At 40.0% G+C, this 106,307-nt stretch overlaps 2 protein-coding genes across 3 annotated transcripts; one reads left to right on the forward strand and one right to left on the reverse strand.

Annotated features, from left to right (window-relative positions):
• Positions 1-2,075: 2,075 nt before the first annotated feature.
• Positions 2,076-12,630, forward strand: LRP2BP (LRP2 binding protein). Of its 2 annotated transcripts, none has more exons than XM_072861921.1 (8): positions 2,076-2,194; positions 2,561-2,673; positions 4,677-4,790; positions 6,325-6,467; positions 6,553-6,658; positions 7,109-7,332; positions 10,325-10,490; positions 12,358-12,630. In XM_072861921.1, the coding sequence occupies exons 1-8, from the start codon at positions 2,131-2,133 to the stop codon at positions 12,421-12,423; spliced, it is 996 nt and encodes a 331-aa protein (XP_072718022.1). In that variant the 5' UTR covers positions 2,076-2,130; the 3' UTR covers positions 12,424-12,630. The 2 variants fall into 2 exon arrangements, with proteins under 2 accessions (XP_072718022.1, XP_072718023.1); XM_072861922.1 differs by having other exon boundaries at positions 2,131-2,194; positions 2,558-2,673.
• Positions 12,631-13,522: 892 nt separating this feature from the next.
• SNX25 (sorting nexin 25) lies at positions 13,523-104,900 on the reverse strand. The gene is made up of 19 exons (XM_072862575.1): positions 104,137-104,900; positions 90,426-90,510; positions 79,373-79,589; positions 67,051-67,223; positions 66,000-66,186; positions 60,015-60,085; positions 49,916-50,106; positions 43,258-43,389; positions 40,262-40,537; positions 36,031-36,186; positions 32,898-33,029; positions 26,875-27,015; positions 26,152-26,265; positions 25,440-25,604; positions 20,450-20,567; positions 19,168-19,234; positions 17,103-17,284; positions 15,430-15,530; positions 13,523-14,566 (listed from the first exon to the last, which is right to left on the reverse strand). Exons 1-19 carry the CDS (start codon positions 104,581-104,583, stop codon positions 14,492-14,494), a joined length of 3,030 nt encoding a protein of 1,009 aa, XP_072718676.1. The 5' UTR covers positions 104,584-104,900; the 3' UTR covers positions 13,523-14,491.
• Positions 104,901-106,307: the final 1,407 nt, after the last annotated feature.

Consider the following 106,307-nt stretch of genomic DNA (forward strand, 5'->3'; position numbering starts at 1 on the left):
ATATACAGTATCATTTTTAAAGGTGCAGAAGTCCAGGAAAATAGGCGGTGTAGCAATTCAGCAGAATTGTTTCAGTAAGTGACAGTTTCACCTCTCCTTTCATATGGAAAGAAATACACCTGTGTAATTACCAAATGCTTTTTTTCCTGAACAGCTAGCCAAGCAAATTAGTTAACAGACAAATAAAATCCCTACACTTCTACCTGTGCATTGTTAGGGATGAAACACCTCTGCACAGATGCCAGAAATCCACAGTCATTGTTTATGCAACTATAAAGCCTCTTCTGAAAACACACATATCCAGAAGTAGCTTAAGACTAAATAGTCTTGGATCGCCCAAGAGGATTTTTTTAAAGACCTTCCCTCCCCTGCGTTACCTCGGCAATTCATAGGTTCAAGCTGCAACCGGAGGAATCCCATCTTTCCAGCCTAACCACCTACACAAACTCTCGCATCCTGCCAGCCACAGCTCTCTCCAAATTCTTGATATGAATTAGTTCTTGAGCGTCGTGGCACGTTGCTCACCTCATTAGTGCCTGCAAAACTCTTCTGCTGCTGAATAGCTGATACTTGCATTGGTTATAAACACAGATGCAACAATTTTGATCTATTTTGTATGGCCCAGCCCAAGTGAGGCTTCCCGGCTACAGCTGTTCTGGAACATAACTCGCTAAAAATTCCTCTGCGGTTCGTATCTCAGACCACATATCTTGCATAGGTATCAAGAAAATGAAATTGGAAAAACTGGTCCTGATAAATGTGTGTAAGCAACCAGATAAACCAAGGCGTGCTGTTGAATCTCACACCCTTCAGCACCAAAAGCAGCCACGCAGCCCAGTGCTAATTGCCTTTGCTGAAGGGTATCATTGCTTTCACAGCCCGTTCTTCGCTCTGCCTGTTAAATCAAGTAATTCATTGATGCTTTCAATAAGTTTATTTTCCTGTAGCCTTCTTAGGCTGTATCATCTACACAAAACGAATCAGGATGAGTTTTAGGAGGTTTTTGGCACTTAAAGTCGGTTGGGACGGTTGGAAAACAGCATGCAGAGCCCACAGGTTTAGCCACACAAATCCGCAAGCGTTTCTCTCCTGTTTTGACTGTTGCCTCTCTCCCTGTTGCTATAGAAACAGATTGCACTGCCGAAAATGGAAGGATGATAATCATCTGGGGAAAAAAAAAGGGGAAAAAAAAGCTGGCAATGCAGCTAAAGATTATTTTAAAAGCACTCTCGCGGCATTTTGGCATTATAACCCTTTTTATAAGAGAGACAGCCAGAAGCTGTCAACAGAAGTGGGAACAATGCCTTACATTTCGGGAGAAATGGGCTTCAAACAGCGTTTTCTCTCAATTATCCTTCAAAGTTTTGTAGTATCTAGATGGGGAAAACACACTACGTTACAACGAACGGTTTCTGATCACTGGAAGTAGCGAAGTCCCATTTGCTAGACTGAAGTTTTGTGGCCTATTGCCCTTTTAGCTGGATTGCGTTCAGAGTTTCTGTTATTTTTTGCCTGTAGTCGCTTTCTGCGGAGCATTTCGGGCTTCTGCGTTTAATTTGCAACAGGACCGGCAGGCAGTGGGAGAGATCCGGTGGTGCCCAAACCGCAGCCTGTCCTGGCTCGTCACGTATTTTCACGTTGTTCGGCACTGGCCAACAGGCAGAAGTGTTATCTGTCTCCACGGACCCTGGCCTACGTGACACCGTCACTCTCCCTTCCTTCGGAAAACGGACCAAACCCCAAAGGGAAAAAATACCGACGTTCCTTTCCCCGTCTTCCGTCTTGCGCCCTGTCGAAGGCCGTGGCACCCCCAGGCCCGGCTACGGAGCCGCGCTCGATGCCGCCGCGGTCCGGGCCGGGCTGCGGGGGGGCTCCGCGACAGCAAGGGGACAACGGCCACCCGCAACCGCCACCCGCCTCGAGGCGCCCGCCGCTTCGCACGGCCCGGCGGCCGCCGTGAGCCCCCGGCGGCTCGGGGAGCCCGAGGCAGCAGGGCCGCTGCGGAGGGCCCGAGTCGCCGCTACCCGGCGGAGCCGGCGGGGCGGGCCCGGGTTCCCGCCGCCCGGCAGGCTCGGCCCTCGCCCCCTCCCGGCTGCGGCCGCCCGGGAGGCCGCTCGCCGCCGGGGCGGGATGAAGCTGCGCGGCGAGCGCCTGCCCCGGGCCTGCGGCGCCCAGCCCGCCCCCGAGGGGCCAGGTACGGAGCCGCCCCCGCCCCTCGGCCGCCCGGCAGGGCCCCGCGGGCCGGGCTGGAGCCGGGCTGCGAGGCTCCCCCAGCCTCGCTGCTTCCCAGCCGCCACGGAAAGGTATTTGGTGATGCGGGGTCCCCTCTTGTGTTCAGGTTCGCTCTCAAGCTCTTCCACGGCGAACTCTTCCACGTTCGCAAGGGCCAGGCTGTCTTCACGGAACTTCTCCTGTTTATAAAGTAGCCCTCTCTTTCATCTTAGTCTTTTAAAAAACGTGATAAAAAGGGGACACCACCAGCTTCAGACCTTTAGTGCACTTATCGCTGCTGCTGCATCTGTTTTGGGAAAAGCACACACGTATGTCTCTTTTTAAGCAGAGAACTGCAGCTGTGCTGCCTTATTTGCAAAAGCAGAGGAGCTGCTGGCGCAGAGAACGGCAGGTGGAGATCCTCTGGCACGTTTCCTGAAAGGACAACTGTACTACGAAGAGGTTGTGGCTTCCTTCTTTTAAGTAAATATTATAAAGCTGACAATTTTCAATACCATTTCAGTGGAGAAAGAGACACCTTAAAAAAAGCTACAAGAGATGCCTACGCCCGTTTTTTCCCATGAAAATCACCAGATGTTCCCCCTAAAGTTTTTCCTACACTTTCCCCAGGCATCTTCCAGTTCCTTCCCAGGTCTCCTACAGACCAGATAAGCAAGCAGCCGGCTATCCCTACCGCTAACTGCTGAGCCGAGTTGGGTTTTTGGCCAGCTGACTGGCCAAACACCACACAGTGTTTCCAGTTACGTGGTACTGGTCCCTGACTCAAGACACAGCTTTAGTTCTTTGTTCCCTACCTAGCCACCAGTTTTGATGAAACACGTTATCTTTGAGATTTCTGTCCCTGCCCACTTTGGCTAAAATTGGTTCACCCAGGTATTTGAAAGTAAATGCTCAGGGAACAGTGGAAGACTGGCTGGCAGGTGAACTTAAACCTCAGTCTCTTGTGAAAATTAGAATAACTCAGTTCAGGAAGATGGAAAAGAATGTAGTACAAGTATTGATTCACATATTTTCAAGTGTGACATGCATGGATTCAGTACTGTTTACAGTGCAGCTAGTGGCACAGTGTAGTTTGCAGCAGGAACAGAATTAACTCGTGCAGGGTTTCTTTCTGCGCCCTGTCCTTAATGTTTTAATTAATGAATTGTCTGATTTTGGCATGATCCAGACTGACCCTGTGGAGCAGACCTGTCTGCTTCTTGATGAGCTGGCTTGGATGTCCATGTTATATATTGCTGTCCATCCCTAAATTTATTATTTGAACAGGTTTTAATTTTCAGATTTTTGGACATATGTCTGTAGTCCCTAAAAATGCATGTTCTCATAGTACTGCAACTTCAGACATTAGAAAAAAATCACTGCCTGATCAGAGCCTGATGACCCCTTCTTACAGCACTAAGTTCTGAGGAAAGGTGAGAGTACAGGTGCCTCCCGTACTTCTTTTTCTGATACTCATGACAGCTGGTTGTAAAAAGGCACTGGTTTTTTTTCAGAGTTCTTTAAAAAAACAAAGCCCACACAGTCATAATGGCTAAGCTCCTGAGAGAATTAGTAGTTCGGACAATTACTAGTTTGGACAGTATTAACAAGGGGCATTTTGTGATTGTGAGGAGGTTTCCCTGACTGTTGAACAATTGCTCAGTCCTAAGCTTTTGCAGTCTGGTACTCTTTTATCAAAACATACAGAAAATTTGAAGGAAAAGTATAGAGAAGAACATTTTAATTTCAATATTGTTTTTACTTAGTATGCTGATATGCATGCATAAAAATATTTCAGTAAGGACACCAGGCTCAGTTAACTGTTACATTACTAAATATAGTTTCTTCTTTGACCTAATGCAGAAGCAAATGCTCTCTAAGATTCTTTGTTAGAAGTATCTCTGCTGTTGCAGGTGATGCCTTCCTAAGTAAACGTGGGGCAGACAGGTGGGTCTATAAAGTCTTCAGACATCTGAGTTTAGTCTTTGTGAAACCAAACCTTAGTTGAGATGTAAAAGCAGACTCTTAAGCCCTCAAGGTATAAGAATAGCTCACCTAAGCTAAGGAATGTCAGATAGATAGGACAGGGCATCTGAATTAGACTCTTATCTCCTTAAATTAAAAAGATGGCATTTTGAGGAAGGGAAAGAAAGGTTGACAGAACATCTTTTGGTTTCAGAGATGATGTTTGTATACCACTACTTATATATTTTTTTTTTAAATATATATAAAAACCATGAAAACTTGTTAGAAAGTCCTAAGTACTTCCACCCTGTCCAACTTTCTTGTGGTTGTTGACTTACTGTTTCTGTTTTCTGTCACTTCTATGGTTGCAATTTTTTGTCCTTTGTTCATGAGGGAAATGCTCCAGGTTGAAAAACTGTAAGAGAGTATATACTGGAGAGTTAAGCTGCCGTACGTACTTTTTGTTCTGTGTATTTCATTGTTTATTCTGTCTTTCCCAGGGGCTGTATGAAGAAGCATTAATGCAGTTTGAAAAAATCAAGGATACGGATTTTCAAGCAATGTATCAGCTTGGTGTAATGCATTATGATGGACTAGGCACTAAAGAAGACCCTGTGAGTAATCTAGCTATACACTTTTTACTTTTCTTTTAATATTAACTGATAATAACTATGAGCTTCTTTGTAAGCTTGAGTATTTAGTTTAAAATAAACAGGTCTGATTTAGAATTAGTTTCATAAAGTACAGATGTTTACAAAGCACCATTAAAGAGGGAGGCTTCTCAAAAACAGAATAATAAAATAGGTTTATCTGAGAAATATGATAATTTGTATTTTAAAATATAACTTCGAAGGGTTTGTTTGTGTGGAAGCTATGTTTAAAAATTGCTGTTAATTTGTTACTTTTAAATAAGCAGTGTATATAAATGAAAATGTGTAAAAATGGAAATCAAACAACTATATATCAAAGTGTAAAATGTGTTGCACAAAGATGTTTTTTAAGGTACTTCCTATTCTCTTAACACGGATGCTAAAGAAGATTGTGCTTCTGCCAGTGGTTGGCAGTAATATTTTTAAATTAGACAAATTAAGAATTACATTTGCAAGAATTTGAGGAATTCAAATTTAAGAATTATATCACAGAAAAGGAAGACAAAGGAATGAATTGCTACAATATGAAGAAAAGAGTTCATTTATTGGAGAACATGATCTTAAAGAGTAGTATGAGGAAAGAATACAAAGAGGATGAAAGAAAGGGTAGATAACAAGACAATGAACCAAAGGGCAAGAAAATGAACCAAACAGTGTATTAACAAATCGGATTCTTGTCTGGTGCTTAGAGGAGTGTCAGCAGAGCAGAAAATATTCTGCAGGTTTTTAGAGGTGGCTCGTTTGTGCTGTATGCCTGTATAATTACTGCATTGGTTTACTTGCAAATAAACATTTTAGTAAAGTTTCTTTGTTTTTTGTGTATTACAATATGAGAGGTGAATAAAAGAGGAACCTTTTATAAAGGACTATTTCTAGTGTATTTAAACAGGGTGTCCATGCTAAATCTTAACAGTGTAAATCTTGTTTCCAAAATACTCACGAGGTTCTCGGATGATACATTATACAGCCACTCATATGTAATGTTCTCTGTTTTCTTATTCAACATTCTCATTTTTTGTCCATTATGAATCTAAGGTATTTTTAATGGAGGAAATTCAGAGTGTGCTATTGTATCGCTTTGCCTTCTGTTAAGTTTGTTTTATGATTTCTGATACATCGTGCAATATGAAAAAGATTACAGAAGTCTAAAATTGAAAATGTAGCAAGTTTAGGATGTGACGTTCATTTATGTAAGCATGAGAATATTTTTGAGAAAATTTTTATCAATGAAGAAGAGTAATATAATCTCAGATGAACATTTATAAGGAAATGTTTCACATTAAAAACATGCTGGAGTAAAAAATCTAGGGGCTGTCTAGTAACCAAAGATCAGTTCTGCTTTGGTATGACACTGTTCTCCAGACAGTCCTACCAGTATGCCTCAGCCTTTCTTCAAAGCAGAAACATTACCAGCCTTGCAGAAGTTAGTGGATTCTCAGGTTCTTTGTTTCATCCTCTTCCCAGTCTGAATGTAATAATTAAAATATCTAAATTTTAGGAAAAGGGAGTGGAATACATGAAGAAAATACTTGACTCTGATTCCCCAAAAGCAAGACACCTGAAGTTTGCAGCTGCGTACAACCTTGGCAGAGCGTATTATGAAGGATGTGGTGTTAAACAGTCAACTAAAGAGGCTGAAAGGTAATGGCAGTCAGTAATTTTCCTGATGAGTATAAGATGCTAGGATGCTGTGTTACTTAAACTTTCTTTGTCCCCATTTTCTTAGGTTGTGGCTTATTGCTGCAGACCATGGGAACCCAAAAGCCAGCATGAAGGCCCAGAGTACTTTAGGAATGCTTTACTCTGTGTCAGTTCTAAAAGATCTGAAGAAGGTAAAGCCCACTTGTACCTTTTGAGTTTCATGAGTCCCAATTAATTTTTAATTTCACAGAAAGAGTACAGTAATATATTTGACTCTGAAAACTGTATTTTAAGTACTGCTAGGCATTATCATCTGTTTAAGCCCGTATGAACAGATGGCCAGAATCCCTCATTTTGACTCACTTGATGCTGCTAACCAAGATTATTTTTTTTTTTAATTGGGAGTTATCAGGGAGAAGGATATAATGGATTAAAGTTTTAACCCTTCAGAAATGAAGCAGGTGTCACTGATTGACAGCTCTGACAGTAAATGAAGCAGGTTTAAAAGCCTTACAAGGATTCTGCTTTCTTTTACATAAAAGCACTTCCTACAGGCTGGTTTGTGAAAGCTTTTATGGAAAGAGTATGCAAAAAAAGTGGCTAAAGTGAATATATACTCCAACTTTGTGCCTCTTGTTTAGGCCTTTTTCTGGCATTCAGAAGCATGTGGCAATGGAAACCTGGAATCACAGGGTGCACTTGGTGTTATGTATCTCTATGGACATGGTATATGTAAAAACACTAAGGCTGCTTTGGAGTGTTTGAGAGAAGCAGCAGAACGTGGAAACATCTATGCTCAAGGCCATCTTGTGGAATATTATTACAACAGAAAATTTTACTCAACAGCTGCTGCAGTTGCCAAAAGGTGAAGTTAATTTCACTTTATTTTTTATTATAGTTCTTCATGTAAAACCATGGAACTCAGATTAAAATTATGAAGTTCATGCTCCTGTCTCTCAACCTCAAGAGACACTTGAGATAATGAATTGCAAGACCTCATCTTTAAAGAGCAAACCACAGACAAAATTAATACCATAACATTCTCAATTATTCAGTACAGTTGAACTTTTCTTTCTGATCGTGTGAAGCAAAACAGCCTTGAACTAGAACCCCAAATAGAAGCCCATGCTCAACCCTGCCTTCCTGTCTCCTCAGTCCACAATCTGCTCTAGGCTCCTACCTTCACCGTTCCCTTTTAAACCCCTACAAGTACTCTTCTGCTCTCCACGTCCCCCATCTTAATGTCATTCCTACCCACTGTCTTCCACCCCATCATTTCCTTGCTCTGTGGCTCAGCGTGCTGTGGCTCTGTGTCCTTCACAGGAAATGCAAGCATTGATACTGGGTAGGATCCTGCAGTAAGCACTGCGAGCAGCCTGGGACCTAGAAGTAGCTGCTGCACACAGTGCCAAGTTATCGCCCTTTACCATTTAATCAGTTGCTGCTTACAGGGAAGCATGCCGCGCACGCATTTTTAAGCCTGGACCACAAAATCAGCATCTGCTTGCATAGAGGTACTGGTCTGAGCCACAGCTAGGCAGCAGCACTGACTGGCCTTTTCACAGGCAGTCACTGTGGGATGCGCTCCTCTACCTACACACTCCGGCATGGTTTGTGTATTGCAGAAATAGCGACTTCTGTTATAGGCTGCAATATTTAAAATAGCCAGTCTGTATCAAGTTCCTGTACCCTGAACTAGTCATGGAAAAGAAAGCAATGTTGGTGCCAGTTCTATAGCTGATAAACAGCACGCTTCCGTGAGAAACCGCCAGAGCTGGCCAATATATGTTAAAAGTTCACTCTGTCAATCAGATTATTAATTTCTTGGAAATAAGATGCAGATAGACTAACTGACTACTTATACAAGCTGCACACAACAGCATTTGTGCTTTTTGTGGTATGTTTATGAAGCTGCTGCTGCCCGGCAATAAACATGTCACAACTTACCCTCTTACAGAAGCTGCACCCTGTATATGCCACGGCACAGCAGCAGCTCTGGTAATTCAGTAGTTCAGCAATGAATGCTGTTTGCTACACTCATTGCTGAAAAGGATTGTTTTATCTCTGAGCTGCTGCTTTTCTCTCTCTTGCATTGTAAGTAGACTGATAGCTATGCAGTCTAGTCTAGCTCTTCTCGCTTGGAATGCGTCCCCTCCAGTCAATGCTGCACGGTAGATTACTCAGACAAGTAAACAGTGCACTCCATCAGCTGCAATTATGATTGCAGAAAATAGCAATGAAATCCCATACTACGGCCAGAAATGACAATTTCTGAACCAAAAGATACTGCAACCATGCTTGAAACTGTTCCACTTAATTGGGATTGCAGTTGGCCTTGAGGCAAAAATCTCATAGCAGTTCAACCAGTTGTATCAAGCATCAATACCTTTCCTACTAAAATTTGTTTGTCCTTCATACCATGTTCATACCAACTACACAGTTTGTTACATTATGTGCAAACATACAAACATTATGTGATTATGTACAATATAACCTCACCTAATACTTGGAGTCTAGATTAGCTACTGATACTTCAAATAACAATTCTGTTATCCCATACAGTTCTACTTACTCATTGCTATGGTATGTTCTTTAAGTCAGCTGTGCTGAACTAGAATTTTTGCCTGACTTGACTGGGTATTGTTATTTGCATCAGCATCCTGTTGTGTATCTTTTGGAAAGGAAGGCAAAAATGCTGTATCAGGAAAGATAAAAGAGGTGATAGGTTACTGTTATTATATTTGAATGTTCTTGTTAATAAGTCTTTAGTGTTTTTTTCTGTTGTGTTACTGTATTTGTTAATGGGACCAAGTTAGGTGGGAGACCATTGCTCTCAACACATTCAAGTCACTTAGCAGGCACTGACTTGCAGAGGGTTACTTCAGAACAATCTTTCATAAACATCAATTTACAGGGAGTAGCTATAAACTGAAATGACTTGCACTTTTTTTTTTTCTGTCAAGTCTGTGACTATTTGACACAACAAAGAACTAAAATGATATGAAAAGAAGCATATGATTACCGTTTGGTATCTAGAAAGGCTATGGGGCTTGGGGGTTTCTGTTTTAAGAAAACAGAAAAAAAAAATCAATTCCAACTTAGAAAGTGTTGTATGTAATATTATAGTAACAATACTAGGTAATTATAGCCTTATAGTTAAAAAAATATTCACTTTGTCCCTCTGATTCTTAAAACGGTTCTTAGTAAAAACAAAACGCTGAAAATAAGGTGACAGCAAGCAAACAGATGCATGCAGAAGAAAGAAAATAATTGAGCTGAAACAGTCGTTAAGTGGTCGTCATAAATGGGTCTTACAACCTGAGGCTCTCAAGTATGTCCAAGACCTTCAGATTACTATGATTTGCCAATATCCTAGTAAGAACTTGGAATTTTAGAATCACAGAATCATGGAATAGTTTGGGTTGGCCCTTTGAAGATCATCTAGTTCCAACCCCCCTGCTATGGGCAGGGACATCTTCCACTAGATGAGGTTGCTCAATTATATGAAATAAAAGCTTTGCCTTTCTTCCACATATATATTAATTTCAATGAAATATTTTAATAGGAAAAATTAGCATAAAATATGCTGCCTTTTATAACCAGTATAAGTAGAGTGAAAGTGACTGCCAAAGTTATATATTTGTTTGCTATTTAGTATCACAACATTCAAATAAGACTAACTTCAAATCAAACACTGAACAGAAGAATCCTCATCAGGCTGCTGAATACATGTCAATTTCAGCTTCCTTTGGATAATGATGTAAATGGAAAGGAGGCATTGTCAAGTCATATATGGTCGACTTAAATTATTGCTTGAAATAGCATTATCTAACCTAATGCTGTAAATTCCACAACAGGATTACAGAAAACGACGACATCGATATGCTAGCAAAGATAACTGATTGTCTTCCTACATATGTAGCCAAGGGGGTCGCTACGGCTGCTTTCTACTTGGCTAGATGCCTCCAGCTTGGCCTAGGTGTACAGCAAGATCAAGCTGCTGCTAAAACATACTATTCTAAGGTAAGTTGGGAAAGTCTGACAGACTAATTTATCTCTCATGAAATTGAGTGATACGTTGGATTTGAGTCTTTAAACTTGCTGTGTGGTTAAAGACTCCAACGTTATTTCTGTTAAAAAAAAAAAAATCTGTGCAAGAAAATGAAGAGTGATAAAAGTATACTGAAAACTACTAAAAAAAGTCTTGAAAAGATACTATCTGCCCACTTGCTTAAGCAAACACATTCTGCCAAACAAACAAACAAAAAATTAAAAAAAAAAAAATCTGTGATAATCACCACAGCAAAGAGCTTGGTAACTTGCAAGGTAAATTAGCTAAATGATTTGAATAATTTTATCCCCAACTGATTTGCTGTCTGCCATTCTCTCAAACTGAAAAATCATAACTTTTCCTCTACTTTAGATTCTCTAACAATTACAACCTTCATTAACGATACATTCATCAGTCATAACTGGTTGTCATGCTTATTTTTATGTTTACATTTTTAGCGATAGCTGAGGATCTGCTGCTACTGATACGCAGGGCAAAAAATAGGTCACATTTTTTGAAAGTTCTAAAGTTGAAGTGAGATTTATTGCTTGAGGAAAAAGATCAATAATGAATTCTAGAAGATGAACCTGTTAAATAGTATCAGTGATGCCTAAAGGTACAGTCAAGGCAAGATGATTACGCCAACTGAAGGGACTGTAGCAAGACTGGATCTGTGCTTCAGAGAGACTCCGATTTCTGTGCATTGAGAGATGTTTCTGCAAGTAGAATACTTTGATGTCCAGTTTGGTGCAATCCAAATAAATGGAGAGTTATGTAAATGATAAATTATCAAATAACTTTTGTGGCTCCTTACTCAGGGAAGCCACCGATACAAGAGGCCTAGCAGAGCAGGTGATCCTCTGAATACATACATTTTAAATATTTTGTTCTCCTGCTGTGAAAAGCTTTATAGAGGATAGGATGAGGAGATCAGGAAAGGAATGTAAGCTGGGGTGTTATGAACACTGTAGACAGTAGTCCTAGGTAAGTCTTAAGGCATGGAAGAGGCCCATCAGGATTAAACTGCTGCATGGCTTTGCATGAGTACGGCCCTTCCCCTGTCTTCCATCAGGTCTAGCGTAACCACCACAACTGAAGAAAGTTACAGCTTTCACTCATCATTCACTAGCTGTACATCTGAGACTGATCTACAAATGTCACGAGTTTCTTAGTATAAAAAGAGATGATTTCTATTGACTGGTGCCATGCATCTCTACATCAACAACAAAAGAGGAGGAACAGAAAATAAACAAGGAAGGTACCTGAAGCAGTAACTTTAGAACAAGTAAAAGACAAGAGCTGTGGGTGTGTTCAGTTTCTTTTGTACCTGGAAAATAATTTTCGTGTTAACTGTACAATTACACCCACTTAAAATTAAAATCATGTTTGCTTTTTTAATTAACTGCTCAGCTGCATTTTTGGCCTACCATTCTTAGACCCAGTCAGCTTTGAGAGAGGTGAGAAAGAGAGGATGGGCATCCCAGAGGGTACTGAAACAGATGATGAAATTGATGAAACTGATTAATGAAACTGACCCAGTCTGTAAGCAGCTTTATGTTTCGGAGGGTGGTGCCAGCACATGCCATACCAACAAACAATAAAAAAATAAAACCAAGCCTAACACTATAGTCAAGTATGCTCCTTTTAAATACTGAATTTTTCTTATGTGGCATCAGAAACAGGGATTTAAAGCTTAATAAATCAACTTGTTAAAATATTAAAGAGTTAATAATCTCAGGTAATGCCAACAAAACTTAAAAGACCTTATTAGTGTTATATTGATAACATACAATTTTGTTTTAGCTATAAACTAGAACTCTCTATTCTTTGTTTTCAAAGGCATGCCTTCTGGATCCTGCTGTTGCTTCTGACCTTGAACTGGCAGCTAATCTTGGGAGAATCTAGTGTTTCCTTTAACTGTGACTGGTATATAAATGTATTTCCTACAACAAACCATCTTTTATCTCCAGCAATTATAGACTGTTCATCACTTAACTGCTTGCTTTTGAACTTTCTATAAATTATTACTTAAAGCAATTTACTGATTCTTTTTTATCTAAAAAAGGAGAAAGCAAAAAGCTCACACTCTTCCTTTAACTGAGATGAGGCAAAGGCAGACTTTAAAATGGTATTGAAGATGTAAGGTTTATTAAGGACATTTTACTGGGACAGATGTCCTGTGTTTTCTTCACGTCATACCACTATAATAAACTGAAACAAAATAAAAATGGTTGCTTCTTTTTCTGCATTTTTAGTATTTAAACATTAAATTTCAATATTCTGAAAAGGTTGAACCCAAAGTTGTCTAGTTTTCACATGCAACCCATTCACAGGTCATGACTATTTTTAAATCTTACCTTTGTTAGTGGTGTGTATACTTTCTTTCACATGCTTTTCTAATGCATGTAGATCTACTTACGTGTCTTAACACATTTTACACTTAGACTGCAGAGATTCAAAGTTGGAAATTGGCCTGTATGACACTAAGCTTTACAGTTCAAACTATGTCAACTTCTCAAACTAGAAAATACAACTTACAGAACTATGGAAAAAAAAAAATTAGCACGGAAACATTCAATATACATGTCCTCTGCATGAGGCCTGTTCTCCTCAATCCTTCTTCATATTGCATTTACACTACCTCTGTTTGTATTGGAAATAGTTGAAAACCTTTTGGCTAGGAGCGTGTATGCCTGATCAATGTTATGCTGAATCTTTTATCAAAAGATACTTTGATTAACCACTAGTAAATTTTACTGGTTGCTATCATAAGCTTGCACATTTCTAAATATCTGTTTACTTGTAAAACTTTGTATGTGCAGAATTTGGCTTGCTTCTTAGGACTGTGCCATGACTTGAAAGCTTTTTTGAAACTGCTGGAACAGAAGGTTAGATGTTACTAAAAACATTGATTTAAATATAGCATAAGGATTTTATGTACCTTATAATATAACCAGTCTTAACTGCAAGCAGTTTTTCTAAGAGCACAACTGTAGTGAATTTAAAAGAAAGTAATGAGTGTCACCTAGGGATTTTTGATGATGTTTAATTATTTAGATATGCATTAAGACCATATTTACATATTTTTACATAAATTAAAAAAAACCAAACAAACCACTGAAGACCTCGTTTTCTTTCCTTGTATAAAATAAGGGAAAGATTTGAAGGTTGTTTGAAATTGGGGTATTTGAATAAAACAGCCCTGAGTAATATCAGGGAAGTTATTAGAATGGTTTAATTAAATGTCTACTTAATCATTCATCGAAGCAATTAATAAGCACTAATCTCTGAACTAACATTTAAAACAGGCATTCTGTTAGGACATACCAGTTTACAATACATATTTTCGACACAGACTTCAAAGTAACGTAAATATTCCTTACGAAACTAGTGCTGTCAAACTCATTCATTCGTTGTCAGTACAGCCTCATTATCAAGTACTGCAATCCAGTTGTGTTATTTATTGCTTACAAATGCTTCAAACTACAGGAAATCTTTGGTAAAAACAAAATTGATAAAATTTTCACAATAGCTTTACATTTAGTATTGCACGACAAGGCTTTTTCAATACACAAGAAAAAAGGAATGCTCAAATCCTCAGTGAGGAAATTAGAACTGTACAACATTCATTAGTTTACCACTATAAGCAAAATTTCTTTTCATAAATGTTTAAAATATTTTCTGGTTTCTTTCAGCTTATATGAACATTTATTTTTCAATCTATATTTGAAACAGAAGAGTAGTCAAATAGAACAATTTAAATAAAAATCGGCAACTATACAGCATTGTTTTGTCTACCCTACTACAGCATCAGATCTTTTCAAGTCTGTTTACTTCACAAAAAACTCAAGAGGAAAGAAAAACGCTAAAAATAATCATAGTCCTCAACCCTCTATGGAAAAGAGGAAATAATTTTCATGTCTATTATTGGACATAGACATTTCTCTAGTGGTCCAATTGTGCAGATTCAAACCTAAGTGGCATTAAGCTGCTCTAAATGAGCTCTTAGCTCAGGACACAGTTCAGTTAGCAGCAGTTCCAGCAAAACCTGAAAAACAGAAAAGAGTTAAGATGAGCGCAGGTGCCAGATGAGAATTTCTTCTTCCTTTCTGACATGTTCAGAGCATCACAGATAACAGAAGCATCTAGGGTCATTCTACTCATCATTCATGCAACTACTTTTCTTTCATCCTAAAGTTGGCATGCACCCTACAGACAATATGGGAAATGTCTTAAGGCTGAAAAAGGGCAAGTGCCATGGGCAGCTGCTTTCAGATGGGGATTTCCCACCCTGTATAAACTGGTGCTGTTCTGTTGAAGCCATGGTAGCTACATAAGCAAGCACCAGGGCATGCACCTCCTGAGCAGGCTGCGTCCACTCCTGTGCTGAGGCTGTGTTATGTGACTGACTCCTGAAGGAAATGAGCCAGAAGAGACTAACTGAGAGGGAAGGTATTATACTTGGATCCAGCTGCATACTCTGACCAGTCCCAACCAACAGCAGAGGAGCGGGACTTCTAGAGGGCTGTCACATCCTAACTGTGAGCCACTCCTGGAGCTCTCCTTCCCTAGAATTCTCCAAGGTATGTTTATTTTTTTCAGCTATACGAAGAAATTAGTTTGCACCTTATGAAGACAGGAAAGTTGGATGTGGTAGAGGATCTCTTTTAGACAAAAGCAATACTGTTTTTAAACTTAAACAGCTTTTTGTTATTCAAAATTAGTCAAATGATGGAACCAAGTACATTTTTTCTGACTTACTTCAATAACAAAAAAAGTTACTTGTACACGGAACAATAGTCCCACAGAAATCTCTGCAAAACCACACCCCCCAGGCTTTAATACTGAGTGAGCAGAGTTCAGTAATTAACAGGATTATAAAGTTAAAAGGCTACTTTTCTGGTTACTCACATAGAGTAGATGCTTGTTAGCCTTTCTTTCTTGCAATGCATTGAACACTTTCACTACACCGTGACGGGCGTTTTGTTGTCCAACAAGACTCTGCAGAGTATCTGTAACAAATGTTACTTCAGCTTATATTGTTTCACTCACGCTAGGCAAAACCTCCAGCTGACACTACTACCCATAAAGGAGAGGAAACAAAACCACTGCGCTTCATGGCCCTTGGTTACAAGACACATAGTCCCCATTCACCAACCTTTTAAAAACACACTGAGGTCACAGGTTTAAAAGATACCCTTATTCTCAAGTTACCCAAGTTATATAATAGTGTATGCATCTCAATGACAACATTTTAAGTGTTTTAACATGATACATAGTATGCCTTTTAGGTAGTTCACCTTGCAGAGTCAAGTCTAATCTCATACATTATTAAACCATTCACTTAAATACACCTTCAGCCACAAAGACAGAATTCCTACAACAGTTGAAACAGATTTAGCACTTTAATTGCCTCTCAATCTTCACAGAAAAGACTTCCCACAAGGAAGCAGATAAGAGAATTCTAACTCAATGATTTACATTTTGGATTAAATTAGAGAATAAATAGTGATCCAAGGCTTCATCATTAATTTAAGGTGTATTCAGCTATGTCCTGATATATCTCTCCAAACTCAGAAACAAACAAACAAAACCACAAACCAACTATGGAAGGCTATTCTAGGTAAGTAGGTGAGTATAACATAGAGAGTAAATGGAGAGTTGTTTACACATCAAATGATGAATATTTTGCATGCATACCTGCTGCTGTTTTTGCAGTAAAAGTTGATTAAACAACCTAATGCAAGGGGGTATATGAGATATCTCAGTGAAGCCATAAAATAGCTCATTAAAGTACATTCTATTCAGATAGAGGGGAGATAAAAAGCATCCAAGCTATGTTTAAGTGCATTTCCAAGGACTAAAGGAAATGAATTTTGGTTCTTCCCAGTTAGGTGCCTTTGGGTTTACATGATCTCTGAAGAGTCAGAATTATGTAACTGGACTCCCTGTCCTATGAATGGGGAGGGATGGAGCATCTCAGAATGGTGCCCCAGAAATGTGCACGCTGAAGAGGAAGCTGTCCGGGCGTGGGAGGTAAGGGCAGGCAAAGGAAAGTACTGGGAACCCCACTCAATCCAGGAGGCTTCTGTCCAGGCTGCAGGTCCCTCTAACATTCAGTGTCCTGAAACCTCTTTTCAGAAATAGACAGCAACACACAACACTGACAGCATGGATAGACCTCCCTCTTCCATTTTAAAATATAAGAGGGAAAAGTAATTGGGGTGGTGCCACTCTCCCTATTTGTCAAGTAGTTCCGGGTAGCAGAACCACCTGGTATTTGCTCACAGAGAACCAGCAGAGAGTGTCTTGACTTCACTTAGGTTCCTTGATGAATATTACATACAGACAGAGGTACAGCGATACTGGATTTTGCATCCACCAATAATACCCAAATCCATGCCCTTTACCAGACAGACAGGAGTTATGGCAAAGAGTAAGGCCAAAATTATCCTTATTTATGCAAATAACCATAATTTACAAGTCTACAGGAAAAATTTAAAATGCAGCAGAACAGTATTTGATTAATCAGTTTCCTTACTAGTTCTTAAATCCATGATTAAGCAGAATGAAAGTGATCTCACCTGGAATGTTTTCAAGTAGTTTTTGCTGTGCTCTCTGTTTTGTCTCTTGCTTTTGTTCATCGCTCTTGGCTCTTGGTGGTGGTGCTAACTTCCCATTTGGCCAAAAAGCATCTCGAAACACACCAATGTAGTAAACAAGCATTGGTTCACTGAACATCCAGTGTACAGTGTCACGGATTTGCCTGTAAAGAAGTGTAGAAGGGAGCACATCAGAGCTGGTCTTTCACATTTTATGCAGATTTATTCTTTTCACCTCTGAAAGTAGTGGAAGCGATGCTTGTTTTCATGTAATTATCCCAATTTATCTGAGATGATTTCACCAGCATCACAGCAAGCCGTATTCAGCTCTGGGTGCTCTAGTATCTAGGTCACTCCAGATACCCGACTGAGATGTGGAGAAGGCTACATTTCAATGTAATCCACAAACATATATTAGAAATTACAAGTACTACACTGAAATGTGTATATATTTCAAGGACGGGCAGTACAAAAGCTCCACTGGGTAAAGACATAAAAATCACCTAACTAATTGTAGCAAACTCCAAACTAGTTGCATGCACAGATGTGCCTGGTCAGATAAAAACAGATGAAGTTTTGATAAAAGCACAGTAAGTTTCCTCACAGATACCAACAGCACATTAGTGAAGAGATTACAAATGGAGATAGCGGCCTCCTCCTGTGGCTGCAGGCACTCACTGTAGCCTTCAGCACAAAGAGTCTGAGGTAGACAGCAGGCTCCAGGCAGTACTGCCTAACTGTGCCACAGTACAGTCGAAACCCTTACAATCAATAAATGTAAAAATTCAACCAACATGTAAAAAGCTATATAGCAACTCTGCATGCATGCTGTGGTCACACACACACTCTCCCTTTGTCCTCTCTCAGGTGTCTTTCATGCTAGTTATCAGCAGTGTGCAAACAAATGAACCGATTTAAAATTTAAAACTCAGTGAATGGATACTGTCAGAGACCATCAGTTCACCAGGAGTCAACTGCGTGACTTTCCATCACTTTTTGTCCAATTTACCACTACATAACACACGAGAGGTTTTAAAAGCCATGCCGGCACGTGCAAATTTAGACACTGACCGGACAAAGGAACAGCCTGTTCTGCTGGTAGATTTCTGGGCTGCAAAACTTACCCGAGTAATAGTCCCACTGCTACACCAAAACAAAATAATGCATTTCATCAGATTCTCAGTGGCCCTTTGCCTATGTGAACATGCTACAGAAATCACAGATTCACAGACTTTCATAAGAAAAACATCATCATGCTTAAGAGCGCCAGTACTGATCAAAGAGTCAAGGGAAATGTGTTTGTATCAATCATCTGCTCTACTGAATCAAGTTTTACTGTAGACCTTTGTTTCTGACAAGAAAAGGAACACTCTTCCAAAATTTTTCTGACCAATGATATAGCTTTCCACATGAAAGGTGCATAGAGACACGCACGCTTACTTCATAGCTTCAGTCCAGGCCTCACTTGACAGACAGGTCTTCAAATGATACCGAAAAATACCTTTATGAAAACACATCACTGTTACATGTCTACAGGTTTCATGTTACAAATTAATGGTTCTCATCAGGTATAAACATTATTTCAGTCACTTTAGAGAAATATGTATTTGATTTGAAAGAATTACTTAAAAGGGAAACCTAGTTTCAGATCTGGCAAAAATATTCATGGGACTGACTGTAAGATAAAGCACAAACTAAAAAAAAGCCATTCAGAGCCAGGCCATTCAGAAGAACAGGACAGCAAGTAATTATTTTTTTTTCGGTTATACATATGTGTGTGTGTGTGTATAAATAAAAATAATGAAATCCCATGAAATACTGTGTTCTTCCAAAAGCAAAGCCCTGTGTAGGGGAAAAAAATAAGGAAAAAGATAATTCATATATCTGTGTCTTCTCTAATCAACATATTTGTGAACTGAGCTGTGGAAAACAAATGCAGATTATCATATACAACAGAATGTTCAGGTTATTTTTTTTAACAATTCTGCTCTCAGCCTTTTTTTAATAGAACAACAATGCAAGTTCAGTTAAAGTAACAGCTACTTACTTGTTGATAGTTCTTCCAAAAGTGACTTGTACTAGTGCAATTAATGTTTTTCTGACCCACTTGAACACTAGAATAATGAAAAATGACAGAAAATAAAGATCAGGAGGTTAGTAACATCAGGGAACCCATGATCATCAGAACTTTCCCCTCCACCCCCCCTGCAAAAAAACCCACCCCACCCCTACAGTAAACATGTGTGTTATAATCCTTTATAAGATTTCACTAATTGTACATAGGTATCATTTTTCTTGACTGCTTTCCCTGTACTGTTTGCTCTATGGTTTTTAAGTCCTGCAGATTACATAAACATATCTGTAATATGCATTTGTAGTTTATACTGTAAACTTTTATGTTTAAGAATTTTTAAAGTTTATTGAGCCACACAACTACCCAAACCCTTTTTTCTACTAGAAAAAAAGAAAACCCCTCAAATTTCACACCTTTTTCATACCTACTTGTATAATGTTGTACACACAGCAGCATCATTAACATTCTGAAAATATTTTCACTCAAATAAACCAAGCAGTTAGCTTTTCATTATGAATAAAGGAAACAAATGTGAGTGATTCCTAGTAATTACTGGTTGATCTTTCTTTCATGCTGTTCACTATCAGCACAAGAAAGTCTATATTTGGAAGACACATCTGCCATTTTTGGAAGGTGCTGCATTTTGTAAGACTTACCCTGTAAATAATTTTATAGGGCATCAAGTGTGGCTGCACATTCAAATAGAAACAAAAGTATTTTTCTTTATTACCATCATTCAGTTACGTAAAGGAGGAAAAAAAATCTGGTACTGAAAGATAGCCATTCTAACATCTTTTCCACTATACAAATTGTAGAACTAAAATGCATACATAACATACTTAAAATTGACATTAAAATTATGTGGCTTTGTCAGTGACATGTTCTGTAATAAAGCCATCTTTCCTTCCTCATAATTCATACATTCTAACATGCAGCCTATTTACAGAAAACATACTTTTGTACTTCTTTATTTTTTCCAGATTTTTTTTTTAAATCGAAAACTTAAGAATATTGAATACAAATGCTCTCCTCTACCAGTTACATTTTTACTGCTATGTTATATTGGAATTTCACTTTTGAATGAAAGTACCAAAGTGATGAACTACTGAAGAACAGCTCTGTTCCAAACAAACTGGCTATATAGATTGCAAGAACATTTCCACTTATTGAAACAGCAGAAAAATCCGAATTACAAGGTGCCCCAGATTTCTTGGCCAACAGATTCCACTAGCAAATAAGCAGGTTTACAGCTTACTTCCTCGCAGCTCAAAAATCTCTCCAATCAGCATGAAACATGGTTCAGCAAGAGAGTCCCTTTTCCCATCCACCTCCTCTCCGTAGTCTGACAGGTCACTATCCTCTTCTGTTTCTTCCTAGGAAGACAGACACAACATGGGTATGCACCGCAGTTCCCCCTCCTTCTTCCAGAATGGATTTAGTTACTGCCATGCTCTGGGGAAGGAGCACAGCCAGTCTGCTCAATAAGGGCATTAGAGTCACCAACTCTGCTGCTGGCAGGATCTGGCCAACAGAAACCTCACCAGGGATTTTGAAAAGGGATTGCACTTCCCACCAGACAAGAGCGATGAGGACACTCTGCACTGCTGGAGTCATCACCACTGCTACATCTTCTGCCTGCAGCCTTGCCCCAGTAAGCACGTCAGCATTGGGTGGATCTGCCCAGATTTGTAGGGTCCACTGCCTATATTGCCCTGCCAACACTAGCTGGATAAGGGAAAGCAGGTGATGTGGGAGCCATGTACTGCTAGGAAGCAGGTGAGAACTGTAAGAAGGAGATGGCACTCAGAGGTGTTTGTGATTGCAAAGCCTCCTCTGACACAACACCCATGAAGGACAACCAGGATGGGGAGCTAGCCAGCTGGAGCTGTTTGCAACACAAGCAGCTAGGAAGAAAGGGGGAGAATCTGGTTATGGCACAGGGAGAAGGCAAGTAGTTGGCTCCCCTGAAGAGCAGACAGTGCCTTGCACAGCTGAAGCCACTCAGTGGGATCAGGCACCAGCAAGTTGTCCTTGCAGTAAGCCAGGAACCAAACCCCACAGTGGAAGACGAACTGGCCACTGCAAAGACAAGCACCATGAACGAGTACAAGTCCCAGGCAGAAACATAATATGGTGATACTTAGTGACCTGAGCCTGAGGATACCCAAGTTCAGGGTATCGAAGGGAGTAGTTATTCAGAATAGACTCACAGGAGAAGACTGGATTGAACCACCTCAGTTTTGGCGGTATCGTTTATTCAAGAACGAAGAGCAGACAGCAGGTTGTTTCTCAGTGTCATGAAGATCTGCTTCAGCATCAGGACTACACCACCTACCATTACTCATGGCAGCCAGCACATCCCTTTGCCTTCCTGGATCCTCCCCTGCCCGCCTATGCTTGGAGCATAGCTGCAGTGAGGTAGACCTGACCCCTGCTGAGGCAGGTGCAATGCCCCAGTCTCTGGCTCAGGAATGGTCAGAATGGTGTGCAGACAGGTTTTCTTTCTTCAGCCCTGCTTTTCAAAGAAATCCATCATCTCTTAACTTTATGAAGTGTTAATGGATAGAAAATGGATTGTGGTGTAAGATAAGGAATGATAAATTCCTTATCATTCCATCATCTAATACTGCTTCCTCCCCCACCCCCCCCAGTCTGGAAAACCTGCTTCATGGCTCTACTTCTCTTGCATTATTTTGGTGTCTTTCTTGGCGTTATGGTCACAATCTTTCAGTCATTCCTTGCCTGTCATTTGAACCCTGCTACACAGAGTATCCTACAGTGTCCAAGCTGTACATTAGTTTGTCTTACTCCTTCTTCACACCCTCCAAGTCCCATCTAAAGCCCATCATTGACTTTGGGTATATTTCCAGTCCCTGAGTCTTCTCCAGGCATGGCACTAAATTCTAAATGTCCACATAGACTTCCCTGTTTACCAACTTCCACAGCTTGATGAGTCCCCAGCTTTTAAAGCCTTCTGCTAATGATAGGCTAAGCTGTGACCCAGGGCAGGGAACAAAAAGCCACACCATACTGACAAGAAATGCCACACAAGGAAACCACAAATTATTACCCATCTTACCACACAAGCACACAAATTCACTGACAATGAACAGAGTTTTCTCCAGGGACACAGTCTAGAGCAAACTCCAGTCCTGCTCACTATCTTCCTCTGGTCAACAGGCTTCTCGGCCCTTTGTTATTCTAATTATTCAAGAAATTAAGTTTTATTTAATTTTTCATAGTAGACATCATTCCGTATTTTCATTAAGCACTTGGGCAACAGAACTGAAAATAAGCTTACTGAATTTGCAGGTGAGCTTACTGAATTTGTAGTTGAGCCCACAGGGTGCAGTTTGATAAAGACAGATGCAAAGCAGCAATAAGTCACTGTGTAAATGCAGGAAACGAAACAATTGGTATTGATAAGACTACAGAAAAAGATCCAGCGCCATACTGCTGTGGAAAAGGCAAGTGTAATACCATGATGTTTAAGCACAAACATTGTTTTTATGACATACATACACATATAGATATAAAAATTATTTTCATATATGGGAATAGGAAAACCTAGTGGGACCATCGTGTTTCAAATTTTAGTCACCATGTTTTCAAGAAAAATATGGATAATCGGATAAATCCAGAGCAAAACCATAAGAATTAAATAAAACATAACCTAACAAAAACTAGGAGAAATTGGGGCTGCTCAGTCTAAGAAATAAAAGAATAAAAGACAAAAGGAAAGCGGTAACTCCTGATAACTGAGATGATCCTAACCCAAACTGTTCTGTGTTTGCTGCAGACAGGACAAGAGCTAGCTGGCTAAAGAAGGGAGATCTAGGTTAGACAGTAAGAAAAGGTTTCTAACCATGAAGACAGCTGAGAACTGGGATATGCTGCCTTGCTTGTCCAGAGAACATCAGTTATCAGTGGTTTAAAAACTCATTAGACAAACATGTGCCAAGAATTTTGACAGTACAGTTCAGTCTTCTCGGAGCAGGAGGGTAAACCTGATGATCTCTCTGAGGTCCTTGTTCTATTTTTCCACTGTTCAGTGAATCCCCTATCATTTAGAAAAATGCAATGAGAAGTGCAAATTCTTACACCACAGTCCATTTTCTATCCATTAACACTTCATAAACATAAAAGCCCTTCCTCTAGATGATATCACTGTGTTTTTTCCTCTGATTTGGTTTTGGTCTTGAGAGCTAAGAAATATGTTCTAAAGCTAGCCCTGTCCAAGGAGCTGTATATACAAGAGATCTGAAATTGCTGCAATATCTAATCCTGAAAACAGCACTCAAGAGGTAATATTGTTGCTCTAACACATATTTGAAAAATGCAAGATGAGACATAAAAGGTAAGGAGAGCTGTACAAAAGCATTCTCTTCTACAAAGTCCAAAATATGAACTAAACCAGGAATTCTTAGTTACAAAGAGAACACAACTGTAACATCTTTGTAAAGTGTGGTTTAACACAACTAACTTCATTAATGACCTTGTACCAAATGATTTAATCCTAGTTTAACTGCTTTGGTAAGTTATCCAAAATGCTGTCACTGGACAAGATTGAGCTGATCGAAAGGTCACACCGAAAGACAAGGGTGTCCAAGAAAAGTTAGAGCTGATCCCAGACCACCTCACAATTCCCCTCCCTCCACTTAATCATTATTTTTAAACTAGGACAAATGTTTGCCATCCTGATTCAGAGGGTCTAACAGTTTTCTATACTCCTTCCATCTGTATTCTGTTGTCTCATCTTATGTTTAAGCTTAGGGAAGGAGGGAAGGAGGGGAGGGGAGAGGGAAGGTGGATGTGAAGCGGGATGGTCTTTGTCTGCATTTGCACAGTGCCTGGCATAATACAGTCTAGCCAAAATTAAGTTCCTAGTCCCACAAGAAAGAAATAGTATTAAATTTAAATGGAGTAAGAAGATATGTTCCGACTCCTCTGTTGCCACATTCTCTGGGCATTTTTTGCTCTACTTCCTTCAGCTTTTCAGTACCAGTTGCTTCATTTCTGCTTAATTTCTTTTGTTCTCTCTCCTCTCTCATCCACTCTCATTACAAACTCCCTTTCCTTCTCCCATATTTCCTATCTCCTCCTACACACTCACGTAATACAATATACATGCAGTCTGGCTTTTTTCTTGAGGATGTTTTTCAATTAAATAGCAAAATACAAATAGCTTCATGCTTCTATGCTTTTATGCTACTTCTACCTAACAGTCATTTTAGTGAACGCACTTTTGTTTTTAGAACCGCAGTACTTCTATCGAAGTGTAAAATTAGTTTCTCAAACTTTCTTTATATTTATTACTCTGAAATGAGACATATGCATTCAGCATTTAGGTGCAAATACAGTGCAATTTTGAAAAATGAAAATATATAGGATTTTCTTATTCCTGAGAGATGCAAGACCACCTTTTTGCCTATTAACAGCCTAGAACTGTACAAGTTCCCCAAACTCCATTTATCCTGCAGAAGGCCCATCCACTGCAGACAACTACAGCATGTAAGAACAGCATTATTTCATATACGTATAATTAAAAAGGGTAATAGAAATAGCTCCTTGGAGGCTGCATATCTGCAACATGAACCACATAGAATAGAGCGCCATGGAATTATGATCAATTTTAGTCACTGAGCTATTTTAGTCACTAATCTATTCTTCACTGCATTTTGAAAGACAATATTTTTTTTTATGGCATAGTATCAAATTCTCCAACTGGTTTGCCCACATGAGCTCCCGCCTGTATTTGCAAAATCCTTCAGTGAGCTTGTACCATTTGCCAAAATTCTTTGTCCAAACTAGCTTTGCTTCAGAAGTTGTCCAGAAATTATTAAGGACACACAGCTGTTCCCTGCCAAGAGAAGCTTCCAGAGAGAGAATTATTTTTACCTGTCAAAAACCCTCTGAAATACGCATGTTGAGCACAAAAAGTGGGAAATTTTGCTATAAAAAAATAAACAATCCCACATGGACTGCAATTCGTTTATTTGTGATAGGTTACACATTTGCCTATATGTATTTATCAAAGGGCAGGAAACTTATTGTATTAATAAACACCTTTTAAATTCATAGACAGCTCTTATTTCTGACTCTTTGTTCACTCACAGTAAATTAAAAATGACCTTTGGAAATGCCTTCCAATATTACCTGCCATTCAAATGCATTATATTAATGGCTCTCCCTGCTTACTTTGGATAAGTAATTAAATTTGGGAAGATTACTTTTCTACCACTTACCTCCTGATGAGAAAACAAATCGCCAGGAAGTCGCTCTAGAAATGAGGAGAGTGAAAAAGACGACTTCTTTCCTTGCACATCAATAACTTTGAGGTGCTCTGGGGAAGGGCTCAAGAAGGCATAAAGTGCTTCACTCTGGCAGAGTCTTTCATCAGAGAGCAGTTTCTATGAAAGAAAAATAATGACAGAAACAACACATCAATTAAGTGTTTCTTGTTAAGGAACAAAATGTGTCAGGCCATCCAATAAAACTGATTAAGACATGGCTCAGAGGTAGAGTGAGAAAAAAAATTCCATGTCTCACAAAGATACTTCACAGATATTTTAGGAAGCTAGTTCTAAAGTATTAGAACTAGTAAGATTAAAGTTTTTAATCTTACAACTTTCTTTTTAAACAAAAAAAAGTTCTAATTTGTAAGAAATTTGTTGTGAAGTGTTGTAGTTAGAAGTGGCAATTATAGGATTCATTATTTCCTATTTCTTGATGAATCAAAGTTTAAATTAACTTACTACTAGAGGAATGGTTACTATCAGCCAAACACATCTCAACTTCAGGCATTTTTAGATAACTGACATTTATAGTGTCAAACCTTACATCTGACCTATTTCTTCTAGGCTCTCTCTTTAGCCAATAGAGAGACAACATCCACTCCAGAGGTATGATTCAATTCTCCTGTTTAGACATCTGTTCTTTTTGTCTTTGTTTTCTTACCTGCAGAAAGTTATTAAGCTGGTTCTTGGATTTCTCCATGAATTTCTGGTCTATGGATTTGAAGGGCAGCTTGCTGAGGGAAGGCAACTGAACTTTCTTTAATGATGGAAAACACTGTGTAGGAGAAAGGAGAGCTCACTTAAAATACATGTGCAGAAAAACACAGGTCGTTCGGAAGAGAAATTAAAGACTCCTTTATACTCTCATGTCCCTTCCACACCCCTTTCAGCACCTTGAAAAACACCTTCCCTTACCCACTATGGGCTGACACATCTAAACCCTTTCCCTTCACACCACCATCATTATCTATCCCTTATCAGACAGAAAGGCTAAAGCACTGTAAAAGGAAACCTTCTCTGTCTCTGAAAGCTGTCTTTTCTAATACCTCCCTGGAAGCCAGATACAAAAATCTAGTTTTTTATCTGTTTTTTAAAGCAGGCTCTTGCATGACAATGCAGAGCATATACCATTTTGACATTGGGTTAGTCCAGTAAAACATTCATTATTAAGGAAAAAAAAATATTGTTTATAATCAAGTTTTATAAGCACCTAGCAGAGGCCAGAAACATGCAGATAGAAAACTATCTCTAAAAGGCTAAAAGCCAAAAGGCTGGCATAAAAACTGGCAATATTAAATTTTTATCTGGTTTTCCCCTCTCCAAGCATCATTCTGGCAAATTTCAGCAATTTGCACCTTCTCCCTCCCCTAACCGAGATTCGTACCTCACTGAGTTTCCGGTGTAGGTTCTGAAACTCACTGAGCTTCCTGGGAACAGTCCAGTTCTTAGTTTCAGCCCCACCAACTTCTTGTAAACTCACCATGACAGAGTAACAGGGCACTTGTTCTCCATTCTCTTCTAAAACCTTGTGGGGAAGAAACCAACAGGTAAGGTATACTACTTTAAAAGCAAACAGTGGAACATTTGGGCTGCCAGCTGACTGGCTTGCAAATTCAGTTGTCATCACTGTCCCATGCCTCTCTCGGAATTTGAAGGCTACACATGGAGCAATACCCTTAGTAGACTAAACTTTACCCAAAATGCTATGTCAGTCCTGAATCACTCCTCCAGCTAGCCACTATTACACTTTACATACAGCTTTGCAATGCTGTCCATCAGCACTCAAATCTCCCTGACTTGTCGTCTTCAAACAGCTGCATGTATTATTTCAGTTTTTAAGGTACCTACCCACATAGCTTTCTGATTGCTTACCAATACTCCATCTCTCCCGTCTGCATTTTCCTGACTGTTCTCCCATTATTCCCACCCTTCTTTCCCAGTGCTTGTGCTGAGGCTCACCCACACACCAGGCACAGCAGCTCTGCAGCTGGGCCCTGCGGCAGCTGGTGCTGTCTTAGAGCAGTTTCTCCATTCACTTGAGCTATTCTGCATGAACAGAACATGTGCTATCCATGAGGTGTTTATTTCTGAGGGGTTCACAACTTTACAAAAATACTAATGAATCAAGCTGTACAACAGCCAGAGGAAGGAGTGATTAACTACATTGTGCAAATGGGAAAACTACAGCAAAGTTGTTAAATGATTTTTCTTGAGACAATGGCAGCAGTGTGACCATATTATTTCTTAATTTGATGAGCCACCCAGAATTTCACCCTTATGTCCTAATGGTAACAGATTTTTGTTTACTTATTATAAGGGGACAGCTAAATAGATTATGAAAGGCAAATAAGGGAAATGCATAAAATACATAGCTCTTTTTGGCCAATCCAAACTCTCAAATGCTTGTTTTAATATACATGCAAATAATAGAAAGGTAATTATAAAATACCACTCTCACACAATCTTTTTAAGGAAAGTAGTAATTTTTAAGCTTTTTGAGCTTTTTTTTTTAAAAAGAATATTTAACTAATCCAATTAGGGTAAGAATAAGCTTCAAAATTCATATAATATGACACATTTTCTGAGAAGCCTGTAAAGGTCTGACAATACTTAAAGCTAGTGACAGATAATTTGATGAGTGGCTACATCACCATTGTAAAAGACACACAGCTAAAATGTATTTTCATATTTTACAGCTGTTCAGAGCTGTACATGGAGAATATTCCCTGCGACGCACTCCTCCTAAAGCTGCACACAGACCACTGGGAAGCCCGATCTGAGGCCTAGGTTTCACATCTCTCTGTGAAAAAAAAAAGCTGCAGCAGCACCCAGACAGAATACAAAGTACCAGCTTGAACATCCGAAAATGTGCCTGGTTCCCAGCACAGCTACTTGGGGAACTGCCCTTCTCCTGCTAGACTACTGCAGAAAGAGACGCTTGAAGAGCCTCCAAAATGTAGGTTAGAGGGACCTGGCACAGAGGGACTGGGATCTCCTGGGACAGTCTCTGCCCTGTCTACCCCTGAGCTAGATTGGATTTATGTTTGTAGGTGACTCACAAACACCTCTTGGCAGCCGCTTTTAAAAACTGGGAGATCAGTGCTGAAAATGCTGACCCGAGTCATGCGTATCATTCTCCATTACACATTTGTCCCCGGGGCAGGGATTTGCATGTGCGTAGGGTCATCTGAACTGTAACTGTCAGGAGAGAGTCATCCCTCTGGAAGCACATTCTCAAAATGGGAGGACGTGGTACTCCTGCTTTCAAGTTAGGATCCACGTGCAAGATCGTTTAAATTCTAATTACTAGGTGGAGACACATTACAACTTCCTTCAAATACCCTCATATAAATATCCAAAAGTCTTCAAGATCTTCTGAAGAAAGCAAAATTTTTGATCAACTTAAGTACCTGTGCATTTGCTTTTTCCAAATTAATGAGTCAACTGGAAAATGCACAGAAAAATGGGATGTTAGGGGGTCTTCTAAACTAGATCTAGTCCTTTGCTGCAGGCACCATCTCATACAACTGGTATCATGAATGAATTCAAACTTGTGAAACAAGGTTTTTTTCCATCCCTGTTACACTAAAGGTCTGCTCTAGACCCTCACCCTGGTCATTGGAAGTTTCCTTTCAATTTCCAAACTAATTTCCCATTTGTTCCAACAATTCTTCACCTCTCCCTTATGTTTAGCATTATTGATGTGTTTTTATAGACAGCCTTACTCTTCTGAGTCTCCCTTTTGCTAAGCTAAGCAAATGAAAATGCTTTCACAATCACTTCTCAAGGGAGAAGTTCCTCATTCAATTCCACCCTTCTCAAACGCAACGGCCCAGCACCTGCAGAGCGACTGTAACACTTCCTCATCTCGAATGGAAACTCCTCTCCCGATATATCCAAGGGCCACATTTGCGTTTTTCACACCTGCAGCCCACTCAAGACAAACTGCACATCTGACAAGCCACCAGCGTACCTACTGCTTCCAGCCAAAAAGCGCTCCAACAGGTTGGAGCCAAAGCCCAGAGTTCCTGCTGAACGCCAAACCTCGTATGCCATCCTGTGAGATTTCACCACACTTCTATTACTCCCATCCTAAAAATCATCCAGTTCTTTCTGAGAACCATCCTAACCTTCTTCCAGCTCTGATTCTTCATAAGCATAAACTTAACATTTGTGCTCTGGTTTGGTTTTCCAAATCCAAAGGTCCTGTGATAGTCTCGGTCCTGATGGTTTCACAGCACTGGCAAGGGCTCTCAGAATTAGCCCCTAGGATGGCATTTCCACAAGTCTCCTCCTCAGCCCTTTCTCAGCTTACACATGAGTCTTTCAGGTTATTCACTGCTACTTACCTGGCAAGGACAGAATCAGCCCTCAAGTACCCAAAGCGGCTTCAGGCTATTGGGTTTTTTTTGCATTGGCAGCAGCTCCATAGCCTCAAGACAATGTAAAGATCAATTATTCCGGAATTTACTGTCTACTAGCATGCCATAGATACCTAGTCCACAAAGAGTAAAGACTTCTACCTTCTCCCTATGAGGCACAAAGTCCCAAAGTGGACAGAGAGAGATACGAATGAGGATGCTGACATACCTACACTGATTAATAAAAACTACAAGGCGCACACCAGAGGTGAGCACCTCTTACTGGGGTGTGTAGTGTGGTAACAGTAAGAAACATTCAATGAAATATTGCAAAAACAAATGAGGAACAAACATTATTAAATACTTTCCAGGAGAAACTATAGCTATTAGCTGCAGTAGGTAAAATGTAAACTTAACATTAGCAAAAACTGTAATAATAGTTCAGTAAAGTAACAAGCTGCCAACGAAAGTGGTTGAACCACCTGTTAGAAGCACTAAGGGATGGTCCAGACATCCGTCAGGAATAATTAAACATTAACAAAAATTAGCCCAGTCATTAAGCCAGTGAAGAACTGTATGACTCACGAGAAACTTCCTTCAGTCAGAGCAGCTCTCTGAAACAGCCCACCCAAGCTGTGCAGCAGTGAAATAGGGGCTAACCAGACTGCTGTTAAAAAAAAAAGTCCCTTAAAAGTCCCTTTTAAACATAGAAAGACCATGCAGAAGGCGTATCGGGCACACTGTTGTTTTCCTCAATTCACAGGAAGCTAATTTTCTTAACTTCCACTGAGCATAAACACCCTAAATTCCAAGATACTTAAATTAGTAAGACAAGCTATTTTTTCACCTTATTCGAATCTACAAACTCCATTCCTTATCAAAGTAATAGATCTTTAAAAAGATGTTATGCTCTGAAACAGTCTTCTTTCTTTGGACAGAGGAGGCAGAACGTCTGCTACAATACGAAATGATACAAGGCCAAAACCATTAAAGCAAGCAGAGCATGTTAGGTTACGTAGCTGTAAGTTTTATACCTGCTCGTATGGGGGGAATATACCTGTCACGGGGAAGTGACTCACAGAATTAGATGAGTTGTTATCATGGGTCCCCTCATTCTGCATGTTCCCACTGTCTTTTTTCAACCTCTACTGACCAGCCAAAACACTTGAGTCTCCAAAGACCGTTTTATCAGAAATATTAGTTACCAAAAGACACCTGTAGGTTATACCATTTACATTGATTTTGGTTTTTTAAATATATATTTCACACATACACAACTAGTGCATTTCTATGACTCAAAACTATAAAGACTGAAAGATTCAAGCTAAGAGAGTACAAACAACAGTTTGGACACATAGTTTTTTCCCAACTCTTAAGTAATTCTAGTTTTATATGTATTATCTATTAACTGGTTTAGTAAATCAATTTAAAAGGTCGATGACAGGCTATTGCACTTTCAGCTCAAATTCTATAGCAAAATTTATTTTTACTAAGCTTTTCTGCAAAAAACATAGGGCCACCAAGTTTTTCTCTCTCTAAAATCACAGAGCTACATGCTAGGATTAGTAACAGCATATTCTGCAGATAGGAAGACAATGTCACCTACTCACACCCCCTGAAATCATCAACTGCAGCCAGAACATTCCCGAGCAATTAATTAACATGGATAACTACAACATTAATGTTTTCTCCAGCCTACCCTTTGAAACACAGAGCTGCAAACAGCCCAATTAACGCAAGCCTACATTTAATTATGTAATCCAGTACTATTTATAAGTTATAGTTAAGGCAGCAAGTAATTAGAAACGTCTCCCAACCTCCCTCTTATTTAGCCGAACCACCTTCTCATCTGGTAATAAGGGAGACGCTGGACAGTTCTGTATGGTGCCCCTTACCAGAAAGATGCTGTTCTGCAGTTTTGCTGCACACAGTATTGCTGTTTTTTAAAACCAGACTTCAAAAGCTACAGAGAACACTTAAAGACAACTTAAGAGCTTCACCGTTCTCAACTGTGTCACCTGCAAACAGCATTAAAACAAAAACAAACCCAGACGTTGAGACATTGAGAATGTGGTTTTTAAAATGGCACTTTAAGTTTTTAACCTGTTGGATTTATTTCTTCTTTTACTGACAATGAGTTTAACTGTTCACAGGCCTATCAATAGTTTGGAAGAGCTCAAGACACAACCAAATAAACTCAACAGCACATAATTTTTTCTTCCAAGAAAATTTAGCCCAAGGAAACTACTTATTTAATGAACATTTTCTTAATGGCACAGGAGGCAAGCCAGTAGAGATCCAATTAATCTTTAATCCTCTGAAGTCCTACTGTCAAGAAGATTGTTTATGTACAGTGTGAGCCTACAGTCACTACATAACAAGCATTTATTGGGTTCCTTTCATGGCAAATGTTAACAGAAAGCCATGAGATGGTAATACTTTTTGTTTCCATTACAATTTTTTTTTTTTTTTTACATTCATTCTACAATTGTCTGCCTACTCCCAAATGGAAGAGCAGAACAAGACAAAAAAAAAAAAGAAGAGAAAACTTAACTTTTCCTTCAACTTACTCACAGATTTAAGGCACTTTCTTTCTGGGTATTCTAGTCCCTTGAAACTGAACTGCCATTAAATATAATACAGACCACAAAAAGTCTAAGTACTGCATCTTTGAGACATAGCAGACACACAACTGCACCCAAGTGTGATAGCATGGTAATATAACAAGAGACAGTTCTCGTGAAAAACAATGCCCAAGACGCAAATTACTTCACCCAATGCCAAAACCAGTTCACATATATGCAGGTATTTTTATAACTCCGTTACAACAGCATCTGAGGACTAGAAATTTTGTATATGCATGGTAGTAGTCACTGGGGAAACAGAGGAGTTCAGAAGAGGTTAAGATTTCCTGCCCTCCAAGTAAATATGAAGTATACACAGTGTACACAAAGGTATAAGGAAAGTATAAACATGTTTTTATTCTTCTCTTCATGCAAGTTTGAACTGACCCAGAAGATAAAAAGCCATAAAAAACAAACCATACCTCGCCTGAGACAATGAAGGCTTTCCACATACCAAGATTCTCACACCACCAGTCCGTTCTTGCAATGTGTAGCTGAAGGTCATTGTGCTCTCTCTCCATCAGAGTAATTTCATCCTTCAGCTTAGAAACAATCTGCAGAGGAAAGTTTGATTACAATTGGTAAGAAAAAGCTATGCAACACACATAGTTGTGTCTTTAGGGACACTATTCAGAAAGGAGAAAAGGTACAAAAGCATGGAGAGAAAGAACAATTCACATGGGAAAAAAAATTGTGAGAGAATCTATGATGCCTCTTATAAATTTGTAGAATACACAGTAATCTTAAAGGTCAACCCTGATACTAAAATAAAAAACGAGTTAGAAGGACATGCTACTATCACACTATCAGCATAAAAGACATTTTAGATAGGATTGTATATTACACGCATATATTACACGTCTTATACAAACTTGAAATTGCAGTTAGTGAAATATGCATTACTGAAGACATCCTCCTTACCATTTTCAGATATACATGATGCGACTGAAGAACCTGGGAATAGATTTCATTTCTAGGAACTTAGCTATGTTAACAATCACTTAGGAAGTTACCACTTAATTCATTTTAGTTTTGGAAAGGGAAGGATTTATTATTGTGGAAAGCACACATTTAAAAAGATGTTCTCATCAACACATAGCTCACTGCCATAATCTCATAAAGGAGAAATAGTGTATCTCATCACATCAGCAAAAAAATAAGTAACCATACATACTACCAGGAGACAGTATGACAAGAAAAGGTGGAAGTATACATAAGATGTGACATTAGAAAACACAACAAAAGCTGCTGACACTTTTTTTTAAATATGATATTTCACAGTCAATTTTATGAGTCTTAGTTGTACAACTTGCACCACAAGCTCGTTATAAGAGCACCTCTTAAAATTTCTCAAAGTGAGTTTCATGTTCACTCCTGGTACAGTTCCACTGGAAATATGAAAGATCTGAACAAGTTAACATAAAATCCCTCCAACTTCCACATAATTCCTGATAGAGATGGAGGCACTTTTCCGTTCAGTAAAGTCCCATTTAATTTCAATAATTGTGTCACACAGTTTTGTTTGAAGATAAGACTTAGCAAACACTAGAAAGTGCTCTGGGTGGGGAATGTTAAGGTTTTGCTTTGCTACCGAGGACGACAAGATTGAACTCTAGAAAGAATGTGGTCCCTGCACATTTACTGTGGTTGCACAGCATGGCATGAGACTGCACTCACAGACCCAAGGGAGACAGTCACTGAGCTTTGGGCATGAGACATGCACCAAAGGTGGCACCACAGACCTCCAAAGATCAAGCTATCTTCTATGGCAGTGGGCCTTGTACGTCAGGGACATTGCCTGAGACTGCTTGTCATCTTTTCATGTCATCCTTGCTACTCTTTATATTCCACAGAAAGAATTGAAATTAGACTTCTCCCTACAGAGCATTTTATTTTAGAATTAGCAGCATTCCACGTGCAACTCAAATGAGCAGTTTTCTTCCTTGACTGACTGGCATCCGAGTTGCACGGTGCTAGAAGCCACCTAAAGATGTTCATACATGTTTTGTATGGGTCTCACAGCCAAGGCATTTCAAAAAGAGAAAACAAACAACCCAGGAACAGCTTGACATTAAAAAATTTAATACAAAATGTGTGTGACATTCCCCTTTGTATGGCACAAAACTGTGGAATTTTTAGAAACATTTATTACTTCATATGACCAAGAACCAAATTTTTACCTGCCACATCCAGAGGAGAAAAATTAAAGTCCCTGTGACAAGGTGCTCTCACACTGTCAACCCTAACTGTCCACTTAAAAACTCCACAGGTTTTAAAACTCCACAAAAAAAAAAAAAAAAAAGACACACACATCTGTGCTCTTATCACTCCAAACAGTAGTGGTTGGATGACAAATAAGAGGTATCCTCTGCCAGCTGAGGCCACACACAAAGCAGAGCAGCTGTGAGCAGGACACCCCAGAACAGCTGTGGACACATTTCCAGTTGTCTGCAGTAACCTCTGGCAGAAGGGGGATATGGAAGAGACAGAGGGAATGAAGCTAGCCAGGGTGGCCTCAAACACTACTGTCCACATCTTTCTCTTAGAAGTAGCTATCCTCAGAGCTGGGTGTCAACTTCTATTCAGACCAGCATCTCAGCACTCACCCTGAGTGAAGGAACAAATGTACGAAGAACCCAGGTCCTGAGCAACGACTAATGCTCAGGTACATTTTTGCCATCCCTAGCAGGAGGCCATTTTAGGGAGATGCCTTGGCTACTTGTTCATCTCACCCACCATCTACCATTTGCAACCCATCTCATTATACCTGAAAAGCTTGGCCCAGCTGCATCTGAACAACTCCTGAAATATCGTCCTCGATAGCAATGCAAATGAGTTGGCCTAAGACAAATGCAAATCACTTGCTTCTGCCTGAGTATGTTCTAGATTGCTTAACTATTGCACTTTGCAAAGAGAGATTTTTTTTTTTTTAATCCAAGCCCATAAAACCCAAGTTTCATATCCCTCAGAATTTTTAGTCTGATGAAAATGTGCCCTGCAGATTTCTCCTAGCTCCTTATAAAGGAAATCAGTCACTTTTATAGATTTGGGGGTTTTTTTCCCCCTTTTATTTGAGCAAGCCAGTCACAACTGTAGAGATTATGAAATTGTGCTGTGCTATTTCAAAGCCAGCAGAGGGAGCAGAAGTTAACTAGCACATACTTCCACTGCAGTGCTGCAAGATGCGGCAGGGACACGAAACCAGATGCCATAAAGAATTATACAGATATAGGTGGGTAGAGATGTAAGGAAGAAATACTATTTGCCACCAACAAAGCAGCAAGACAACTGGGAGAGAGGTTGTTATTCTATGACAAACAAAGCAATATAAATCATATTTACAATTTTAGCTACAATAGCTTTTAAAAAAAAAAAAGGGGGGCAAAAAAATAAACAATTAAAACTAAGCTCTGATTTCACTTTCTAGAACAGGTTGATTGAAATAGCAATCTGACCTGTCCAAAAAAAGCCTGAAACAACTGGATATTACAAACACATACATAAAATATTTAAAAAAAAAAAAAAAAAAAGACTGAAGACACTAAAGGTACTTACCTTTTTGTCGGGTTTTGGTGAATTACATATGGAATTTAGAGCTTGTTTCTTATACTCAAGCTTGTCATTTAGCTGGCGAAGTTTATTTACAGCATAACTGGCCTGTTCATTAATTCTTGTGCTGCATTCTTCAGTAGCTTCTTCACAACCTTGGCTCTAGGAATAGAGGATGGGAGTAATTGCATCATTAATATGGAAAAGGAGAGAGTTATTGTTTGCTCCATGAGCATTTTATGTAGAAGAACACTTATTCTTGATGTTGACAAAAATGTAGGTATAAGAGATTGTAACAGATATTCCAGCCATCACTTCCAACATGAAACATAAGTCTGTTAAAAAAACCAAAACAACTGACAAAGCCTCATCACCATTTACACCACAGCTCTTTGGCAACTCTTGCCAACTGTGTAAAATTACCTTCAAGCTAAGGCTTTAGTGTAAATGAGAGGAAGAGTCAAAGTTTGTTTTAAAAGCAACAACAGCTTAGTAGTCATGATCAATATTCCGAGCCAGATAGAAAAGCAAATACTTAGCTCTGAGCTGAAAGATAATGGGGGGAAGGGGCAGGGGGGCAACCAAAACAAAAAAACCCACAGTTCCAACAAAGTCCTGCCTCCCACAAACCTTCACAAAACAGATTTATCAGCCTGCAGAACAATCTAAACCAAATCCTTTCTCTTCATAAACAGATTTTACTGCTGGTTTTAGAAGTGTTAATAAAATTGTGTTAAAAGCACATACACATTATGTTAAACTTTTAAATCGTTTGCTTATATTCCTTCAGACAAACCAATAGCTTTTTCCATCTTATGTACTACAGGCATGCAAAAAAATTAGAAAACTTCACACCTTTCAGTGACATTCTCTTTAACATCTTTTGGCATTTGCCTCAGCCTCCCCTTTCCTACTGTACTTTCCCAAATAGGCATGAAGACCTTGACATCCAGCAAACACAGCACTGTGATGTTACCATTGCCATGTTCAAAGATCTTTGAGGTGTGCTTGTGACTGACTATATCTTAATTTATCTGTGGGAAGCTATGAATCTAATCTCATGAATGAGAGTTCTGTGTTATTTAATGATATTCCCACTAAGTAAGCTGTATCTTTATATCATTAACAAAAAGCTAACAGAAGGAAGTCTCACACTCTACTAAATTCTATGAGTTTTAGAGGAGAAAATCCTACGGTAAATTCTCCAGTATTTTACATCTTAGTAAAAAAAAAAAAAGTCTGAGAAGAGATACAGTAGCAACAATAATGAATCTTCTTAGTGTGATCCTCATAAGGGAGGGTAACATAATGCAGAAGTCAGGATTTCTAGGCTAAGAAATCCATGTCCTTTTCTAGCTCTGCATTTGCCTGCTATGTGGTTGAGTAAATAACATTAGCTCTATGCCCCGTCCTTTCTTCTGTCTACTCTGCATGGACTAAACTCCTCAGGTCAGAGACTGCCTCCAAGCATGTATACAGAGCTCAGCTCGTGAAAGCTTGTTGTCATCTCCTGGTACTACAATAATACAAATAATAACAATTAACAACACTGGGTGTTATTCAAAACTGTATTGAACAGAACCATAAAATAAAAACTTATACTTGTCGGAAAGCACAGAGGTAAAAAAGAATCAAAAATGCTATTTTCAACACTGAAAAATTAAAAGACTTTTCATATGAAGTTTGGTTCCAGTAATCAAAGGATTGCAATTAACTACAAATCAGTAAGGCTCTGCTCCCAGAGGTACACTACATGATTTCTCTGTCATTAACATTTCAGACACTTACAGCAAAAAACACTGCTGAATCACTAGGTTTATCACAAAAATGCTAGAATTACAAGATAACAAGTTACCTGTACTAAAATTACCAAATTTATCAAATAAGCAACCAACAGACTCAAAGATGAGATCATAAAGGATCATGCTATTTTCCTCTGATTGCTAAACTGACAATGACTTCCATTGCTGTGAGTGCTGTAGAACGCAGACTTTGGGTTTATTTTAGTGATCTAACGCACGCAGCACCGATGCAACCACCAGACCCTCTTTCTTCAAAGTGCTGAATGCAGGCACTGCTTCCTTCTGTATTTTTACGTCTACTCATGACCTTTTACAGGAGGTTTGTCCAAGGAGTGAAAAGGGATGACAGATTGGAAGGAAGAAGAAAGAGCTTGTTCCATGTGCAGCAGAACCAGCAGAGTCTGGCCTCGCCCTGATTCCTATCTTCTGATTTGATTTTCTCATGTTTAATCAGGTCTCACCCTTTTGTTCGCCCCTCCAGGGGGACACTAGGTGGCTTTTTACCTATCCAGCTATAACAGTGAAATGTATAGAAAATTAACACAGGCAACTCCCACAGCACCTCCGGAAGTGAGGATGTAGAATTCCAAAACCCAAACTAAACAAAACCAATTAGTATTTGCTAACAATATGGATCCCTCCAGAAACATCACATTTCTCAGCTGTGGTTTCCTATACATGGGGAGGAAAAAAACCCAAACCTATGAGCCAGTAGTGCATTTTCACCAACATTTGAAAGCCCACTGGAAGCTTCAGAAAGAAGAATTTCTTATAATTTATTTTCACCTCAAAAGACCCTGAAGCATGGCACAGAGCCATTAGGACTGCTCTATTCGAGAGATGCTCTAACCGTCTATGCAACTTCATACTTAATTTGTTGTTAAAAATGCAAAAAAACCCTTTAACCATAGGCAAACTTGGCAATATATTAGTCTTCAAGGTTTCACAGCAGACACAGCCTTCAAATCTGGCACATATCTATCCAAGGACTCACAGGAAGGACAGATGATGCTGATGTCAAAAATCTAATTTTTCGGCAGCTATAGTAAATGTTATCTGACAGAGGACAGCTAGCGCTAAAGTGTTGTGTCAGTTTTCTTAGAGAAACGGTTATCTCTGTTAGACTCTGCATGAAATATATAAAGAGATTAAAAAGCACGAAGTTTAATACTTAGAAAGTTCTGGACAAAACCAGTAACAGTTTTTTCCTCAAAGTCCCAATGATTGCAAACACAAGGACAGAAGGTCTTTGAAGTACCTACCACCCTCAACACATAGCTGAGTTAGCAGTGAGGAAAGTAGAAAACGCGTCTTGAATCTTTTATCAAGGAAAAGAATATAGGGAGAAAAACAATGAAAAATTCAGCAAGCTCTAAAAAGTTTGTATTGGAAGTAATTTACTTATAACAGCTCATCTCCGCAGATTTGCTGATATGCGGACTATGGAGACTGTAATAGCTCACCTACAGAAATGAAAGTCATATTTAAGCAGTAAATACAAAAGCCTTAGGTTCTGGAAAAATTATTTCTAAATGGCAGAATGCAGATCAGCACCTCTGGATTCTGCTGCTTCTTTGTCCATTTAGATCCAGTTTTAGATAAACTATTACACTTCATTGTGTTCTGAGCAAGTTCACATGTAAAATGAAGATATTCATGTTGATCTGAAGTGGCAGCCTAACTGAAAGATGCTCACTAGTCTGAGAGATGCTCACTACTCTGAGAGATGCTCACGTCAAAATGTTCTTAGATAAACGTAACACAAAGTTCCCCCAACATGATCCATTTAGAGAACCCACTGAAAAAACCTGCCCCAAGAGAGCTGCCATTGGGTTATTGCTTACGACATTTTGAATGCTGTTTTAGTATTTCCAGTTCTAGTGCTATTTTAATCAGTTTTATCTTCCAACATAGCCTATTAATTTATTGAATAAATTAATTAAAAAAGCACTAAGATTATATTTTTCATTACTTCTTCTCCTCTTTTGTGCAACTTTTAAAACCTATCTAGTGCCTAGGAAATGCACAGGAAACAGGGACAGACAACATCTAGACAGAAACCTACTGATGTTTCAGTGAGATTTTCTTCACTGAAAAGCAGAGCAGCTGAGCTTGTATGAGGTATGTTTTGCATTCTCTGATACTAAGGAGCATAACGAAAGATACAGAATACGAAAGGCTTGGAAAGCCGAAATACCTACTTTAATTTGAAGTTTAAGTAGCCAGTCATTTTGTACCAGTTTGTTTCAAAGAGCTTGTAAATATAGCAGGTTTACCTGATGAAACTACAAGAGTGATGATATTTATAAATACATCAGGAAAAAAAAGAAAAGTAATCCAAAGCTCAAGGACAGAAGATGCTACTATATGCTTTAGTCAGGATCATCTTCAGATCACCTTAAATAACAGTGAAATAAATTGTCCATGTGACTCACCACTTCATCTTTGTCCTCAGAAGTTGGCTGAGCAGAACTTCTTTCTTCTTCCTTCTTGACTGATCTCTCATATAAATCACTGACAATGAATGAGGGGTAGTATCTGTCCTTTAGTGTTTCGTAAACATCTGCCTGAATTCTGTAGAATACTTCAATGCCTTTATTTCCCACAAGACTTTGCTGTATTTCTTTATAAATTGATTTTTCCACAGGTATTTCTCTGCTTTCCACAAAAAAATTCTGATAAATTTCACTCACCAGTTGAGGTATTTCAGCCTAGGAAGCAAGGAGGGAGAGGAAGGGAGAAGAGAATAATAAAAAATGTTAAAAATATCAGGATGACTCAGGATCCAGGTGCATAATTTGAAGGATGATCAAGCCAATTTCACGCCCAGATGTATGAGAACACATCTGTGCATCTTTTACTGAGATCAAGCACTCTGCCTGTGCACCTATGCTAAGCAGTCATTTTCACAAGATAAATAGCAATATTTGTTAAGTGAAGAAACAGCTGTGCTCTAAAATTACCATAGCTTCTCACATCCACTGCTTTTAAAAGTATGCTCCAAAAGCTGGTATTAAAAGGAAAAAAAAAAAGTGCTCGAGCAACATTGTGGTCACCATTTTAAGTTCAGATTGTGGAGTTCAGCTGTATCAGCTCTCCTGTCTTCTGCTGGATAGAATCAACTCACTTTATACTTGACTATAATTAATTTTTGAGGGGGAAAAGAAAGAAAAAGAAAAAAGAAAATAAAAAAGCACACCTGAAGAGACATTTACCAATACACAAGGCCCAGTATTTCCACTGAGCACAGAGCAGTGCACAGGATTGAATGAGGAAGTAAAGCAGCACAGCCCATGATCATCTCTCTAAACTGACACAAATTAAAGAGGTTTTACCCATTCACTTAGTATGGCACAATGTACTTTACCTGCTTTATGTGACAGTATCACAGCCACATGGCTGCACGATGCCACTTTTTTGTATTCAAAGCTGCCCCTGTAGTGGCAGACAACCCTTATGTTCTGTGGTGCAACAGGAGCACAGTATGTTAGAATCACTTAAAAAAAAAAAAAAAAGGAAGTCTTGAATAAAGGCACTATACATATTGCTTTGAAAGCAAGGAGACAAATTACAGCTGAAAGGTCATAAAATTATTTATGGCACCTTTTCCAATCATGAGCAGTCTACAAACCAAAATTGATTTATACAACTCTCTTCACGGTGCCTGACAAACCATTTTTATGAACACTTTCTAGCCTGAGTTGGTTGTTAGCCATTTCTTCAGATCGTATTAATGGCTCACTACTCACGGTCCACAATTTGCCACTTTGGTTACAGGATGTTATTTGTGTTTTCCAATGGACTAGAATCTTTCTACATAGGAGAGTAATAAAATTACAGTGAATAAAAAGTTAACTGATACTTAATAATGAAATTTGTATTTCATGCTAGTGTGAATCCTGGAACTTTAGAACAGTTTCCCCCAAAAATCCACCCCACTGCTCACAAACAGCAAATTCGTCCTCTACATTCTTGCTCTGCACCATTGCTCCATGATACTTCTTGCAACTTTAAGTCGTACTTCCTATCCCTGTTTCAGGGTTCTCATTCCTACTTCATTTTAGCACAAATTACAATATAGCATTTTTTCTTCCCTCTAGCAGTAGCATGGCATTCCTGGAGAAACTTAGATGCTTATACAGCAACAGAACAGGGAGAGAAAAGGGTCTTTTACAGAAAAATCTCTCTTTCAAAAGGATTTTTAAAATACATATACACAAATTTTCACAGGGTTGGATTGAATGGACTACCTGTAATTGGCAAGATGAGAAGTTTATGTACAGACTATCAAACTGTAATGTACTTTTAAATTTCAAATGAGCTGATACAACTAAAGCCATATTACTGCAAGTTTTTTCTCTGGTGCAGGGGGAAATAATTCTACTACTTTTGCACATCAAGTATCCTTTTTACAGGTCATGTTGCTACACAAAACAACAGTAAACCATCATCACAACAGTCCACAATTTTTAATTGCCATATTTTGAGATTCAACAAGGCCAAGTGCCAGGTCCTGCGCTTTGGTCACAACAACCCCAAGCAACGCTACAGCCTTGGGGAAGAGTGGCTGGAAAGCTGCCCAGCAGAAAAGGACCTGGGGGTGTGGGTTGACAGCCAGCTGAATATGACCCAGCAGTCTGCCCAGGTGGCCAAGAAGGCCAGTAGCACCCTGGCTTCTATCAAAAATAGTGTGGCCAGCAGGACTAGGGAGGTCATCATCCTCTGTACTTGGCACCGGTGAGGCCGCACTTCGAATACTGCGTTCAGTTTTGGGCCCCTCACTACAAGAAAGACATTGAGGTGCTGGAGTGTGTCCAGAGAAGGGCAACGAAGCTGGTGAAGGGTCTAGAGCACAAGTCTTATGAGGAGCGGCTGAGGAAATCGGGGTTGTTTAGCCTGGAGAAAAGGAGGCTCAGGGGAGACCTTCTCACTCTCTACAACTACCTGAGAGGAGGTTGTAGCAAGGTGGGTGTCGGTGTCTTCTCCAAAGTAACAAGTGATAGGACAAGAGGAAATGGCCTCAAGTTGCACCAGGGGAGGTTTAGATTGGATATTAGGAAAAATTTCTTCACCGAAAGGGTTGTCAAGCATTGGAACAGGCTGCCTAGGGAAGCAGCAGAGTCACCATCCCTGGAGGTGTTTGACAGACATGTAGATGTGGCACTTAGGGACATGGTTTAGTGGTGGACTTGACAGTGCTAGGCTAACGGTTGGACTTGATGATCTTAAAGGTCTTTTCCAACCTAAATGATTCTATGATTATTCCCAAACATCGATATGAAAAAGTTAAAAAAATTAAATTGCTTAGCACCCACCCTATGCTATCGCTATTTTAAAAACATAAATACAAAGACATTTCCTAATATCAAGATCAGAACAAGCAGAGATTCCAGTTAATGTACAAGCCTCGTGGACTTGCAATTTCTTCCACCTTGTTAGCGTTCTTCAGATACTCCACAGACTCCCAAAGACCGATCAAAGCCATCTTGTCCATCCTTTCCATGTAGATTCGGAAGTGCTCTCGGTATGAAGGGTTGGCCAAAATTTCTTCGAACTGAAGAATCTGAAGAAAGGAAAACTAAGAATAAAACCTGGGAAAATACCTAACTCTAGCTTCTCTCCATCCCTTATGGGGAAAATCTTTTCACTTGATGTGCCCCCAGAGCACCATGCATCCCACAAACATGTGAACTACATTCAATGGCACAGACCTTCTACAGCAATAGTTTAGCTTCATTTAAAAAAAAATTTTTAAAAATAAAAAATATGAGTTGTAAGTATTTAGAAGATAAATGCATCTATGCTCCTACCAGACAGAAAATGTCCACGTTTTCTGTCCAGGAGGTAAGACTACATTTCAAAGGACTAAGATGGCATTTCAAGTCATTCATTAAACGCTATTTCCAAAAATTTAACTTCCAATGTTCCTGCAAGGCAGAGGAGCCAAGCTGAAAGCTAACTGATCTATTCTGTGCTTGATTCAAACAGAGAGTAACACCAGCAGTTTCCATGCCACAGGCCACAGAGCTTTGAGATGTACCTTAATTATTCCCAGGGACACAGAAAAGATGGAGTGTAGTTCTTTACCCAGGCAGCTAGGGATTTGGTGGCCAGTTCCCATTAACTGAGTGTTATTGAAAAGCATCTATCAGAAATGCAGCCAGGGAAGAGTATGGGCTGTGATATAATGCTCAGGACTCTTCCCGAGATGAGAGAAGAGGGTGTACGTCAAGCAGAAAAGGAAATAAAACAGAGACTTCCCACACCCAAGCAGATGCTGCAGCCATTAAGCTGTTAGATTAAAAAACCATTATTGCTTCCTCATCCTCTACTATTTCTGTGAATCCAGACCTTTTCTTTGAGACAAACACAGACACCAACCAACCCACACCTTTTTCTTTGAAAAGACAAGCAGGTCCTTAAGCACTGGGGCTAATGAATCTTAGCTTCCTATGACTTTGCATTTTATAGCAAAGATAATTTGGTACAGAGCAGAGCAAGACATGAATTCCAACCGAGATTGAGGCATTAATAATTTCTCTAATGTGGGTTTTCTGATACCTAATAATAATACAATTCAGGTCATGTATCAGCATCTGTCTCTCTGGGAAGGCCACATATTTTCCTAAACCTAGTACCTATGAGACTCTACCACCAAGTCACATTTAGGAAAAACAGTTTGCTGGACTCAAGATGTATGGGAGGAAACTATGTACACATGCATGTACACAATTACTAGCACAAGTCACTTCCTTAATGAACTAAGCTAAAGAAGGTACTTTAAAAACTGTATCCACCTATGTTTTGTCTGAAACAGCTCCCCAGATTTTGGGCAGTGTTTAAGTAAATTGTGTTTGTTGCAGCTGAAATGCTTATTTTCATCTTCAAAGTTCCTCAGTGACAGTCATGTGACATTCCTCTCTTTATCCTTTACCATACCTATATCGTCTGGGCATGGCTTGCTCTTAGCTTAAGAGCTCATCAGGCATATGAACATAAACTTCTGCCTTTCAGAGCTCACTCTATAATCTTCATTGAGCAGCAGAGAGAGCCTTGCTGAAGCTAGGCTTATTACAGAAATGGTGATCAGACTGTCAAAGAGAAGAACACAGAGATGACAATTCAAAGGCCAGTCTGTGCTTTAGCCTTATTGCTGTGCAACATCATACTTTCTATTCAATCATTTTTATCAAGGACAATGATTTAAAATACAGCAGAAGAGGGTCAACCAGACTCTTGAACAGAGATCTTCACCATCTCCGGGACTGTCAGCTCCGTAAATGACAGCAGAGGTAATAAATCACTCACAATGCGGAGCATGTGCTGTCACTTCTTGAGCGAGAGGTCACCTTGGTCTCTACGCCTCTATTATCCAAGGTATCCCCACCCAGGCTGCCAGCAAGGAGGGTAATTAACAAATATCCCCTCTCAAAAGTAACTGTGGGTAAGTGCTGCTGCAGGGAGCAAGGCAAGTGCAACCATCCCTCTCGCCTAACAAAGGACCCACTGCACAGGTGCCCCATGGTAACTGAAGTGGTGGTGTTGCCTAATAAAGCTGTTACACAAACCTCCCAATAGTTACCTTGCAAACTGAAATACTTTTAACAAACTAATGGACAGAAAAGCATATTTAAACTTCTCTTGCAGAAATGAGACCTCACAAACTTTTTTTAGGTTTTTGTTTGTTTGTTTAAGGCTTGACTATCCTGGAATTACTAAATGTGTTAAAAACACTGTACTATAAACATTATTAAGATTTCATTGACAACAATGATGGACAAAAGAGGTTTTTAGGTTTGAGGTGGTAAGGTATCACAAAATGCATACAATCCAGGAAGTATTCTCTGGAAGATCCTTCCTTCTCTGATTTAAAGAATGAGATTCTGCAGTAATTTGTAATCCTCAGCAAAAGATAATTTTATGACTCAGTATCACCACGGATTAGAGTACAAAGCTCTAAGCTATGTTGGCACATACACACGCATTAGGGCATGTGTACACCCTCAAATCTAATAACCAGTTAGCAGATATAATCTTAGAATGATCAGCCTCAACAGCAACCCTTCAAGTCCTTTTAACTCGAGAGCAGCTTCCGGGTTTGGAAAAAACAGCAGCTTTACTGCTGCCACATCCATTCCCTATTCCAACAGGAAAGTAACTAATATACCACAGCTGGTCACAGGCTCTGCCAAATACTAGGAAAGGATTAGATTTTTTTTTTTCCCCTCCCCAAGCAGGGTGCTTTAACCAGCATCCCTAGCATATGCACACAGCATAGCCTTGTTTCAGGCCCTACAAAGCAGAGACCTGGTCTTGGCAAGTTCCTAAAGATAAGTTCCTCTCCAGAGAGAGGCTGCGACCAAGACAGCTACTTAATTTGGAAGGGCCTGTATAGGCACCAGACACGGCATAGGTGCACTGCACTATATTTCTTTGCAACACACCAGGTTCCCATTTGCTACAACCACATTGGCCTATAATGAATAACCACAATATAGCTAGCAACGGCACTGCAGATCATGGGTGAGGTGAACAGAATTTGGGTCAGTAGTGGAGGTTTTCTGCTGGGATGATGGCACACAGTCAGACTGCAGGACTTCTGTTTTCATTTGTATTTTTTTTTTCTTTTTTGTAGAAGACAGGAATAAAAGGAATGTAAAAAATAACACTGCAAAAATATGTATCTCTTTCAATCTGCACATTAAAAGCCATGAACTAATGCTTTGTCTGTACACTGACTAAAATTAAAGCACATATTCTTATTATTTTTTAAAAAGAGGCGAGTCATCAGAAGGATATCTTTGTCATATACAGCAGTAGCTGAACCAAATGCAATGATTAGTCACCTATCAGAAAGTATATACTACATAAGGTACCTGGCTGTTTTACGGCACATACACTAATGGAAAAATCTCTGCCTTGAGACTCACATGTTCATGAACATACTTCTGTTGTAAGACACCCCATCTTCAGGAAACAGGGACACAACAATTGAAGCTCACTTTCTTTATATTCCCAAATTCTGTACCATGAGGTATCCTGACATAACATGATCTCACAAGGTGAAGCTCGGAAATCACAGTGAAAATCTGATCAGTCACCAGTTAAATCAGCATCTATCCACAGATGTGGTGGAAGCAAGGTCTTCTGCAGGAGTTTCAACTTAGTCCTCATGAGTAGGATTATGAACACAAACTGCCTGTGCCTCAAGATATACTCAGGTGGTTTCCTTGCTACTTCGCAGCAAGTCAAGGACCAGATCCCCAGAGGTCCTCCTATAACACCCGTGGTTCACAAAACAGCTCCACTAAGGAGATGCTGTGACTCCACACATCAAATCTCACAGACGTGGTGATGTGGCTGTTGTGCTGAACACAACAGATCAAACAAATGGTTTGCTGAATAAACACAGACAACAAGAACTCAATTAATTACTGCAGTACAGTGCAGGTACAGTTTCTAAGAAAAAGGACTAAAACCTGCATTGACCATAAGTAGATTAGAAGAGATGCTTTACATATTACACTAATTCAAACTGCATTTTCTCTGAAAGCAAATCTCACACCCAGGGCAGAGTATAAATCAGTATCAGAGCTAATGACAGAATTCAGATTCAGAGAGTAGCTGGGGTTTGTTTGTTTGCTTATAAACATTTGATTATAATTCACACATTCAGGATTTCCCTAGAGAACTCAGATTCAGGATAATGAGGTGAGTGAAACATGTTCAAAGTGTATACAGTCCCGTGACTTGTATGTATTTATCAAACACAAAACTGACACTTTTATAATCAGCTTCTGCTGCGAAAGGAGGAAAAAAAAAACAAAACCAAACCTATTTCAAAGCACATAATTTTTGTTTCTTAAATCTGTAAGAGGACAACATCGACAGCTCCAAATAATCCATCTCCACATTTAAACCCATAATCAGAACATGCATTAAAGACTTCTACCAGCAATGCCATTACTCCCCTACTACTGTAGGGAAAGAGAAAGCTTTCTGTAGGATGCAGAAGTGAAACCAAAATACAAGTTTAGGTCAGTAGTCAATTTGTTCTTTGTTCAACTAGTACCAAAAATTCCCCAATGTTAATAATGTATTCAAGCTTCTGTACTACACTTACAGAAAATAATAATTCAAAACACCATTGCTGACCTATTTCATGCAAGTTGAAGAAAGGAAGGCAAACTTCCAGTTCCTTCTACACAAGCTAGTCATTCTGCAGGTTAAGTGCTAGCTTAACAGAAAAGCTGGCACAGCCAGACTCTAAAGAGAAGTCTAGGGCCACCAGCAGCAACATACCAACATCCCAAACAACGCCCTTCCCTTTTGCTTAGAAAAAGGCCTGAGTGTTCAGTCAATACTGACCACATAGGAGGGGCTGGCATCCAAAATAGCACTGACTGCCTTGAAATAAGAACCCAGACCGCAGCTACAACAGTGCAGGAAGAGGATGGGAAGAAGCAACAGTGAAGACAGTCCCCTTCCTCAACCAAGCCCTGGGCATTTTTCTGTGCTCAGAAGGGAACAGCATGGCCTCTGTCTCTCATCCAGCCTCCCTCCGCCTCCTTCCTGGCAATAGAGAGTTGGGGACAACAGAAGAGAGAAGAAGTTTTCCTATTTTCTATGCTGACGTGGGTGTGGAGGGGGCTTCTTCAAAGAAACACATTGAAAGCTTAGAAGCGGAGCAGCCCAGGATCCCGTTGTTTCCACCATCACTACAACAAATGCCTGTGCAAGGAGCCTTTATTCCTATTAATAGTACCATTAACTCAATATGGAGCTGTTCATGGGTATATTTGCAAGATATAACCCTGCGTCAGCAGCTCCCACAAAAAAAAAAAAAAAAAAAAAAATCCATTGGGTCATAAAACATGCAACATTAACAACAGGAATTCCTTTGATTTTAATTACAATAATATTCTATTTTATCATATTTCTGACCAATCCTGCCCCTACAGTGCAGCTTCATTACTTGATCCCGTTCCTAAACAATCTTATGTCACCACGTATCTATCCTGGAAAGTCTGTAACACCTCAGCAGGCACCAAAAGTGGCATCAGTGGCTCATGCGGTGCTGCCACATGCTTCTCTCTTTCCTTTTCTCCTTGGCACCTCTCGCCACACCCAACTTCAGGAAACAGATCAGGACTGCCTTGGCACAATGTATGACACACCATCTGAAATCATGCTTTAAGGACGAGTGGGGGCTAGGGAATTGCTCTCTTTCAGACCTTACTCAAGAAAGACAAAAAACAAATAGTAGGAACTATTTCTCCATCATGCAACTTTTTCTTACGTGCCACTGAGCTACAATTATTATAAGGACATAATGAAAATTAAAGATCCCTGCATGAAGAGATAACTTCTCTTCTACCTACATGAAAAAGAAAAAATCTTCTTTCCAATTTGAATACATCAATTACTGGGCTTTGCCCAAAGGGGACAGAGTAGATTACACAAGGAAGTCACTAAACTTATTAAAGTTTAGCAAGAATAAGTAGCCATTATTTTATTTTTGTAGATGCTGGCTAATACAATGGTAGTTTTTCAATTCCAGACTACAGTGATGTTGAAAACCAGCATTCAGTCAACAGCTTTACCAGAGTTTTTCTGCAATGACTGCCCTTAATTTTGTCAATTGCCTTCCACAAGTAAGTGTTTGCTTTTGAATAACTCAGTATTTGCAAAACCCACACGCATTTCCTACAGTAAATATAACAAGAGCCAAAGAAACACTGCACATGTGCTGGCAATCTTTTATTTGAAAGCAAGTTGCTACCTTCAGAAAGGCCGCTACCATGTCCTTATTAACTCCCTACACACAGTACGTCTGAAAAATCACACATGCTTACGTGCCACTCGATCCTTTATGAAGTTTCACATTCAGCAATATTTCAGGCTGAGCAATCAGTACGCCTTTTCGGGTACTTCAGTTATCTTTTCCCAAGATAAACAAACAATGCAGCAATTAATTTATACTTGACTCCTGGGGGAAAGGAGTGATTAATGACAGTGAGGCTAATACGATCCAGTGCCAACACATTTAGAACGACCTTCAGACAATGTATGTGCTATTCGATTTATACCTTCTGACTCTGAGGGCCATCGCCTTCATCAGAAACGCCATCTTCCTGCTGATCGTAAGCAGGCCCTCCCAGGAGCCTTATTCTCTTCTCACATTGCTTCTTTGCCACTGTTAGCTGATTAATATACCTCTTCACATTGCGAGCCCTCAGTAGGTCAGCTTTCATTGCCGCAGTTTCTTTTCCTTTTGAATCTAAGAATAAAGCAAACCAGAGACAGTCTTTTATGACATGAAAACATCACCACACCATTGTCTCTCACCCGCCTGATCAAAGTATTTGTCATTCAGGAATCAGCTATGCACATGAGCACAGATCCTGGAAATCTTGTATTTGAAACAGAATGACAATTTGGAAACATTCTCCAATGATACCTCAAGGGTTCATACAGAACAGTTCAGAAAAAAATCCTTATTCAAATGTCCGGTGAAATCTGACCCCTCCAGCTCTTTCCCATAGCTTGTTGCAAGACACAGGCCCAAGACTTGTACTGCAGGATGTACATTTATCGGATGGCATTAGGAAGTTACCTACAGCCATGGCGTACAATAACACAGGGAGCTGATGGCTTATGTACCTTATTGAACATAACATTGACTGCCTAGAGCCATGAGGTACTGGACTCAATCCCCTCCAGCCCAACATTATACATTCCCATGCATGTCATTTGCAAATACAAATTTATTGAGCCTGATGTGAACAGCACATCATACAGTATCTCCTCCAGACAACAACACTGACCAAAGCTCACTCAAAATGGTCAGCTAAGGAAAAAAAAAAATAATAATCTTACAATGCCATGTCAAGACTGCACAGTACTGTTAAATAGTGAAGTAACATGAAGATGACAGTCAGTTGAGTAAGACTTGGTAATAAAAGGTGTAATGTTTGTGTATTTTACATTCCAGCCTCTTCAGCTAATTACCAGGGCCTAAAAAAAGAAGCAGCAGACAAAGCAGATGAAAAAAACCCTATTGCGTTGAAATCATTCCCGTTTTATATCTGCAGGATGCAACTGATTCACATTTATACACTGGTTTTACTTTCCTCTTGTTCAATAATAATACTCCACTGTTGCAGGCTGCAGCTAGAGCTCAGTAGCAAAGTACCTGGCTTGTACTTGGCTCTAGATTAAGTGATTGCTCAAGGATAAATAATAGAGATCTATTCTACTATGTTTTCAAAATATCAAATGCTAGTAAAATGAGGTAGATGAAAACAGTGTTCCATTTTCAAAACAGTTGCTGGAAAGAAAAAAACAGCTAGGTTTGTGAATGCATACACAGAAAAAGGAAATCTCTTAGGAATGATTTAGAATAGGTATTTTAAACACTTTTCTAATACATTAAGGTACTTCTCCTTTTAGGACTGTTTTCATCCTTTTATTTCCCCCTCAAAGCCACATGTAACTACTGCATGTGATCATAAGTTTTGTCACTTGTATACTGAAGGACAACTCAAGGTATATGGAGCTCCCTGAATTTCTACACGTAATACAAGTACAGATATTCTCCCAATATCTTTTCCCGTATTTTTAATCTCACTTTATTCACTGCATGTATTTATGTATGTTGGTAGGGAACCTTCCTGATTCAAAGACTGTTAGTGTTTTAATGGATCAGTATCATTTGCATCTAAGCTGCCATATAATAGTGAACTACAGAGATGATACTCGCTGAAGCAAATGATAAAATGAGTTTACCATGAAAAAAAAATAAGCCATCTGTTTTCCTGGCATGTTATCTCCACAGGGAAGTCAACAGAGCATTTAATTTAGTGTTTCAGTTCTCTGACCAGAGGTACCAGTATTAATGAGAGAAAAAGAAAGAAGAACAGCAAAAGGCAGGAAAAGACCTTAAGGACAAAATAGCTCTCCCTTTCAATTTAAAACATTTACAGCTAATACAAATACATGGACAGTAGTTTAAAGTGAAGATTAAAACCCAACATTTCCCCTCCTGCACTTGACTCTAAGATAATTTTTAAAAGTTCTCAATTCTCTCAATAGTTTAAATACTTTGGGCTCAAAACGCATACCTGAAAACCCACACTTTGAAAGCCCATGACCAGTGCTACGCAATGATCATTCAGCCTTCTTAAAACAAAAGTACCCTTAGTGAAAACAAGGCATTCTTGGAGGGTTTTCAAAGTAAGCGTTTCTACTTTACCTGAAGTCTTATCATCCTGTAACTTCAGCAGGCCTCCAGGAGAGGCTAATGAGCCCTACATCCCACCTGCTTCCACTGATTAATTACTTTTTTAGCAAAGATCCTTCAAAAACATTTGCCTCACTCAGTTCTCCATATCCATAAGGAGCCACTCCACATAAGAAACATTTGAAGCAGAGTGATGAAGATCACGCTGCCAGCCTGTTCCTGCTCCATGGATAAACAGGACTAGTCACCATGAAAACCTGGAAGCGATGTCCCTTTACAAATAAACAAGAGGCTGATGAAGAGCAGCCCAGCATGGAGTGTGGCTAACACTGCAGTGCAGGAGAGACAGCATGGAAGCAGAGACAAACACTGAACATGACCTCCCTCTTTCAAAGTATGAAAGATAAGTTAGGAGAAATTAGGAGGAGCATTTTCATGTCAACTGGGGAAAGGTACGCATATCATTGGTTTTTCCTCTTACCCTAACCTCCTTTTGGGATTTTTGAGAATTCTCAGATTTTCAGACCTAAACTGCTGTGTTTTTCTCATATTAAGCTCTATCAAAAAGATATTTTAAGCTATAAAGAGAACTTATCTTTTTAATCTATTCTTGCCTGATCCCACCACCACCAAAGTACTGAGACATAATTCGTAGCCTTTCTTGCCATTTCTGAGTATCAGCAAAGAAGATGTTCACTATGTTCAGGTATCACTGCATAAACCAAATAAAACCAGAAAGTTACAAAAGAAAAGGCTTGCATTTACCCACACACCACCCTTCAGCAAGCTCCAATAAATGGAAAAGGAATAGATACATGCTACTAAGACACTGTTTCATCACTATGCAAGGGAAGAAAACGCATCCTTTGGATTTTTTTTTTTTTTTTACAAGTAAGAGCTTTACAGTTTTGTTTGTTTGTTTGTTTGTTTTAAATTATTATTAAAAAGACACGAACAAAATCACTCCTTATCAGCAAGACAAGAAAGATGCTTCTTTGGCACTTCCTCCCCCTGTGAGTTGCATGCATGTTTACCAGCAACTGCTGAGCAGGGCCTCCACCCCCAAAGGAGCAAAGGGTCTTCCAGTAACTTCCTCCAAAATAATTCTCCTTACCAGGGGAAATTTTGGCAAGACATGCACTGCCATGGAGGAACTTCAAAGCTCCAGAGGGGTCTGTGCACCCCTCCCAAGGGCATCCAAATGCAATTAGTACCAAAAGCAGAACTTCAAACTCTGCCTATCGAGCCACAGCTGTGGATAGTTCAATTTGAACAATATTAAAATGCAAATGGTCCAAATGAGCTCAAACTTACCAAGCAATCAAATCTAAGCTATCTGTGCAAATCTTTTTAACTCCATGCATTTTCGCACATCTGCAGTGATTTCTGACAAAGCTTCCACATTTTCTTCTGAATCACTCATAACTACCTTGATTTGGACTAGGCCAGGAGCAGATCCTAGAACCCACAAAAAACATTTCTGAGAATGGATTCCTCAGACCTGATTTTCTTTCCTCTTCTTTTTTTGGTAGTTTTGCTACTTGGTCAGGTTTATATGCAATATATACATTAAACTGCAGTACATATTCACACCATCCGTTTTTCAGTCAGAATGCTGGGCCTTGCAAACAATAGTCATGTCAACAAATGCCACACAAACTTTATTACCATAAACCACAGCAAAGGATACAACAAAAATAATGTAAATTAAGACATATGTAAAGCCTGCTTAAAGTGCAAACTAAATTGCATTGTGGCACTTCATGAACTGTCCCCTCTCTTGACAGCAGCAGCATAAAACAGATTTCTCATTTTAACTGCAAAGTTATATATGGCAAAAACATGATTAAAACTGAAAGTACAAGTTCTCGTTCCTTTACAGCTTCAAGAACTACAGACACTTGACACCTGGCAGCACATACAACAGCACTGACTCATCTGACTAGTCTCTGGAGGAGCTACACACATGCACAACATCATAGGCATTTCTGCAAGACTTTTTGCGAGAGCAGAGTTAAGCACATTCAGTGCCTACTTAATGCTGTGCTGAAGTATTTAAGTAGCAAACACCAATTTAACATTTTCATAAACAGTAACCATAATCTTCTATATATAATTTACCAATCATTACAGACCTTTGTGAACTCTCAGAAACTTTGAATTACACGTTTTCAAAGCCTATGTAGGCCTGGAAAAGTATTTGTTCACTTCTGCAAGAGCAGGCCAGACTGAGAAGAACAGTACACATGGTTCTTGTACTGCCCATGGTACAAGCAAAGGGAAAACGATCTCTAACGTGGTCAGACAAGAGAATGAGTTAAAAAAGTGCTAAATCCCAAACACTTCAGCCAACAGATCTGGGGGAAGGGGCTTAAAGGGAGATCATATAAAATTTAGGCACTGATCATTAGCAATACGTAGTGCAACACAGCCTCCCACGTCACAGCCACAGCTGAGCAAAACGAAAACCAAAGTGGCAGTAAGGTAAATTTGAGCATGGGAGTAAGTACGTATTATACAATAAAATAACATCCACCACATATGGCCTCTGTGTGTAGGTCCCTGTGTTCCCTTTGGTCACTTCTATCTGACCAGTCAGCCTCTCCCCTCCCTCTTTCACTGATGGGCATCTCTCCAAACCAACTGTGGACAAGATGCATTACCATCACCAGCACACACAAAGGATCTCAGGAGGAGAAAGAACTTCCTCTATAACATTGATTTGAAAATCACAAATCAAAACAAACAAGTCTAGCACGATCAGAGTCACTGTAACCTTCACCTTCATCCACAAGGATTCCCTCCACACTTACTGCTTGGATATGACGTGCTAGCACAATGTTAGCTCTTTAAGCCTTGCCAAAAAGCTATATAAAAATAATTGCATATGCGTGTTTATCCCTGTGCTGAGGATGGGAGAGGATAATATAATTTTGTCATAATTAAGTTAGATGGCATCTGTAATGCACTGGAATGCAGAAGTATCCATTTACTTCACTCCAAATTATCATGTTGACAAAACCCACACATCAAAACCCACACACTCAAGTTAGCTTGGAGTCCCAGTTTCTAAAAGAAAAGTCCCTTTTTACAGCCGAACATTCAAGCCTTTCGGAACCACAGTACTCAAGAAGCCTGCCCACAGACAGTTCTGTTTCTGTACCAGTTGTCAGCTCCACTTACAAAAGCAAATATCTAGATGCACAGTGGGAATGCTCAGCAGGAGCAATCTTCTACTGCAACACAGCAGATTTCTCCATACAGAAATGGCTGCTTATTCAATCTGTCTCGCAATCCCTGCTTGAAAAGGAGTAGTCTTCTCAACAGGGATGCCCTGGGGTCGATTACAACATGGTGTCTGAAAAAACGGTCCCATCCTGTCATCCAAGGGTGGTTTCTGGTCGTGCTGTGAAGTCACGTATACAGTGGAGGGCACAGAAAATTAGAAGGCAAATCAAACAAATTTTGGAGGTGGGGTGGGGAATATGTTGAGAGATTTACTCTGTTTTGCCCCAAGACAAGGTACTGCCTTCATGGTTTTTTGTTTTAAACAGCAGCTAGTAAAAAGGGATCCTTGCTAAAATTCTTGTAGGATCTTGTAATATATCAGTAAGAGAAGAAACAAAAATGTGTCTGTTAAAATTATAACTAGTGTATTTAAACAGCTTCTTATTCACATTACAGCAAATATCAAATTATTATAGCCACTTACTTTTGTTGCTATTTCATGATTGTTTTTTGAAGCTTTTTCTTTAGAAAAATTAGGATCTACTCTTGCTTCTAGAAACTTGGGTCCTCTCTCACTCATGCTACAATGCCTGATCTGCATATTTGTCCTCTTACACCCTGCGTTACTAGATCAAAATGCAGTAAACATTTTCAGATAACCATTTCTAGTCCTTCAAAATCTTTAACACACAGATTTTGTAAAAAACCCTAATACACCTACAAGTTAGTTCAAATTTGGTTCAGTACTTCCAAGGAATCCTTATCAAAAGGCAAGATGAGGAGAGAGTTTTACAGTTAAAGATGCAGAAAGATGTGATTCTTCCAACCAGAGCACATGTGATTGTAGAGAAGAGCAAGGTCTGAAAATATCCACAGGAAGAAAAACCAAAGATGAGTTAAAAAAACCAACCAAACAAAACCACCCAACAAACAACAAACCAAAAAACAACCAAACACACACCAAAACCAAGCCTCCTCCTATAGGCACTGCTGGAGTGACCCGGACCATTTTGGAAGAGGATACAGAGGAGGACACAGTTTGGAGAAGTAATGCAGATACAAGTACACATCAGATTCAGCGGTTTTGCGCAAGTGTAAATGAGGGAAGTAGCGTAGTGTCAGCATGCAAGATAACAGCTTTTATTTACGGTGGCCTGCACCACTCCAAAAATAAACCATCCACACCTCTGAAAACACTAACGCTACGTTAGGTTTCTTATTCAGCTTTAGCAATGACCAAAAGCAATTCTCCTGGCCACAGGAGTTACATCATCCACCCACAACAGCCATCATACTGTGAACCTCTCATTATTTTGTGTCTCAACCTTTTAGGACATTTGACTCTTTCAGGGAGTCAAATGCAAAACTTACTGCTTAACATGAATCAGATGCTTTTGTACGTTTTCTTTTGCTCTCCTACGCTCACATGCCAGAAGATTCAAGTGATAGAAATCTGAAAAGAAAAAAGACCCTATAACATGCAATTTTTTTTTACTACAGAGGGTTTAATACAATGATGTTTAGAAGTACGTTAAAATACTTTCTGCTTTTATTAGAGGGCCCTAACAGCTAAATGTTTTGCCAATAGGTGGCACCAATACTAGTTAAATCAAGTTAAAGAATCCTGTCCTTGCTGAGGGACAACCTTTCCTCTCCAACGCCCCTGGGCACCAACATTAAATGCATACTTCCGTATCACCAGGAAAAATAGTAAAAGAAGTCAGACAACTGTAGCTTATATGAGAAGTCATTAGTCTGAAGCCTGGTCCTTAGGCTATTCATCCTTTAATAATAAACACCTAATCTTTTTAGAAACTAAATATTTTTGGTCAGTTTTAGAGACTTAATTATGTCTCCTCAACCAATAGCAAAGGTACACAACCCTGCTCAGGCATATTTATTGCTAGTCACATCCTTGCACAACACTTACTTTGCTTAGATAGTAGCTAAGCACTCACTGCTGCACAGTATTGGCCACTCCTGCTGCACTAAGTGCTCCTCACATTTGTTGCTGTACCTTTTTCTATTGAAAACACTGCCCTCAGGAAGCTCCCTCAGGAAGCTTCAAAATGATGGAGGCTGAGACTATATCCATGTACATATTATTCTACACTTGCTCTAGTCTTACGGTCTGAGAGCGGATATCAAGCTTGACAGATTGCTAGCCAGCCGAACCTCAGCTGCTCTAGGTGAACACTCAGGCACTAAAGCAGCAGTTACATTTTCAGGACCCAACTTTGCCATAGGAAAAATGAAATAGCTACCAGTAAGACTATCTCTCGCCAGGCTGGAATCAAAGCTAAGAGATGCCCATGACACAAAAGGCAAGAGCTCATTTACTAGCAGAAAAGGAGAGACTGTCATATACATCAAACACCCATGCTCACACATATTATTACAGGTATGCAGCAGGTATTGAGGGAACAGATTAAAAACAGAAAGATAGAATGAGATTGCACAAACACAATTCCATTTTGCATAAAGCTTACATTTAGTTATTCACCATGAAATCCAGCTGTTGCAGGGGTAGCAGTATGCTATGGCATCCAGAAAGGGAAACATCAAAAGGTGACATAAGTAATGTGGTGGTCTGTTCTACAAGAGTTCAACAAATCTTTGTATCAGCAGTGAGCTGTGCTGGATTTTTGTTGGCTTTGTTTTGTTTTAAGGAAGATAGCACAGCTTTTTCCCTTAAACTTTTCTTCCTAAAATTCAGGAACACGTTAAATTCATTACCACATTAGGAAAAATGTCTCTACCCACTTCAGGAAAAATCAGACACAAAAAAGCCTTCAGAACTAGATTTTAACCCTCTACAGTTTTGACAGCCCTCTTAAAGTTTACTGTAAATAGACTGAGTCTGAAAATTGTTGGTAGATGAAAACCTTCGCGGAATAACTCAAAACAGATTAGAAATCTGCCTTAAATTTGTGTGACCTATAGTAAGATTGTATCGTATGCTTCTGTTGGACATACTGTTCCACATACATCAGGCAAAAAATGTCACCTTTTTCTTCAGGTACAATGTGAGTAACCATTGGCTATTTAATAAATAAAAGGTTTAGCCACAATAACCCCACTGGTTAATATTGCCAGCAGTGGTAATCAACTCTTAAATGACATACAACGTTGCCATAGGAATAGACTAATAATAAAAGTCACTACCTTAACACAAAACTTAAGTGCACCAGCTAGTGGAATTTCTGTTGGATTTTTTTTTTAATACAGGTAAAAGTCAAGAGCCCATAAAAATGCAGAACCAGCTTCACCACAGAATAAGTGGAACCAGATCTACTTTGACAGAATGAATAGCAATAATCTTTTTATATCTAATCTGCAGTACCAGGCACTTGTAGCTTCAGAAACACTCTTCTGTTTGGGGTTTAGAACAGTGGAGAGTTAACTAGATAAACTCAAGTGAGACAGTAATTAATTGTAGGAACCTAAACTGTATAAAAATATTCCCCAAATCAATTATTGTCACAACAAAGACGAATAGCAGCACAAATGGAGATACAGGCAGAGCAAGATTGATTTTTTGTAATGTACTTGGAGTTAACTTCCCTGTTCTCATTTTATTACTTTATGACACAGACTTTCCATTAACTTTCATCTGAGGAAATATTACTAACTCTTTCTGTAATGTACACTTGAGCAAAACCAATGCCTACTTTTCCTTTTGCCTTGGTTTGACACAAGCCATTTATCCTATAGGAATGTACATCTAGCTCTACTTTAGAATGTAAACAAAAGGCTTATCAGCATTGACAACATTATACTTTCAGAGACTTGAGCATGGACCCCAAACTCTTCAGATTGACCAAAGATTCCCCCCCCCACCTCTCATGGTGTGTTTATTTTCTGCTTCTGCATTTTTCATTACACTTGAATCACTTTTAAAAGCTTTCCTTTGTGATACAAGGAGCTAGAAAAGGACTTTTTTTTTTTTTTTAACCTGACAGATGGAGATTACATGAGAACCTAAAAGCAAGATCTTTTATATTTGTTCATTTACAAACAAATTAATTTATATTGTCCATTACTTTTTATTATGCTTTGCTATACCTTAAGTATATCTGTCCAAGCAAAAATTTGGTCTGTAATTTTGCCATCAGTATAATCTCCTGAAGATATACCACAGTTTTGGTACATTTTGAGAACCATAAAAAGCAGCATATATAATAAATGTAAATACAAATGTAAGATGCACGTGCATTTTTAAAGGCAGACATTGCCAAAACACTGCAGAAGGATTTAAGAGCACTCTGCATTGCAACACCAAAACATAATGAAGAGTCAAAATAAAGTCTGACTGACAATTACACTGTATCATTCCCTCTTCTGTGTTTTGAAAGGAGAACAGAGTGAGACTTTGAAGAATGGCTTGTATGAAAAAGAAAGAGGAAGCAAGATTCTCAGCATACGAATTTATAATGCCAAAAATCCTAGTTGCAGCAAGTTCTGAAAATAAATGCATCATAGATATGACCTTTCTCATGATCCATCAGCTTAGATGAAGATGAGGTGGGGGGGGAAATCACACCATGGGAGCTTCTGGAAGAATCAAACAAATGAAACACAACTGAAATACTAAAACCATAGCATTCCTAAAACCTGTCTAAAAATCCCACACACGCTGATTGCATATGTATGTTGAGAGTTCAAACAGCTTTGCAAAATGAAAACAACAGATGTGACTTAACAAAATGGAATCTTACCTTTCTGCCTCTTCACTTGGGGAATATTGCTGATTGTGGTTGCCTGAACTATTTCCACTACAATCTGATACCTAGTTTTAAAAACAGTAGGGGATAAGGGTGAAGAGGGAGAAGAGAAGAAAAAAAACATGGTATTAAATTTTTTACAATCTGTTCTTCATACAGCACACTTAAGATATTCATAAAAAAGCAAAACACTTCCACCTTCTCCTCACCTGGAAACAGAATCATTTCTCAGTGTATCTGCAACCTAAGGAGCAGTGTGCATATGGAGTAGAGCAGGAAAAAAAAAAGTTTATCTTGAAATAAAAGGAAAATATCCAACTAACAATTATACTGCCCCCTTCTCTCAACTGCTGGCACTGCACAGCCAGTTAATAACATTCAGTGAACACAATATAAAGTCATGCTCTTAACATTAAAAGTAAATATAAGTTATCTGTAGGAAGCTAGGATGGAAGTTTAGTTCAAAAGCAAAGAGTTGCCTGCAAGTTTCTTTTAGCTAATGCACTCAATACATATATGGAGCATATATAACTTAGGAGAAGAAAAAAAAAAGTATTACACTAAAGTAAGTAAAACACTCCGGGAATAAAACCTGTTCGTCACCTAAAACTATACTACACATAATGGAAGACAGCTAATGCAGTTAGTAAACTGAATTTTAAGTAAAACCAATTTTGTAATTAACATATGCAGTCAGCAAAGAAAATGACTGCTAGTTAAATCTTCCATAAATGTCAAAGTTCTGGTCACAACAAACTCTCAAACTCCGCCCAGTGCATTTACTTTGGCAGCTATTCATATTGGTAATAAAGCAAGTATTCTAGTGAGTTTAACTCGTTCATGTAGGAGTTCCCTAACCTCATCCAGCAAGTTAACTCCTAGATGAAGGCTGAAGCCTCCTGGAAAGTCTGCTATTTCCATGACTACTTATTCTCTGTTTAAGAAAGAGTCTATGATCCTTAAAATATATTCCCCTTCTTCCATGTATACTTCTTTCATGAATACTATTCAGTTTCCCCCATTCCTCTTGCCTCCTATAAATCTTCTAGGATTTTGATTGTCTCTGCTTCTTTGTATAGACATACAGTTTTACACCTACAGCATAAGCTCACTTACAACCACACTTCCAGGGTTTATTTATTTTTTTTTCCCCGCAGTAATCTTTATTCTACTCAGCTCCTTCAATTACCAAGTTGAAACCTGAGAATCTGTTTGCAAAGCTTTAATTTTTCTAACCCTATTTCCTTCTGCCATTACTGTATCTTGGTTGTTTCCATCCACCACCACAGCTCTTGCCCAGTCCTTCAGAGGAAGGACAGTGCCGTAAGTGAGGGTGGCATCTCAGTGCATAGAAGTCCCACAGTTAATTCCCTGCTCAGACACAGGGAATTAAACGATTCTGGGTAGCTCACTTAGACTATTGGTGCCTTGGTTACGGCATCTGTAAACGGGTTATAAACAACACTCATTCACTTCACTCAGGTGTGTTGTAAGGTAACTGTGAACATTATTAATTTATCAAATAAGGTACGGACAATCAAGCAAATACTGGACATGGAAGGTAGTTTCCACTTTTACTTTGCAATTTTTTTCCTTCCAAGTTTACTCCCATTTGTTCACATTCATGGTTTTACATGTTTTCATTATTAATACTGTAATACAGCATCCCTTTTTTTCTGTTCCTCATTATATCACCTTAAGTAAGGGAGATGCTCCAAGTTACATCCTCAAAGATACTACTTAGTCTGTTCCTCCTAAGCACTGGGCTCTGGCTGTAACTACTCCATGAGAGTTCTGTAGATCACCGCACCACAGAAACACCACCCTGGCTACACTGCCAGACCATGATCCTTTCTCCCTGAAAGTCTGTTCCAAATATTCTAGCTGCTACATATTCTGTGGTGCTGGTGAGTAAACATCTAGGGAAGTTTTAAAAGTGATGTATTAATTTTATTTTCAATAAGTGAATTGTACTTGATAAACTGAACCAATCATGGGCTCACATCCACATTACTTCTACCTTCCCACTCTTATCTCTTCCCTATTCTTTGTTATATCCATCCCTTTCCCTCATTTCTCAAGTAAATAATGACACAAAGCCAGCAATAACAGCCTTTCTTACCATGAATTGTGTAGTGCCCTTTTGCTGCTATACTAATAAATAACAGAGTAAATATAATGCTGATCTTGAAAGAAGAATGAAAACTATCCACCAGTTTATTTCCTTATCACTATTTTTTTAACTCATCATGTCTTTTATCTCTAGTCTTCTTCTGACAGAGCAAGCACATTTATTTTATGTCGGATGTGGGAAGAATTAATCTTTTCTTCCTTATTTGTAGCAGACTTCCAATTTATCCACGCTGACTTAAATCTGAGGGGAAATGAAGGTGAAATTTAACTGTGTAACTTTTTCTTCTTGAAAGAAATAGGGACAACACATTTTGTGGAAACTTGATAAAACAGGAATAAACTCTGCCTCCCTTCATGGCAAGCAACAATGAAGGTACACATTGTAAAGAGTGACTCTGAAGGATGTTAGTAGATAACCATACAATGGTCCCTTCTCTGGAAGCTTTGTTGGTTTGGGGTTTTTTTTCCCCAAAAAAACAAATCCAAATTTTCAGAAAGCAAGGGGGGGGGGGGGGGGGGAGACGGAGACAGAGGCAAAATAGCTCCTCGGAAATCAGCAAATTACTTTTTATGAAAACAAACATCAGCTCCCCAAATGTCCATTATAAAAATGAAAGGGATGTTTCCACAATGCAATAGAGAGAAGTTCTGCCAAGAGATAAAGTGACCAAATGTTAGAGGTCCACTACAGATATTAATGAATCGTGAATTCAAAAGTATCTCCAAAATTAATAACCAGTTCCTCCATCATTTAAATAAGTTTTTAAAATAAAAGCCATAAAAGCAATGCAAAAAATCAATCCAATATTTCTTCTTAAGGTAACACTTCTAAACAAGGAGAGAAAAAAGACGTAGAAAATCCTAGTACCATTACTAGCCTTTCAGGGAGAGCTATTTGCAAGGCAGAGCTGGTACACTTGCTCACAAGGAGATCCAACACACATAGCCTCCCACTCTTTTCTGATTTCCTGGCCAAGAGCAACAACACCCTTCACCCACAAGTGATCCAGCTGGGGATTTTTCCCTACTTACCCCATAACAAATAGTTGGTTGTAATCACAAGAAAGCCTAGCAAAACTCTTTTAATGAAATCAGCCTGGAAGGATGCCTTATGGGACTTCCCTCCTGTAATGTTATGTGCATACATCAGGGAGCACCTACGAGTCTGAGTGTTCTTGACTATGGTCAGTCAAGACTCAGGAATTGTTTATCAGTGCCTTATGGCCTCTTTCATTGAGCAAGGTATTTTATGTCTATTTTAGTAAATTGATAGTAATTAATCTGCAAAGATAAAGCGTAGCAGGGATGTTTCAAAAAAAAAAAACGAGTTACCCCAGCAACTGTAGTGCCTTGGGATAAATTTCCCTCAAAGCTAAGCCTACACAGAAAATTGTTACTACTTATATCTGTTCTTTACCAAGATGTTACGTGGCAACATTAGGAGTAACAGGAGGAGGCTTCCAGTTCATGAATGCCATGCACTGGCTTAGAACAGGCACCAAAAAATTATTTCCAAATAAAACCAAGAAAAGGAATTTTTGATAAACAGAATATTATTACCCAGAATAGCATCTAACTGGGAAACCTGTTCAAGCACAACATGCCAATAATTTGTTTGTTGTAGGAAGAGAACTGGAAGCATTCTCCCCGCTCCCATCACTCCCAACAGACTCCAACCATGTTTCTCAGTGATAACTGCACAACTGCTTATTTGTTTCTTCCTCTTTAATTCCTTCTTTACAAATTTTTCCTGTGGTTCACTGTTGTGAATTACAACCCGAAATAGCATTTAGTTTGTTCATCTAAAATATCACCCCTTTTTTTTTTATCCTATACATCCTATAGGGACCACCGTTTGGTTTCCTTGACATAAATCTGTAAACTTTCACTGGTACATAACTTTGAGATGACTACAGGTTGGCCCATCTCTCTCTAGGTGCTCCCATAGTGCTGGAGACCAAACAGAACAGGAATCCCTCCTCCTACAGGGGAATGCTCTTTCACCACCTTCCCAGAGACTGGCTCTATACAAACAGAGGAAGGAAGAACACTGCCTCCAAAATCAAATACTATTTCTCTTCAAAAAGAAGATATATTTTCTCAGACATTTTCCATTCAAATACTGATCATCTCAGATTGATCAACATTACGTAGGGTGTAGAGGAACACATTCCAAGATGATGGTAGTTGGACTCCATGGGCTAGAAAGGAAAAACCTAAGTGCAGCCAAAACCACATTATTTCATAAAACAAATTTGCTATCTGATATTAAAGGACACAACTTAAAGTGACCTATCAGCTAAAAAGAGAGCACATTAATGCTCAATGTGCCTGAACAATAACAACAAAAGAGTTGGGTTTCTTTTGAAACAAGCAGATCCGTTAGTGTGATTATGCTAATAAATATGATGTCAATTAGGTTTTAGATAGAGTCTAATAGAGACTAATTTCTGCTCTCAGGAAAGGCACATGGGCCCAGAGTAAAGAGCAAATTTTACTGCAGATGAATAAGTAGCCAAGCAACAAAATCATTTCACCATCACCTAAATGCATTTTCCTATCTCAGAAATGCAAGCAGTTTCAGAATCAAAGAGAAGAACAAAAGAAAGTAAGAAGCTATTTATGTAGCCCACATACTCCATCTCAGTAAACCATCACTTGGCCTGATCAAGCCAAGTCTAATAGAAGGTCTGGGTCACAACAGATGACACAGTGCACCAAATGGGATTGATGTGCTGGTGTCTTTCAGACGTTGTTGCAGCCATTCAGGAAGAGAGAAAGTTGACCTGCAGCAGCAATTGAAGGGAGTCAGGGAAGAGGAACAAATACCAGTTCTGGTTGGTGGTAAACAGATTAGGACAAACACTCTGGAAATGGCTTCAGTAGTCCTCCAAAGCTTTGGTGTGCTCAACAAAACTAACTCAAGGACATCTAGGGAGATCCTACAACAGTAGTATCTCTGCTCCCTGCTTCCCAGTCACTTGTTCCTTATCCTTTCTCTTACATCAGAAATCAGAAGAGAAACAGCTCAGCTATAAAGATAAGGCAAACATAAACAACTTGTGCTTGGGCAAGCAGGCTTGAGATGCAAGTGGTATGTTATGATGAAAGATGGAAGGAAAAAGAGGTGAGATTTGGGGGGGGGGGGGGTGCGGGGGGGTGGAATTAGAATGAAAGTGAGCAGGTGCTATTTGCATTAGAAAACAGGAACATCAAACAAATTCATGATATGTAGGAGCTCAGTGTTTTCTTTTGATCTTTAAAGAATTCTTGAGAGTTCACTGACATGTTTAAGAAGAATGCAATTGGGAAACACCTCCCTGCAACAGTCCAGGAAAACCTCTGATCCGGTGGTAAAATGTGCTAGAACTCAAACCCCTCTTTCCATGTCACAGAATCACAGCAAGCTGCTCTGAACACCCAGTGTCCATAGGGTCACTACAGTTCACAGTCCTCAGATGACCATGGCCAGCCACACTTCATAAAGATAATGAGGAGATAACCACACACTAGTGGAAATGCAACATATTATTTCATCTAATTCCACAGAGGCAAGATGTAAGGATGGGTCCGGTATGCCTTTCAACAATACAGTCATCTTCAGTATACTACTAAGCAGAACTTTTTTTTAACATTTTCTGCCGCCGAACTAAAAAGCTGACTATATCAGAGATTTAACAAATATTGTGGCTTATCATCCTTACTGTCTCTACTTCACCAAAAGAAAACAAAATCTAAAATTGAATTTAAAAAGAAAAATCACTATTCATTCAAATCTCAGTAATGGGCTGGCTGGCAAAAGAAGCATGTTTACTTTTGAATGAGCTACAGTGAAACATTAAATACCTCAGTTGTTTCAGGAACTCAACATCGGAACTGCTGTTAATGAGCTTGATGAACTCCTCATAAGAAGGAGCATATGTGTAGTCTTTCTTCTGATGCTCATTCATCTGTTCTCTGTACTCCAGCTGGCTGAGTAGCATTCGGTTAATATAATCTGGATCACTCAACAGTTCCACCACTGGTTTCAGTACTGGAGAGGAAAAATATTTTAAAACAAAATCCTTATGCTGAAGAATATCTGCTGTCCTTCAAAAGTAAATTGCAGATAAAAGGCAAAAATAAATATGCAAGTTGATAAAAATCCAAATTCAGTCTTCTGGACTACATAGTATGTTTGAGATTGGATGTACCTTCTTGATGAAACTTTTGTTTAGTCTATTACACAAATTGATGTACATTGACAAAGCTGAGCTCTATTTGGAAAATTCCAAATGTTTTTGTTCTTTCTGCTGTGTGCCTTGAAGACTATGACGTTACAGCCACTATAATCAAAAATTAAAAGTAAACTGAATCGCATAACGTACTTGAGACTTCATAATTTCTGAATTTGACTTCAGTGACATAAAAAATGACTAGTGTGTTTATAATCAGATTAAAGTGTAGCTGATAAAAAGCAAAACAGAAAACCCTCAATTAAAAAAACTACACTGGGTAAATCGAAGTCTAAAAAAATTAATTAAATCTGGTATCATGATTCAGTTATAATCACATCCTTAAGTCTATGGATTCTACGTATCTGAATAAAAGGCCAGAATTATTCATATAATCACTAAAAATAATGCCATGGAAGACTGCAAAAGTGATCCTCTATGAAAAAATAGAATGGAATGGACAAATTGTGTTTTATCCTGAAAGGTGCTAAACAGCCCTGTATCAAGTCAGGAGAATCAAGTAAGTATATGCTTGATTTTGAGAATATAAAGTGTCTTACTGGTTATCACAGAAATTAAATTTCAGAATTTAAAAGCAGAGCATCAAGACATACATAATTAAGTCTGTAATTACTAATATTGTACAGGTGCAAATGGTTAATCATCTCTGATCTTTGATCTACCTTTTGTTGCAAGTATTTCTGCAAGGACTATGCGCAAGCTGACAGACTGGACATCCTTTGATGGTAGGAGACAATACACCAGAATTTGAGAACATTTTTGCAGGAATCTTACTTCTTCATCAGAGCTCCTCAAGCATGGGTGCAGCAAAAAAGGTCTTGGTGGATCTTCCTGCCTGGGGGGGGGAGGTGCGGGGAGAAAGGAAAAAAGAGAGAGAACTTACATAGCATTGGTATCATGATTAGTCACTAATTGATAAAATATCCAAAATCCATTATTCGGTAAGTAACTTCAGTAGAGAAACACTTTAAACCATGGATATTTCTCAAACCCTGCTAATTTTTCTTAATGATGTTAAGATAAATTTCCAAATTCCCTTGTCCTGTCAATGTTTTCACCTGCCAAAATAGAAATACAGTATTTTAAAACTGCATCAAATAGAGAGAGCCCAGCAAGTGGGAGGAAAACAGTTTCTCTGAATAAAAACACAACTGTTTCATCATTAACTTACAGTGAAATCTTGTACAGTTTTTCAGAACAATCGACAAGACAAACTCAAGAAGCAAATACATTCTCATAGAGCAAACTAATTATAGATCTGAACCTTCAAGCAGAGGATTTCGGATCATATCTAGTTTGAGAAACAGGTCTACTTGATAGATACTGTAGTTACTGTCTTCCCTTTGTTATTGGCAAATAAATCTCCTAGTAAATAACTGGCCTGTTTGACCTGACTTCTCCTAGAACAGCAGTTTTCGACTTGCCACCTGCAGGCTACATCAAATTGGTCTCTGCAAGATACCTACATAGTAACAGACTTGGCATTATCAGCTACCTACACTGTAAGTGAAAAACCAATTTAGAAAAAGATTTTAAAAACCCACCCACAGATTTAAAAAGAGGGTGGAATCGTGATGGCAAACAGAGAAAGGTGAATTGACTCCCAAAGCACAAAGAAACTTGGCCAGACAAGTCCCCTTAGTAGTTCGGCAAGTGAGAACTGACCATATTGTTACTACTATCAGTGGGTATATAAAGCATGAAACTGTAGGGGCTCAGCGTGTGTGTGCAGCATGCTCACCCCAGAGGGAGTGAGAGGCCCTGGACTTTAGGCTCTGCTCAGTCTAATAGGTCTGAACCTGCATCTTCCAAGTCCCATCCAAGTCACCTCTCAGGCAGATCACAGATTTGGTGAGTCACCTCTTGGCCAAATCAAGTAACAACACTTGCTTGGATCTGAGCATCTCAGGCATGCAGAGATCACAGAACCATTCAGAGAAGAGACAAGAGAACCTGCCCCAAGCCAAGTCCACTGATCAGCAGGCTGAAGCTGGAATATGCTCATGTTATATACTAATAAATCACCACAGATAAAAAAATTAACTAGGGAACAAAGTCACAGTTTTCTTCCATCATCCTAAATGCTTCAGAGTCAGGGTCCATCTTGCCTGCCTTTGGTGGAGTCAGATCCTTGCTTTTGGCTAATTCTGGTTCAGCTTCAAGAAGGAACAGGAGAATACTCTCAGACAGAATCACGCTCGGCCTGCTGGGGAAGGCATTCACTATCATCCATTCCCTAACTGTAAGGGTTATGCAAGCTGGATACTAATAGATGGAGGAAATCCAAAATTTCTTGCTGGTTTCACTTTGCACTTGGTGAAAGAATTAGGTTCCTAACTTAAAGAAAGTATATCAGGCCTGGAGTTAGGTCAGGTATAGTGTGCTATACTATACAGTGACATATTATACTAATATACTCCTTTTCTTGCCACCGAACAGGCAAACAGGTCCTCTCTGCTCCTGGCAATCATGGTAGGTGCATTTTGGGAAGATGGCAAGACAGGGTCTCTCAGAGCTAACAGTGAAGGTGCTAACAGTGAAGGTGCTAACAGTGAAGGTGCTAACAGTGAAGGTGCTAACAGTGGGTGGGCACTGTGCATCACTGAACGTGCACAGCAACGTGCTGCTGGATGAGCAAGCCCATGATAGCACAGTCTGTGTTGTTTGCAGGCTCCCCAAAGAGCTCTTCTGATCACAGCTCTGAAAGAAACAGGGAGCAAACCTCCCCTGCCTTGATTTTGTGTCCATTACTGACCAGTTTATCTCCTCACAGGTGTCAATGGTTTTCTGTACTTCTCAGAATATGTTTGACTGTATGTGCCAAGGGAACTCCTTAGTGCAGGTCACAGCAGCACCTTTTCTTTATACAAAAATGGTTGTAGAAGCCAAGACAAGGTGCCCTAGCAGTTCTTTCATGGCCATGTGCCTGATGTGCTCCAATCACAGATTTGCAGTTTAACAGCAAGGTGACCATGCCAGTGGTTACAGCAAGACAGACACAGTGTCACCTGAGAGGCACCACAGTAGTTTCCAAAGGCAGCCAGGATTGGTCTTCAGAAGGCTCAGATCTGTCACGTCTCATACCAGTGCTTCCTCCCACCGTCTATAATATCTGCTTCCTTCCCAGAGCTGGAGGCTGCTGTCCTGGTTAGAGTCAACTGACTGTTACTCACAGAGCTGCTCCAAGCCCATTGCCTCTGTACATGAAAAAGTGACCAAGAACTGTACACAGTCAAACCAGAAGTTTTCAGTTAGACACTGCTATATGGTCACTAGTGACAGGCAGCATTGTGTAACAACTGATTTTTGCTAGTCAGTCCACGAGGTAGCATATATGTTGGAATAGTAACAATACTCTAATAATAGCTCTAATTCTATTCTAATAATACAAGTCATTTGTCTCAAGGTGACCAAAATTAGTTTTTTAATTAATTTTCAAAACAACAGGAATGTTAAGATGACGTTTGGTTTCGATTCCACTGAAGCCTCTTATTCAATCCCAAATCAAATGTTTTGTTTTCAAATGTGGATCATGGAGGGGGTTTCAATTGTTACAAGTAAGACAAATTTCAAAACAAGTCCCTTGGAACAGCTTGGGTGTAAATACTCTGTTCTTCTGAGGAGCAGTGGTTTATGAAGACGATGCCTAGTCTTCATTATCAACCAGCGCAGGTGGTGCAGCTGACTGAACTCAGAAAGCTGTTTATCTTGTTCTGGTAGGATCTTTTCTCTCTGGCAACTGAATACCTACCTATTTTCTTCAGTGCATTTCCATTCCTCTTGCATACTCCAGACATATCCTACAGCTTTGTCTACACTGCATCAACCCTTCCCCATCACATGCTCTCCCTAAAGGCATTCATTATTTATCCAAAACCAGACACATCCCAGGCAGACTACTGGCAGACAGCAAGCCTGCGTCGTTTATGTACAGCCACCTCTTACTGGGGAAGTAAAGTCTTCCTTTTCTGGACAGGTTGGTCCACCCAAAGTCAGCCACTTAGAAACACAGCCAGAAGCATAAACAAAATGCTGACAAACAGGGTGACTTACACCTATGAGTTGGCTAGCAGCAAACTGACCTCTCCTAACAACTGATTCCTGTCTATCAATAGCAATGACACAGAGTTAGAACTAAAAGCAAGTGGTGATTGCTTTTTTGCTCATGAACACACAAACCCCATCCTTTTTGGACACTCTTACCTTATTTGTGGGACATCCTGCATAGTGATTAGATTAAGCTATACGTTCATAACACATGCAAAGCACGAAACAGAGCCATAATGCACATAAAATTCCATTAAATGGAGATTAGTCTTCTTTGTCTTCAATATCTCTCTACAAGTCTCCTGAGGAATGTCAGTCTGTTTGGGACTGCAAACACCCTGGAGCATTAACTGCACCTATACTATCACTCATGCAAGAGAAGTCCTTTCTCATAATCTTTGTTTCCCTATTGTATAAATTTATTCCCAGTCAACAGCCAATACATACAGCTTGGCTGAGTTGGACCTATGCCAGGACTTTTGTGATACACGGTCAAAAGAACACAAACAGAAAATGGAACAAAATAAACAAGTAGAAAGGCAAATATTTGATTCTTACCCTTCTAATTTGCCTAATGTGTTCCTGCCTACAGGAATGCAAGGGGGGAGCAGAGTTGCATACTCTCCAGTTGACAGGCCATTTAAGAAGAGTTTCAATTTTTTCTGGAGTTACCTCCATTACCCAAGACGACACGATTCTCTAGAAAAGAGGTTCTTTCAACTGTTCTCCTAGCTAAACTGTACCTAAAATGTGATCTAAACAGCAAAAGGTAAGGCACAGAACCCCACCAGATTATGAAAAGAATAGAGAAACACAGTCTTCAGGAAATTCAACTCTAAACAAGCCTTCCATATCAGTGCCAAACAGTTGTGTCAGCAAATCCTGCAGTTTTCATCGCTGTTTGGGCAAAAGAAATAAAGGGGAGACTGAAAGCAGGAGAGGAAGCTTGGGGGGAGACTTAACAGCTACAAAATACATCAATATGCCAGTGGTAAAACAGACAAGACAAGACATCCAGGCTTATGTCCTCCTTTGCATTCATACATGAAGCGTTATACTCCTATTTGCCTCAATATAAGCGCTGATCAGCTTGCAGGGAAAATATACTGTGTGTCAATGAAAGGTCTGCCCATAAAACAGCATCTCTTGTAACTCAGGCTTCCCCTTCACTGATACCCATAAAAAAAAGGAGCAGTGAGCAACCACAGAAGTATTAACACCACTGCTCAGCTACCGAACCATGTCTGTTTACTATCCTGGAGCAGGAGCTAAGATGTCCTGATCAGGCATATTCTTAAGGCTTGATATAAAACCTACATCTTCGACTCTGTGGGAATGTGATCAAGAGTAAAGAAAGGCGCTGTTCGTTTTGCAGAGACCAACAGGAAAAGCATAAATTTAACTGCAATCCACATGCATGTACACAAAGCAGACTGCTGCTACATCTCTCCAGTGTCAATAAAGATATTAAGCACTATTAAATAACCCAAATAGTAACATAGGCATTATTTATCTTCCTAAACAATTTTGAACATGTGTTATTAGGACTGCGTGGTTGGATTTTCCCAACAAAAGGTCACTTAGTAATCACAGAAAACTCTTCACTAGAACTGCGTGCAGATATTTTTAGAGAGCGCTTTGAAAGCCCAGCCAATTATCCATAAATTCTGAGCACAACTGTGTGCAGTGAACTAATATAAACGTGGCACTCTAGCAAACAGTTCCAAAACAGGCATAATACAAGCTTTGTAAACCAGGCTCATTTCATCTGCTTTAGGCAATAGAAAAATAATGGCAAGTGGCAACTTAATTCATTTGTGTCTTCTTGAACAATTAAGACTGAAGTAATAGTGACATATATTGGTGTATCAAGATGCAGGTGACTTCAGTGATTTAAAACAGTAGACAGAACTCATGCTTTACACAGCATGCTTACCGGTCATATCCCTCTTCACTCCCCTGTAAGCTACAAAGCCAGCCTTAACCTTGAGTAAGTTTCTTTTCCGTAACTTTCATTTTATGAAACCTTTAAGCCTGCTCTGAATTTTTAACACTATCCAATGCTATTTCATAGCATCAGAAAGCAAAGGGGTTTCCTTCAGCTGGCCCCCAAACCAGTGGAAGATCCGAAAGTGGTCTGTGAATATAGATCTATAGGTAGGGCCTGCCAAAGTGAATTCCTTGGTACTGTGTCTGTTCCAAGCAGTACTTTTCTTTGGGACCAAACTGATACCTACTGTAACTATCCCCTGCTCTGAGATTGCTTCGTGCAATTACTGAACACGTATCCTGCTGAACATCATCAATACTAAGACTTTATCCCTTACTGCTGCAAAGCTGCGAGTTCATCTAGCACTTTATAAAGGAAAGCAGAATAGCAGATTCACTTTGGTATTCCTGAAGACAAGCAGTTATAACATTACCAATGTTATAGAAATATCATTATTTCCTTCCCATGCTATAAATAAGGAACTCTGAGCCAGTATCAACACCTCTTTAACAATTCTTCATTTCTCAGGAATGCAGGACCCATGGCAGTTCTGCAATACTGGACTATCATCTATGACTGGGCTTCCAGGTTTCCCACTACAGGGACCTCATGGAAATATCTCTTTTTATCTAAGACCTACTCTAGATACCCACAGTTTTAATTAGGACCATCTGGTAACTCCCTGTATTGTAAAGACTAATTACAGTCAGGAGTACTAAAAGACTCTTGGTACTTGTGGTTGGGTATATGCTCCTGACACGAAGCACCGTCTTTATTTTTATATAGTCTCAACCCTCACGACGGCACGGAAGAGCTTAAAAATGAATCCTAAAAGGGGTAAAAGAAAAAAAAATAAAAGCCACCCCCAAAGTTATAATCTACAATGCCCATGCAACTTGGGACTTTGCAGGTTTGGGGTTGGCAGTACCACTGGTTCAAGGGCAAGAAACCCCAAAATAAGTACACTGATTAGGACATGCATGACCAGGAACTTAATGATGACAAACAAGATAAATCTGTCTGCTTGGAAAATAGGAACAAAGAAAAAAAACACCAAAGAGTCTGTAAAAACATTAACAACTCTACAGGAAATTATGTAAGAGCCCTTTCTCTTTAAATAAATAAATAAATCAGAAAATGTTCCCTTCAGCCTTGCTATTTCTTTAATTAGTCTTTGAAGAGAGAGTCTTGCAGAGTTACATTTAAGTCTCAATCAGTGCAATTGTGAGCTGAAGTGCACATGCAACTCACTGTAAATGACTTTCATCAGTACATTCAACACTCACCACGTACTTTCACTAAACGGATTCTGAGAACTACCAGAACCACATGCAGCCTGCATCTCTTCACCTGTATTGCCCTCAGATCTCTAAGCTTCTTGACACTGCAGTAGAATTAAAACTGCATGATCTACTTGAACTTTCTATGAAATAAAAAACCCCCAAATTTAGACCTTTCCAAGCCAGCATCATAAACACACCTGAAAAAAAAGTACCTACTAAAAAACAAAACAAAACAAAAACCCTCTGAAAACAAACCACACCAAACCCAAAAAGCACAATAAAAAAAGACAAAGTCAACACCGAAATTTCCACAGCTGCCATTTTTATCAAGTACATCAGCAAGTTTTATAAATCACTTTACCTAATATTTACTGTGAAGATAACCGTATCATTTATACATGTCACAGTTACCTCCTTCAGGAAAAAAGATTTGACGTGTCGTGTTGATAACAGACCCAAAGAACGTATGAATGGCTCACAAGCTGTGGTATGATCATATCAGCACCAGGAGGTGCTAATGCTTATTGTGGTGTCTAGGTCATACTCAGTTATTAACGGGAAACCCGTAACTTCCCACACTGAAGCTTGAAGGCAATGTCGAGCTTTAGACCTGGTGCTACCTATGGGTTAACTTTAATAACGTGCTCAGACCTCGGCTTTTTGTTACTATTTTGTCCTCAGCACTTCCATACAGCTGCTCCCATTGCAATGAACCTCTACAATTTCATGCTAATCCTCTTGCTATTCCTTTCCAGAGGCTGAGTGTGATAAGCAGTTCTTGGTATTCCTGGTTTTAGGGTGGCAAATGGAATTATAAAAGAAAAACAAGAACTGTGGGAGATGTTTAGTAGCTATCCTGACAACTTGGATGCATCTACAGGATTAACCAAGTTGACAATCTCAAGTGCTTAAATTCCCTTTGCATCAACCTGCTCTTCATCAGTTTGTGGTGGCAGCACCTTTTATTTTTACTACCTTATCACACTACATATTGTAAACACAAAAAATACAACAGTGATATATCCTATACATACAAAGGTATTCACATGGGCCAATAAAATAAAGAACCGAGTTGTCTTCTCTGCTTACCCTGTCAGTAATACATAGAAAACAAAAGGAATATTATCAAAATATGTACAATACAAACTTAAATCCCCAAACTGCCTGTCATACTGATCACTCAAACTGCAATTTCCCCACAGCACTTCCCCCCCTCACACTTTCCAAGAGCTTTGAGCCCTTCTATATGGGTTCTGAATCAGCACTGGGAGTAGCCTGCAGCCTCCAAGCATCCATTTTGCTAAGTCATGACTTAGGCTGCAAATATGGGCATGCACACACACGAACACTTCTGAGCATCCCATCAGATGTCATGTAGCAGTCATCTTGCCAGAAGTAGCCTGCAACACCACATATCCATATTTGCAGAAACCAATTTTTCCTCTACCTTTGGGAGCAAGGTCCCCCAGCTGTAGGTTAAAGACAAAGAGAACACTCCCAACCAAAAGATGGAGGGGGGGGGGGGGGAGGGAATCAATGTCACTGACCTCTTCTCACTGAGATTTGTTCAAAAAGCACTGCTTCTCAGGAGGTTCCAGAAGAGGCAAGGATTAACTATCTTCAAGTCCCATTTGCCTACTTTTTTCATGACTTAAATCTCATTTTGCCTACCTGCAGTTTACAGACCACTAGCACAGGGTGTCATTCATCAAATGTTAATAGTTCTGTAGTAGTATCTAATGTGGTTATTCTTAGCCCACAATAAGTGTAAGGGAACTTCCTTTCATGTGGACAGCTTCACAGAAAGACGCTTGCTATTTGTTTTCACTTTGCTAAGATCTTCCAATACCGACTGTGCATTTCATCCAGAGGAATAGCTACCTCTTCCGTTCAACAAACGTATCATCTTACCAGAGTAAGACTACATTCCCAGGATCAGGTAATTCTAACCCCTGGAAAGTATACTGCCACCACAGACAACACTGCACCCACATACCAACATGAACATTTCCAGCATTATACACCAGCTCATGGTCCACCCTTGATCACATAAAATGGCACTGCCAGTATTCAGCTTGCTTATATTCTGCTTAAAGTAGCCAAGGAAAGACACTTGAACAAGATATAAAGGAATGAAGGGATAAAAGCTGCTATAACAAGAATGGCCAAATACTACCCTCTCTACCCTGCAGGAAGCACTTGGCTAATCCTGTTATAAATGCGCTCCTGATTCTGTACAACACAGGGGAAAAGACCAGTGGCTTCTACCAATAAATTCAAGGCTGATTTTTCTTCCATATCTCAAACTCATGAACTAGCTAACACTGGACACAGGGAAGTACCATATTCCATTTCTACACTAAGCTAATGCTAGGAACGAAATGGTTTCCTATCCAAAATACTCTGAATTGCCACAAATTTTGTAACTGAAAAGTGACGGGATCCTTTGGAGCCCTAACCGGACCTCAAGGTACCCCTGCCAGTGACACAGGTAAGATGAAAAAGTTGGGACTTGTCTTGCCTACAGCTTGCATGGCTCTGTGTCACCCCAGACGGTTCTGCCCATGGCTAAAGGAGTGTCTCTGCCTTTATTTCACTCTGTAGAAGTGTCTGGCAGGTGCAGGAAAGGCAGTCACCATTAAAGAAAGCCAGGGGATAGAATGAAAGAAAGAAGAAACAGACCTAATGCTGCCAGGCTTCTCCCTCCCAATTCCCTGCCTCCCACTGGGCAGCATGGAAGCGGCCTCCCCTCTTCTCATGCTCACCCTCATTCAGGGAAGCATTTTTGCTCATCTGTTGGCCTCTGTTGGCCATTTACCTTGAGCTATTTATTACTAAGTAGAGCCTCACAATGACTAAGATAAGCCAGGGGGAAAGCAGGAGCAAAGGGAAGGACTGTAGCACCCTTCCTCATTCTGAAAGGTCACAGCCTATTTTCATCCCCTCGGACATCCTGATCTATCAGATATGACAGGTCAAAGTCCGTCAGTGAAAGAAGAAAAGTAAATGGATTTCTGTGGCTGACGTGCACCCAGTGACAAAACACATGAACTTCACACTGAAGAAACAGTGGCCCTCCTGGGCACAGACGGTCTCTTTCCGTTACTTTAGTGGATTTATCTGTTGTCATATAGGAAAACTGAGACAAAGTGGCTTAGGTGGCACCCCTCCAGAGATAGTACAAGAGGTATTTAAAACTTTGTAAGCCACCAGATAACAGACGAAATGCCCTTTGCTGTCACACTGCAGTATAAACTCAGTAGTGGAAACAAGATACAGTGCTCCAACAGGCATCACAACAGCAAAGATACCTTGCTCTCACTACAGTCTCTGTTCCACTATATTTATCATCCAAAACTAACTGGATTCATTATTAGAGACACAGAGGGAAACATGTGAATGCCAATTTAAATTTACTACCATCTTTAAAATGCTGACAGAAAGCAAAGGTAGATCAAGAAGATCTGTGTTCCCTACCTTAGAAAGACGAATTTTCTGTACTGTGACAATATAGAAATGAATTGAAGGCTTTCCAATAAACTCTTATCTTCCCAGTTAGAAGTGACACACTTTATAATTCTCAGTCTATAGCTTAAAATGTCAGCAGGTTCTAGCACAGTAAACTCCATAGCAGTAGGCAATTTAGTAAAAAACTCAAATTATTCTTAAAACCACAAATTCCATTTAAAAAAACAGTATCAGAGTCTTCAGCTATGCTTCCATATTTATTACGTGCATACTCAGATCACCCAACAGTACAAATTCAATCTGTAGTGTATGAGCACAATGCCACATTTCTGCTGACTTTGCCATACATACATACATATTATTTAAGCCCTCTCTCCATCTGCCAAGAAAACGTGAGCCCTGTGCAATTTCCATAAAGCTTCCTAGGATTTTTGAGCAAGTCTGGATGAGCAGCATGAGGATATACTAGTGCTTCACATTTTGCATCATGCAGCATCATGCCACTGATCAGCTGTTAGGCACTCTAAAACCAGACCTTCCTCCTTGTGAATTCACAGTCTTGCAGCATGTGAAAAAACAGTTAATGGGTCCAATTTCAACCTATACAAAACCTGCAGTTACAGCTATAGCGTTTGTTGCATTTTTTTTAACCTGCTATCACATTAATTCTTGATAGGATTTTTTTCATTACCATGTTAACGCAACCTCCCTTATCCAGCATTGACTAAGGTGCATTTACCATTCCAAAGTGAAAAAGTTAATTGGAAAATACCCAAGAGAATTTATTTTAGCTCTACATAGTGGAAATAACAATCCAACAAAGACCTAGAGGAAGTGGTCATAATTCTCAACAGATAAGGAATCTCATCAAGAATCAGCATTAATAATAATTCTGCAATTGCAGATTCTATGTCCCCAGCTTCAAACAGGAAAACATTTACACTTAAAAAAAAAAATACCACCCCCATCCTTTAACTGTTCAAATCAAACTCTTCCTAATTCCCAAAAGCAAGCGCTTTACTGCAAAAAAGGGCAAGTACAAGCATAATGCTTAAGAATTGGGGAGCACACTTAGGAGCTTTACCTGACCAAGAGATTTCTACCACATTCCAGAGCTGAAAGAAGGTAATATCTGGAATACAATGCAAGATTTACTGCAATGTGCATACACCTTAATTTCTTCTTTTCTTGAATGTAACCACCCTTTAGTTTCTTTTTGTCTTTATTTCCTACACATTAGCTTACATAAAGCTGGCATCTATCACAAATACATTAACCCTATCTTCTGCACCAGAACAGAAAGAAGTGTGAATGGGAACACACAGACTGGTCACTGACAGAAAACAGTTGATCTTTTTCCTCTGAAGCGTTGTTAAAAATGTATGGATCTAACTGTAGGCAAAACAACTTCATAGTATAAAATGTATAGACTAAATCTGAATGACCAAAGCGTATTTCAATTAGGATAACTGAAATGCAGGTAAGTGCAGATATAAGCCCAAATTCCATGCACAATTACACAAACTGTGCACTCAGATGTGGGAACTGCATAGGCTAAGAGCTCCCATTTGCAATTACAATTTGGGTGCAACTCTAGCATTTAGTGGACAGCTGACCTTTTTAAGTAGACAAAGAGAGCCTTGCCAAAAAGAAAATTCGTGGAATTAGCAAGATAACCTAAATAGAGAAAGAAAATCCAGCCAACAATTTTTCCAGCAGAAAAATCTTGTTACCGCAGGACAGGCCACTTACAGAAACCACGAGGCTTTGCCTCCCAGGACTAGAAGAAATGGGAAACTGAATGGAATTAATTCTGGTGCTATTTTGGGAAAGGGACAAATAACTATCTTCTTGTCTGTTGACTGCTCTGACAGCGCCTCTCCTTTCCCTTGCAGGTTCACACTACTTGCAGGAACTGCTCACACAGCCCACCTCCTAGTGTGAGCAAAGGACCCAAAGATGAAACTGAAACAGCAGTCAATCCGAACTCTGAGAAAAGGAAGACAAGGGCTTTCTTCCACAGGTCTTATGGATGCCCTGAAGCCTGCTTGATCTCTAAAACCGGTAATAAGCCTGAACTGTTTTCTTTATCAGTTGCCTACAAAAGCATTACACTCTTCATTGCTTTGATATAGCACATCTGAAAGCAAAGAGAGAAGCAGAAAATTCCAATGAAATGCAGAGTTTTGTTTTTACCTGGCATTGGCTCCTTTAAGGTCACAGAAGTGCGAGAGTACAGCTTTCACTACATCATTGCAGACAACTTTAACTACATCAATGTGACTCAGCCTCTGTCGCAGCTGCTTGGCAATCTCCCAGAAGTCTTCAGATAGCAGCTGGTACAGCTGCCCTTCATCTCTGCTGAGTTGCCCATACCAGGATAGGATGTAATCTCTATAGCTGTAGTCAAACACTGAAAGGAGAAACAAAACAATAAATAGCAAAAACTGCAAAGGGGGAAGGCACACCAAGATAGGAAAAACATAATCCTCCACCCTTCTCCTCAAGTCGGGTAATAGGTTTCATACCTTCTTCTTTGGGTTTTAAATTCTTGCCAAAGCGTCCTGGGATAGTTAATTTTCTTCCCAGTAGCTGGTATAGTGCTGTGTTTTGGATTTAGTATGAGAATAGTGTTGATAGCAATAATTGAAACATCAGTGTGTTAAGTAGTGCTTACACTGGTCAAGGACTTTTCAGCTTCCCATGCTCTGCCAGGTGCACAAGAAGCTGGGAGGGGGCACAGCCAGGACAGCTGACCCAAACTGGCCAAAGGGATAGTCCATACCGTATGACGTCATGCTCAGTATAGAAACTGGGGGGAGTTGGCCAGGGGGTAGTGATTGCTGCTTGCAGACTGGCTGGGTGTTGGTTGGCAGGCGGTGAGCAGCTGTATCACTTGTTTTTTGTTGTTGCTGTTTTTTTTTTCCTTTGTTTTGTTCCTCTCTCTCATTTTCCTTTTCGTTACAATTTATTATTATTGTATTTTTCTTTTTTTTTCCCAATTATTAAACTGTTCTTATCTCAACCCACGAGTTTTCTTAATTTTGCTCTTCTGATTCTCTCCCCCATCCCATGGGGGAGGGAGGGTGAGCGAGCAGCTGTGTGGTGCTTAGTTTCTGACTGAAGCTAAACCACGACACAAAGAAAGTAAGGTTAGCAAAGTTACAGAAATCTGCACCTAACAGGTTACTGGAGGTCACTTTGCAAAGCAAAGCCTGTAAGTGGATTTGCTCAGACAGGTTACTAGCCACACACAAAACTTCAAACTAATACCTGTCTCTCAATAGTGGATTTGGTTATATGAACTATCATATAATCTGACGGTGTCTAGGCTGTTGCAGACTGAAACCAGCCTTCTTTATATAGGAATTCAACAGTCCCCACTCCAAAGTCACAGTTAAAAGGAGAGGGGGTAAGATTTTGGGATTTCAAAAGACATATACAATACTGAACAACACTGCAGAAAGTAAATTATAGGATCGGAAGAACTAGAGATAAGAGAGAACAAGTAGATTAGCAAGACAGCATGAATGACAAGTATTCCAAACTACATCTAGAAGCAATAACCAAGATTACTGTAATTGCAAGTCCCATGGCAACACCATCTTCTACCATTCTGACCTTTCTTTTCAACAACATTTGTGTGCCACCAGTTTTACTGGTGTTTCACTATAGCAGATGTCCCTGGAGGTCTAGGAGGGAGCAGGAGGTGTTCAGGGAGCACGCATGAGCCATGTTTAACAGTTAAAAAAGAGATGGGGAAAAAACGGGGGTGGAAGAAGGAGTCAGTTCACATCTACCAGAGGGATAACTGAACAAGAAGGGGGAAAATAAGTCATGTGCCTGATAACCTGAGCAGCTTCTTTACCAGACATCCTGATTTCAGACTTTTTATATAAAAAGTATGTGTCATTTGTCAGTGTAAGCCTGTGGTGCAAAGTAATCATGTGACTCCACTATTTCTTACTTTCCACGTTGATGGAAGTTGTTTGTTTGGCAGCTTAGTAAAATATAAAAAGCTCCCTGGCACTGTGACAGTGAACAATAACATAGTAATAGCAGAACAAGTTACGTTGAATACTTTTGCCTGCCTGAAATACTAGCAGACCTCATCCTACATCACCTTGTTAAAAACATTTCAAAAGAAAAGGCTAAAATTGATAAAGTTTCTAGTCAAATGCTTCATAAATCAACTTCCTCAGGTTTATAAAGAAAGAAACTGAGTCACTTCACTGAGTATGCTGAAATATAAAGTTAAAAGCCTTTTACTAAGTCATTTCAAGGCTTTTAAATTAATTAGTCAGAAAAACATTTCAATCAGTCAATCCATAAATAAATAGAAGTTTTGAGTCTTTTCTCTGATCCAGGAGAGAAAAAAAAATATGCAGACCCATACTGCAGGATGGGAACTTCCAACGTTGAAATACATCCAATTTCATTACTTTTCTAAAACAGAAGAAATCATATTACATTGAAAACTGCCACTCACAAATACTACAAAGTGATAATAACAGCTATAAAAGGTAGTGGTCTTCTGATAAGCAAGCTGAAGAATAATCCCTTGATACGCTGAAGAGCAATTGGGAACAGCATTTTAAAAACTGAAGTTTATTACTTATGTCAAGTCTTCCATGACAACAGACATTTTAAGCATCTATGTTTCCACAGCTGTCCTCATGTCCTCTGCAACCACCTTTTTTGTATAGCTTGGTTACTCTCTTCTGTTGCAATACCTGCAATGCTGTGGAAAGCCAATCACAGCATGGATTCTTCCTTTCCATGTGCTCTGTAAGAGACCCGAATTTCTCAAGCGCATTCAAAACACACTGTACTGTAGTATTTGTTATCATCATAACTGGCAGATGACAACTTACTTCTTCCAATTTTCTTAGACACCCTCTCTACCCTAAAATGAACGCAAGGGTACAAAGTACCATATTTCTTCAGCACCTTTTGCCTAAGAAGCCAAGTCATGGTATAGAGTGGTGGCTCCTACAGATATCCATTGGACAGAACTCTACAAAACAAGAGCACAAGAGTTAAACTTGTATCTCTATCCTTTAGACTATATTATCTTTCAAAACACATATCTATTCCCACTAATCTTTAATGTATAACTGTATTTTTAGGCAACTCTTCTCCAAAATGAGCTTAGTTCCTCGTTCACTCCTTAATCGCCATCATATCCAATGTTAAGTATCTCTGCTCTGGTAAAGCACAACATTCAAACATATAACAATGCTTATTAGTAAATTATGACAGCACAACTCTTGCAACTTTACTATGCTCCCAGTTGAAATACTTGAAGCAAGATCTATTACAGTGGGAAGACTCCTGCTCAGACATAGCAAGGTGATGGTACAGTTCTTCATCTAGGTGTATCAACATTAAAGAACCATGAAATCTAGTGGTAATATCAAACTAAAGACAGAAGATCACCAATCATCACCAAAAATTAAGCCACGCGAGTATCAAATACTTCACTTGTGTTTCTCTCTGCCAGTTACACACTTTCAACACCTTAAATTGACTACCCCACTTTAAAACGTATTTTCCTGCACCTACCTTTCATAACTCTCTTCCTTTACTTCCTTTCTATAGTTTCCCTGTCACCTCTGAGCCCCGTTGCCCTTCTGCATCACAACAGTTTAACCGTGCTGTTCTCTAAAATTCGGGGTACTTTAGAGCCCAGAATGTATGCCCAAATGAGTAATGAGACACCTTTTAGGACCTGTTTAAAAAAAAAAAAAATTAAAAAGGACACCAGACACAGACACTAACAGCAGTCTGTGCTGGGGTAAGACACTGCCTCATCCGTATGCGTCATCCTGACCATGATGCGCTGTTGCTGCTTTGGTTTCATGCCTATTGATGCAGCTGGTGCCTCTTTCAGCACGCTAAAGAAATACAGAAAACAAATGTATGAATTTTATAGAGCACAGCTTGCTTCCTTCAGAGAAGAAATCCGCTCATGCATCTACTCGTTATTTTTATACTGCACGTTTTCTAAAACATTGAAAACAACTGGTCAGAAGACAAGGAAGGAATAAAAAGAAGAGCAGAACACACTTTCAGGACAATACCTTACTACCACTAACTCAGCCACTACAAACATGAAACAAATTTCTTCTGATCGAATCAGATACAGTAAGAGCAATGAGGCTGGTGCAAAACTGTAGAAACAGCTACTGGGTTTTCTAAATTAGTTCAGAAGATCCAAGTCCCCAGCTGCTATAATCTGATTGAAAGTCATTCCCACGTGAACATGAAGTTGAGCCTCTTCAATTAGTCTTTTCAAAGACTGTAAACTAAAAGAGTGTTGGGAGCAGAGAGCCAGAAGCTTCTGTGGAGGTTAGTGAGGACACCCCTCTAGACCCTTCCTTCATTCCTAACCCCACATAGGTCTACATTAACTGCTATCCCTTCTTCTTCCACATTCATTCATTCATTCAGAGGTTCAGTAGCACCAGAAGAGCCAGTGGGTCAGACTGGCTTCAAATGTGCAATTTGCAGAGCTTCACATTAGACAGTTTTTACGCTGCTAAGATTCATTACCCAACTTTATGAAAAACAACATAGAAATCTGAATAACAAGGACTAAATGCCTACCCATTTTCTCAAAGCACCATTAAAAAACAGACCTGAAATATTCTCCCCATGCAAATGCATACACAGACTTCCAAGTTTCAAACAGGAAGTAAATATCCTTTCCCGAAAGCACTGGAGAGAGAGTCCAGAACCATTACATTTAAGTTACGGTCAAATCCAAAACTCTCCTGTGATCATATGAACAACAGAAGAGAAGGTATAGTTACAACTCTGACTTGAGTTTTTCTACAACAGCAAGCATCACAATCTGTAAAACAGAAATGCAACATTAATATGAATTGTGCTAAGATCCTCCATCAGGAAACTTCCAAATAACCAAGAAGCGTTATTATAATGTTGTGCTACACAACACTAGATTTAACATGCATGATATGGTTATCATAAGCTATACTTGAACAAAAATACTTTCAATAAATATTTAATGAAAAAGATGACAGACTATACCACCATTAAGTACCTGGCAAAGAACTGTTCTATAGAGGTAAATGTTAAATGCTTAGTTATTTGTTACAGCTACTACTTTTTCCCCCCTGCCAAAAGCCAATCCGGGGGGGGGGGGAGGAGGGGGAGAAGCAGCCTTATCTTTGTCCTCAAAAATCAAATTAAAATATTAAAGACCCTATATTTAACTCCATAAAAATTGCTAATAAATAATCTGAATATGCAACTCTATCATTTCCAAGACATGAATTTTTAAATTGAAAGAGATAAAGCCCATTATTCACTTACTGTATTTTAGAGTTTATTATGCTTTAGCTATACAATACAAATTAAGATGATGAGGGTTTATATTTAACATTATCTATCTTTATTGAAGTTTCTCATTCCCACTAAATCTTTATTTGGAACATGGTGTTAAAGGCTGGCAAAATGCTGTGTAAATGCCTAGACTTCAGTGACTGGGAACCTGCCCCAGTCACTAGCAATAGTGATTTATAGACTGCAGTTCTCTTGTTAAAGTTCATGCTTGGAATACAGTAGCATTTCTTGGTTTCCTTGCATTTTACAACATTATTCAAACTTCATGAAACTGACATGTTTCTTTAATAGACTAGATGTTATCGTTGTGCATAGATGGATAGCCCCTGTGTGAAATGGATCATACCCTGACAGTCTCCCATTCCACACTGTTTGGTTTATTTTTATTAACATTTTCTTGACATTTGCTTCTTTAATAATTATTATGAATGTGCAGAAAAAACATAGAAATTTCCAAATAGATAAACAATAGAGAAAAAAAATGTGTTAAAAATCTAGGAAATGCATTCAAAAAATAATTCAGACAAATTTCTGTTCAAACAGTTTTTCCCATGTACCCTTTGCCAAGGGTTCTTAGCTCCAAGTGTTTGAATCCCAGTAGCAGAGAGAACATGAATTCAAATTAAGTCTTGCTCATATTTTGGACCCAAACAACTCATTTTTTGAGAACTGTGGGGAAAAAAAAAATACAGCTTTTCAAATAAGAGTGGCAGAAGCTACTGCAAATTTTTTTTCTAAACGTCAATGTGTGGATCTTAAGCTGGGAAATGAGATAGATTGGGAAAAAACTCCTTCTGTAAAGGGAAGTCCTGCCTTACACCCCTAATAGAGTTCTTCTAAGGGGTCAAGAAGAACACAGACAGGCAAGATCTGATCCACAGGTACAATCTAATTAAATTCCCAAAATATTTCCAACAAGGTCACCTCAACACAGGGCTGAAGAAAGATAAGCACTATGAAAGAAGAGATGGCTCTCTGGCATGAAGTATTTTAAGAGCTAAGAAACGTAGGATATGAATAAACAGTCAATTTTCACAGCAGAAGGATTTCACCAGTGGAGTTCTACTGGGATTAGTGCTACGGCCTGTGCTGTTTTACTTACTCATAAATGATCCAGTAAAGCAGGTAAGTAATATGAAGACCAATTTTCCTGGCACTACTAAAGCAGTAGAGACAAAGACTGACTGTGAAGAATAACAAAAAGACCACAGGATATGGGGTAATAAAAAAGGAAGATGAAATTCAGTTCCAGGGAGACCGGCTACACACACGGTGGATAAATCTACTGACAGCTACAGCCCTCAGCCCAAACAGTACGCTGAGCAACAGCAGCACGCATCTGACTGAGCACAGTCTCTCTTAAGAGATATGTTCCTAAACTACTGTCATGGTTTAGCCCTAGCTGGGAACTAAGCACCACGCAGCCGCTTGCTCACTCCCCCCCGGTGGGATGGGGGAGAGAATCGGAAGAGCAAAAGTAAGAACTCGAGGGTTGAGTTAAAGACAGTTTAATACGGAAAGCAAAAGCTGCGCACGCAAGCGAAGCAAAGCAAGGAATTAATTCACTCCTTCCCATGGGCAGGCAGGTGTTCAGCCATCTCCAGGAAAGCAGGGCTCCATCACCCATAACGGTTAGTTGGGAAGACAAACACCATCACTCCGAATGTCCCCCCCTTCCTTCTTCTTCCCCAGCTTTATATACTGAGCATGGCGTCATGTGGTATGGAATAGCCCTTTGGTCAGTTTGGATCAACTATCCTGGCTGTGCCCCCTCCCAGCTTCTTCTGCACCTGGCAGAGCACAGGAAGCTGAAAAGTCCTTGAGTAGTGCAGCAACAACTAAAACATCTCTGTATTATCAACACTGTTTTCAGCACAAATCCAAAACATAGCCCCACACCAGCCACTATAAAGAAAATTAACTCTATCTCAGCTGAAACCAGGACAACTACCATATGATATGGGCTGAAAACATGAAGTTACCAGATAAGCAACGGGAAGCATTAAAAGGTTAAAAGTATTTGTAAAAGTGGATCATATTTTCTTTGCATAATATAAATGAAGGGCAAACAATAATCAAATCAATCTATCAAGAAAAAGCATGAAAAATACTGAAAAAAACATATTTCAGTGTTAGTCACTCAAGTACTACTGGCCGAAAAAGGTACTTGGGGGTTTATAACTAAAAGGCCTTCTCTTTCTGCCATATTCAACAAGGAAGATCTTTTTATAACGTTACACTTGTTCTGATTTTGAGCACTTAGATTTCATAAAACACACCACACAGTCGCAGAGCTAATTCACAGCTTTCCCTCACCTTGTATCTACAGCTTGTGCAAGTATGCTATAATTAAGAATAAAGCAGCACTCTGAAGCACCATCCTTTTATACCTCTCTGTTGCCAATGGGAATAGGAAAGAAGTTTAGAACTGAGCTGTAAACCAACGTAAACAGAAGTTCCTTCTTGGTGGCGCTTAGTGACCAATATTGTAGAAAGACAATTCCCAACAACTCTGTTACACTGCCTTTGGCAAGACGAGAACCTATCCAAGACACAGGCAACTATTATCAGCCAAAGATCATCACAGGAATACTATTTAAGCACCATAATGTTTTCAAGTTTACTGAAATAAGACTGATGGTTGAAATGGAAACATGCATGACTCCTTCAATTAAAACTAAGGATGATCACTGATATCTAGCCTTCCAACTACATTAACAGGCTATGATGAGAACATCAGGAAAAATGCAGTAAAGCACGTGACAGCTTGTCAAGCGAGACACAGCACAGAACCTCAGGGAACGGTGCAGTAATGGAGAGCCACTCTAAACCCAGAGGGAAAAGTCCACACAGACTGGCTGTATCACCAGCAAAAGCATGGCATGACTGAGTAACAGTCAACAGGCAATTCTTGAGGGGTGCAAGATAGTTAGCAACTAACAGTAAACCCTAGGCAAACTTAATCACACAAATTATGAAAAACAGATGAAGCTAGAATTAACCAAAGGGCTGTCTCTTCATAACCAGCAATAGCATTTCTGAAATTAGGTGATGCCAGCTCCTCCAAAAATGTTATCCTTGCATCTCTAAGGTAACGTAAAGAGAAGTAAAATCTGATTAAAAAAACACTGCAAAACCCCATTGACTGTGATAATCTGACAACACCTACTCAAAACCTCAAGTGGCAGTAGGAGTCTGAACTGGTCCCCAAGATTAAAATCTCAGGAGAACTGAAAGCCTCCTAACTAAATGAATGAGATTTTTTAAAGCATTTTGTTGAACAGCGTGTTAGATCTAAACAGCAAGAAGTTGGCAAAAATTCCCGGGATTTACAAATACTTTAATCCTCATCAGTGTAAGATTGATTAGCATTAGAGTATGGCACTAATGAAACAGAAATACAGACAGTATTTTTTATATCATTAGTAATAAAGTTTTATTTAACCATGAACTTGTAAGAAAGCTTTCATAGTATCAAGACAACTACAAATTTCAGAACTGTCACAGGGCAAGGTATGTGTCCTGCCTATTTTCAGACAGACCGATCATTTTACTCTAATAAAAAAGTAAAATGTTTCTTTTTGGGATTCATTCAGTATCTCCAACTTAAGTTGACTTGAACACCTTCCAAAACCAAAATGCCTGCTTAAGTCTACATGTGGTAGAGTGAAAAGTACAGTCTCATCCTTGTCAAACTGCATAACAGAGAAGAAGTTGGCTTCATTAGTCACTTAGGCCTGGAAGAAATACAACCAAATCTGACAAGTTTGCTTTCCAAACTTCAGAGTGAGAATGGAGCGTAAAAGCTACTCTGAAAAGAAACAGCAGAAAGGCAACTAAGCTACCACAACAGAAGGTCTTCAACTCTGAAAAATGAATCAATATCGTTAACTTGCTTTCAGCCTTACTGAGTAAGGATGGACTCATGCATCCAACTGAATGCTATCTGCAGGATAAATACCTTAGGTGAAGGCAGCTCCCATATTTTTTACAGACACGAGTTACTCCTATGCGCAAGTAACAGGATGGAAGCGTAACACAACTGTCTTTCCCCCAGTATTCCACAATACCTGTTGTCTGTCTCCAGATAACCCCACTATCTCTGACTCTGTGCTGATTATGTCAAGGCTTAATTTCAAACTCCAATGTAGGTTATCCAAAATGTAAAGTACACATGTGAGAATACAGCAAATAACTTGTTAGCGCTTGTTTCATACATGTAATGTTTAGACTCCACTATCCTTTTCATGTCATCAGGAATCCTGTAATCTGAAACATTCCAGATGAAAATGGTACCTAAAACCAAATTATGGTATGTTACAATAGTTCACCTTCACAGAAACATGCTATAGTAGATAAAGTGCTCTAATTTTACATTTTAGCTACATATCCTGCTAACAGCTATTCATAAAAATAACTTTAAAGATATTACGCATCCCAATAAGTTTCCATAACACAACCAACCTGTTTAAAGCAATGCTAATTTTAAAATACTCTCCAGATGTGAAAAAAGATAAGGAAATAAAACAGTGCTGCAAAGAAATCTTAAAGAAAATACATTCAAAATTAGATAAAATATTTACAAAAGACTGAAATAGCATCATATTTTATAAATATATTTTAAAAGCTACAGTACACAACTCTTCATATGTTTTCTTCTTTTAATATGCAAGCCAGGTTTTTTTCCCCCAAAATCGTCTTTAAGTTCCAACCTAGCATAAACTTTTAAGTAACAAATCAAAAAATTTTTGCTTCAAACTCTGATACTATCCCAAGTTCCACAATATTTTTTATTACTAGGAGTCAGTTGAAAAAATGTGTCCAGAAGTAGTAGTTATTCTTTAAAGAATTGTAAACAAGGTATTTTAAATCCATATTATCATAGTTCACATTTTACAATCTAAAGCCCAGTGACTGTACTGGTGACCCACAGATTTCATAGACTGTGTCAGCCAGAAATACTAATGTTGATTTTAGATTTAGTTGTCACAGCAAGAATTGCACTAAATGGGAAGACTGTTTGCAAGAGCCTACAGGATTTATCAGTTCAGGAAACCCAATGTTGTGGTTTAACCCGGCAGGCAGCTAAACACCACGCAGCTGTTTGCTCACTCCCCTGCAGTGGGATGGGGAGAGAATCGGGAGGGGAAGTAAAATTCATAGGTTGAGATAAAGACAGTTTAATAGGACAGAAAAGGAAGGGAAAATAATAATAATAATAGAACATACAAAACAAGTGATGCACAATGCAATTGCTCACCACCCATCGACCAATGCCCAGCCAGTCCCCAAGCAGCCACCCCTCGGCCAAATCCCTCCAGTTTCTATACTGAGCATGACATCATATGGTATGGAATAGCCCTTTGGCCAGCTTGGGTCACCTGTCCTGGCTGTGCCCCCTCCCAGCTTCTCGCTGGCAGGTCATTGGAAGCCAAAAAGTCCTTGAGTTAGTGTAAGCATTATTTAGCAACAACTAAAACATCAGTGTGTTATCACATTATTCTCATGCTAAATCCAAAACACAGCACTATACCAGCTACTAGGAAGAAAGTTAACTCTATCCCAGCTGAAACCAGGACACCCAATCAAGAATCTTTGAAGTGTTACCTTTTTGTTTCGTGCACAAGTATTAAGGACTCTATTTTAATATATGTAAAAAACAGCCACTAAAATTACAAGATACTGGTTAAATTGCAAAACCAACACCACATTACTTAACTACAATGGATCTCTTGGGAAGACCAAGACCTTGCACTTTTATTTTGTATCACAGAATAAACCAGGGTTATACTCTAAAATCCTGGAATATTGTACAGTCATGGTTTGCTAAGGGGACAAGAGATATTCAGTCTAATGTGCCTTTGTCCAAGTTAAGTCTCACCTTCTTTCAGTGCTTTATCCATGTTGTGAGAAATGACCACTCTCCTTGATTGGACTGAATCATGGGAGCTTCCAGACCCATTACTCTGAAATTCAAAGAGAACATTCATCATAGGAGGAAGAAATAAACCAAAAATGACAGAAAAAAAAACCAACCTGGAATTCAAGGTGATAGTACTACATAATTTGTTTTTTATACAAATATTGTCACCCCATATGATTAAAACAGATGAGTGTCAATTGTCTGTGAGGTTATTATACATCGTTCATTAACCACACATTAATACCCACTGTTGCATATGGTACACTGTACAACTTGCCAAATTATCTTAAGGTTTTGTTTTTTGGTAGAAGGGAGCTGTATCCAATTTGCAATTCAATGCATTGAGAACAGGACATGCATTTAATAAAACAACTGGAACTCTTCTATTCAGTATTTTCACAGCTTTTAAGATTTCCAAGAGATAGGTCAATAGCAAATAGAACATCTTTACAGCCTACTGTCAGACGGACTTCATTCAGCCTCATAAACCACTTTTTAAAATAAAAGTGAAGCCCTTGGATCTCCTCCAGTAATTTTGGTTCACATTCTTTTGGGCTTCTTCCTTCAAAGACACTTCTGGCTGCTGCATTTTAACCTGCTGTACTATACAAACATTTGTCTATTTTGGAGTATTAGCCCTTATAATGTCCAAACAGGTGGGCAGACAGAGAAACATTTTTCAGGGTGTAGACAAAAAGCAGTGATTCATGCTGTCCTTATATAGAAAGGAGTGCGATTCAAATCAGAAATAGGAATTGTCCCCACTGCCACTCAGCTTACTTTGCTCCCCTTGATGGGAGCTCAGACTCTTCTCAGTGAGGAGACAGCGCTTCAGAAATGTCCCAATCCCTCCAACATTCACCAAATAGAGAATAAGAAAGCAGTATAACCTTTAACGGGGGTTTAAGTAAAAACATTCTTTAATGCTTTTAAAGGTACTATGCCATTATTTCAGCCAATTTGCAGGCTAATAGTGTATTTTGGTGTAACACATTTTCCTTCTACTGCACATACATGCATGTAGAATCTAGTATAAAGCATGTCTAATGGGACATAGATGGAGTCTAAGCATTACCCCAACAGCAAAAATAAAGCTGTTCAGACTCTCTCACACCTAACACACAGCATTTCTACAGATACTTTCCAGGCCTTGAGTGCCCTCCTTCCACCCACAGATAATTTGTTCCAGCTTCTGGGTGAGTGCAGCAACACTCCCTAGACTTCTTCCAGTCGCTACTCTGAGACCACGGCTGTGGTCTTCCAGCCATTTTCTTCCTCTCTTGACAACGCTATCAATGGCAAGAGCAGCAAGATTTCAGCATGTTTGCCTCCATTTGCAGCACATCTTACTATCAAAACTATAGTTAAGGAGGGGTAAGAACAGAGTATTATCTGATTAGTGAGCCACCACAGATTTTCATGGCCCCCTTTTACCTGACTGCGATGCTAGTAAAAGCTAAGCCATAAACGGCTGAAGAAAGTGTTTCTGCTGTCTGGAAGAACGCCTAACAACAATATTTGTAAGGCTCCAGTACATCACCTCTGACTGCTAATGTTGTCGTGCTTCCTCCACACAAAGCTGTGTTAATGCTAGTCACACAATTACTTCAGGATTTTTCTGCTTTATTTGCAGCAGGAAATCAGATGATTCACAACCACTCCAATTTAAAAAGAGAAGACAGACTCACAGAGACATTAAACATCCCAAATACATCTGGGGAGGGGGAAGGGATTCAGAAAGCCCTATTAAGCAAAATCGCTCAGGTCTTTCTGTGAAGAAAGAGCTCCTAAACACAAGGCCACAATCCTGACTGAAGCTCTGTGCTCAACATACCCCATCCTCCTTAACACTCATGCTAGCTTGGGTATCCTACAAGACTAAGCCTTGTGCTAAACAGTCATCCCTGCATAGAGGTCGGTAACCTCAAGCCCCTAATTTAGGCATCCACAGTTCTCATTTGTACATAGTTTGCAGGAAGTGTTTTTTATGGCCTAAAGCATCAGTAAGCGCTCTCATGAAGCGCTAGACAAATTACTCCTTTCAAAAATAGTTTAAACACAAACTGAGATACAAAAATTATAAATGCTGAACTCTTACTTTTGCCTCCCTACCTGCCTCAGTTTAGGACTTCTTTACAGCAGAGGGAACAAAAAAAAAAAAAAAAAAAAAAAAGGCCTTCAGAGGGGATCCACAGTTGCAAGTAGCTGGCTCCACATCACCACACTACGATCCAATCTACACAATTCCACAAAGCAGGAACTGATCCTTTTATGTTTCAATCTTGAACATTCATGTTAAGAACAAGGCAGACTATCACTGCCTCAGTGAAATGCTGCCTCTTAAATACCAAGATACAAACTCACATTTCAGCTTGCAAGAATATATTTCATTGAGAACGTCCTCTACAGTTGGTACGTTTGACTTCTAAAAGGCACCAGCTTTTCATTTAAAAAAAAAGAGTAACATCAATGTTTAGCATGGAGAAATTCAAGTAAGACAAGTGATCAAAAAGAATTTAAAAGGTAAGAAGTGAATACCACCACTAGCAATGGTGATTTTACTGCTGCACAAATGTAATTAATGAAGGGCAAAGGAAGATGCACGGTATAGTGGATTTTCTGATAAATTTTCCATACTCATACAGGTATTGCATACAACACCATGCACAGTCTGAGAGAGAAGTACAGAGCAAGAAACAAACCTTGTTTAAAAACAAGGTTTCAACTTTGTTTAAAAACAAATTTTAAAGAACAGATGAGAATCTAACATTTGAATAAATAGGAATGTTTAAATGCATTGGAGTGATGTGGGTTGGGTTAGTTCAGGCTTAAGAAAAAACAGTTCATGGGAGACCTTATTGCTGTCTCCAACTACCAAATGAGAGGGTACAGAGAAGAGCGCGCCAGATTCTTCTTGCAGATGCACAGGACAAGAGGCAAGGTTGCAACACAGGAAATCCCATCACTTACAAGGCAAAACTATTTTAACTATGAGGCTGGTCAAATACCAGAACGGGGGTGCTGAGAGGCTGTGGAGTCTCCATCTGTGGAGATATTCAAAACTCAACAGGAGAAAGCCCTGAGCAACCTTACTGGTTCGACCCACCGTGAGCAGGGGGGTGGACTAGATGCCCTCCAGACATTCTTTCCAACCTGAACTGTTCTGTGATTCTTGATGATCCTTCAGAGAACTGTGAATTTAATTTAGTCATTGATAATGTATCAGATCTTAATTTGCCTTCTCTAAAACAGCTGATCAAAGTCTTTTTTCCTTTCAGTCTTAGGAACTTGCATTTAGCAGAATCAAGTCTTAAGTCTTGTTAGCTTTGATTTACTTTTAAAAAATTCTGTTTCTGTGAGAACAATAAGGATGAAAACTAAAAAAAACCACCTCTAAAAAACTAACAGGCACCCCTGAGTTGCCTGACATACAGCAACAAACACCTTGAAACCAACAGTAACAACCCGGTAACACAGGTTTACCAGCACCTGTGATAACAGAAGGATTTCAGAAAATTCACAGTCCAAAATCAGCTCTAACAGCTGAGAGAATGAAAAATCCAGCAGATTTTACTGGAAGATTTTCTTCCCACCCCTGCCTCAAGTCAGATGGAGAACGTATGCAGAGAACAGGTTCAGCTAGAAAGCCTAGACTTGAATGTTTTCACATTTTTCTTCATGTCGCTCACTAAAGGAAACTGGTGCTACATTTCATGAAACAGTTCGCGTAACCCTGACTGAGACAAAGATGTTCATAAATGGATTTAATACAGCCAAAGCTCTAGCTTAGCTGCTCTTTTATACTGATTAAAACCTGGTATGTTCCCCATTAGTCCTGACTTGCACTATATTAGCTCCCAAAAATAGGGCTCCACTCCATTGAGTTTATTGTTGAAGAATGGCAGAAACCAGACTGAAACTTAAATATGGCTTGACAAAATGACTTGAAGGGGTAGGGGTGAGCACATTTGGACAGCACATGCAAAGAATGAGGTTGCTAACAAACAGGGAGGCCTGCTTCCTGGAACAGTTCAAGTTTTTCCCAATTTTGACTTTGTTTACAGGCTGAAAAAAAGGATGTGTGTATTTCCTGGAGACTTCTGAATAATACTCATTGTTTGATACTTTTGAGAATAATTTAAGATGCAGACAACAACAGTCTGAAAGGTCCAGGAAAAAAAACCCCAAGGCTGGCAATGAGCCTGAAATTTTGTCTCAGGTTCAGTCTCCCACAGATGCAAAAATTAAGTTCATGTCATTTATTGGTTTAAACAATTTCAGTAATTTAAAATTAGTTTTGAAGAAAACAAAAAATGTTAATTACTAACGAAATAAGAAGGTGTTGCAACAACTACACTGAATAAAAGCCAAAGCATGGAGAACACAGGAGTACCTTCCGCTATCAAGAAATCCATCCGCAATACTCAGTCATCAAATGTAATTCTTAAAACACAACAGCAGAAGGCCAGGCACCTACTACAGGCACGCCACACACAGACTTACTCTGCCACGGAATTAAAGCCAGAAGCAGAGAAAAATTAACAATTATTTCTACTACATTAACTGAATTACAACAAAACTAGAATGGAGCTCAGGACGGATCCCACAATATAAATGGGTATTGTGCATGAGACGCTCAGTTTAATCACTGATCTAAAAGGCAAAGACTACATCTAATTCAGCATACAAGAACTATCCAGTTACTCAGAGCTACTTGCTCCACCCACTGCTGCCCTATTAATTTTATTTTCTTTGTAAAACATACATTAACATCAGACTGGACTTTGATGATAGAGAGTCACAGCTTCAAATAATACTTCACTGAACTCTCCATAAATTCAGCTTTAACTGATCTGGATAGATGTTTTCTTATAGTAGTAAATATTACTTCAACTTATGATGCAAAAATAAATTTTCTATTCACAAGAGTTAATATTTTTTAATTAATACCTATAGTTCTATTTTAGATTACAAAGCAAGTATATGTGTGTCCCATTAAGCATTAATCTACATATATTAAGGGATACCACAACTACCAATTTAAAAATCAACATATTTAAAGCACGTTAATCCTATTATGTTAAGCATCATTATCTCAGTAATGATTTTATAATATCAGCATATCTTATTTCCACTAACACAGTAGCTTCTGGAACATGTAAATTGTGTTTATTATATGGGGATCTTCCATCTTAAATGTACTGTGTTCAACACTGATAAAATTGTAGCAGTATAAAAACTTTATAATCCAGGCAGAACTTCCTTCACTTGAGATTTCATATAATACTAGACAGATAAGAATATGAAAATGAAGCCTTTATCAGGTAACACTTTCATTCCCATCACTACAGCTAAGAAATAACTGGTAAGTTAGCATTTAAATTTTTGCTCAGCAAGAAATACAGAATTATTCTCTGCTGAGATCTTTAATATCACTATCAAAATAAAGGCTCACATGAATTCTCACGGTACATGCACAGCCCCATTCTACTAAACATCTCCACACTCTCCTCCTCTCTTAAAAAAAGACAAGAACCTATGGCCTATACTTCAAGGCCAAGAGAGCCATGTGCCACAAAAACTGAATTGCTTGGCAAGCCAGAAAAAACCTGCACAGACTCGTGCCTCAGCTGCAGAGTCTCAGCTTGACAATCAGAGAGAAACTCCTGTGTTGTCTACTGCTATACCCTCCCTCCCACATGACTTTTCACTGTACAAAGGTAGGGTGTTCTGCCTTTTTAACAGAGCATCACAAAACATGCAGAATGAATCGTCATCATTGATTTTATTAACGTTAACTTGTTCTCTTTCACTGTGCGTGCTTAATAGGGGAAAAAATGGTACAGAATGACTGGTCATATAAACCTCCCATGGACACAACACAAACTTATGTTTGTGACCCCTATGACTACACAATTATTTTTTTTTAAATCACTTAACAAGGTGGCAGCTTGGGAAAGGATATAGTATTCTACATAACCGCCTCTTGCTTTGGTAAATTTTGCTGCTCTCCTTTGCAGAGCACAAGGAACCAAGACCTGGCAATAAGAAGGAACATGATCAGATTTTATTTTCAGAATGTTTTTGATATGCATGTACAGTATTTTCAATCCCAAAGCGTATCTTGAATGCAAGATGCTTTCACTCTTGACCTTATTACAGAGGTTTTGGTTCCACCTTTAGGACTCCCCTGCCAGAGACTTGGACAGCAAGATCCCAATAAGCCCACCACCCATCTGTCTTACTGACTCAGCGTGGCTCAGTTATCAGGAGAAATGAACTAACTCCCTAGTTATGTTGTCAGTCATAAAATGCTTTTCAAGTGAGATGCAGTCCCTACAAAGGTAAAAGCAGCCTGATTCACAGCAAAGTATGAAATGTCAATCTAACACAATGTTGAGAAAATTAAATGTCAAGCACAATACAATGCAGAGCTGAAGACGACACAGGATACAATGGAAGGAAACAGAAAGGGTTGCATGACAAGACAAGAAATCTCTAAATATACATGATGGATAAAAGGCTGTGTGGAAAACTAAGTCTGCTCACCGCTAAGGAGTTATGGGACAAATAAGTGAGACACAGAGTCTGAAAAATATTTCATTTCCTGAAATTAGTCTCCTGTGAGAATAAAGTTATCACTTCAAAGTTCTACCTGCAGGTAATCAACACATGCAGTCCTAACAAAACTTCAATTCTGAAAAAGCTTATAAATCCCTAAGGATAACAGATATTCCACAGATCCCTAAAAATAAACTGTAGCAGAAATATCCAACCTACAGGCCCCAAAGTGTAACAGGCCCCCACTGAACTGTAACTGAACGTTTGAGATTCATGCAGCACTCTCTTAAAATTTTAAAATATTCCTGAAATTGATAGGCAATGTGATATCTTTTAATGATTTTCATTTCAAGACTTGCCTAGTAGTAAACTCACCTGCATCATCAAAAGCTGATTGTTAACCTGCCTATATAAGAGATAGCACTAAGAACAAAAGTATCAGACTCTCGGTTCTGTTAAAAACAAAACAAACTTAAACATATCCTCTCCTTTCAATCCAGAAACAACTGATAAATTAAAAGAATGGCAGTAGATTAGAATATTTGGTTGCAAGCCCAAGAGAATCTAAAACAAGCACAACAGAAGAGCAGCAAGCAGAGACTGTAATGACTGGCAGAAGTAACAGCAAAAGCCTGCAATATCAGAGCTCTTAATACTCCGTAATGGACCAGAGAATGAGACAGACCAGAGAACATGTTTGGCTTTAGGTTGGTAAAAAACCCATAAATACTTCTGAAGACTTACTAAGGTGTAATGATCAAGACTGAAAGAAGTTAGGAAGTTTCTCCTCCCCCTCACAGCTGCTCCAAACTGCTCATGATGTCAAGATCTGCTTTGCATCATGCTTGAAATTGATGCCCACAGATGGCAAACCTTCCACTTCCTACAGCTGCTGGGGCTCCTGCAAGCTTACCTTTGCAAGCTTCATCTGATGGACAACCAGGTGATCAGGCCCAGTCAGCATGGGTTTAGGAAAGGCAGGTCCTGCTTGACTAACCTGATCTCCTTTTATGACAAGGTGACCCACTTAGTGGATGAGGGAAAGGCTGTGGATGTTGTCTACTTAGACTTTAGTAAAGCCTTTGACACTGTCTCCCACAGCATTCTCCTGGAGAAACTGTCTGCTCACGGCTTGGACGGGCGTACACTTCACTGGGTAAAAAAACTGGCTGGATGGCTGGGCCCAGAGAGTTGTGGTGAATGGAGTAAATGCAGTCGGTGGGCAATTACAAGCAGCGATCCCCAGGGCTCAGTATTGGGGCCAGTTCTGTTTAATATCTTTATCAATGATCTGGACAAGGGAATCAAGTGCATCCTCAGTAAGTCTGCAGATGACACCAAGCTGGGTGGGAGCGTTGATCTGCTTGAGGGTAGGAAGGCTCTACAGAGGGATCTGGACAGGCTGGATCGATGGACTGAGGCCAACGGTATGAGGTTCAACAAGGCTAAGTGTCAGGTCCTGCACTTGGGTCACAACAACCCCATGCAACGCTACAGGCTTGGGGAAGAGTGGCTGGAAAGCTGCCCAGCAGAGAAAGACCTGGGGGTATTGGTTGACAGACAGCTGAAGATGAGCTGGCAGTGTGCCCAGGTGGCCAAGAAGGCCAACAGCATCCTGGCTTGTATCAAAAATAGTGTGGCCAGCAGGACTAGGGAAGTCATCGTCCCCCTGTACTCAGCACTGGTGAGGCTGCACCTCGAATACTGTGTTCAGTTTTGGGCCCCTCACTACAACAAAGACATTGAGGTGCTGGAGCGTGTCCAGAGAAGGGAAATGAAGCTGGTGAAGGGTCTAGAGCACAAGTCTTATGAGGAGCAGCTGAGGGAACTGGGGTTGTTTAGCCTGGAGAAGCAGAGGCTGAGGGGAGACCTTATTGCTCTCTGCAACTACCTGAAAGGAGGTTGTAGAGAGGTGGGGGTCAGTCTCTTCTCCCAAGTAACAAATGATAGGACAAGAGGAAATGGCCTCAAGTTGCACCAGGATAGATATTAGGAAAAATTTCTTCACCGAAAGGGTTGTCCAGCACTGGAACAGGCTGCCCAGGGAAGTGGTGGAGTCACCATCCCTGGAGGTATTTGAAAGATGTGTAGATGTGGTGCTTAGGGACATGGTTTAGTGGTGGACTTGGCAGTGCTAGGTTAATGGTTGGGCTTGGTGACCTTAAAGGTCTTTTCCAACCTAAACGATTCTATGATTTCAACAATTACGTAATCCAATGAGAAAAGATTTACCCATGCTTTCCCATTAATGTCAGATTCACAAAAAGTCCGCGTTCAAGGATGGAACAAGCCTTTAGGAACATAAAACATGGTCACATGTCTCCCTCAGAAAGTAAGAAGAAACTATTTCTGAAAATTGAGAGCTACTAAACAGAAGTGAACAAGAATGACCAAATATGTCAGGAGCCAAGTTTTAAAGAAATACTCAAAATCACTGGTAACTGTTAATCATAGGAAACTACAACCAGGACATTAGAATCAGTGTACCCTTTTCGATGGAAAAAACCAATGTTTATTACCTTTCTGCTAGTGCTGCAAGACAGGGTAGGTAGATAATTCTCTATACAGAGTATCAACCATTTAATCTGAATTTAAAATGCGGGACTTAAAGCTAATAAACTAATCCTTGGTTTTTGCATTATTTAAATGAAGTTGATAACCCAACTCTCTATTATTCAGAGTTTTTGCTTTGAATCAGAGTCAAAACACTATGCTGAAAAGAAAACTCTGTCCTGCCAGTTTTTTTGGCAGAGAAACAACTCACACTGGAAATGTGGGAAAATGTGTTTTCCTTCCCCTTCCCACTAACTTGGTTAACATGGTTCTTCATACGAGTCAAAGCCATCTCCCCTACAACCACACAAGTTAACAGCCATGTAGGGAACAAGCTTGAATTTATAAAGGTGACACATGTTCTAACACGTCTCTTCAAGGGCTATCTTTGGTGTGAGCAACTCCACTGATACTTGAAAAGTGAAAATCCCCTTTCAGACAGACATTTTTATGAAAGTACAACTGGGTCACCATGCCTTTTTGCCATCTTGCATTTTGCTGTCCTCCTCTACCACAAATAATCTTGTCCTAAAACAGCTCCTGAGAAATGCTGAAAAATACCTGACAATAACATAATGTACGATTTCAAGGTGTCGTTCGATTCCCACTATTTCAATATCAATAGAAACCATTTACCAATATTGTTAATTTAAATACTTGGAGGCATTAATAAGTAAAACAATATTATGAGTTGCCTGTACACCTCTCTTCCCTTCTCTTTCCAATGAAAATATAAAAGAACACTGGAAGAAATACAAAGCTTTAAGTGGAAGCCAGAAGACTGCCCAGATACACCTTGTGATCAGAGCTCTCACATACAGGAAGACTATGTTGAAAGCAGACCTCATCGTGGTGATATAAAGTGCACACCTTGCTTTGCAGTTCTCAGCGGATTTCAAATGCTCTTGCTCAGATACCCGACTTTAGCAGAAAGTCTTCACCTTTCAAGTCCCAAAGGGGTTACACAAACAATAGTTAGGACAAAGCACAGCTTCACATTTGGAAAGATGGCTTCTCTAGTAGCAAGTTCAAGCAAAATGAAAAAAGGCATACACCTTGCTCTTCTGAAGTCGGAACCTGCAACACAGCACTTCCTCACCCAAGTTACTCACTTGCATGAACAGGTCCATGAAAATCAACAGCACTAAACTCACATTGTAAGCGCTTACAGAATTGAGAACTTACAAAGAACTCCCTTTTTTCAGCACAGCATAAGGAACTTGATCCAAGTCCCTTTGAAGTTGATCAAGAGTACTCCCACGCACTTTCCAAGAGGTGAGCCTGACTCTCACTAGAGTAAATACTTACTACTGAATACTTAGTGTTTCTTCATTTGTTAACCTCAATGTGAAAATCACTCAAAGAACGAAAAATGAACCTATCTGCCTTGAGTTTGTGTACATCTGACACATGCAGAGCAAGATGCCAGCCATAAGACTTTATCCTAAAAAAAAAAAAGGCAAAATCCCACAAACACTTAAAATTATTAGGCCAACAGAAGGTTCTTCCTTATTCTTGAGGAAAAGACACAACAAGGCTGAAGAAATTATTTGCTTTACAGTCATCCTACTACTGGCTCCCAGAAAAGACAAGACAACAGAATCATATGGCTCTATGAAAAATGGGAGAGTAACAACTCAATGATAATAAAGCACTGTAAATACAGAAGGATGTATAATAAAAAGATTAACCTACAAATTTTTCAAAGAGAAATGTATGTAGGAAACTTTGCAATAAACATTTTAGTTGAATGGCCTACATTTCTATATGCTGGCTATATAGACACTATGATTTTCTTCACCTATTTGTGCTGAAGCACCAATTAGGAAATCTGCTGAACATATACAAAACTGTGTTCAGAAAAAGTATGGCAAGGAGCTTTGCAGCCCTGAAGCCATTTTGTATCAGAAAGAAATCAACAAAACTGTGAATTGAAGGCATGAGAAACCCAAATAAAATGCCTGGAATTACAGCTTCTAAATAGAAAGGGACTTTTTTGACAGTCCCTTTCATACAGCCAGGTTAAATTTTGAGAACAGTGCAAAGAGGGGGGAAAGAAAAATTTTAACTGAATCAGGCAGAGGGTAAAGAAACAATGCCAGAAAAAGGGTTGCAGCAGGTACTGCTGCTTTAGCAGTGACTTTTAAATACCAGATTTCCATTCCCTTCTGAAACAACGAACACATACCATAGAGCTACAATAAATCCAAACACCACATACTAGACCACACAAAGCAAAAACAGGTATGCACTATTTACATATATGAATCCAATGGATGGACACAATAGGAGAACAACTTGAAGAGAAACAGGCAGGAACATACCACAAAAAGAAAGTGCATGTTGTACAGTAACCAAAGTGACTGTATTTGTCTCTGGACAGTTCTCGTTTCACTCCTGTTCAGTGAGCTTATGTGTTATGTTTTTCACAAAGGGGGAGAGAAAGAGAGCAATAAATTTAATTTTTTTCTTAAAGTCTCGGCTTCCCAAATTAAATCGATTTTCATTGTTTAGCTTTTTCACAAATCTGCAAGTTGCTCGTCATTGCAGCAGCAGGGAGATTTCAGTTATTAAGTTTATATAAAGATTTTTTTGTACTATGTATACAATACGTTCTCCTCAAAGTAAATTAACACACATCCAGATGTTCAGATAAGTATACCAGCACATAAATGTCACTGGAGCTATGGCATTATCACTGAAATAATTAATCTTGCAAATCTGAAGGCAACGGGAATTTATTACTGATGCATTTTTCTTTTTTTTTTTCCTTTTCTTTTTTTCCCAGTTGGTGTAAGGTAGTTGAATGGTGAAATACAAAAGCATATAGTCTTTTACTACTCAGGTGCTTACGTACTTAATACACATTTGTTCCTCAGCATTCCTCCAACAAAAACGAGCTGAACAATCCCTATCTGTACCCACTTACTACATACAGAACAGGTACCTTCTGCTTATCACTTGACTTTGTGTGTTACATCTTCTCACTTCCCCATATCCCACTTCTAACGCTCATACACACTGTTTATTCTTCACTCCCTTCAAAAAGCTGAGTATGATGTTGAGTCTTCAAAGCGAAGAGGATTTAAAAAAAAGTCTACCGAGAAAACAAAACGAGTATCACACACACCCACTGCCACAAACAGATCCTGAATGCACCTTTGTGAGTTGTATTTTTTAAGTCACCCACCCTTAGCTAAACAATCCCTTCTACTGACAATAATGTCCTGCCAGTTTCCATTAAATGCAGGCCTGGAAAAATGTACTGCTCTCAAACACAGGCTCTTTCCCTCCCTAGGTCAAAGAATGAAGGGATAAACCACTACTACAGGTCGTTAGCTGATTTGATTGACAAGACGGAAAGACAGCGAACTGTATCAGCAAGTGATTTCTAACAGGTTCTCTGCCCTGCCAGCACCCTCTGCTTTCTGCAAATTCAGCTGCACCAACTGCAGCCCCAGAAACACAGAAGTGACAGCATTATTTACTTGCTGCTAACAAGAAGAGTGCATGTACTAAACGTAATGAACTGGGTCACCAGAACAGCTAGGCTGTACACCAAGGTGGCACAAATTATGCTCCTTATTCTTTGCAGAGCACTCTCAGGTATCCTACATAACTATCAAAGTGAAATAGCACTTAGGTGGTACTGTCTACTGCTGCAGCACTTCACGTGCTAACACACCCCACTAAGGTCTACAACTGACTGGTGAGGAGCCAAGGGCACCTGACCAGAGTCACCGGCTGTGATGTCAAACACCACATCCCTGTGACCTGTGGGCAGAGCGGGAGTGCAGGCAGACCCTCATCTCCAGCAGCAGTTTTTCAGGCCTGTCTAGGATCAGCTCCGGAGTGTTGGATGACTTGATAGGGGGTGGGGGTGTGGCTGGGAGGAAAGTTATTTAGACCAGTACCTGTAGTCAGTCTCCAGATACCTTGTGCTACCAGTCCCGTTCCGAAGAAACCAGAAAATACTAAGCAGTGAGCTACAAAGAGCTCATGAACACGATGAACTACATTTTAGAGGTACAGAAAATTAACTTATCTTTCACACGGAGGTCTGCAGCGGTTTGAGAACACGTTGGCACTTCCTCAAGGCGTAATGATAATGCTATCTGAAGCTGCCCAACTTCAGAGCATGCATTTAAGCAACGCTATGCTGGCTCTTTGAGCACGTCTCTCCCTTCTACTAATGACATCTCAACTGAAGGAGCAGAAAAGGATTTGAGACACAGCCAACAACAAACTGCTGTACGAGCATTCCCGCAATCCAAAGACCTCTCTCAGAGCAAAGTCTTGATTTTTCCTGTACGCCTGCTACCCTCCCGCACAACTTTTCCCATTTAAAGCCCCGACGAAGAGCAGAGTGGGCAGGCTACTGCGGCCCAGGGAGGACAACAGGACACCGGGTTTGGGTGGCCTGGCGCTCCGCGGCGGAGCGAGGGCTGCACCACCTCCGGTCCCCCTCCTTTCCGCTCTCCCGCCGGCGGGAAGGGGAGGGCGCGCCGCGACCGCCGCTCGCCCCGCTCCGCTCCGCTCCCCTCCCGCTACTTACCCCCGCGACCCGCAGGACCGGAGCTGCGGCGGCGAAGTCCGGCGGCGGCAGGCGGCGGCGGCCACGACACATCAGGACGATCAGGGTGCCCAGCGCGGCGGCAGCGGCGGCGCAGCCCGCGTAGAGGGCGAGGCGCAGCAGCAGCAGGGCCAGGCACGGCGGCCCGCCGCCCCCCGCCTCGGCCCGCTCCTGCCCCAGGTGGGCGACGGATACGGCCAGCAGCCCCAGCCCCGCCGCCAGCACGAAGCGGGACGAGCCGGGATCCTCGTCCTCCTCGTCTTCCGCCGCCTCCTCCTCGCCGCCGCCGGCCACAGCGGCGGCCGCCGGGGCGCTGCGGCGGCCAGCCTCGCCGCCGGGGCCGTGTGAGCCCAGCGGGCCGGGGGCGGCGGCCCCCGCCGCCTCGGGCTGCGCGGCCGTGCTGCTAGTGCTGTCGGCACCGGGGAACATGCTGCTCCTGGCGCCGCTGGGAGCAAGAGCATCTCCCGCCACGGCAGCCCCCTGCGAAGGTCGCCGCTCCCGGGGCCCCCCCTCTCCTCCTCCGCCGCCTCCGCCGCCGCCCGCCGCCGCCACTGGCACCGCTGCGGCCGCCGGGGGAGCCGGAGCTCATGCCCGGCAGCGGGCGGGTGCACGGCGGCCCGGCCGCTTCCTGGCGGCTGCTGAGAGGGCAGCGCTGCCCGCCGGTGGGCGACGGGAGCCGAGCGCCGTGGCGGCAGCCGCGAAGGCCCCGCCGCGCCGCTCGGTGTCCGGCAGGGGGAGGGGAGGAGGCGGGGGCGGTGCCTGGCGGGCGGGCCGGCCGGGGACATGTGCGCCCGCCGCGCCGCCCCACGGCGGGGCTCGGACCGGCTGCCGTGCGCTGGGGTCGGCGCTGCGGGGCTCCGCCGTGGCGGGGCGCGGACGCGTCCCCACGCAGAGGACAGGGAAGAGGTACGCTCGGACGAAAGGCGGAGGGGAAGGTGCCTCCCCGCGGAGATCCCCACCGGCTGTGGCGTGGAGCCGGGTCCCGCGGAAAGCTACCGGGCGGCCCTCCGGTAGCTGGGGGGCTGCAGCCCGCAGGCCGCGGCTCGGCCGAGCGGGGCCCGGGATGGTCTGACTGCAGCACGGAGGCCCTGGCCTGAGCTCAGGACAAAGCCTTGACCTGGGGCATCTGTGAGGCCCAGACCCCCTCCTGAGTGAGGGCTGTACGCACCCCTCTGCCTGCACCCCTTTGATCGGCCAAAGGAGACCATAAATAACTGGATTTTGGAAATAAAAAGTTGCTGGAACAGCGATTGAAATGATGCAACAGTGATTCTGCAAAACCCAGCCCCACTACCCCAAACGAAGCCTGCCAGTACTCCCATCGCTACCCTCCCTCCGCGGGTCTGATGTTTTATAACTGCTTGCGGCAGATTCTGAGAACCAATTCCTTGTATGGCAAAGGCCTTGCCATATTTCAGCCGTGCTCGGGATGCATGTCCACCTTGACATAGGCGTGGTGCAATTACAGCTCCTCTGAATTTGCAGGTTTGTAGCAGCTACCGACCACAGCCAAAGTGGGAGGCCTTGATCTCTTTGTAGTAGGAGTAAAGGGCAATGCTGTCCTTAAGGAAGCCAGACTCTGCAAAAGTGGATTTACAAGCATTTACTCATGGGCTTCATTTTAAGAGCAGATATCCCATTAAGGAAGTTAAGCACTGTAGAAGCGTTTACAGGTATTGAGACTTCTGGGAAGCACTTTTCAGATCGCCACTACTCCGGCGGTCTTTATGTGCAAAATAGCCCTGAATGTTATCTTTTAAACAACAGCTATTGGTGCTGAGGTTGGAGTCCTTTTGATTATTCATGTTCCGTAAAACTTCTGTAAAAAGTTACTTCTGTAAAATGAACAATACTAGCCCGATGAAGGAAAAGTATGAATACCAAGGCCCTGATCTTGTGAATGTTTACCTTTCTGTATAACTTCAAGAGCACAACTAGCACCGTTTTAAAACCAGGCACCAAACTTTCCCACGCTTCTGTGATACCAAGTGAGCCAAGGCACTGAGCAGGAATAGTACAGGTGTCCAAAAGGTCCAGTTACAGCCTGGCACTGTGCTCTAACGGTGCGTCGGCTGTCAGCAGAACTGGAATGGAAACGTGCGCAGTACAGGCACGGAGCTAGTCGGGATTCTAAGTTATAACAAATGTTTTAC

Source organism: Ciconia boyciana, chromosome 5, assembly GCF_034638445.1.
Source record: "Ciconia boyciana chromosome 5, ASM3463844v1, whole genome shotgun sequence".
Classification (NCBI taxonomy): Eukaryota; Metazoa; Chordata; class Aves; order Ciconiiformes; family Ciconiidae; genus Ciconia; species Ciconia boyciana.

What these genes read in the sequence shown, in the direction of transcription:
- LRP2BP (XM_072861922.1), top strand. Translation starts at nt 2,131, where the DNA reads ATGAAGCTGCGCGGCGAGCGCCTGCCCCGGGCCTGCGGCGCCCAGCCC. An exon ending in GCCCGCCCCCGAGGGGCCAG is followed by an intron (nt 2,195 to 2,557) that starts GTACGGAGCCGC and finishes TCTCTTTTTAAG; the next exon opens with CAGAGAACTGCAGCTGTGCT. An exon ending in TAGGCACTAAAGAAGACCCT is followed by an intron (nt 4,791 to 6,324) that starts GTGAGTAATCTA and finishes TCTAAATTTTAG; the next exon opens with GAAAAGGGAGTGGAATACAT.
- SNX25 (XM_072862575.1), bottom strand. Translation starts at nt 104,583, where the DNA reads ATGTTCCCCGGTGCCGACAGCACTAGCAGCACGGCCGCGCAGCCCGAG. An exon ending in CGGTCCTGCGGGTCGCGGGG is followed by an intron (nt 90,511 to 104,136) that starts GTAAGTAGCGGG and finishes TTTGAATTTCAG; the next exon opens with AGTAATGGGTCTGGAAGCTC. An exon ending in ATGGCCCTCAGAGTCAGAAG is followed by an intron (nt 43,390 to 49,915) that starts GTATAAATCGAA and finishes TCCTTTCTTCAG; the next exon opens with ATTCTTCAGTTCGAAGAAAT.